The sequence below is a fragment of the Macrosteles quadrilineatus genome, unplaced genomic scaffold, assembly GCF_028750875.1.
Source record: "Macrosteles quadrilineatus isolate MER2022 unplaced genomic scaffold, UCM_ALF_1.0 Scaffold_4__1_contigs__length_99947679, whole genome shotgun sequence".
Lineage (NCBI taxonomy): Eukaryota > Metazoa > Arthropoda > Insecta > Hemiptera > Cicadellidae > Macrosteles > Macrosteles quadrilineatus.
In genome coordinates this window covers 49,859,176-50,003,354 of record NW_026542597.1, presented here as the reverse complement: position 1 = coordinate 50,003,354, position 144,179 = coordinate 49,859,176, and positions in this window count along the sequence as shown.

Sequence of the window (144,179 nt, the reverse complement as noted above, 5' to 3'; positions counted from 1 at the left end):
TTCATTCCATTACTACAATGAAAATACCTTAATGTAAAAAATACAGTAATATTGTATTATTAATTTACTACTCTTACTGTGCAATGTAAATTATAAAAAATTACAACTGGATTTAAACTACTTATTGTCATTTTACCAGTTACAAAATTATATTTTAGGCCTTAATGTAAAAAATTGTTAAAAAAAACATTAATAACTTTGTTAGTACGGAAATTAGATCGACCTTACATAAAAATACCCCCGCCGCAGCAAACCTGCCGACTAAGCGAATTTCCATTTGTCTGAATTGATTTTCAATTAAATCTACTTAAATAACATTAGATTTAACGAGTACCTAGGTTTGCTGCTACAAGGAAACCACTCTGGGTTTTTTTAGTTAAATATTAATAGCTTAGTGCAAAATAAATAATTTGCCAAGTTTTATCAAAATATATCCATAAAAGGGCAAACTACAAAATTTTACAATATTCTCTATAAGAATAACATTGTAACTTTAAATTTTCTCCGTTACTAATAACCGTACAAAAACACTTTGATATACTAAATCATTTGTTTTTTTTAAGCTCTTTCAAAAGGTCTAGAGAGAAATTTGGAAATTTTGTATTTTGAGGGTCAAAAATGAGAAAAACCATTTTTTACCCCATAAAACCCCCCGTAAAACCCCGTTTCCATGGTCCGATCATACTGGTTCACGAACTCATTCAAGTTTATCCTGCCTTACACCTTTGGACCAAATTTCATCAAAATCGGACAAAGGTAACTCATCAAGTTATCGCGTTCACGGACATATATATAAATAATAAATATAAATATATATATATATACATACTAGCTGTACCCGCGGGCTTTGCCCCGTTTAACTTCTTAATTTTCAAGATGAGCTCGTACGCATGGCTTAATCACGTCCTGGTTGAAGTTCGTTCGCTACGCTCACTCACTTTTAGGTTGGAGCTCGTTCGCTGCGCTCACTTGCCTTCAGGTTAGCTCGTTCGCTACGCTAACTCGCCTCCAGGTTGAAGTTCATTCGCTACGCTCACTCACCTTTTGGTTGCATATTAGCTGTTGTCATAAATTAAAAAAATAATAGTGCTGCAGCTGCAGCCTGTTGGTAATCCTTGTAACTTTATCATAGAACAGAACCAACTTGTTTAATTGAAACAGCTGTTAAGATTCATCAGTTACATTTAAATATGAGTACTCATAAGGTTAACATGGGAAACTCCAGAGCCACTGGGGCGGAGCCCGAGAGTCCGATCAGAATAAAAACAACTTACTTTTCCTATTTAATGCCTAAAGAATCCGTGTACCAAATTTCAGCCTCCTATGTGAATTGGAAGTGGGAGAATTAGTGATGAGTGATTGAGTCAGTCAGTCAGTCAGTCAGTGAGGGCTTTGCCTTTTATATATATAGATATACAAATTTGAACGAATGGTGTTTTTGGCCTCTGGGGACATCAAAATGAAAAAGTAAATCGGTCCCGGGCCTAGGTCTTACTGTGCCACCTACGGTAATAGCTACTTCCCTATAGGGAAATTCGCAAAAAACCAACTGCAATTACATATCATTACAATAGTAGGTATAGGTACCGGTACTTAAAAGTCAGTTCAATTACTGGTTCGTGTAAGAGGTGAAGCATTTTGCATCGTCGTTCCTTTAATCTAAAGCTTTAGCCGGACAAATGGTTCTGTACTCTGATTGCTATCGATGATTTTTTTACACTTTGCATGAGGTGGTTTTTAAAACACATATTGCTAAATAATAGTTCGTTCTACTTTAAAAAGTAATTCTGACTTACAGTTATCAAAAGTTAACAAAGAGTACAAAGAGCAAAATACAATGTATCATCTAGTCATATTTTCATTATATTTTCAGGTAAATTATTTCCATTCCACATTTCATTGAACTATTCAAACCATGCGTAAGATCTTGCGGCTGGCCTCATTTTTTTAATTCAATAATAGCATATTCGTCGTGTTAACCAAAATATAGCTATTTAAACAGTTTATCTAAGGGAAAACGTGCTGTAATATTATCATTTATTGTGAAGTTTTGGTCAAAACTATTACAGAGGTGACAGGTGGCTAATAGTGCGAGATCTGTGTAATGTTCTCAAATGGAGTTAGGATAAGTCAGATCCTAACTTAGGTGGTAGTTTTAATAAATTGGAAAACTATATGAAATACTATGACTTATCTGTTTAGTTAGATAAGTCATGGATGGATTCTAGTAATCATCGTAAAGTGTATAAGCAGATTCGAAACGAATATTGAAGTTAGTAGTTAGAAGTTCCAGTAATCCAAGTTATTTCAAGATAATCCTTGAAGTACGTTGATCACCTGTCTGCTAAACAATTTTGTAAAATATAATTTTCTGAGAAATGTATCTTTGTTGCAAAGAAAATTAAAACTGCTCAACTATATTGTTTGTTATTATAATTTTTCCACCACCGTCAGACATCTCGATTTTACCTTCTCTGCTCTAAATTCTACATCAACCCTTACCTTCTCACCTAGTATCTTCCACTGTCTGGACCAATTTAAGTTCTAATTTATATGTTGTTTGTATAGGATCGAAGGAATTCTATTATCGGTGAAATGTAGCACTTTTACGAGGTAATTTAAATTCCTAATCATATTACAAAAAACAATCTTTTAAATCCGCTTCCTAAATAAATCAAAATTTTAACACTCTATACATTAATAGGAGAGCATGTTTCTTGAAAATCTTTTTCTCACCTCGCGTGCATCACATGAAAAATCTACGCATACTGTTAGAAATATAGTTTCTTGTAGATGTGCAAAATCCCTTTACAAATTAAAATAGACCCAAAAATAAGCGCAAACGATTTATTTACAATTTAAAAAAATTACTTGGGCCTTATGGGTTTCCATGCAGATGACGAAATATAAACAGAATATCAAAATAAATGGGAGAAATTCTAATCACATTTATTTACAAGGTGGGGTGATATTAGAGAGGTCTTGCTTTAGTCGAGTTTTCGACCACTGGACGACCTCTAGTTACGTATTAAACATTTATCATAATTTTCCCCCAACAAACAAGTTCAAATTATGTTGCAAAATAGCATAGATATCTTATTCAAATTCCCGACTAAAAATACCTGCTGTATGTTTACAGTGTAGTGGCAAATTGTTCAATCCCACAGAAAAAGTGAAGGCAGTTCGTATGTTACAGACCAAACTCAAACTCCGATTTGTCCACGAATAAAACATTGCTTTAGCTTTCATAAACAGGAGATTTCATTTGAATTGTAAATGAAACTGAAATCATATTTACATTTTAACAGCTCCCAAGTTAACTTCGCTGTTTACACCTCCAAAACAAGATTCGTTTTGTATCAAACAAGACATTTAAACACACAACTTAGTAACTATTGAACTCTCAGCATCTTCAATATTTACTCAAACAATAAGTCATTGGATATTGGTCATTAATTTCATAATTGTTCTGCCAATGTCCATAAAGAGGAGATCTCATAATATTTTGCACCACAACCACACACTTAACTGAAACTGATAATAATTGTGTGAATGTCAGCGTTGGCTATGACAACTGAAGAGTTGAAAGATAGAGGCCGTGGAGCTATGCAAGAAGTGACAAGTCAAGACAGAGCTGTCACTCTTGTGCGGTAGAATGATAACCAACCTGTATCATTGGCCTCTAACTTTGTTGGAATAGGAAAGACTGAGACTGTAATTCGGTGGGACAAAGACAGGAAAGCATTTGTCGAGGTTTCCAGGTCAGATGTCGTTGGTCTTTACAATAAGTCAATGGGAGGTGTCGACAAGATTGATTTCTTAGTAGCCATTTATAGGACCTTCATTCACTCAAGGAAATGGCCACTGAGGATTATTTTTCAACTGATTGATTTAGCCATATGCAACAGTTGGCTGGAATACCGGACGGATTGTGAAACCTGCAACGTCAGGAAAAATATGGTCATGGACTTGTTACAGTTCAGAATGAGTGTTGTGTACAGCCTTGTTCTAGTAGGAAGCACAAACTCAAACAGCACATAAAAGCAAGCACGTAAAAGAGGTAGACCAAAACTACAAAACGAAGAAATGCCTTCAACTCCCCCGCCAACTCCAACACCAAGACGTGAATCCCGTCCCATCGCAGCCGTTCGACTGGACACTGTTGACCATTTTCCAATCCACAGTAATAAAAAAGAAACTGGAAGGTGCAAAATGCCACAGTGCAAGGGAAAATCTCACATCCGTTGTGAGAAATGTGAAGTGTATCTGTGCCTTTCCAAAGACCGTAACTGTTTCCGATCTTTTCACATGACATAACTTAAGAATTCTCGTTGATCAGAAAATATGAATCAAAATCTAATAAAAGGACTGTGCTCAGTTTGAGGTAAACGTGTGTAAATATATATATATAAGGTTTTTGTTTTATTAAATTGTTTTTAGTACATTTCAACATGTATTTTATTTTTCACCTTTGAGTACATTTGTCCATGATCATGGACATAATATATATATATGTATTTATATATGAAAAAAAAATAGTATTTATTCTTTATTTAGCCCTATTTTAAGTAAATTAGATAGTAAAAGGATTTTTTCCCTAGATTTTTAATAACTTGGGACCGAAAGGGTTAACAACGATTGTGACTAGTTTTAAGCGTGTTAAACCACTCCATACAGGGAGTACAACCAATATTATTATTTTTTTTTTAGATCTTAAAACATTTTTCATAAAATAATAAAATTAGGTACCTTAACGATCTACATAAATGAGAACTTTTTAAAAAAAACTGTAAACATCTCACTGCCAAAATGTTTTTTGGCAAAATGTTTTTTTTTTTGACAAAATTTCATTTCACCAAAGCTATTCTTCATCATCGTTGCTGGGCTTCTTTATGCAGTACAATACAACCTACGTTTGACACTAACAACATTTCCATTTGAAAGGTAATACATTTCAAAGCAATCAAAAGGTCCACTATTAAAATGTCCAATCAATTTGGTTGTAGCTTCGTAATAGGTTTCTTTTGTGTTTTCTCAAGAACACTTTCATAAGAAAATGTAGAGAGCCCTTGGTTGAAAGTCAATACTGTACTTTGGTTGTCATTAATGAGGATCGCCATAAAAATCGACATTATTATATATATATATATATTGACAGAAAAATTTAAACTTATTATTACCTTATGAGCCTTATAAACTTAGTCTTATTTATTTATTATTAAATTAATAAGAAGTTTGTATGTAAAACTTAATAACAAGTTATTTAGGTCTATAATATTATCAATAGCAATAGCAAATCTCTACTAAACTCTGTACAGTTTTACTGGCTTTCAAGTTACTAGTTGTGTTTTAATATAGGCCTACTCAGAAGGCTTATGGACACAGCTTAGCACAGTATAGCATCTTTTAGACTACGTAAATATGTTCATTCAATAAATAAACTAAATAAGATTTAAATAAAGTGTAGATTATTAGTTTTCATCTTTACACATATCACATTGTATTTCATCTTTTAACTTTTCATAAAATTAACTTTGGTTCGTAAGTCAATTTCTTTCCCACAAACGTTAAGGTGGAAGACAAAACCACCAGACGCTTCAGGGTCCTAAGGTTATTTGCTGTGGAACAAGTATATAGCGAGAGAGTAACAGTAACTAGTCTTGACACGTGCAGAACGTGGACAGCATAATTTGGTGTTTACATCGGCGCTTACATGTGTTGTGTACAGACAGAAGTGGCTCAGATTCCAGATCCCGAAACGTTGTGTATTGTTTTTTACTTTCGTGATGGAAAATGTCCGCAATAAACCTTTGAACAACATTAACTCACCATCACCAACAATGAACTTCAAACAAAGAGAAGTGGCTGTCCCTACGTTGTTGTTTTTTAGGGAAGAAAATGTGAATGTGGTCAGTTGTAAATTTTTAAAAACCCGTCTTAAAATATCGGAATTGGTAAAATATTTTAATTTATCATAGAGAAGAGTGTGTGTGTAAATAATTATCACATATGGTATTGGTATTTAGTTTTGATCATCAAAACCTAAGTAAAATGTCTATATTTTAAGGCAATTACAAATTAATAATAATTATTAAATGTATTGGATAAAAAAGTTGGCAATGGTTACACTCTTACCATAAGCTGACTATGCTGTATGTTTTTTTTTTTATTTAAGACGTTTATTGAAACTATACAGTGAACTAGAGTTTGCTTAGAATACTACATTATATTTCCTATACATTATTATCCGGAATATAAAAAATAATCTCTAATCACTTGCATATCTGAAGAGGTAAGTTTCACTTGATTTGCTCATCAGTACCAAAGTATTCTCTGGTAACAAGTAAAACAAGTGCAAAATTTGTCTGACTTTTGTTGAAGGGGAAAGAATCAATAGGGTGGGATGGTGTTAAAATATAAAAAGTAACATTGTTGTTTCTAAGGTGGATAAAACTTGAAATATACTATTAATTATTAACTCTTTAGCAATTATTATTTTTTAATTTGTGTCATCTTTTTCAACTTTACCCTCTGCAAGAATAGCATGGAGGATGCTACAATGTATATACATTTGGATTAGTGGGTGATTCCCAAAGTCCTCAAGCACTGTTTAGTTTGGAGGACATACCGAATTATTTAAGGCTATAGCAGCCCTGAAGCAATAGGCTACAGCATAACATTATGTTAAATATCAAGTATCCAGCGTAAATAACACAATAACAAGTATGTAATTGAAACATTAATCTTTGAAAATAATTAAATTTAAATCCAATTAAATGATAGCTGGCCCTCTTTTTTCAAGTATCACAATGATTAAAGTATTACAAGATGAAATTAAAAAGTAGATGAATATTCCTGACGTCACGTGCAATATGAGACCGCCGTTGTCACAATTACCATGTTTCCAAGCACAATAAATCACCAGGGATATAACGGTCCAAACACTGTTTCTTATGTTGCTTTTGACAAGAAATTTAAGTAATATGTTGTTACTTAAAAACAGTTTTTCTCCATTTTGTAACAATTTCAATGTATATTTATACAGATTTCCTAAATAGAGTCTACATAAACATGTCAATGGAGATACACCAAATCCTCTAACTCAGTTATCGTGTTAAGGTTTACTCAGGCTCGCTTTGTGTTTATAGAACTGTTTATCTTTATTGTGAGTACAGCAAAGTGCGTAGTGTGTACCAATACCTTAACGATATTGCAAAATAAATGAAAATAATAATTAGTCTTATTGGAATCAATTAAAAGCATTTTCAATATATAATCAAACTTATACCTAATATGGATAATCTTTTCTTGTAAATCGCCCTTTTCGACACTCTTTAAGGGGTCTGAAAATTACTTAAAAAACTTACAAGTTGTAGTTTTGTGAGCTCAAATTTAAAATATATAAAGAACATGGTCTCATTATCGAATACGCTATGGTCGTCTGGAGTTGAAAATCTGGCTAAAAGGTTTAACGTAAGAAAATAATGCACGCTACAATAATAAAAAATAAGCAAGCGTTTATAATTTAGAATTAAAAATTAATTAATATAATAATTTTTTATTCTTGATTAAATATAGGATGTGAGCTATAAAAAGACATAAATTCGAAATATCTTTATTAATTACGAAATATTTTCATAGACAAACAAACCCTAGCATTTCATAAATTATACCCGATAAACTAGGATTGCACAATTTAAATGTCTTTTCTTCTATATCCATTTTTTTTGCAGTAGTAAACAATATAAATAGGATAAATTGTATGTAAAAGCTTGCAGAATTATTGCTTGCAATTTTCTTTTGATTTTAGACGCTTTGAGCATATTACACCTTTTTACATTGAATCAAAAATATTAAATTTGAACGATCAGAGACTACTTAAAATCACCATGTTAGCATTTTCAATTAAAAAAAATAGATTGCCAAAATATTTTGAAGGTGACTTTAGCTTTGTAGCCGAAGGTAGCTTGAGGAGTTCAGGCACTTCATCTTTCACGTTACGCATACCTCATCAGAGGAGTACAGCATATGCCAGGGCCTTTGCTGTAACTGCCTGCAGTCTTTGGAACAAGTTACCTATATCCATCAAAATGCTTGATAGTCGTCCTCGGTTCGTGGCGGCACTGAAAAAAATTAACTTTGAGCGTATGGCCTCAGCTGGTGCGTCCTAGGACTGTTTTGGCACTTGCGTAATTGCTGACTGAGTGTGTGAGACTTTTTTTGTTAGACATTTTGTTTTCCTTTTTATCAAAAAGTATTGATTTTGTGTAAATAATGTGTTAAATTGTGTAAACTATTTTATATTTATAATTATGAATGCAGGTAGTGTAAGAAAGGGCCATGTGGCCCTAACTTTGCCTGTTGAAATAAAGGATTTTCATTTCATTTCATTTAAAAGGGTTTCAAACAAAATAATTTAAGGCTTATGTGAGGAACTAGCATATTCTTATTTATAACGGGACAAAATCAAACAAGCTTAGTGGTTTAGACCTTCAACTACAAGTGTACGGTCATACAGTAGTAACATTTCCCAACAATAAAGTTTACTCTGGTATCTAATGATACTATCATAACTGGTAGTCCAATGTATACATGTATGTAAAGTATATTCTAGTTGTACAGAGAACATTGTAGTACATGGTAGTGTATTGTAGTAGTCTATCGAGAAGGAAATTTATGCCACGTAATATGCAAACATGTTACTTACATGTACAGTAATGCTTAATTAGGCCAAATGCATTATTACATTCGGGACATGTTTGTTATTAGGCACATCGAATTTCAATATAATTTGCATTCATGACCCGTGGTTCTATTTTTGAAGAGAAACTGAATAATGTAATATGATCTTACGTTTAATCCTTTACTTGATAAATGAATTATCTTAATGTTTAAAATAATCTGAAAAAGAGTATCAATTAGGATTATTTCTACTGCAACTAATTGTATTTGACAACAGATAACCCGTATTTAGACTACGGATATTTTCATTTAGCTTAAACTGCGGATGTTGTTGCACGAAAAGTCCATAACGAATTAAATACTTTTCCCACGAACAAATATAAGTAATTATTTAAGTGGCAAACCGATTCTAAATGTAGCTTACGCGTTAGCAAATTAAAAATATGTACAAATAACATATCTTTAATTCACTATTTGATCCTTATTAAGTTCTATCACCCGTTCCTTAATACATTATATTCACGGTTCAAAGGCATTTAGTTCAATAAATAGTTTACTAATCATTAATTACGTCTAGATCATTAATTTGCATCTGTATGGAGAAAGGTGTTTAAACATAGTAAATAGTACATGAAATAAAAATTTATATTAAAAAAAATTACGTACATTAGTTGTAAGAGATGAAGAGTGTCAATAAATCATACAAAATTGCTTGATCATCACAAATTAATGTTAATGTAAGGAAAATATTTGTGATAAATGATAGGTGTGGAACGGAATAAAGTTGTACAGATATTGTTTTTAATTCTAGATGCATTAACATTGGTGGTATTATATACCCAATTACAAGTATTGTTCCAAAGTAAGTAATCTTCTTCTCCTACAGTAAATGTGATAAAGGCCATCTCATATCCAACGTGGTGACAGAAACTTATTTATTGTCTACTGTTCCATCTCATATTTCTTTCGACTTTAACTCATAAAGTAAATGGAGAAACTCTATAAGAATCTTGAGGCAGTTAAAGGCATAAAAGATAATAACTCGTCTGCTTTTATATTGCCTAATATCAATTATACTAACTTGTATTTTTATTTTACCCATTTCTTTTGTTTAGTCTTAGATTTAACCTGTACTACAAAGTATAACAGCGACAAGTTTTAACTAATTAGTCCTATTGATGAGTAAAAACATGATGAGTTATCTTCTAACAAGATTAGGTTTTAGGTAATAGTTTTTCTTTGATATCAAAAAATGATATTGTTTTACAGTAAATATTTTTTTTAAGAGACCAAATATGTTTCAGCTTTAAGAACTATATAAGTATCATTATTATTATCCATACTGTAATTTAGTAAACATATAACCCATTATTGAAACTATTATTAAAACCATTCACAGACTAATAAATGTTTCCTAGTTTGTGTAGTAAAACGTTCACAATAGCGAGTCGCAACGTGAGACTATTAATGATGAAATTTGCATGAGGCCTGCATTACAGATAAAACACCTCAAATTGATAATTAATTGCATAAATAATTTTATGACGAACGTTAACGAATTTAAAATATCCCAAATTATAGGAGTACCTTATGTTTTGTATTGTACCACTCATATAACATTCGTGTGGTTCTTATTTAACTTTAATCATATTCATCTATTAAATTTTAAATTGTCGATTAACTCATTTGTACTGACTACTGAAATATAAACTTAAGATTTTCTGGTTTCGTGGTAGTGGTGAATGTAGTAGAGCGGGACAAGCTTCTTACCCCCTCGACTTGGCTACTCAAGGGCTCTCAACAGCATTTCTCAAGATTTTGACAAACAATCTGACCTCACAATTGAGATGAGACTACAAGTAAACAAACTGACTTGGTCCTTCAAACTTCTTCCTCTGCTCTACGAAATTACTTGAGAATCTCAGTTTGACTTTTTTTTATTAAAGGAAAAAATTAAACGAGTAACATGGGGTTTTAATAGTTACATTTGACAGATTATTTTTAATATATAAAAGTTTATAAAATTACAACTAATGGCAAACTACTCGTAACTATTCGTTCATTTTATTTTATAAATTGTTACAAATTAAAATTGTATGGGGATATTACATTATTACTGGCTATAATACGTAGCAGTTCAACCATTTTACATCGATTTTACAATAGAAACATTTGTTTAGCATTCCCTATGGTACATTATGTTACATGGAATATATATGTAATGTGAAATATATATCTATATATATATATATTTATGTAAATATATGGAGAATAATTACATTTTCTGTATGTCATTTTACGTATAACCCAATATGGGGATACAATGATGGCTGTTCAACACCATCGGCTTTATGACTATAGCGGCACAAAATCTATTGAAAAAGGTACTGTGCTCAAATTCCATCGCTCATACGTTTACATATAGTCCAAGCAAACTAAACAAAAAACTAAATAATTTGGCAAATTATTGAAGACTATAAAGAGTTTTGGGAGTTATTTAGAATTGGGGATATACGTTTTTAACTAAAGACAAATTTCAAAATTAACATTTTAATGTTAAACTATGGTCTATGACTCATTTTAAAAGTGCCAGGTTTTGTTTTATGATCAAATAAAATTAAAGCCAAACATTTACTGAGTAATTTGAGACCAGAAAAAACTTGGTGACGTATTAACAACCCGAGTTATAAATCTTTTAATGAAAATGTATTTCTAAAAAGTTAAATTTAATATTGGTCTGAGGTTCGTAGCTGGTCTTTAACTCGCCTGATTTTAATGATCAAGAGCTCAAATGAAAGCCCTTACATTACTAAATAATTTAAGCCTAGAACGAACTACAAGCGTTAATAAGAACTGGAGCTATAAGAAAAAATAGTTTTAAAAAATTATCAAACTACGAAACGTCCATAAGAAATGTATGGTGGAGAGTTTTTGTTTGAATATATCGTATAAATGAATAAAGATGCTTAAAAACTGATTTCAGCATTGAAATCAATGTAAAAATATAGTTGGTAATGATGTGTCACAACACTATCATTACATTGAAAAAATTATCTATGTCCAATATGGTGGATCCAAGATTGCGGCCAAAAACATGTTCCCTATCAAAATGAAGTACTAACCACCCAATAAATACAGGCGGTGGTCACAAGTCAATATCTCGAAAAATGTGCATAACAAATGCATATGAAATATGTTTTTTTTTTATTTGTCCAATGTTGGAAAAAGCCGCCGTTTTAAATTGTTATTTTAGTGGTTTTCTCGTGTACCGATTTATGGCAACTTTTAGTATGCCATTCTGCAAACCTAACTCTACATAATAAAACCATAATACGTTTTCTTGCAAATTTTTAAGGTTTTATTTTAAATTTCTCCGACTAATACAAGTTTTATATTTCAAGTATTAATGAGCTGTTTTGATAGTATTTACATTCTAAGGAGATTTTTACAATTAAATTTACAATTTTACTGCTAATTGAAATATCATATCAATAAGCAATACTCTGTGTTCATTACATCCACGGGTTTACATTTATGTATATTTTTCTAAATAGATGTATATGATAGATTTGAGTTTGGATTAGTACTGGAGATTATATCACATAGCAAAGCGTACATGATAAAATCTTAAAAATATAATGGTAAAACATTTTATTCTTTACTATCTTCAAAAATTACTTTCATTTATTTTCACCGCCTTAAAAAGTGTGCGGTTTAAGTCCACGTTGAATCTCCCACTAGCGTCCCTTTGTGTACAGAGTTTGGACAACATTGAATGAGGGAGACCAGCTGAAAAAGTAAACATTTGATTTGCATTCTGGCCACATGTGTGACTCTTCTGAATTCAGTTGAATACGAATTAACCGAATGTGTTACACATGTGAAAAAAATCATTGACTCATTGTCACTTAATACAAATGTTATCCATTTTAATAGCATATCTATTGTTTTATTTTAAATACAATAATTTCGTCATCAAACAAAACCCATTGCTAATTAGACTACCATGATAAAAATATGTCTTTTATCGTGTTAAAAAAAATATCTACTAATTTTCCTTTGTCGAAGATATTTATTCCTAAAATTAATTATCGCAAGCAGTTAGTGAATAACGTAAGTTTCTAGGGTCAAATATTTACCAAGAACAGGTCGATAAAATAGATTTTATTGGTTACCGTCCTAAAACATAATGTGATTAAAATTGAAACATTGAAAGGTCTAGTTGCATGGTCGAAGCACTGGACTTATTATGTCTAAGCTTTGGGTTAAAACCACACCAGTAACCAATAACAAGTTTTTATGAAATGAAGCTGTAAACCGGTTGTCCAAAACTTGAGGCTGTAGGTCTAACAAAACAATATTTTTCTCACAGCGGCTACAACTGGCAATACTGATGGTCTCTATCCACAGAAGACCATACGATATTTTAGGATGATTGATTAGCCTGTTTGACGGCGTGGGTGTGGTTGCTTCCTAACATCAGGAAACACATTTTGGACATGAAATCTTTCTTCATAAATGCAAAGCTCTTGTTGAGATTGATAATCATAACTTATGCATACAAGTTTTCATTACATCGGTTTGATTGGTTCATAATATCAGGACACATTTTCAAAAAGAAATGTTTCTCTAAAGGTATCCAGGATGGACACAGATTAAATATAGTGATGTGATAACGATTTATCACACAAGATTGTGGCAGGTTTCTAACTTAAGAAACCTATTTTACACGAGATATTTTTTTGTACTGTTAATGTCGTAAATGTATTCAATATCATGATTTATTGATTTCATGGCGAGTATAATGTATCGAGCGAGTGTGGCGAGTATGTATGTATGTGTAACTGTTCATATTACCTCCTTTAACATCAGTTGTATTTTAAGTACATCCGTTTTAAGTTTGTCTTTAAGTACGGTACAGGAAATGGCATATTGTGCATTCTCCGAATTTTCTAAGACACAGTTGGGTGTGAACAGTTCAGTACAGTTATGGATGTTTACTCACATATAAGTACTGCAGAGGTGAGTTCTTCTTTTGATGAAATTCTTAAAAATTGCTAAATCGAAATTTTGCAATTTTAAGGATCTTTAATTGGATGAGTTTTTTTATAGAAATACATTGTTTCACATTTTATCATTAATTGGGGATGCAAATCACTGTTAGAGAGATGAAACCAATTGATTCTTTCAGTTATTTTTTCAAAAGTATCATGACTTCTCCTTCCCGGCGTAAGTGGTTTTGTTCGAACTTTAAACCAATGAAATACAAACGCCAGTTTGTAATACGGATGAATCTATTTTTTATGCTTGTAGCATCTGGCAATTGATATTTAACAGTTAGTCTCTAAAGCTCAATATTATAAGCAAACGTTAAGCAGCAGATTGGTGGGCCTATTTACACTGTCTTAAAATGTCATTTATCCACTAAGTATGACAAGGCCGATATTAAAAAGGAATCCCATGCCTAGTACGTTGGAACCCACCACAAACCAAAGGTAATCTAATTAAGTAATATAATTAAAATATTTAACTTAGAATAGGAAAATGTCTGTTTTTCGGGATTTAGCTAGACGAATCCACACATCCCACTTAGCAATTTCCTCTACGGCTCTAGGGAAGAATTTTTAGCGATTGTGGCTTTGTGCGAGACTAATTATATTGCATCTTGATCTATTTATGATTGAGAAAATCGATAAGAAACATTTAGATATATTAATAATACCGATGTAAAATAGTTTGTAAAAGATACCAATATTCTATGACTATCTTTATTAACCCTTCTACTTCCAGAAAGGTTTATCATGGTCTTCTCATATGTTTTGGAAAGCCAATTTGACCAAATTAGGTACTATTTCGCTAAATAATTTTAATTTATCAAAGCCAATGCTAGGAATTGTAAAACTAAATTTATTAATTTTAGTGCATTTATAATTTTTACAAGGCAAGCAATTATTAAATGTCGCTATATTTCTGTTAAGATGTACATGAAGATGAAAATAAGATGACGAAAAATAGGATGAATATACAGTATATTCATGACGTATTATTTCCTGATGTGTGAAAGAATACTAATAGCAATACTGCGTCTTAATTCGGAATTCTTTAAGGTAGGTTTTTTTTTCAAAAAGTGTAATAGTAAAAAAAACTGTAACATTCCGAACGCTACATTATTTTTTTCTATAAATTAACGTGTTGGTTAAATGTTCACCTCCATTATTGAAATGGTCTCGTTTTACATTTCATAAACACAAGCTTTAATTTGAATTGCAAATAAATACCACTTAATTCAAATTTGTACTTTACGAAACCCAAAGCAAATAATAACTGTTTCGTTTCACTAAACACTTAAAATTGACACATCAAGTGTTCATTTGTAATAATATAATACAGTTAATGAACTTTAGTTTTTAACACCTTATTACCGCTAAATAATACTATTATATTATAAAGCAACACAACTTCTACTAAATATATTTATTTACAAAATATTTGTGATTTATGGGGTCAAGAAAAATACGTTGATCCATTTAGTCTCGTTTTGTAAAAACAAAATATACAGGGTGGTCCAAAAAGAAATATTACCATATAGTTAACATTTTGTAATTAAAAATGTATGTTTAAATCTGTGAGTTCTTTTTGGACCACTCTGTACTTTAAAAACAGAAGAGGGTATTATGAATAAATTACGTTGTTTAATTTCTCGATGGATAAAATTTACTTTCATGATTATTAAATAATCCAGAATAAAATCGCGTGTTGCTTCTTAGATTTAACTACTCGTCCAACGAATATTTCTAAATCAATTAACGACTAATCAGGTAGTTTTAAGACATTTCAAATATCAAAAGAGTTATCGCTAGAATAGTACACTTCAGATAATATTGTCAAATATGTCAGTGACAACATTCATTTTAACATTCATTTGTTGAGATTCGTTGATTCATTTATCCGTTATAAATTGATTCCACTCAAAGTCAATTTCAATTCATTGCAATATAATTTATGGAATGGAATTTCAGAGTCTCTCATAAATACATTTATTCTATAGACACAAACAAATCCAGGGTGTTGAAAATGTCTCGGGCGAGTCCAATATGATATCCAACGTTGATAATAGGGCTATACAATGATAATCAGCTATATTATATTTTTTTTGTCAAACTGTATTTTAGAACTTTTGTTAAGTTGATATAAAACCAATAGGCGTATATCTTGTATTAGGTAACTGGGTAATAGGAAGATGTGTTAGAATTTAAAATTTAAATTTTGAACCTTGTAGCTTAAAAAGTTAAGAGAGTGAAATTAAGATTTTAACTATTTGCCTTAAATTTAATGTTTGGTTGTTAACCAATGTTAAACTATACATCGATGCAAATAGTATTTAATTATGTCAATGTCAACCAAAGTGACTTCTGAGATTTGAAAAATCCTTAATCTAATCACCGTCAGTGTTTCTTTTTATATTGAAATCATTTAACTGTTGGCTACACTGCACAATGATTTGCAACTATGATTTGGCAAAAGAGTTAAATACTAATTGACAGTCATTGAACTATTTGTATAATTTTAACTGCCATTAAATTATAAGTGAAAAGTTATAAATGTTAAGCCACCGATCAATCAACTGGAGAGGTTTGTAGTTGACATAACAAAGGTTGTCAGGTATTGTACTACATAAAGAGACCCAGCAATGATGATGAATGGCACCTTTGATCATGTTACAGTGCGCCTGTTGTGGTGCAATTGGAGCAAAGGTTTATTGTTCAGTTTTTGTACCAACTGATGAATAAATTCTAGTTTTCTCACAAATGTACTTTAGTCCAGCAGCTAGCTATACTTTAGTGTGCAAACTTGCGTATACTCAATATTCTTGCATAACGTTTTAGTTTGATGTCTAGGGAGTTTAAAAAACCTGGGTGTTTACCTCCTACCCCCCACGTTTTCCGGCCATGACGTAATCAAAATGGCGGCCATTGATTTTTAAAAAGCGTATATTTCGCAAACTATTTGTCGGATCGGAATGAACTTTTTTTTATTTGAAAGATAAGTTTAAATGCTATCTATTTTACATTTACACATTTGTTGTATGTTTAGTAAATTTTTCGTAATTTTGCAAAAACCTGTATTTTTTAATATTTTTGTGTTATTTTTGTTTGTAACGTTTTATTGATAGAGTATATCAAAAACCACAAATAAAAAAAGTTGTAGAACATTTAAAAAGCTTTACAAAAATACCAAATTCGATATGTTTTACTCAAAATATTACGTCAGGAAACTAGATAAATCTCATAAAAACACCTATTTTGGCGCAAAAACGCCTATTAGTCCGGCATCTAGGGCAGTGCACAAGTCTTATATAGACAGTTTCACCATTCAATGTTGATGTATGTGTCTAAATAAGTGTTTTCAACTCGGGTGTCACTTCTGCACCCACTGCAGTTCCCGGTTATGACGTCATCAAAATGGCGGAAAGGGCTATATTAAAAATAACTATATTGTACATACCATGAATCGGATTGGAATGAACTTTTTTTTGTTTGAAAGATAAATTTACATGCTATCTTTCATACATTTACACTTTTGTCGTATTTTTAGTGCATTTTTCGTAATTTTGCAAAAACCAATATTTTTTAATATTTTTGTGTTATTTTTGTTGATTACGTTTTATTGATACAATATATCAGAAATAACTGAAAGAGAAGGAAAGGGCTTAACAAAAATACCAAATTCGATATGCTTTACTTAAAGGATCACGTCAAGAAACTAGAAAAATCGTAGAAAACAACCTAATTTGGCCCAAAAACTCATATAAATCCGACACCGATGGCTGTGTACAAGTCATATATAGACAGTTTTACCATTCAATGTTGATGTATGTGTCTATAGAAGTGTTTTTAACTCGGGTGTCACGTCTGGACCCACTGCAGTTTCCGGTTATGATGTCTTTAAAATTGCTACATGTTACGATTTCACCAACTATTTTACTTAAAATAAGACCATTACCCCCTTTCATGCAAATAAAAGCACAACAAATCAATGTAATTAGTCCATAGGAATGTTCCCATTACGTATATAAATACCCCGGGTGCAGCAATCCTGTTGACTAAGCGAATTTCCATTTGCCTGGGTTGATTTTCAATTAATCTATTAAATTAACATTGTTTAAGAGTGCCTAGGTTTGCTGCTAAAGGGAAACTAATAAAGTATTTTTTTATTAAAATATAAATGGCTTAGTGTTAGATAAATAAATCTGCCAAGTTTGATCAAAATGTATCCTTAAACAAGCCAACTACTACATTTACAATATTGTCCATAAAAATAACATTGGAACCGTACAAAAACGCTTTTACATACTACATTATTTGTTTTTTCAAGGTCTTTCAAAAGGTTCGGAGAAAAGTTAATAAATTTTGTGTTATAAGGGTAAAAAAAAGAGAAAATCCCATTTTAGTCCCATAAAACCCTCTTTGAACTCCGTTCCTATGGTCCGATCACGCTGGTTTGCGAAATTATCCAAATTTATCCCGCCTTACACCTTCAAACCAAATTACATCGAAATCATATAAAAGTCAACATACAAAACATACAAAAGTGTTAACATTGTCTCACTCTATTTACTTTGTCTCACTCCAGATTTGCAACGAGAAGACACGAAATAGTGAGCGCGTAACATGCAGGCAACGTCGTATGGGTGCGAAATACGTTGGCAGCACTGGCTGTAAATCAGCTGGTCAGCTGCTGTACTGTTGTATTTGTTACATCACATTAAATGTTATATTAAAAGTTCACTTCTGTGTAAAAATAGGTTATGTTTCTTCACCAATGTATTTGTTTTATGGTAACTGTAGGAAAAGCATATTGTGCAACTCGAGTTCAAAGTACAATTGCCTCACTCGAGAAACCATTCCTCACTCGCCTACGGCTCGTGAGTAAGGATTTCTCTCGAGTGAGTCAATTGCTCACTTCTCTCACTAGTTGCACAAATAACTATAGTTGTACTTGATAGGTATTCAACAATGTGTATTGTTTACAGTCCATTGGTTGTGTGATAAGTTAATACTTTTTCCTAAAGATACCTAACAATGCACATGTTCTCTCACTGATTTGAGAAAGCAAGCAAAGTGGCCAATTCGCTCATCAAAAAACATTGTCTCACTCTAATTACCGTACTTTGTCTCACTCGCTTCAGATTTGCAACGTGAAGGCACGAAATAGTAAGCGCGTAACATGCAGACAAGGTCGTATGCGCGCGAAATACGTTGGCAGCACTGGCTGTAAATCAGCTGGTCAGCTGTTATACTGTTGTATCATTAAATGTCATATTAAAAATTCACTTCTGTGTAAAAATATGTTACGTTTCTTTACCAATTTATTTGTTTTATGGTAACTGTAAGAAAAATATAATGTGCAACTCGAGTGCAAAGTGCAATTGCCTCACTCGAGAAACCATTCCTCTCGTAAGTATTTCTCTCGAGTGAGTCAATCGCTCCCTTTGCTCACTAGTTGCAAAAATAACTATTGTCTTTAAAAAATAAAGTTGTTTATTAAGTTAATTTGTATATTTATTTACGACAGAATCAAGTACATTTGCACTATTAGTTGGACACAAATGGTGGAAGGCAGTTACGTGATTTTCAAAAGCACATTTTAGCAAATTTTCCACATTTAAAAGTAGCTATTATCGCAAGTCTCATGGTAATACCTAGGTCCGGGACCGTTTACATTTTTTATTTTGATATCCCCAGAGGCCGAAAACCTGTGTGTTCAAATGTTAGATTGTTAGATGAAATTTGGTTTTAAGGTGTAAGGCGGGATAAATTTGGATAATTTCGCAAACCAGCGTGATCGGACCATAGGAATGGAGTTCAAAGAGGGGTTTTATGGGACTAAAATGGGATTTTCTCTTTTTTTTACCCTTATAACACAAAATTTATTAACTTTTCTCCGAACCTTTTGAAAGACCTTGAAAAAACAAATAGTGTAGTATGTAAAAGCGTTTTTGTACGGTTATTGGTTAAGGAGAAAATAAAAACATTTTTCATTTAAAATTCCAATGTTATTTTGATGGACAATATTGTAAATGTAGTAGTTGGCTTGTTTATGGATACATTTTGATCAAACTTGGCAGATTTATTTATCTAACACTAAGTCATTTATATTTTAATAAAAAAAAAACACATTATTAGTTTCCCTTTAGCAGCAAACCTAGGCACTCTTAAACAGTGTTAATTTAATAGATTAATTGAAAATCAACCCAGGCAAATGGAAATTCGCTTAGTCAACAGGATTGCTGCACCCGGGGTATTTATATACGTAATGGGAACATTCCTATGGACTAATTACATTGATTTGTTGTGCTTTTATTTGCATGAAAGGGGGTAATGGTCTTATTTTAAGTAAAATAGTTGGTGAAATCGTAACATGTAGCAATTTTAAAGACATCATAACCGGAAACTGCAGTGGGTCCAGACGTGACACCCGAGTTAAAAACACTTCTATAGACACATACATCAACATTGAATGGTAAAACTATCTATATATGACTTGTACACAGCCATCGGTGTCGGATTTATATGAGTTTTTGGGCCAAATTAGGTTGTTTTGTACGATTTTTCTAGTTTCTTGACGTGATCCTTTAAGTAAAGCATATCGAATTTGGTATTTTTGTAAAGCCCTTTTAACGTGCTACAACCTTCTCTTTAAGTTATTTCTGATATATTGTATCAATAAAACGTAATCAACAAAAATAACACAAAAATATTAAAAAATATTGGTTTTTGCAAAATTACGAAAAATGCACTAAAAATACGACAAAAGTGTAAATGTATGAAAGATAGCATGTAAACTTATCTTTCAAACAAAAAAAAGTTAATTCCGATCCGATTCATGGTATGCAAAATATAGTTATTTTTAATATAGCCCTTTCCGCCATTTTGATGACGTCATAACCGGGAACTGCAGTGGGTGCAGAAGTGACACCCGAGTTGAAAACACTTATTTAGACACATACATCAACATTGAATGGTAAAACTGTCTATATAAGACTTGTGCACTGCCCTAGATGCCGGACTAATAGGCGTTTTTGCGCCAAAATAGGTGTTTTTATGAGATTTATCTAGTTTCCTGACGTAATATCTTGAGTAAAACATATCGAATTGGGTATTTTTGTAAAGCTTTTTAAATGTTCTACAACTTTTTCCATTGGTGGTTTTTTATATACTGTATCAACAAAACGTTACAAACAAAAATAACACAAAAATATTAAAAAATACAGGTTTTTGCAAAATTACGAAAAATTTACTAAACATACAACAAATGTGTAAATGTAAAACAGATAGCATTTAAACTTATCTTTCAAATAAAAAAAAGTCCATTGCGATCCGACAAATAGTTTGCGAAATATACGCTTTTTAAAAATCAATGGCCGCCATTTTGATTACGTCATGGCCGGAAAAAGGGGGGGGTAGGAGGTAAACACCCAGGTTTTTTAAACTCCTTAGACATCAAACTAAAACGTTATGCAAGAATATTGAGTATACGCAAGTTTGCACACTAAAGTATAGCTAGCTGCAGGACTACTTACATGGTAGTATCATTACAGATCACATAGTTGACGTTTCGTTTAACCATCAATGTTTCGAATATTAAGCTCTGTATAAATACTTAAACGTTTTCTTAATTGCAACACTGTGTTGGTAAATTTTCCTAGCATACTTAAAAAAAAAAACTTTATGTTTCACAAAATTAAACTAATATTTTACCACGTGCCAGTAACTTCCCTTAAGCCAACAAACTAAGTGAGAACCAAACTAACATTGTTTATTGTTGTTGTATAACGAAGTTTATTTTCATAAGTTTTAGTTAACAAATTTGTATAGGCCTACGCAATTCAATAATTAATTTTATTTAGAATACTGCATTTTAAACCATAAAACGTAGATTATTGATTTATCTTTTCATCCTTTGACGCTAGGCTCTTGCCTAAAACTGTTTTCCCCATTAATTCAGGCTAGTAATAGAGGGCTGTGGCGTCATCACATTGATAATATCCATTGGTGATTGGTGCCACTTTAATCCGAGACCTTATGAACCCATGTCTATGGGTTGCTAGTGCTAGTGCTTTAGCACTAGACCCCCTCACCCCCCCCCTCTACAAAATCTTAAAAAAATGTAAAATGACTAATGACTAATGAATTATAAATGTATAAACCTTTTAAGTATCTTCTTAATCTTATTTAAATAAATTTATGAGAGCCATGCTTAGATGATTTAAAGGTCAAATTTACCTCCAAACTTTAAAGCTACAACATAGCAATTGGCATATTTTCTTTTCAGACCTCATGGAAAGAATACCCGTGCCATAAAATCAAATGGCAGCCCAAAATATTGAGTTATTATACTTTCAAACCATTTAAAATTAACTGTTTGTTGTATTTCAAATAATAATTTAATCGTTCCGAATAGATGTTTGCACATGTGTTGTATGGATTAAGCTGACACAACAAATTTGTTCTATACACGTAACACCAGTTGATCTCTTACAGATTGTCCAAGTCAACAAACAAAGTTACGTGACCAAAGAGTCAACACTACGTGACCTTGTGATATCACTGATGTGATCAGAGATATTGCATCACGTAAATAATTGAAGGATGAAGCTTTATTGTGTTGCATAAGATAACTAGAGAGATCTGTAACGATAGCGTGTTGCAACGAACTCATGCATCAGTTTACTAACTATCACTTACTTTAGATTAGTTCTCAGACTTTTCTTTTTAATTTGAGCTATTCTAAATAATTACAGGTTTAATACCATAGTAAATATTACAATTTATTTGGTCACTGTTTGTAGCAAATTTACTCAAATTAAAAGTATTTTTTACATGAAAGCAGTTTTAATTTAAGGCAGAGTGCACTTTACACAAAAAACATCTCTAGTATTGTTGAGAATGTATGAGTATACATAAGCTAAGAATAAAAAAAAAAACATCAACAAGTGAAGCGTGCTAGCATCCACGACAATAATTAAAAAATAACTATTTTCTTAATTTATCTACGCTTATTACGGCTTAATGAGTTTTAGAGATAAACTCAAAATTAATTAACAGCTGTATCGTCCCTTCCCTTGATAGGGCCAAATATGAATCGCCTTAATCTAATTTACCGGTGTGTGATTTTATAAACAGTTGTGTGTGCCTTTCTCCGTAATGCTACATTTCACCTGTTTTTGTGTTGCCTTCTTTACTAGAGATAATATTGCATTCAGTAAAATAATAATTGTTGTTGTAAAAGCTTTGTTATACACGAAAATAGTTTTTCCAAATTATTATATGATTTCAACTGATTTTTTTTTTTTGCGAACATGCTATGAATAGCATATATAAATACACCTCTCACAGCAAACTGCAGACCGAGGAATATTCAATTTATCTGATTGGAATTTTACAAAAAATATTTCCTTAAACATATTAGATTTATTCCTTATTTAAATATTACTAGGGTTCAAAGAGAGCGTAAGTATGATTAGGTATACAATAAATTAATTCATCCGTCGAATTTGATCAAAATGTATAGTATGTATAAACCAACGTATTAAAAAAGTTTACTCTTTCTAACATAAAAGGAATAACATGTGAAAAGGAATATCATTAATTGTTTTCCTTATCCAAGTTTTTTTATTCACCCGTAACTTTCATTTGTACAAAAACGCTTCGAAATTTAATTATTCTTTGCTTTACTCTCTACACGATAGCAATCATTGGATGATTTGAAAACCTTCATAAACCCTTGTCTCTTAATTAATCGATATTGACGGATCGCAAACTAAATCAAGTTTACCCAGCCTAATTCAACAAATTCGTACCACATTTAATAATATCGGACCAGAATTATTCCAGTGATCGTCCCACTGGTAGACACACGTGCACACACACGCCAAACTGATTATTTCTCCTTTTGGATACGATCGTAGGATTTCTCACAGTTTCTATTCATGTCTGTAGCTATTACGAAATTCCCTAAATTGGTTTAGTATAACCTTAGCCACAGACCCAAAGCTAACTTAGTTTAGTGACCTATCAGACAATCTTTGACCAACTACCATAATTTAACTTTGAGCATCGGACACTCCGTAGTCAATATTACTTTCTTATAAAACATTAAACACTAATTTTATACGAAGCTGGATTTCCCAGAAAATAATTTATTTATTTCTTGAAATAAGTTCTTAGTTACATAAGTAAAATACCTCCTTGATTTCCATTAAAAATCTTAGATTATCTTTTTAATGTGCAAATTTATATATGACTAGTGTACCTACTACATCTGCAGAGATAATTTCCAATATGTTTACAATCATATGCTGGACTATCAATAGTTAAACTTATGTTTTACTCTACTAGATTTTGCTTTGTGAAAGACTGGGACGGTGGTTACGTCCTGTAATTTAGCTACTAGGAGGTCACTAATTGTGGATATTTATAGGCATGCACTATGGTTACGATACTCCCTGGTGTGGATTGACGTCCGCACTAGTGAGTACTACGACTATCCGCAGTACTATCCTGATAATTAGACCAATTCGTTAAAACCAAGGCAAAAATGTGGTTCGGATTCCTCTAAAAACTGTAGGTCAATTAGTTGTCATTAGCTGTATAGGCTATTAATTAACAGCTGTGTCTGAGGAATATGTCGGCCTTGGTCACTAACAAGACTACAAGATCGCGCCACCCATCTTACACACATATTCATTCATACTTGGCTTAAAATACCTACTTTTTTAGGTCACCATTTCATTGAAAAGTATTAAAAATAGGACTAAGGTGACTAAATATTGACTAAAACCTAAACAAATAGGAATCTAGTTCGTTAGCAAAATACTGTCATTCTCAAAATATAGAAAAATGTTCCAAACATGAATGAGGGATGATTAATTATATGTTAGTGTCAGTTAATATCATTGCAATGCATTATATTTACTACATTTAATGTACTTTATATTAAGGATCATCAATGCATAGCCTAGTCTATAGTGTAATGTGTTTATGTTGATTATCAAAATAATGTAATAATTTAATAATGTAATAATATAATAATGTAATGTAATAATGTTAAATACCATATTATTTTCAAGAGTTACCATTAGATAAATTTAAAATAGCTGTTAAGAATTTGTTATTGAAATACTATTTTTATGACTTAGAAGAATATTTTGACAACTGCTTTGACCTTTGAATTGTTTTATTAATTCACTGTTTACATATTGACGCAGCCTATACAGCATTGTATGACTTTTGTACATATTGTTGTCTTGGAATAAAGATTGATTGATTTGATTTGAATGACGTAATCAATTAATGTAAGTAATTATTATAAGGAAAAGTCGTGAATAATATAAACTATTTATTTCAATCAAACGTAAAGTCTTAACCTATATAGCCTGTGTAAATTATGTTATCAAACATATGATAAAATATTAAATGGTGAAAAGTAATAAATACTTTAAGTAAACAAATAAATAAATACAAAATTAAGAAATACAAAATTCAAAATGTCAAACATATTAAATAGAAAATGGAGGCAATATTCCAGTGTAAGGTTGTGTTCACGTTCTCACAGGTATTCTCAGAGGTATTATAACACTCCAAACTTTGACTTAACTTTGACAATGTCAGGGTGAGAAATTCTAACGAACATTCCTTTGGGGTTTTATGTTGAAAAATACCTTGTAACTAATATCAGAGTGAAGCCTGTTATACTGTTTCGTCCAATTTCAGTCAAACGACGCAATGCAATAAATAATTCATATTACTTCAGTAGTGACATTTGCGTAAGAACTCGTGTACGGCGATCCATAGTACCTTAGCCCCATATACTACCCAATGATACCTCTACTCCTTGGACCCCAGCCTGGGAACACTTTTCGCACCTTATTTTAACTATGTCGAATTTGTCAACGTCTTCATGGCCTATTCCGTTCCTGGTTGATAATATCGTACAGGAACTAAACAGCTATCCAATCTAGATTGTTTTCTTAAGGTTGGAGGTTTTACTGGACGAAGTGAAACCAGTGGTTCGATTTGTCCTGAATCTCTGATCATTGAATCACATACCGTACCAATTGACAGTACCACAAGAAATTGAGTATTCTTCAGTCAAAGCCTATCCCAACGTCGATAGCGGAATAATCGTCGATAGCGGAGTTCTTCAAGATGGCGGCGGGTGAAGTTAACTCGGAGTGTGTGCGATGTAAAATCACTGTGAAAAAGAATGACAAGGGACTTTTATGTGATGGATTTTGCGGGAGATGGTTCCACATGAAGTGTATAAAGATGAATATTGATGATTACAAGAAAATTAGTGATCTGGGAGACTCAGTGCTATGGATGTGTGAGGAATGCATCGGCAGAATGGGCAAGATCAAATCGGACATATTAGGCCTCGAAGACCATGTAAATATCAAGGAACTATTACTAAATCTAACCAGTACTGTTAGAAAATTAACTGAAGACAATATTAATATAGTTAAGAGACTTGATAGCTTAAAATTTGAAAAAGTGAGGTTAATTAGTAACGAGGTTGGCAGACGACCGGAAACTTTGAATTCGAATGACGTCACTGAAAAAAGTGAAGAAGAATCCAATAAAACCTTACATCATCAAACTGACGAAGATATTAGTTCGGAAGAAGAAGAAGAAAGCATGACTTTAGAAGAAAAAGGTTTGTCAAATCAACAGGGTAGAGGACGTAATCATGATGGCAATGATATCAACTGGAAACGAGTTGGAAATAGAAATAGGAGGAAACGAAACTCGTCCGTCCATAATCAAAATCAAGATCAAGGACTTGCATCAAATGTACGAAATGCAGAGAACGGTGCTATGAAGAAACCAAGTTATGCGTCTGCTGTGAAGAATAGCGTAGATGCAGCGGTCAAAAGGAAGAACTTCATTAAGAAAACATCGTCTGCACACAAGAATCAAATACTGGTGGGTTCATCTGAGGACAACGGTCTAAGGGGAGCTAAAAAGGCATGGTTTCATCTCGGAAAACTGGTTAAAGGAACAACTGAGGAGGACGTCCGTAGTTTCGTTGACAAAGTCTTCCCTGGTGTTGAGTTTGTGATAGAAAAATTGACCACTAAAGGGACCAACGATAGTTTCAAATTGGGCTGTGATTTTGCCTATATGGCCAACCAAAGTAATGGACAGTGCTATGTGGCCGAAGAATATAACCCTCAAGCGTTTTTTATTTTGGAGGGTGGGTCAAAACCCGGAAACATAGAACTAGGCCTAAACTCAAGAACTTGTTTGTCACCTCCCACCACTGAGGACAATATTTTAAAAGTAGTGGGTTTAAATGTACAGTGTATTAGGACTAAGTTAAATGTGCTATCTCTATTTATTAACAAAGTTAGGCCTGACATTTTTTGTATCTCTGAGCATTGGCTGAACATTGACGAGAGTTTATTTTACTCAAAGCTAGAATATATGACGCTTGCTTCAATTTTTTGCAGAAGTAACGTAGGACATGGAGGTAGTGCAATTTACGTTTCGGAACATCTGACTAAATCCATTAAAACTATAGATTTGAATAGATTCTGTGTAGAACTATGCCTAGAGGTGTGCGGCATCAGTATTCCCGAGTTATCCCTAACTATTTTATCAGTTTACCGTTCCCCTGATGGGAACTTGGAAGTTTTTTTTGAGTCTCTTGAGAACTGTCTTGTGTATCTGTCACAAACTGACTACAAAACTATACTGTGTGGTGACTTTAACATCCACCTGGAAGAACAATCAGAGGAAGAGCGTGTCTTCACTGATCTGCTGTTGAGCTGCGGACTTTTTATTGGGAACCGTCTGCCAACTAGGGGGACTGCCTGCCTGGACACCATGGCTACCAGTCTGAACGTGTGGGACTACAGCATTGAGGTAGTGGATGCCATGGTAGCGGACCACGATGCCGTTGTCTCTAGGGTAAACTCCGGTCCAACCTCGGTGAGTCCAAATCCAGTTTCTTGGCATAGAAATTATATCTTTAGTCATAGAAAGGTAAAAGATATAGATTTCCATAGATTTAGGACAGCTCTTGAGCTAACTGATTGGGTTAACTTTGTACAGTATTGTGAATTCCTACAGCCTCATGAAGCATTCTCTGCATTTCTTGAAATATTTGATAGAATTTTTAATGAAATTTTCCCCACTGTAAATTACACCAAAAGTGTAGAAAACAAAGCTAAGCCTAGGAGGATTGCGTCTCATAAAGCATGGTATACAGATGACCTGCATAGGATTAAAATGTATGTGGTTCTGTACAGGGACTTGTTGAATTCAGCATCATCTAATGAGGAGTTTGCTCATTGGAAAACAATATATTTAAGAATAAATCGATATTACCGTAACATGGTTGACAAAGCTAAAAGAAATTTCAATGCAAGGTCTATTGAGATGGCTCACAACCCCCAGAAGGCTGCCTGGGCACTAATTAACCAACATAGAAATTCTGCTAAGCCTAAGTCTAATGCTAGCCCTGATGAGTTTAACAAATTCTTTATTCAGAACATTAATGAGATTGTTGACAATATTAACCTCACTTCTCAAACTCTTGATAGCTCATCCTTATTAAGAGCTGGAAATCGGTCGAGACAAATACCTACTATGTCAACCTGGAGGCTGGTTACTCCGGAAAAAATCTGCCAAATAGTTAAGGGCTACAAAAACTCTCATAGTCCTGATGTTTATGGTGTGTCCTGCCACCTACTCAAGTCAGTTATTGATGTGATCTCTTTTCCTTTGGCCTGGCTCATAAATTCATGCTTAAGTAAGGGAGTATTCCCGGACGAGTTAAAGATATCTAGGGCAGTGCCAATTTTTAAGAAAGGTGACCCCCAACTTTTGACCAACTACAGGCCTGTAGCCTTGGTTCCAGCCTTTGGTAAAATCATGGAGTCAATTCTCAACGAACAACTGGTGACTCACTTTGAAGGGAACGATATAATACTAAGTGCCCAACATGGTTTCCGCAAGGGGCGATCAACTGTATCGGCTGTGCGATCATTAGTTGGTCAGGTTATGGAGGCCTTTGAGGCTGGCGACTCTCTGGGACTGGTGTTGTGTGATCTAAGCAAAGCCTTCGACTGCGTTTCTCACGAGATACTTGTTAGTAAACTCAAACATTATGGAATAACGGGGATTGCTCTTAACACCTTTCAATCGTATCTGAGAAACAGGAAGCAGGTAGTGGAAGTTGAGGGTGCTCGATCAGAAGAGCTTAGTTTGCGACATGGGGTTCCTCAAGGGTCTGTGCTTGGTCCCCTTCTCTTCGTCATTCTTGTCAATGATTTAGATCTTCAGGGCCGCTCACTTTTATATGCGGATGACACTACCCTGCTGGCAAGGGGAAAGGACATAGATCAAATACGTCTGGACTCAGACAGATTACTTGACGAGGCCAAGAATTGGTTTGTGAGCAACAAGTTGCAGCTCAACGATGATAAGACTCAGCGACTCATTTGCACTCTGAAGACGACTGATGCTGGGAACCCCTTGAAGCTCCTTGGCTTCTGGATTGATCCGAAGATGTCGTGGGGTGAACACGCAACTCAGGTCTGCCATAGGCTTTCTCCCCTATAAAAAAGTAATTTCTGGCCATATATGGCCATATCAAAATTCCATATATGGTTTTATAAAGCCATATATGGGTTTTGATGAGCATATATGGAAGCATATATGGCCAGATGTGGTTGTATCCATATATGGTGGTGTCCATATATGGCCATATATGTAGTATATATATGGAATTATTGTTCATATATGGCCATACATGTTTTCGATATATGAAATAATTGTTCTTATATGGCCATACATGTTTTCTTTATATGAAATAATTGTTCATATATGGCCATACATGTTTTCTATATATGAAATAATTGTTCATATATGGCCATACATGTTTTCTATATATGAAATTATTGCCCATATATGGCCATACATGTTTTCTACATATGAAATTATTGTTCATATATGGCCATACATGTTTTTTATATATGAAAATATTGCCCATATATGGCCATAAATATCCTCCATATATGGAATTATGGTCTATATATGGTCATATATGACTCCCAGGTATGAAATTAAATTACTCATATATGGAATAATAATTTTCCATTTATGCTCATCTATAAATGAGTTGTTGACAACAACTGGAATTATTATAAGGGATTGTTGCCACTTTAGGATTATGTAACTCTCAAACTCCCAAACACTTCTTATAATATTGAAAATCTAAAGTTTATCAGTTTGTGTATTTTCTTGTTGCTCTCCAAGCACAAACTACTTAACTGATTGAGTTGATATGTGGTACAGTAAGGGGGCAGATAATATAGGCAATTCTCCTTTAAAGTAATTATTAGTAAAGAAATAAAATATCCAGATTTGAACCCTGATGACAAAATCCTGTACATACATCTATTGTACAATTTTATTATAACGCAACAAAATCTTAAAACTGACGTATAATTTTAAAATTGTAAGTGTAGTAGGCCTAAATAAGGAGAATATTATATTAATAATTAATTAATTGTACCTTTGCTATCAAACAGCCTCAAATATCAATGTCACGTAGTTAGGCTATATTAATAATAACATTCTTCAAATGACATAAAATGTCTAAGAAAAATCTTGTTTTACGAGACCAAATACAGCTTCTCTTATTCGTAATGGGTTTTGATCATCCACATAATATGAAGCAATCGTGGTGTAGTGGCTAAGGGGGCAGACTCTCACGCCGGAGTCCAGGGTTCAATTCCCAGTCAGATGCTTAAAAATTTTGTTTTGAAATTTTTGAATTTAAAATTTTTATTATAGTTTTAATTTATAGTATATACCATTTAAGGTAAAAATATGTTTAATTGTTATTTTTTAATTTATTTATATATTTTTTATTAAAAAATTCCATATATGGAGGATTCCATATATGATCATATATGGAGGATTCCATATATGATCATATCTGGGGGATTCCATATATGATCATATCTGGTTGTATTTGGTCCAAAACCAAATATAACCGGATAAAAAAAATTTTATATGGCCATATATAAACTTTTTCATAAGGGTAGAGTCCTCTTTTTGCTAAGGAAATTGAAACAATCAGTGCCAGTGGATTTTTTGGTATCGGCCTATTTCGCCCTGTTCCACAGTCATATCTCATATGGGTTGTTATTATGGGGACACTGTCCAAAGAGTCAGAAGATTCTGCGGCTCCAGAAGAAAGCAGTGAGGCTTTTGACTTCATCTGGCCGTCGAGACCACAGTAAGCCTCTGTTCTCCTCTCTTAACATTCTTACCATCTTTAGTCAATATGTACTTGACTCCGTCTGCTACGTTAAGGAGAACATTGGTGACTTTATACAGCGTGGTGCAGTACATCAGCACAACACTAGAGGAGCTATCGATCTGGATGTGCCAAGATGCAGACTGGCTAAGTCACTGAACAGCTTCCCAGTTATGGCAGTGAGACTTTTCAATAGACTCCCAATTGAAGTAAAGCAGGCGAACAATGCTCAGTTTAAAAGATTGGTAAGGGAGAGACTCCTGGTGGACCCCCTATTTGACACAGACGAATTTATGAGGGAACCTTGGAGAGGAGCCATCCGCAATCCAAGATAGCCTAGACATGAATTGACACAGCCTTTCCAGATCATCTGGTCATCGGCGACGCAGTGGTAATTAAGGTAAATTAAGGTAATTAAGGTAATCAGCACACTTTTTTATTAAGAGCATCTGGCCACACCTCAAAGTTATGAAGGAGCACGGACTGAAGTGTAGACATAAAAAGTCATGTATATTGGATCTAGATCTCACATGAATATTCCACGTAAACATGCATTGTATTACATTAATTTGGAGTTTATTGCAACTTTTGCAGTTATATTGGTCGGATTTGTCATCATTATATAAAATGTAAAAAAGTTTAATAAAGGGAAGACACGAATGCAGTAAAGTGTTACGTGACACAAACATGCGTTACAATTATTGTCTTTAGCACATCAATAAGGATTATTACTCTATGAGGGAGTCTGTTTATTTAATCATTGTGTTTATGTTAGATCCTAATACCCCAGTAAACTGTTATACACCGAAGACTTACTGTACCATTTGTCCCAACTATCTAGGGACCCGGATACGTCTGATTGGTTGATTTACTACCTTCTCTAGCTATAAAACGCGTCCGTTGCTATTGGTTTATAAAGTACAGTTCTTAGTTAAATGTATTATGTATTAGTATTTTGTAATTATTTTAAGAAAACTCACTACCCAAATTACCATTGAACGAAATAAAACATAAAAGTAAAATTAAACCAGTAAAATAAACTCATAACATACAAAGGGACTTAAGAATTTATAAAACAGCGATAGTTTCAAATCATAACAAGCAAGTGCTGAAAATAATTGAAAAATACAATTGAATAATAGGTTTTTTTATTATAGTGTTATATTTGGTAGTTATTAAAACCTTTTCTACGTTTTTTGTGTGCTGAAACCCGACTTTATACGTGAAGGTTAAGTAGGGCTCATAGCATTCATTGTTCAATCACCTAAAGACATTTGCAGGTAATTTAAAATGATCTATTTGACATATTTTACAAATATAAGATTTTTTTTTGTATTATAATTATTAATAATAATTTTAGTTTTTCAAATGAAAAGTAAAAAGTATCCTCAAGACCACGAAGATTTTTAAATTTATTTAATAAAGTATGAAAATTCCTGTTAAGTTTTAATAACTAATATTTTAGGATTAAGTAAAGAGAATAGCGATAAGTTACCGAGAAGTCTTTGTAAGCTCTTGATGTTAACAGTGAGACCGCCAGTGCCTGCAATAATACCCTTAATGGTGACGAATACTTACTTTATCTATTTTAATGACTTGCATGCTACACTAGGGACCTAAAGAATTTCTATGTCTTAAATACATTCTATTATACAGTATTACTGCCAAAGTCTGGTCTCTGTGATAGTTTGGTATTCCATAAGCAATGGTCTAACAATCAATTATCCTTTTAACATAAAAGTTCAAATTGTTTCATATAAGACAGGAATAAGAAATATACATCAGGGGAATCTGTTGGTGACTTAATTCAAAGATATATATATATATATAATTCTTATTTTAATACTGGCTATATCTTAACGTGTGAAGGTATGTCTAGCATTATCTGTGGTCAAAAGACCTAACAAACTAAACTAACGGCAGATCCATAATATTAAAGATGTCATTTTCATCCCTGTGGCTCGTGTTGACTCTGAAGCCATATCTGTATTTTCGCAATATTATTCTGTTTTAATGTACTTTTAAAATATGTTTTTCCTACAGTCGCCCGACAAAGTGGGCTCCCTTCCACTTATTATCGTACAGAAAGCTACTAATGAATGCATTTACTTACTTTGGCGCACAGTTTTTACTTTGACGCACACCAGTGTTCCAACCAAACATCATGCTTTTATTATGCACAAACTACTACTGATTAAAACATGTTTAGCCACTCTTTCATGTGGCGTTTTTAGAAAACTGTTATGTCCCATGGAAAGAGAATGGGAGAACATCAAAGCAATAAAGTTGTTTATAAACGACCTGTTTTATTTAGATCTATCTAGGACGAAGTAAACTTTTAAAATATATTCTTGTACTATGATTAGTCGTTAATTTCTTAATACTTGGAGGGAAACAAATTTTAGTTTTTTAATGATATCTAGTTTGATTGTTATTTAGTCTTTAGTAAATAACTGCAACTAACTCTATAAATTTTCTTGTGGCAAATAAAAATATTATCATTAATAACTCTTGATTCCGGGAAGATATGATTCTGAGCTATATTAATTGTTATTTGAAATACTTTTTATTTCACTTCGAATGTCCTGCAAGATTTATTGTGAGTTATATATTTTCGCAAATTAAAATTTATAGTTAACAAAAATATAATATTACAAATAAAACGTAAGTTTATATACAATACAAAGAGAACAGATAGTATTGCGGCTAGATTTATTATCGTGTAACAAAACTCATTAACTCACATTTATGCTTCACTAAAAGTCTATTACTGCTTTTCATTATCAGCTGTTTTCAACGCTAATATTAACACCGTCATATTTGCTTGTGCTTTTTAACATAATAACCTTCGTAAGTGTAAAAAAAAAACTTTGGTTACTAAGCACGTTTAAAATCTTCTACACTCAATAAATTGAATTTTTTTCTTCACTAACATTTTCACTATTGGTCTAAACAACCTTGGTACGTTTTACTGATGCGTCTTTAGCCTTTATGCGTGATGATAAGAAACCTTTCATCGAAGTCGATCCCAAAGAACTTTTCTACGTTCCGCTTGATATTTTTCTTGTGTAATAACTCTTATGGTAAATTATTCCAAGTATAAAAATTAGCAAGCATTTATAGCATTTAAGAATCGTAAACTACTCTGTGCAAAGCCAACACAACAAGGATACTGATTGTGAAGTTCTTCTAAATGATAAGCCGTCGCCTGTTAGTGATTCATTAAAATTCCTTGGTTTCAAATTGGATTTTTCTGAACATGTGAGACACATCTGTAAAATTGTTGTTGCTAAATTACGATTATTTAATAGGTTTGGGTTTGTTCTACCAATGTCAACCAAACTTGAAATAGTTCGTGCTATAATTCTTCCATCTATTTATTTTGCACTTCCCTATTTTAGTAACAGCCTTACTCAAGAGAATATAAATATTTTCACAAGACTTCAGAACAGTGCTCTGAGATTTGTCAACTTAAAAAGGTCGGATCATATCAGCAAGTATAGGTCAAGGGCAAACATCTTGACAGTTAAACAATGCTGTGACCTTCAAACCGTTCTCATTGTTCATAAAACTTTGTTAACGGAGTGTCCCCAATACATCAGAAGGAAACTGGTTTTCAGGTCTGAGGTGAGCGTTCGCCTCACTCGGCAGGAAGGCCTGCTACACTTACCACGGGTCAGAACGGAATTATGGAAGAAAGCCTTTTGTTACTTTAGGCACCAAGCCTACAATGCCCTTCCAACTGACCTCAAATCAGTAAACCTCTCTAGGTTAAAAGGGGTTTGCAAGATTTATTTTATATCAATAATAATTAGCCAGTTGATCTAAAATGTATTGTTGCAATATGTCTAGTACAAGCTGACCGATTACGTTTAGTTTGACAACAGTTGTATTGAAAAACAAAGATCTGTACTTTGAATAACGCTGGCTAAATAAAAAGGTTTTTCATTTCATTTCAAGATAAAGCTTTTCCATGTTGGTGATACAACGAAATAACCTACAATTATTGTTGTTATAAGGAGAGGAATGACCATATTTCCGTTTACAGCCTTTCTTCATCATCATTGAACATTTTCTGCTATATATTTAAGAAAGGGAATTGAATTTCCCATGTCGACCAAGATTAAACTCATTGCTTTAGATTTTTTAACATCCAGGCAACAACATGGATACAAAGAAATATCAGTTTATAGAATTGAATAGTGCTTGTATTACTTTATAAATTACAATAATCCCCTAATATTTTAGTTTCAAAAAATTAGTTGATAACATTTGGTTACTTGTTTGCATATAAATACCATATAGCATTTTAATTGTTACGAACACACTATAGCATATTTTAAAGGTCTATGCTAATATTCCGATATTTACAACTTACATAACAGATCGGAGATAGTACCTAAATCGTACTCTAGATTACAGCTGATACACGAAACTAATCGTACATCGGATCCCAATAGGGTTTAGGCTTACAATATATCCGCTTAAGGGAACCAACTGAACGTCTACAGAAGTAATTACAATTACTGATGTTGTAATCTGAGCAAATACAATTTCATTTCATGGATACAAGGGATTTCAGTTTATGGAATTGAAGATTTTTGTCCATCGTATGGAAAGCGGTGGAGAGTATGGAGGATAGGCCGAAATGCCTCTGCTCTGAACACGAGGCTTTGAAAAATTCCCCTGAAGACAATGAATGTAAGCTACGTAAAAAAGCAAATATTCTCTTTATTCTAAATTCTGTTTTGGTTTTCCTTTATAACTTAAATCTATAAATTGTTATGTCTATAATCCAGGGACCCAGTGGTTTCGACCCCCTTTGCTGTGTAGATCCAATTGTACAGTAATAATACTTTCAGACAAGGAGAACTTTCTACGTCTCGAATAACTCTCTCCACCATAAGCTGTAAGATTATTCAATTAAGTTGTTGTCCTTTAAATATGAATCTTGTATACAATGTAGAAATAGGGGCAAATGAATCCCATTTTTGTAAAATTATTTTCACCAGGTAATGAATTTGCCTGGTTGTCATGGAAAGGAAATCAGAAACATGATTAACGTCGGAATTATTCTTTGAGGCATTAGTGTCTTTACAAGAAATGTAACATATTAATTAAATATTCGTGCGATAGGTTTTGGTTTTGTAGTACTTAACATGAATTTCAATAACAATAGCAGTCACCGTTCGTAACTGATTAGATTTTGCCTGCATATTTTGTTATTTGTGACCTCCTATTTTATTTTTATAAATTAATTATTAATCTTGAGTTAATAAATTTGACTGTTCTTGATAAGTATCGAGCCTATTTTGTTTTATAAACACATATCAGGTTAAAATAAATCATAAAAACCTAAATATTTTAAGGATCATTACCAGATAACTAATTCAAGAGCTTACCTTTAATATTTACGAAAGTTAGAGATAACTTCTAAAACAAAGCAGTGCTAAGGATGTATATAACTTCAGCCGGTTTAAGCTAAAGCTACAGCACAACAATGGTGGAGTAACGCCACTGTTCACAAATAACATCACAACTTAACCTTACTCCCCGCATTGTATTTGTTAAAAATTGTGAATATAACCCATATGGAAAAAAAATATATTTCAAATATATAAAAAAAATTGTATTTCAAATGCATTTCAAATATATAGTGGCCCATATATTTCAAATATATTTGAAATATAGCATTTATGGGACAGAGAAATATATTGCAATATATTTTGTAATATATTACTAATATATTTGAAATATATTAAAGTGGATAGTAAAATATATAATTAGTATAGTTGTAATATATTCAAAATATATTAGAAAAATATTAGTTATAACAGTAAAATAAATTATTAATTTATTTGTAATACATTAAAAATGCATAAGTCGTGTAACTAAAATATATTTTAAATATATGGCTAGTATATTTTTGATATATTTGAAATATATCTTAAATATATTTTTACTATATTTTGAATAAAGTTCAAATATATTTAGGATATATTTAAAATTATATTTCAAATATATTTAATACGTATTTAAAATCTTTTTGGTATATATAAGTAATATTTTTGAAATATATTACAATTATTCTTATTATATATTCAACTACAACTTTAATATATTTCAAATATATTACTTATATATTAAAAAATATATTGCAATATATTTCTCTGTCCCATAAATGCTATATTTAAAATATATTTCGAATATATATGTCACTATATATTTAAAATTTAATTGTAATATATTCCAACAATATTTGAAATATATCCCTAATATATGTTGTATATAGTTCAAATACATTTGAGATATATTTCTAATACATTTGGGATACATTTTTACTATACTTGGGATATATTTCAAATATTTTTGGAATATATTACAGTTATACTAAGCATGTATTCAACTACAACTTAAATATATTTAAAATATATTACTTTTAAATAAAAAAATATATTGCGATATATTTACCTGTCCCATTATTATTATATTTCAAATATAATTCAAATATGTATATATGGAACTATATATTGAAATATATTTTAAATATAATATGTTTATATATTTCATTATATTTCGTAATATACCTATATAAGTTCTTTTTTTCACCATTTAGTTCTGATCGAGTTAGTAAAAATCAATAGAATATTTGATTTTGTGCTTATCATTAAGGCTAACTGATTTTTTTAAGTTTGTATCACACGTTTAGGCTTAAACGTCCGATATATAGCTTATTAATAAAAAAAATACCTGTGCATATTAGAGAGTCAGGTGTATTTCAGGTTGATATTAAACTACTTAGTGTAATATTATAAACGATGAAAAATTCGAAAACTTTTAATAGGTAGGCCTACTAATACTTTTCAATGAAATTGTGACCATAAAAAGTAGGTATTTTTAGCCAAGTATGAATGGCAATGAGTGTAGGATGAGTGTCGCGGTCTTGTAGTCTTGTTAGTGACTAAGGCCGACATATTCCTTAGACACAGCTGTTAATTAATAGCATATTGGCAACTAAAGGACCTACAGTTACCTAGTGGAATCCGAACCACATTTTTGCCTTGGTATTAACGAATTCAATACTGTAACTATTAGTTTATAGGGGATAAATATAGGAGCCTATTGCTTGAAGATTTTTAAGTATGTAAGATATGTTGGACCTACCGGTACTTAAAAAAAGATAAACCAAGGATATAGCAAACCATAAATCACGTGAATTGAAAAGGAAGGCAAAGCCTAATAAAACAAGCAATATAGCAAATACCTTATATTCCGGTAACTAATCCCACTTGACACAATTTTGCCACATCCACTTGTACACACAATACCTAGCTAAAATAAATTGGCCATGGTCCCTAACATAAATCACTGTTCACTAAATATTCTTGATTATCCTTTTGCTGTTGGTCACGGCTGATTTCATCAAGATGTTTTTTCGTTAGACGGTGCCAGCCAGTCTGGTACTTGTCTATCAGTGGTCGATGAGCGCATTTGGTTCTCCAGTTATTTTCTTGACGGTAGTTTAATATGTCCAAGTTGGTTGTGAGATTTGGAGGAAGCCATTATTTAAAGAGCAAATGATACAAACATTTCCGCCGGGTGAGAGTATAGGCTACTCAAAAATAGCGTGTCGCAAAACCTTTTACTTGATTAGTTTAAACTTGGAGACTGCAGCAAGATTAACGTTCCAATCTGAAACAAAATATAAGTTACAGTTCAGGTAAAACCATTTTAAAAGCTGTGAATCAGCATTTAAAATTCTATGTAAATACTGTTAAAAGCAGTGTGTGTGTGTGTTGCCTTTACATTTCCAGTGATGCATTTGATATATATTATTTCTATATTTCTTATATAAGTAATTTATATAACAATTATGTGTTGAATGTATTAATTATATATTTCAAATCTATTTTTTTATATAACCACAAATTGATTTTAATATATTTTTAATAAATTACTTTTACATTTCCAATTATGCATTTTAAATATATTATAACTACAATTCTAATATAAATCTTTTATATCAGGAGTATATGTTACAACAGATCTAATAATTAAATTGTTGTATGTTAACTTTATAATTTTTTGTCTATGTTACTGTAGGACCTTCAATGGTAAGGTCCGATACTGATCTTTTAACACTAACCTAGAACTTTACAGTAGCCTAGGCCTAGTCTATTAACAGGTTATTGCCAATACTTGCCACTGACTAGTTACAGGAAAACTTGTAGAGTTTTGAGAAAAATAGCCTACTACATACATTGAAATTTGTATGCCAACACATCACATGAGTAATATTAGGCTATTGAACGATTTAGAACTTATTTTAGTTTTAACCTATATGTTTTAAACGCATTGAAAAGGATTTCCGGTAAAGTTTCTAGGTTAGTTACCTCCCGTTTTATGCCCTAAGTTCAAATTTTTACACAAGACTAGGTTATAGTTTTATATTTTCACATCAAGAACAAACAACTGTTTTCAGACACTCCATAAATTTCTTGGAACGACTTAAAACAAATCATTAATCAACTTACCTTATGGTGTAGTATGATGCACCAACTTTAACTGTAACTGTAAAGAATTCGAACTGAGTCTGGTCTGACTGAGTGAGACTGAGATTGGAATTGGTTTGGATGGAATATACCTTCTTCTTCTCCTCGCTGTCAAAGTTAGTGACTTCGTAATAGTCAATGCTTTGCAGTAATACTTCTTTTAATCCATGGTAATACCATGTAGCCGCGTAAATAACTGTTTTAACTAATTTGTTGGATGATTCTACTTTATTTATGTTAGTGAATTAAGGATGGATTTGGAAAACAATTCTAATAAAAACAATACGTAAAGCTGAAACTGGTCGGTCTGCTGCTAAACGAAACGAACGATAACTTAACGAAACTAAACGCTAACACTACGCTAACTAAACGAAAAAATTAATTTTATACTACCATAGTATAACTAACACAAGTATACGGCTCATCCTATCTAGGCCTATATATCGGCTGTGGCTTGCTTTGCATGTCTAGTTCGTGTTGGCGACACTTCACGCTAGTGTCGACGCAATTTTGTTACTATTATTTGTGGGTTAATTTTATGATTCATGCTTTCCTGAATCGTTAAAATGACTAGGGGACGAGTCATGGATTATGATCAAATCGCCTTAAGTAGTAGGATTATGACAAAGAGCTCTCCTTGGGGCGTTATTTCCCTTAAGAATAACGTAGGGATAATTTTTTAACCACTTCTTCAAAAACCCCGATCTTTGTCTATACATCCCTATACAAATATTCAACTCCATAAACATTTTAAATCCACGTCCAACCAACTATTTTTGCATCACTCAACTACAAACCCATATAAAATAAAGTTAAAATTTTGAGGTGTGAAAATATGTCAAAAGTCTGGACTTTGAACATTTTCGTTGCAACTTTTATTTTTACCCATATAAAATAATGTTAAATTTTGTTTGGACTTTTGGATTTTTTTTGTTCTAATATTGTTTATCATCAAAAGTTGACACACACTTTGTGTTCCAGAATTTCAACCGTTTTGCCGTATCTCAAGCCGTTTTCGAGATATAAGCATTTTTAAACAGTTTTATGGACTTAGAAAATTTTGAGGTGTGCAAATTAGACCATTGTGTATCAGAGATGGAAATCGTGATACACAAAGAAGTTGAATTTTGTTGCTGCTTAGTTCAAACAATGAATACAAACCCTTTAAGATGCGAATCGCTTATAAAGAATAGCCAGAATGGAATTTTCCCGCAGTAATCGAAATGAGCTTCGCGTGGTGGCCGGGCTACGGCCTCTCTCTCTCTCTCTCACTCTCTCTCTATCGCTCTCTCTCTAATTCAAATCTTTGTCTCACTCTAGGTGACTGCCACGCGCTCGCGATAGTCTACCTAGCGGCCGCCGCGGAAACTATCCAAAATTCTAACATTTCAATTCTTTACAATGGCATTGCGCTTTTTAAATGGGTTTATATTGATTAGTTCAAATTACCTGTTGTTTTAAATGCAATAACATTAATAGTGCTGCAGCCTGTTGGTAAACCTTACAACTTTTAAATGCTATTGAATATCATAGAACCAACTTGTTTAGTTTAAACACCTTAAACATTTTTAAATTTCAATTAGTTTATATTATAACAAATGTATGTTTAATATATTTTAAATATATTGCCTTTACATTTCCAGTAATGCATTTGAAATATATTGTAACTATATTTCTAATATAAATAATGTATATAACGATTACATGTTAAATGCATTTATTTTATATTTTAAATAAATTTCTTTTGTATTACATCTAATATATTTATATATATTATAATTATATGAATTTTTATTTTAAATTTATTGCCTTTCCATTTACAGTGATGTATTTGAAATATATTATAACTATATTTCAAATTTAAATATTTTATATACCGATTAGATGTTAATTGTATTCGTTTTTTATTTTAAATATATTTCTTTAATATAAGCACAAATATTTGTTATATATTATAAATATATGAGTTTATTATTTGAAATATATTGAATTTACATTTCCAGTGATGTATTTGAAATATATTATTACTATATTTCTCATAAAAAATAATTTATATAACGATTATATGTTTAATGTATTAATTATATATTTCAAATATATTTTTTATATAACCACAAATTTATTTTAATATATATTTTTTTTTAAATTACCTTTACATTTCCAATTATGCATTTGAAATATATTATAAATATAAGTCTAATATAAATATTTAATATAAGGATTTTATGTTGAATCTGTTCATTTTATATTTAAAATATATTTCTGTTTTATTACAACTAATATATTTTTCCTTTATTATAAATATATGAGTTTTTATATTTTAAATATATTGCCTTTACATGTCCAGTACAACATTTGAAATATATTTTGGTTATATAATAAATATACATTTAATATATTTATTTTGCATTTCAAATATAATTATTTTACCTTCCCATTAATACGCCTTTAATATATTTAAAATATAAAAGTTGTATATTTCAAATATCCTTCTTTTATATTTTCAGGGTTATTTTTAAAATATATTATAAATATAATTCAAATTTAATTTTAAAATACAATGAATATATTTTAAATATAGAATAAATAGATTTATCTCTATATATAACGGATAATATATTTCAAATACACTTAAGATATTCTAAATATATTTGAAATATATTTAAATATATTGCTTTTCCATATGGGAATGTTTGGGAGAAACGTTTGTTGTGAATTTTGTTTAATACCTTAGAACGATATTATCAAAACCACGCATGATATGGAATATAGTAGTACCAATTAGTTTTGTAATTGAAACTTATGGTAAGCATTAAATTCTTAACTTTTTGTCCGACAAAGTTTGATTGTTAATTAAGTCATAGAATTAGTTTTTAGTCACCAAAAATAAAGTTTACTTAAGATATAAAAATTATTTTGTAGTCTACATCTACAAAATTAGTGATAATAGATTTTTTTCATATGTTAAATTGCAAGTCAGCCAAATCTGTATCAGTTGGAATGTAATCAGTCACACACAAAGGCTTTGTCAGCTGTTGATCGTTACAAAGCTTGGCCTCCAGCAGTGTGAGATATAACTGTGTAGGCAGTGATTGATAATACTGAGGTGGAATTACTACACAAATTGATATTTATCGAGTACATAGGTCTTATTTTGACAAATAACCAAATTCAAATATGCATGTGATGCTCTTTAGACAGAGTTAAATCAATTATAAAAACACATTAGTATATTTTAGAAACACCGTGTTTGGCTAGCCCTAGTGGCTCGAGGGTAGATCAAGTGTTACACCTTCCATCTAAAAAATAAAAATAATGTTGCTCAAACCAAAATCAGAACATTTGCAATTATATTCACAATATGCAACAAACACAAAGTGTGAAGCAAGGATGTTACGTTGTTATAACTAAACGATGTGATGACATAGAGTTATATTGCGGATTAACCGTGTCATGCAAACCAAAATATAATAAAATCAAACGTGATAAACATCATGATACCCGTAAATTACTGTCACCTACGATGGTCATATACAAAGCCACTAAACCAATGTAGGTCACTTACACTGCATAATCTGTTGGCCTTTGTGGACAGTGTTTAGAAATTGTGGTCATGAGAACTATTCGAATCTCGTTAATATAAAAACTAAAACTATCGTAGAAACAATATACTTATGAAACGTATACTTTATTAAAGTAGTATATTTAATGGGTTTAATCATTTTTTAATGATGCTAAATAGGCCTAGTTGCAAGAAGCCCTGTTACAATTTGAACTTAAAAGTTTGGTAGGTCTACTCGAGAAGTCTCGTAAAGAAACTGTCTTGTTTGTAATAGTTCCAAATAACACAATGTTGACTTAGTGTGCAATAAATACGGAAAATTACCATACAAAAATATTACCCCTACATGAAATAGTACTAATATATATTCCAAAATCATTTCTATCATATTCAAGTATTTTACAAACTATTTAAAGCTATTAAAAATGTTAAATATTGCCATATGTGATAGCACGTCGAATGAGAGTACAAAAAAAAAGATCCGTAGGTATAAACTTGAGTTGACTTGTTCTTCAGCCTGTAAATTCTTATAAACACTTTTATGAAGAAAACTCAAAAGAAAAGATATCCTAACATTAACCCACTACATAAAGTTTAACTGTTTCGACCACAGAATGATGTAGACACTTTGTGTTTAATGCAACTTTTTATTCTTGTCATTACTTGATGGACAACCTCTTTCCATAACGACTGGAAATAACGCCAACGCAAATAGGCACTGCTAAAACTTGAGATTATTGTTTTATAAAATTGTTATTGAATTCAGTACGAAAATTATTTCTAAAATAATATAAAAACCACGTTTTGTAAGAGAAACACCAACATGATTAAGTTAGGTAATGATTTACTATATCCTTGTAAAATCTTTATACAAGCAGTATTTTAACACTCATGTATGTTGTTTGGCCATGAGAACTGTGTCATTAGGGATTCTGGAATGCGGTATTTTAAACATATGTACTCGGGAAGAAAAAAAAATGTACTTACTAAACATACGAACTCATTAAATTTACAGAAGCTTACGTGATAATAGTAAATAGCCAGTTTCTCTAGCACTACCTATAAAACAATACTTTCTCTATAAACTATGGTATAGGGGGAGAAAGTAAAAAACATGAATGATTTTTTGAGCTTTTTCCATTAAGAACAATATTGTTATGAAATTCTTCCTAAAGTATGTAATAAAAAGGTTTTAAATAAGATATTTTATCATAGTGAAGAGTTGGTACAATTTATATATCATGTCGTTAACAGTTTTGTCTTCTTGAGTCATTAAAAACCTTTATAAATAAACAGCAGCAATGATTCGGAAAAAAAAACTTGATTAAATAACAGTATGCCAATAGTAATACTTAACGAAATGGCTATCTTCAATTTTATATATTTTCTTTGTCTCATCGTATCTTTACACTAGTAATTGACTTAACAAAACATTTGTTTGGTGACCAAAATTATTTTACATTATACCTTTACTTCAAGTAAAGTGGAGCTCACTCTTTCCCTCAATTTCGCCAAAATTGTTTCATGTTAAGTTAAAACACCCGAATTAGTGATTTACTGTTTATAAGCTTTAGAGTTTCCTGCTATGATGGTCGTTTCTCGCTTCAGGTGCTTTAATGGGATGAAAGTCTATTTGCTAAGTTAAAGGTCTATTAGTAAAACGGTGTGTTTTTAGTAGTCTAATTAAATAGAGAAAAATCTAAAAATACTCTAAGTGTTTGAAAAGTAGTACTTAAGTACACTGATTCTATTACCCTTATTTATGTTTATTTTTTTTCGTTTTTTTTTCGTGGAAAAACGAGTTTTTAGATATTAGGCGGCATAGTACATCTTCCTGTTGCGAAGCCTTTAAAAAAAAATCTTTATATTAAGATTTTCTAGTCTTAATATAAATATACAAATACCAGATCCTATAATACAATAATTTATCTGCAAAGAAACTTGATGTCTTTCCTAAAAGGAACCCAAAACACTGAACTAAATTAGCGAAAATGTTATACAACATTTTTACGTCCTTCTACAAAGCATGCAGGCTAGAACCTATTCCTGTTTTGAGGCTTAAATGGTATGTAAGCCATGCTCCTATGCCCTTATTTACCTGAGTCTAATTTATTATAAATTAGGAAATCAATTAGGTTCACTGTATTCAGATAATATCAGGCTTTCAGCGTACAATAATGTTGTGTGGGTACATGTACAGATTAATTGTACATTACATATAGACAACTATTCCACTGTCAATAGGAGTGTACAAACAGAGTTGCATAACACTATTAGTGTAAATTATAATCTGATTTAACTAGACTAACTTGGTAACAAAATAATTTCTGACCTAAATGTTCGGACTAGAACACTGTTTTAAAACAATTCCTTTAGGACATGTATTATTCTATTACGTATACTAAACTAATATTTCATCTACTACTCAAAAAAATATAAAAAACTTGTAAAACTAGCCATTCACCAAATTATATGTTTCACTTCAAAAATATGTTTCGTATTTAATATGTTCAGGTCGGTAAAAAACGTTATTCGAACACAAGAGATTTTCCTTTCTAATAAGAGAAGCAATTGTTCACGACTTTATATCTTGTTGGTTAGGCGACGATCGTAAAATAGTTACAGCCTTGTCAATAAAACTCGAAATGTTAAGACAACTCCTTGACAAGGATCAACCACCCTTAAAGTTTTATATTGCCTATCAATAACCAATATTCACGAGAAAGTAAGTTCAAAGTTTGGCAGTTTTAAAAGTGTTGCTGTTAATGAGTTTTCATTGTGTTTACTCACATTAAATATGACAGCGTGGCAGTAACAAATATCATGGCATGTTTCACTGTTCTGCTGAATAACAGTTTGTGGCAACCGTTCCATGGTGTTCATTAAATAATAAATACAGTGGTGTCCGGGGTTAAAACTATTATAGTTTACAAACAGGGTGTGTCACAAAGTATATTTTTAAGAAAAATGCTAAAAAGATAAACAAAAAGATAAATTAAGATAAGTTTGGGTTTGAATATCGTTTGGATTTTTGTTATTATGCAATATTGTTCGGTTGTTGGAAGCCATACCCTGAAAGCCACAAAACTTTGATTTATCTTTCTACTTCATGTTAGATGGACCATGATTTATACAAGACGATAAAAAGTAAAAAAAAAGCAATAAAATAGCTATAAGGGACTTAACTTGCATGGTGGTACTCCTTTGAGCACAAGCTTAAACGCCCTTAACTACCATTATCACTCCCTATCATCAATAGCTATAATTTGCATCCCTTTAAAAGTGTCTTTATTATATTTTTGCTCACAAATCCGTTGGAACATGCAACAATAGCCTTGCAAGCTATACAGGTGGGGTTTGGTGCCAGTTTGTAAAACGGACGGAAAAGACTAAAAAAAATTAATCGACTTGAATAAGGTGTGTGTTTAAGAAAATTGTACAATGGTATTGACAAAATCATTATAAATAATAAATACCCCCACCGCAGCAAACCTGCAGACTAAGCGAATTTCAACTCGTCTGATTAAATTTTTACTAAAATATTTCCATAAATAAGACATAATATTATTCCCTATTTAAATAACATTAGATTTAACGAGTGCTTAGGTTTGCTGCTACGGGGAAGGTAAAAAGTGTTTTTTGACCATACGTCAATAGTATAGGATGAAATAAATAAATTTGCCAAATTTTATCAATATATACCTATAAACAAGTAAACTACAACAATTTTCATTTTCTCCATAAGAATAACATGGAAATTTTTAATTACACTATTTTTGAATTTTCTCCGTGACCGTTAGGCATACAACAGCGCTTCAATATACTAAATTATTTCTTTTTTTAAGCTCTACAAAACGGTTTAGAAAGAAATCGCAAAATTTTTTGTTTTTAAGTTCAAAAATGGGAAAAACCCATTTTTACCCCATAAAACCCCCCATAAACCCCCGTTCCCATGGTCCGATTATGCTGGATCGCGAACTCGTTCGAATAAACGTAGGTTTACACGTTTGTACCAAATTTCATCAAAATCGGATCATTTTTGCTCGAGTTATCGCGCTAACGGACATATATATATATATATATAAATATATATATAAATATATATATATAAATATATATATAAATATATATATAAATATATATATATAAATATATATATAAATATATATATAAATATATATATATATATGAATTTGAACGGATGGTGTTTTTGGCCTCTAGGGACCTCAAAATGAAAAATTAAATCGGTCTCGGGTCCAGGTCTTACCATGAGTACTACGGTAATAGCTTATTCCCTATATGGGAAATTCGCTAAAACATACGTTATATGACAATTAATATCGAAACTACAAGACAGGCATAAATTGTACACTATAGTCAGTGATAGAGTTAATAACTTATAATAAAAAATATACTACAAAGAGGTTTGTTATAAAATTTATATGATCGACGCTTTGACAATAACTGTAGTGTTTGTGGTGTATACATTGATATTGAAATAATTTTCAATGTTAGTAGAGTTCGTTAGGTATATGGATAGGTAAGCTACTAAACTGGCATGACATAATATTTTACCGAGAGAAACGATTTTATCGTGAAAGATTTAGTTAATAGCTATAATGTATCGATGCACCAAAACGCGTATACATTTTACATTATTAATATATTTGATGCATTCCTTTTTAGTAAAAGGGGGAAACATGTTTTTTAAGATTATATCTTGCTTGCATTTAGATGTATCCTCCCAATTTACGTATAAAAAAATATTTTTTTTATATTTAATGATGGGATTTGTCCATTTGTATGATCACAAATCATAAAATGATCATTATGTTATTTATATAATGTGCATAATATCATAGTATAAATTCTGTTTTGTTAGGTCCTTTTCAAGTTAAATAAAATCTAAAAACTGGAATTGGCTTTGTAAGTAATTTTACCCCATAAAACCCCCCATAAACCCCCGTTCCCATGGTCCGATTATGCTGGATCGCGAACTCGTTCGAATAAACGTAGGTTTACACGTTTGTACCAAATTTCATCAAAATCGGATCATTTTTGCTCGAGTTATCGCGCTAACGGACATATATATATATATATATAAATATATATATAAATATATATATATAAATATATATATAAATATATATATAAATATATATATATATAAATATATATATAAATATATATATAAATATATATATATATATATGAATTTGAACGGATGGTGTTTTTGGCCTCTAGGGACCTCAAAATGAAAAATTAAATCGGTCTCGGGTCCAGGTCTTACCATGAGTACTACGGTAATAGCTTATTCCCTATATGGGAAATTCGCTAAAACATACGTTATATGACAATTAATATCGAAACTACAAGACAGGCATAAATTGTACACTATAGTCAGTGATAGAGTTAATAACTTATAATAAAAAATATACTACAAAGAGGTTTGTTATAAAATTTATATGATCGACGCTTTGACAATAACTGTAGTGTTTGTGGTGTATACATTGATATTGAAATAATTTTCAATGTTAGTAGAGTTCGTTAGGTATATGGATAGGTAAGCTACTAAACTGGCATGACATAATATTTTACCGAGAGAAACGATTTTATCGTGAAAGATTTAGTTAATAGCTATAATGTATCGATGCACCAAAACGCGTATACATTTTACATTATTAATATATTTGATGCATTCCTTTTTAGTAAAAGGGGGAAACATGTTTTTTAAGATTATATCTTGCTTGCATTTAGATGTATCCTCCCAATTTACGTATAAAAAAATATTTTTTTTATATTTAATGATGGGATTTGTCCATTTGTATGATCACAAATCATAAAATGATCATTATGTTATTTATATAATGTGCATAATATCATAGTATAAATTCTGTTTTGTTAGGTCCTTTTCAAGTTAAATAAAATCTAAAAACTGGAATTGGCTTTGTAAGTAATTTTACAAAGAACCTCATATTTTTTCAATTCAAAATCTTTGAATGGAGGCAAGTTGATAAATTAATTGAACAAGACTAATTGGTTAAATTACAGAAAAAAATAAACATCTCATGGTTTACGCATTATACTATTTGTATATTTCTATAAATTTGTCATATGAAATTAGGGTAACTCTATGTTAGATAAATATGTAATACAAATCAAAGAAACCCAGCTTATGAACACACAGTTAAGTTAGGATAAAATTGAAAAAGTTGAGTAATATTTCTGTCAATCCTCGGATATGAGACAGTTCTTGTCATACACGCAGCGTCAATGCTGTCAAGCGAAATACATGTTTTAAAACTAACTGTAGTCACCAATAAGTTGGTAGGGAACGTAAAAAAGAGCTTTAATTTAATTAAAAATACCTTGGCTTATTAAGTAGTAAGACAACAAATATTTAACAGTTTTACAATAAATGCCTATTTTTGTTTAAGACAAAAAATACCTATATGTACTTCTTATGGTGGTCTTACTACATAATTTCGACTATTTATTGGGTTTGTTTGGTTGAGGCCTTTTGGTTGGTAACCTTTTGAGCTAGAGTATTCATTGGTTTTTAAAGCAAAAACAGCCGAAAAACCAACAAACACTATACAGTTTCAATGTGAACAAAACTGTACAATCTTGTTATTCTCTCTGTTCTGGTGGTTTTATTGACCATTACATGTTGGTCTCAGGATCGTAAATCTCAACTGTAGTGTGAACAGATCTCTATATACGATTTATTTCGTACTTTTCATCTAAAAAAGCCCCTTTATTATTTGGTCTGCCAACATCCATTTTTTTATCTACGAGGTTCATACATTTACGTTTAAGGGCTGGTCCTTTAACCTTTAAAACTACTGGTCCGATTTACTCTCTTTACTCGATAACTCAACTTACTCCCGACTTAAACTAAAGCAAATTAAATAAGAGATTTCAGTGAATCATTCAAAATATTTGGTATGAGTTTCAGAAGTGGGATATAAAACTGCCAGTCTAATAATATTCCATATACCTCTTCGTATTCTAAATGGGTAATGATTTGTAGATTTTTCCCAATTTAATCAAACTACCATCGAGGGTGTTCATTGGGGTTGCAATACCCATTAAATATCTGATTCATCACGCATTTGAGGGACATTAAACAAATCTATTGCCATTACCCACCTGGTACCTATGTAATGGTTTTGACCAAAAACTTTACAATTAATTTATGATAATAGTGATACGCATTATCACCCAGAGAAACTTTTGCAGTAGCCTATGAACATTCAGGTTTATACGATGACATTTTTATAATTTATTTTAATTAAACCACGCTACCGTTAATATAATATCTTTTCGAGTGAGTGATTTAACTGGTGCAGTAGACTGTGTATTACAATATAATAAAATAATAAAAAGGAACCATTTGCTTCAAAATACAGTATCACCACTTAATTTCCTTAACATACCGTTAGCACTACTAATAAATTATTAACAATAATATAGTATTAATAATAATAATTTATTATTGTTTATGACTATAATTTGATAACTATTATTAATAGTATTTTATTAATTATGAATAAAAATGGATGATGTAATAACAAATATATTACAAAAAATTTAAAATTATGACAGAAGGGTTATCCTAGCACTTCCTGGGATAGAAGTATTACACCATACCAAACACAAAAACAAAACAACAATTATTCATAGTAAAAGCTAAGATATCAATTTAACTCTAGCAACATGGATCTCTTAAGTTATGCTCATTTTGAATACATTATTGATATTTTTTAGCTTAACTAACTTACCTTATCATAAACTTTCTTTTACATCATTCCTTTGAAACTGTGCTACAAAACATATGAATGACTAAACATTGTTTGCATGAAGTGTAAAGCTGCTTGAGTCTAAAGTGCACCTTAGAGCTTATGTAAATGTTCATCAGTTATGAATATTTACAGACACATCTCTAGTTGATCGTATTTTTCTACAATGTTTTTTTAGTCGAATTTAATAAATTTTACCCAATATGAAAATGAATGTGTATTGCATATATTAAAATTTCATATCCACGTTGCCCTTAGGAACGTTATGATTGAATTGGTCTAGTCAAAATGGCATTACTTACAGCCCTGATCAATACAATCATACGCATACTAAGTAGGGTGATGGACCAGTCAACTCGAACTTTGGTAGATATTTGTGACATTAAAATCAGTTACAGACTAACCAGCAATTCATCTGCTCAATTACATAATCCAATTTTACTTGATCCAATTAATTTCGTAAGATAACTTAAACATTATATTATTGCCTGATTTTGGTATCTTCACGGAAAATGTTTCTTTATTTCTTAAATTTAAACTAGCTGTACCCGCGGGCTTTGCCCCGCTTAAATTCAATAAGTATTCGCATGGCTCAATCATATCTGTGTTGAAGTTCGTTCGCTACTCTCACTCACCTTCAGGTTGGAAATTGTTCGCTGTGCTCACTTGTTTTCAGCCGGTCAGAATAAAAACTACTTTGTTTTCCTATTTAAATATAATAATACATAATTTTTTATATAAACTTATATATAAACAAACTAAAATAAAAATGGGGTTATTGATCACTGGTCGTCGGTAAATCCCAAAATAATTACATTTTTTATTGTTTGGAATTTAGCAGCGCGCTTCAGGTACGTCCGATCTTAATAATCAAGGGTTCAAATGAAAGCTGGTATTTCACTGAAGGTTCTTAGACCAAAACATATAGGATTACGTAATTATAACTGAGGAAATATATCTTCAATTGAAGTAACAATAAAAAAAATCTAATTTGAAAATCGGTCGGGTAGAAGAGCCGAACGGACTCAGAAAAGAAAAACCAAATTTATCTCCCATGAGAAATGTACAGGGAGCAAATTACTTTTCTGCATAACTCGAGTAATACGTCAGATAAATGAATGCCGATGCTTGATGGCAAATCTACGCGTGCATACCTTTAATTTAAGACCAAAATCATGGAACTCGGTCGGGTAGAAGAGGCGGACGGACTCGGAAAAGAAAAACCTATATTTTTTAATATACAGATGTTAATGCTCTATTTTAACTATAAAGTTTTAAAACGATATTTTTAAGACTTTCTATAATCATTTCTTTGGAATATAGAAAGAAATCACATACTATTAGCACTATACTGTATAATAACTGCTTAATAAAACGTAATTATCTCCATTTCATAAACTTTGTAGCATGCGATATGTCCTTTAATAGTTTAAAAAGTATATGACTGCTACAGTCAATGTAATTGTATCATGAAAGATACACAAATATAAAACTGAAATCATAAACATTTGATAAAATGTTAGGCAATTCACTCCGCTCCCTTAATATAAATTTAACTGCATTAAATTACTAACTAAAAGCACACTTTATCATAAGAGAAACCCGTTGAGAATTTGACTACGCCTACTTATAATAAAAATAATAAAAAAAGGGATGTAATGTCTAGTTCTATAAATATCCAAAGGAGTAACTCTATTACTAACAGCACCAACCTTCACAAAATCGCTTTCTTGTAAGATTTTTTGTAACATCACAGAGAATCTAATGATCATTTTCCTGACAATTGCCATTTTTATAACGGACTGAGTTTGTAATATTATGCCTCAAAGATAAAGGTAAGCTTTTTTGGAAGAGGCCACTGAACATCAAGAGTATTACGCTATATCGCCAGTTGATGTTTCAAGTTTAAAAACCCACCCAGTCTTCAAACCACAATCTCCTAGGGTAAAACTATTAGCTGGTATTATCGTTAATTATCGTTTTTCTTATCTTTTTTACCTTTTCATTTAAAAATGTTTCCCCATTAATTCAGGCTAGTAATAGAGGGCTGTGGCATCATCACATTGATAATATCCATTGGTGATTGGTGCCACTTTAATCCGGGACCTTATGAACTAGACCCCCTCACCCCCCCTCTACAAAAAAAAAAGTAAAATGACTAATTATAAATGTATAAACCTTTAAAGTATCTTTCTTAATCTTATTTAAATAAATTTATAAAAGCCATGCTTAGATTTCTATGACAAATAAGTTAGTAACTGAATTTTGTGTCATTCATTATTTTCTATATTTATTTTTGTCACTTAAACAATAATAGTCTGGTTTATTGAGTTTATTATTTGCATATTATTTTCCCTATACAAATTATTATAATTTTCAGTTGAGAGAGATCTTAAGTGTTGGGTTTTCGTAATTTCAGGGTTGCCAGTTATGATTTAAAGGTCAAATTTACCTCCCAACATAAAAGTTACGATATCATAATATGATGTTGATATCTAATACGTTCTATACACGTAACACAAGTTGATCTCTTACAGATTGTCCAAGTCAACAAACAAAGTTACGTGACCAAAGAGTCAACACTACGTGACCTTGTGTTATCACTGATGTGATCAGAGATATTGCATCACGTAAATAATTGAAGGATGAAGCTTTATTGTGTTGCATAAGATTACTAGAGAGATCTGTAACGATAGCGTGTTGCAACAAACTCATGCATCAGTATACTAATATCACTTACTTTAGATTAGTTCTCAGATTTTTCTTTTTAATTTGAGCTATTCTGAATAATTACAGGTTGAATACTATAGTAAATATTAAAATTTATTTGGTCACTGTTTGTAGCAAATTTACTCAAATTAAAAGTATTTTTTACATGAAAGCAATTTTAATTTAAGGCTGAGTGCACTTTACACAAAAATTACAAAAACATGTCTATTATTGTTGAGAATGTATGAAGTATACATAAGCTAATTATAAAAAAAACATCAACAAGTGAAGCGTGCTAGCATCCATGATAAGAATTAAAAAATAACTATTTTCTTAATTTATTACGACTACGCTTATTACGGCTTAATGAGTTGCAGAGATAAACTCAAAATTAATTAACAGCTGTGTCGTCCCTTCCCTTGATAAGCCCAAACATGACTCGCCTTAATCTAATTTACCGGTCCGTGATTTTATAGAAAGTTTTTGTGCCTTTCTCCGTAATGCTACATTTCACTTGTTTTTGTATTGTCTTCTCTACTAGAGATAATATTTCATACGGTAAAATAATAATTGGTATTGTAAAAGCTTTGTTATACTCGAAAATAGTTCTTCTAAATTATTATGTGATTTAAACTGAAAATTTTTTTCTACGACCATGCTATGAATAGCATATATAAATACACCTCTCACAACAAACCTGCAGACTGAGGAATTTTCCATTTATCTTATTAGAATTTTACAAAAAATATTTCCTCAAACATGTTAGATTGATTCCTTATTTAAATATTACTAGGGATCAAAGAGAGCGTAAGTATGATTATACAATAAATTAATTCATCCGTCGAATTTGATCAAAATGTATAGTATGTATAAACGAACGTATTAAAACAGTTTACTATTTCTAACATAAAAGGAATAACATGTGAAAATAAATATCATTAAATTTTTTCCTTATCTAAGTTTATTTATTCACCCGTAACTTTTATTTGTACAAAAACGCTTCGAAATTTAATAATTCTTCGCTTTACTCTCTACACGATAGCAATCATTGGATGATTTGAAAACCTTCATAAACCCTTGTCTTCTCTTAATTAATCGATATTGACGGATCGCAAACTAAATCAAGTTTACCCAGCCTAATTCAACACATTCGTACCACATTTAATAATATCGGACCAGAATTATTCCAGTGATCGTCCCACTGGTAGACACACGTGCACACACACGACAAACTGATTATTTCTCCTTTTGGATACGATCGTAGGATTTCTCACAGTTTCTATTCATGTCCGTAGCTATTACGAAATTCCCTAAATTGGTTTAGTATAACCTTAGCCACAGACCCAAAGCTAACTTAGTTTAGTATCAGACAATCTTTGACCAACTACCATAATTTAACTTTGAGCATCGGACACTCCGTAGTCAATATTACTTTCTTATAAAACACTAAACACTAATTTAGTACAATGCTGGATTTCCCAGAAAATAATTTATTTATTTCTTGAAATAAGTTCTTAGTTACATAAGTAAAATACCTCCTTGATTACCATTAAAAATCTTAGATTATCTTTTTAATGTGTAAAGTTATATATGACTAGTGTACCTACTACATCTGCAGAGATAATTTCCAATATGTTTACAATAATATGCTGGACTATCAATAGTTAAACTTATGTTTTACTCTACTAGATTTTGCTTTGTGAAAGACTGGGACGGTGGTTACGTCCTGTAATGTAGCTACTAGGAGGTCACTAATTGTGGATATTTATAGGCATGCACTATGGTTACGATACTCCTTGGTGTGGATTGACGTCCGCACTAGTGAGTACTACGACAATCCGCAGTACTATCATGATAATTAGACCAATTCGTTAAAACCAAGGCAAAAATGTGGTTCGGATTCCACTAAAAACTGTAGGTCCCTTAGTTGTCATTATCTGTATAGGCTATTAATTAACAGCTGTGTCTAAGGAATATGTCGGCCTTGGTCACTAACAAGACTACACGATCGTGCCACCTATCCTACACTCATATTCATTCATACTTGGCTTAAAATACCTACTTTTTTAGGTCACCATTTCATTGAAAAGTATTAAAAATAGGACTAAGGTGACTAAATATTGACTAAAACCTAAACAAATAGGAATCTAGTTCGTTAGGAAAATACTGTCATTCTCAAAATATAGAAAAATGTTCCAAACATGAATGAGGGATGATTAATTATATGTTAGTGTCAGTTAATATCATTGCAATGTATTACATTTACTACATTTAATGTACTTTATATTAAGGATCATCAATGCATAGCCTAGTCTATAGTGTAATGTGTTTATGTTGATTATCAAAATAATGTAATAATGTAATAATATAATAATGTAATGTAATAATGTTAAATACCATATTATTTTCAAGAGTTACCATTAGATAAATTTAAAATAGCTGTTAAGAATTTGTAATTGAAATACTATTTTTATGACTTAGAAGAATATTTTGGCAACTGCTTTGACCTTTGAATTGTTTTATTAATTCACTGTTTACATATTGACGCAGCCTATACAGCATTGTATGACTTTTGTACATATTGTTGTCTTGGAATAAAGATTGATTGATTTGATTTGATTTGATTTGAATGACGTAATCAATTAATTTAAGTAATTATTATAAGGAAAAGTCGTGAATAATATAAACTATTTATTTCAATCAAACGTAAAGTCTTAACCTATATAGTCTGTGTAAATTATGTAATCAAACATATGATAAAATATTAAACGGTGAAAAGTAATAAATACTTTAAGTAAACAAATAAATAAATACAAAATTAAGAAATACAAAATTCAAAATGTCAAACATCTTAAATAGAAAATGGAGGCAATATTCCAGTGTAAGGTCGTGTTCACGTTCTCACAGGTATTCTCAGAGGTATTATAACACTTCAAACTTTGACTTAACTTTGACAATGTCAGGGTGAGAAATTCTAACGAACATTCCTTTGGGGTTTTATGTAAAAAAATACCTTGTAACTAATATCAGAGTGAAGCCTGTTATACTGTTTCGTCCAATTTCAGTCAAACGACGCAATGCAATAAATAATTCATATTACTTCAGTAGTGACATTTGCGTAAGAACTCGTGTACGGCGATCCATAGTACCTTAGCCCCATATACTACCCAATGGTACCTCTACTCCTTGGACCCCAGCCTGGGAACACCTTTCTCACCTTATTTTAACTATGTCGAATTTGTCAACGTCTTAATGGCCTATTCCGTTCCTGGTTGATAATATCGTACAGGAACTAAACAGCTATCCAATCTAGATTGTTTTCTTAAGGTTGGAGGTTATACTGGACGAAGTGAAACCAATGGTTCGATTTGTCCTGAATCTCTGATCATTGAATCACATACCGTACAAATTGACAGTACCACAAGAAATTTAGTAGTCTTCAGTCAAAGTCTATCCCAACATCAATAGCGGAATAATCAGCACACGTTTTTAATAAAAGCATCTGCCCACACCTCAAAGTTATGAAGGAGCACGGACTGAACTGTAGACATAAAGTCTTGTATCTTGGATCTAGATTTCACATAAATATTCCACGTAAACATGCATTGTATTACGTTAATTTGGAGTTTATTGCTACTTTTACAGTTATATTGGTCGGATTTGTCATCATTATATAAAATGTAAAAAAGTTTAATAAAGGGAAGACACGAATGCAGTAAAGTGTTACGTGACACAAACATGCGTTACAATTATTGTCTTTAGCACATCAATAAGGATTATTACTCTATGAGGGAGTCTGTTTATTTAATCATTGTGTTTATGTTAGATCCTAATAACCCAGTAAACTGTTATACACCGAAGACTTACTGTACCATTTGTCCCAACTATCTAGTGACCCGTATACGTCTGATTGGTTGATTTACTACCTTCTCTAGCTATAAAACGCGTCCGTTGCTATTGGTTTATAAAGTACAGTTCTTAGTTAAATGTATTATGTATTAGTATTTTGTAATTATTTTAAGAAAACTCACTACCCAAATTACCATTGAACGAAATAAAACATAAAAGTAAAATTAAACCAGTAAAATAAACTCATAACATACAAAGGGACTTAAGAATTTATAAAACAGCGATAGTTTCAAATCATAACAAGCAAGTGCTGAAAATAATTGAAAACTACAATTTAATTGTAGGTTTTTTTTATTATAGTGTTATATTTGGTAGTTATTAAATCCTTTTCTAGATTTTTTGTGCTGAAAGCCGACTTTATACGTGAAGGTTTAAGAAGGGCTTCAGGTTAAGTAGCATTCATTGTTCAATCACCTAAAGGCAATTGCAAGTAATTTAAAATGATCTATTTGACAGGATTTTACAAATATACGTATTTTTTTATTATAATTTAGTTAATGATTAATAATTGTAGTTTTATGAAAAGTTAAGAACATCCTCAAGACCTCGAACCTTTTTAAATTTATTTAATAATGTATGCAAATGCCTGTTAAGTTTTGATAACTTATTTTTTAGGCTTAAGTAAAGAGAGTCAGAGTGATAAAGCGATAAGTTACCGAGAAGTCTTTGTAAGCTTTTGATGTTAACAGTGAGACCTTCAGTGCCTGTAATAATACCCTAAATGGTGACGAATACTTACTACATCTCTTATAATGACTCGCATATTACACTAGGGATTTAATGAACTTCTAGGTTATAAATACACTCTATTATACAGTATTACTGCCAAAGTCTGGTTTCTGTGATAGTTGATATGCCATAAGCAATGGTCTAACAATAGTTTCTCCTTTCAGCATGGCTCAAATTGTTTCGTATAGGGCAGGAATATGAAATTTTCATAGGGGGAATCTATTGGGGACTTAATTCAACTAAATATATAATTCGTATTTAAAAACTGCCTATATCTTTAACATGTTTAGTATTATCTGTGGTAAAAAGACTTAACAAACTAAACTAACGGCTGATCCATAATATTGAAAGATGTCATTTTTGTCCGTGTGGCTCATGTTGACTCAGAATAGCATATCTCTATTTTCGCATTACTATTCTGTTTTAATGGACTTTTAAAATATGTTTTTCTACAGTAACCCGACAATGTGGGCTTCCTTCCACTTATTATAGTACAGAAAGCTACTAATTGCTGAACTAATAACTTTGGCGCACACTTTTTACTTTGTCGCACAGTGTTTACTTTGTCGCACACCAGTATTCCGACCAAACGACACAAAACGGTGTGATTTTATTATGCATGTAATCTGTGTACACTTGGAAATAGGTTGGCTACACAAATACTACGACTACGATCAGCTGGTGCAGCATTTCCCATTGCATTCAATGTTTGGATTTAACCTAACCTAAAAACGTGTTGTACAGTGTTTAAAAAGACTAATTATTTAAATGCTTTATAGTAACTGTAGGAAAAATATAATGTGTAACGCGGGTACAAACTGCTTTTGCCCACTAGTTACACAAATAACTATTTTTTATAGAGCTGTTTGCACCTGCTTAATCAAATAGGATACGTAGTCTCATATTATAGGGGCGTATTGTTTATAAGGTGTGACTATAAACGAAAAACACTGATCATACAGTCAATTCTTGAAGATGTTTCCTTATTGCTAGGTAACTTTAGAGTGGTATGGCAAAAGATATAGTACGTCACTCCTCTAAAATGGCTTACCTTAATCCTATGTACACCTACTTTCCGGACTGTTAACGTGATCGTTTCGACCGTCTAACAATATTGCATAACAGCTGAATACGTCCTAGTGGCTCAAATTATTTCCGGTTTACAATGATGCTCATGTTTTAACAGCATGTCTAATTCAAATCACACACAAATTACACAGACGACGGCTTATTATGTTATATATTATTTGTTTAGCTAAATTCACTTATGAATATAAAAATAATCTTGCACAAACAGAATCTCAAGAGAGTTTGTGATATACTGTAAGCAACTACAGACTGCAACTACTGACATTCGGATGAAAATCAGTTCCAAATCATATCGCTATAAGCAAGCGAGACTTAGTTGGATTGTGAAACAGTAAAACCTCTTAACACTTCATTACTGATTCGACCTAAGATTGGGTCCCAATATAAAGGGTGTTTATAAAAAAACGTTACACCTTCCAAAAACCTTAAAACCGTTATCTTTCCCCTGATAGCTATGAAATAACAATCAAAGTTTAGAAAACCGTTTACATTTTTGGTAAATAATGAGGTGTTTACCTAAATTAAGAGGGTTTTCCATTATTTGTTTGCAATTAAACAAGTCTAAAATCCAGTTTATAAAAAAACACAACCTAAAATAAAACTAAGAAATACATTTTTATTTCAGCAAACGCTCTCCTTATTCTTTCTCCGTGTTCTTCTTTGGTGTTCACTTTACTGACGTAGAAAAGATCCTTAACTAGGTCTCAAAGAAAGTCACACGGGGAAATATCAGGTGACCAAGGAGGAAAATATGTAGGAACATCACAGCCAATCCAACGATTTGGAAATGGCCTATCCAGACAATCTCGAACAAAGCTCTCGAGTGTGGAGGAGTACATGGAGTCTTGAAGGAGGATTCTTATTGTATATTGTCTGAAATCTCGTTTAACAACAACATCAGCAATGGTTTCAATGGACCACTCCACACACTGCGCCTTAATGCGATGTCCATTGTGATTCTAACGAGACTCATAAATTATTTGTTATCATTTACCAAGCAACAACATTCACGAATCAGCTTATAAAACTTCTACTGATTAAACCATTTTCAGCCACTCTTTCATGTGGTGTTTTTACAAACTGTTATGTCCCATGGAAAGAGAATGGGAGAACATCAAAACATTTTTTAAGCAAAGTTTTTTATTAACACCCTTTATTATTTTTGGTTATAATTACAGTTGTTTATGTCGTTAGTTGCTTCTGTTTTGTTGGATATTTAAATATTTTATAATTTTACTTTAAGGCCTATAAATTATCTCAAAAGAGGAAAACGGAATATACACAATAAACTTAAAAATGTTTATGTAGGGTATTGTCAAAATGAAGCATACACAAATTGGCCAAATCAATTTGGTGTATTTCCGTTTGACGTAAAAAATTTAATTTCATTAAACCCAGATTCACCTAACGAAACAATAACGAAACTGTCAGTATTCTAAATGTCTATAAACACAGCCTATGGTACTGTACATGTACAATACACACTTCTCTTGATATATCGAGATTTATAATATGCTGTGTGTATATACTTAACGAAATAAATTAATTAATTAAGAACTATTAAAAGATTTAGACCTAACTAAGACGAAGTAAACTTTAACACATATTCTTGTACTAAGATTAGTCGTTATTTGTTAATACTTAGAGGGAAACACAAATTTGTTTTTTAATTATATCTAGTTTGATTGTTATTTTGTATTTAGTGAATAATTGCAACTAACTCTATACGTTATGTCGTGATAAATTAAAAACTATTATTAATAACTCTTGTTTCGGTAATAATTATGATTCTAAAATATTAATTTTTCTTTCAAATACATTTTATTTCACTTCGAATGTCCTGCAAGATTTATTGCGAGAAATATATTTTCGCAAATAAAATTATTATAAACAAAATTTTATTATTAAAGATAAAACATAAGTTTATATGCAATACAAAGGGGATGAATAGTATTGCAGCTAGATTCATTAGTGTGTAACAAAACTCATTAACTCACATTAATTCTTCACTAAAAGTAAATTACTGCTTTTCATTATCAGCTGTTTTCAACGCTAATATTAAAAAACCATAATATTTGCTTGTGTTTTTTAACAAAATAACCTTCGTAAGTGTAGAAAAATAAAAACCACGTTTAAAAGCTTCTACGCTCAATGAATTCAAATTTGTTTCTTCACTAACCTTCTCACTATTGTTCGAAACAACCTTGGTATGTTTTACTGATGCGTCTTTAGCCGTTATTGCGTGATGATAAGAAACCTTTCATCGAAGCCGATCCCAAAGAACTTTTCTACGTTCCTCTTGATATTTTTCTTGTGTAATAACTCTTATGGTAAATTATTCCAAGTATGAAAATTAGCAAGATAAAGCTTTTCCATGTAGGTGATACAACAAAATAACCTACAATTATTGTTGTTATAAGAAGAGGAATGACCAAATTTCCGTTTACAGCCTTTCTTCATTATCACAAAATTGAACATTTTCTGCTATATATTTGAGAAAGGAAATTGAATTTCCCATGTCGACCAAGTTTGGACTTGTTGTTTTAGATTTTTCAAAATCTAGGCAACAACATGGATACAAAGAAATATCAGTTTATGGAATTGAATAGTGCTTGCATAACTTAATAAATTACAACAATCCCCTAATATTTTAGGAAAAAAAACTATCTAATAACATTTGGTTAATTGTTTGCATATAAATACCATATAGCATTTTACTTGTTACGAATACACTATATTTTAAAGGTATATGAAAATTAAACCTGAGAGTAACTTCATACTTGCAACCTCAGTAATATTCCAATATTTACAACTTACATAACAGATCGGAGATAGTACCTAAATCGTACTCTAGATTACAGCTGATACACTAAACTAATCGTACATTGGATCCCAATAGGGTTTAGGCTTACAATATATCCGCTTAAGGGAACCTGCTGAACGTCTACAGAAGTAATTACAATTACTGCTGTTGTAATCTGAGCAAATACAATTCCATTTCATGGATACAAAGGGATTTCAGTTTATGGAATTAAAGATTTTCTGTCCATCGTATGGAAAACGGTGCAAGGTATGGAGGATGGGCCGAAATGTCTCTGCTCTGAACACAAGGCTTTGAAAAATTCCCCTGAAGACAATGAATGTAAGCTACGTTAAAAAGCAAATATTCTCTTTTTTCTAAATCCTTTTTTGGTTTTCCTTTATAACTTAAATCTATAAATTGTTATGTCTATAATCCAGAAACCCAGTGGTTTCGACCCCCTTTGCTGTGTAGATCCAATTGTACAGTAATAGTACTTTCAGACAAGGAGAACTTTCTATGTCTCAAATAACTCACTCCACCATAAGCTGTAAGATTATTCAATTAAGTTGTTGTCCTTTAAATATGAATCTTGTATACGATGTAGAAATAGGGGCAAATGAATCCCATTTTTGTAAAATTATTTTCACCAGGTAATGAGTTTACCTGGTTGTCATGGAAAGGAAATCAGAAACATGATTAACGTCGGAATTATTCTTTGAGGCATTAGTGTCTTTACAAATGTAACTTATTAATTAAATATTCGTGCGATAGGTTTTGGTTTTGTAGTACTGTACTTAACATGAATTTCAATAGCAATAGCAGTCACCGTTCGTAACTGATTAGATTTTGCCTGCATATTTTGTTATTTGTGACCTCCTATTTTATGTTTATAAATTAATTATTAATCTTGAGTTAATAAAACTGACCGTTCTTGATAAGTATCGAGCCTATTTTGTTTTATAAACACATATCAGGTAAAAATATATCATAAAAACCTAAATATTTTAAAGAGCATTACCAGATAACTAATTCAAGAGCAAACCTTTAATATTTACGAAATGTAGAGATAACTTCTAAAACAAAGCAGTGCTAAGGATGTATATAACTTCAGCCGGTTTAAGCTTAAGCTACAGCACAACAACGGGTGGAGTAACGCGACTGTTCACAAATAACATCACAACTTAACCTTACTCCCCGCATTGTATTTGTTTACAATAATTGTGAATATAATGTTTGGGAGAAACGTTTGTTGTGAATTTTGTTTAATACCTTAGAACGATATTATCAAAACCACGCATAATATACAGGGTGTCCCGGAACTCTCTACCAATATCTTAGGGCATTGCTCCTGGGTAAGAAACATACCTAAATATCATATTTAAATTGTCCGGAAGTCCTTAGTTACTCACACAGCCGCCATTTCGTTTTTTCAGTTATTAATTTTTTTCTAAAGAATGGTTAAACATATGAAATTGAAACTTTGCACAAACATTTAGGACAACTAGACAAAGCTATTAAAAAAATTATGACGAATTTTCAAATTCATAAAACAAAATGGCGGCCATTTAAAATTTTTATAAAATCGACGGTTTTTGAGTTATTTAGGAAACAAAATTTTAAATGGCCGCCATTTTGTTTTATGAATATGAAAAATCGTCATAATTTTTTTATAGCTTTGTCTAGTTGTTATAAATGTTTGTGCAAAGTTTCAATTTCATATGTTTAACCATTCTTTAGAAAAAAAATTAATAACTGAAAAAAACAAAATGGCGGCTGTGTGAGTAACTAAGGACTTCCGGACAATTTATATATGATATTTAGGTATGTTTCTTACCCAGGAGCAATGCCCTAAGATATTGGTAGAGAGTTCCGGGACACCCTGTAGAATATTCTAGTACCAATTAGTTTTGTAATTAAAACTTATGGTAAGCATTTAATTCTTAACTTTTTGTCCGACAAAGTTTGATTGTTAATTAAGTCATAGAATTAGTTTTTAGTCACCCAAAATAAAGTTTACTTAAGATATAACAATTATTTTGTAGTCTACATCTACAAAATTTGTGATGATAGATTTTTTCACGTGTTAAATTGCAAGTCAGCCAAATCTGTATCAGATGGAATGTAATCAGTTACACACAAAGGCTTTGTCAGCTGTTGATTGTTACAAAGCTTGGCCTCCAGCAGTGTGAGATATAACTGTGTATGCAGTGATTGATAATACTGGGGTGGAATTACTACACAAATTGATACTATATGTTCATATTTATCGAGTACATTGTTCTTATTTTGACAAATAACCAAATTCAAATTTGCATGTGGTGCTCTTTAGACAGAGTTAAATCAATTATAAAAACCCATTAGTATATTTTAGAAACACCATGTTTGGCTAGCCGTAGTGGCTCGAGGGTAGATCAAGTGACCTTCCATCTGAAAAATATAAATAATGTTGCTCAAATCAAAATCAGAACATTTGAAATTGTATTCACAATTTGCAACAAACACAAAGTGTGAAGCCAGGATCTTACGTTGTTATAACTAAACGATGTGATGACATAGAGTTATATTGCGGATTAACCGTGTCATGCAAACCAAAATATTATGAAATCAAACGTGATAAACATCATGATACCCGTAAATTACTGTCACCTACGATGGTCATATACAAAGCCACTAAACCAATGTAGGTCACTTACACTGCATAATCTGTTGGCCTTTGTGGACAGTTTTTAGAAATTGTGGCCATGAGAACTATTCGAATCTCGTTAATATAAAAACTAAAACTACCTATCGTAGAAACAATATACTTATGAAACGTATACTTTATTAAATTAGTATATTTAATGGGTTTAATAATTTTTTTATAATGCTAAATAGGCCTAGTTGCAAGAAGCCCTGTTACAATTTGAACTTAAAGGTTTGGTAGGTCTACTCGAGAAGTCTCGTAAAGACACTGTCTTGTTTGTAATAATTCCAAATAACACAATGTTGACTTAGTGTGCAATAAATACGGAAAATTATCATACAAAAATATTATCCCTACATGAAATAGTACTAATATATATTCCAAAATCATTTCTATCATATTCAAGTATTTTTCAAACTATTTAAAGCTATTAAAAATGTTAAATATTGCCATATGTAATGGCACTTCGAATGAGAGTACAAAAAAAAGATCTGTAGGTACAAACTTGAGTTGACTTGCTCTTCAGCCTGTAAATTCTTATAAACACTTCTATGAAGATAACTCAAAAGAAAAGATATGCTAACATTAACCCACTACATAAAGTTAAACTGTTTCGACCACAGAATGATGTAGACACTTTGTGTTGAATGCAACTTTTTATTCTTGTCATTACTTGATGGACAACCTCATTCCATAACGACTGGAAATAACGCCAACGCAAATAGGCACTGCTAAAACTTGAGATTATTGTTTTATAACATTGTTATTGAATTCAGTACGAAAATAATTTCTAATCTATATATTAATACGCAAGCAGGTTTCTTTTCACAGTCATAACTCAACAACGGCTTGATGGATTTTAAAGTTTGAGGTGTCAAATTAAAGGTATTTTCACGTAGATGTGCAAATACGTCTCAGAATATTTGGAAAGGGCACCATTTAAGTACAGTTAAGGGCTAAAGTTTGGAAGGCGGCGCCATCTGTTGACATTTGATCAAACTCATTTCCCTTTGTTTACACATAACATATGGACGTAGTTTGAAATAGTTTTTAAGGTTAACCACAGACTTCAGGACTTAAAACTGCCAGAGCAAAGCTTGAATTTATATTTTGTTTCAATCTGTTAACTAAGTCTGGTTCATAATGAAGAGCATCCTATCAATACTAAACAACGAAGTGTTTAATAATAAATATTTAATTCTTTTTAGTTTTTATTAAATTTGACCATAGACTGCAGGACTTATTTATTCCAGAGCAAAGCCGGAGTTTTATATTTTTATCTAAACATATGTTAACTAAATCTGTTTCTTAAATAAAGAGTTTCCTAGCAAGACTTGACAACAAATTGTGTTTAAATAGTTGAATGTATTTACCTTACATCGTATTTTACTGAATTGATTATCGTGATGTTTTGGTTACAGTTTGGTGTGATGAAATGAATGTTTGAAATTGATTGTTTCCAGTGCAGTTACATCACCATATCATGTAATTTACAATGTGTATTCTGTTGTAGTGTTTTCTGTTGTTTTTTTAACTTTCGTAATTTATTTAAACTTAAAATAATATGCCACCAGTAAGACGAAGACTGTGAGTGTCTGGAGGAAACGCGAACGGGGCCGCTTTGCATCAATCTCCCAATGTATCTTTTGAAGATTACAGAGTGGCAACCATCGTGTCGGATACATCTAACCTTGGACAAATGAACGTTAAATGTTTACATTGTGGTGGCTTACATTTTAAGCAAAAAAAAAAAAGTCTGGCCGATACAGTTCAATTGTTACTCTTTGTTGCCATAAATGAGAGAACCATTTACCTCATATGCGGAATTCACCATACTTTCAGAAACTCCTAATCTGAAATCAGGGCTGTGAGGCTTGGATCTAGAAATTATTAGAATAAAGTTCGTCAATTCAATTCCGCCTTTGCCATGGTAAGCTCTGAAGCTCATTTAGATGAGAGGATCATTCAGAGGATCTACAATTTCAAGATCCATGACACTTGAAAGGAAAGATTCAATGAAAAAATATGTGGGAAATAGGGTCACATTGCCAACCCATTTGCCCAAACTTTTAAAACTGTTGCAGAAATGTATAGTGATGAGAGCTCCGAGGAGTTAAGGGAGATTCTTATGTACATAAAAAAGACAAAATAATTGGCTTTCCTCGCTACAATGATGCGACCTGTATAAATGTCGCCGCTATTTTTAAAGCTGAAAACAGAGGACTACCAGACCAAATAAATCTTCGTTTCTTTTTTTTTCGAAAGCTAATAATGTTAAACGCGAATCCGTTCTAGATCCGTCGTTAGATCCACTTGCTTGCCCTCTAATGTTCCCAACTGGAGACTTTGGTTGTGGCCCCTAATTTAAACATGCCCGAAACAGAACCTATCGTAGAAATAATTTAACAGTGCTATATTACGTGTCGTACTGGTTTGCGTCAAGAGAGGGATTTGGCTTGCTACATTAATAGGTCTAAAAAGCTTACTTTACAGTGTGTGGTTGACATCTACGTTCTCATAGAGGGGATCCACCTACAATACATAAGAGATGACCAAAGCAGTATGAGAGCGGATCTATATTTAAATATTGTAGGTTAGTTTTACAATTTGTTACAACATAATATTTTTTGTATTTCTATAATCAGTCATAGACTTTAGAATTACTCTTTGATTGAGGTCTTGCTGTTTATGTTTTTGTTAATTTTCTTTATTACAAGTTGCAGTTTTGCTCGATTTCGAGCAACAGGTTATCTAGTTAAATATTAAAACCACGTTTTGTAAGAGAAACACCAACATGATTAAGTTAGGTAATGATTTAATATATCCTTGTAAAATCTTTATTCAAGCAGTATTTTAACACACATGTATGTTGTTTGACCATGAGAACTGTGTCATTAGAGATGCTGGAATGCGGTATTTTAAACATATGTACTCGGGAACAAAAAAAATGTATTTACTAAACATACGAAATCATTAAATTTACAGAAGCTTACGTGATAACAGTAAATAGCCAGTTTCTCTAGCACTACCTATAAAACAATACTTTCTCCATAAACTATGGTATAGGGGGAGAAAGTAAAAAACATGAGTGATTTTTTTAACTTTTTCCATTAAGAACAATATTGTTATGAAATTCTTCCTAAAGTATGGATAAAAAGGTTATAAATTAGATATTTTATCATAGTGAAGAGTTGGTACAATTTATTTAAATATCAAGTCGTTAACAGTTTTGTCTTCTTGAGTCATTAAAAAACTTTATAAATAAACAGCAGCAATGATTCGAAAAAAAACTTGATTAAATAACAGTATGTCAATAGTAATACTTAACGAAATGGCTATCTTCAATTTTATATATTTCCTTTGTCTTATCGTATCTATACACTAGTAATTGACATAACAAAACATTTGTTTGGTGACCAATATTGTTTTAAATTATACCTTTACTTCAAGTAAAGTGGAGCTCACTCTTTCCCTCAATTTCGCCAAAATTGTTTCATGTTAAATTAAAACACCCGAATTAGTGATTTACTGTTTATAAGCTTTAGAGTTTCCTGCTATGATGGTCGTTTCTCGCTTCAGGTGCTTTAATGGGATGAAAGTCTATTTGCTAAGTTAAAGGTCTATTAGTAAAACGGTGTGTTTTTAGTAGTCTAATTAAATAGAGAAAAATCTAAAAATACTCTAAGTGTTTGAAAAGTAGTACTTAAGTACACTGATTCTATTACCCTTATTTATGTTTATTTTTTTTCGTTTTTTTTTCGTGGAAAAACGAGTTTTTAGATATTAGGCCTAATAGTACATCTTCCTGTTGCGAAGCACGGGTACAGCTAGTCTTAATATAAATATACAAATACCAGATCCTATAATACAATACTTTATCTGCAAAGAAACGTGATGTCTTTCCTAAAAGGAACCCAAAACACTGAACTAAATCAGCGAAAATGTTATACAACATTTTTACGTCCTTCTACAAAGCATGCAGGCTAGAGCCTATTCCTGTTTTGAGGCTTAAATGGTATGCCCTTATTTACCTGAGTCTAATTTATTATAAATTAGGAAATCAATTAGGTTCACTGTATTCAATATCAGGCTTTCAGCGTACAATAATGTTGTGTGGGTACATGTACAGATTAATTGTACATTACATATAGACAACTATCCCACTGTCAATAGGAGTGTACAAACAGAGTTGCATAACACTATTAGTGCCAATTATAATCTGATTTAAGTGGACTAACTTGGTTACAAAATAATTTCTGACCTAAATGTTCGGACTATAACACTGTTTTAAAACAATTCCTTTAGGACATGTATTCTATTACGTATACTAAACTAATATTTCATCTACTACTCAAAAAAATATAAAAAACTTGTAAAACTAGCAATTCACCAAATTATATGTTTCACTTCAACAATATGTTTCGTATTTAATATGTTCAGGTCGGTAAAAACGTTATTCGAACACACGAGATTTTCTTTTCCAATAATAGAAGCAATTGTTCACGACTTTATATCTTGTTGGTTAGGCGACGATCGTAAAATAGTTACAGCCTTGTCAATAAAACTCGAAATGTTAAGACAACTCCTTGACAAGGATCAACCACCCTTAAAGTTTTATATTTCCTATCAATAACCAATACTGCATGAGAAAGTAAATTCAAAGTTTGGCAGTTTTAAAAGTGTCACTGTTAATGAGTTTTCATTGTGTTTACTCACATTAAATATGACAGCGTGGCAGTAACAAATATCTTGACATTTTTCACTGTTCTGCTGAATAACAGTTTGTGGCAACCGTTCCATGGTGTTCATAAAAAAATAAATACAGTGGTGTACGGTTTAAGACTATTATAGTTTACGAACAGGTTGTGTCACTAAGTATATTTTTAAGATAAATGCTAAAAAGATAAACGGAAAGTAAATAAAAGAAACGTCTTATAACACTTAAAACATATATTTACGCTTATACTGTTACTCACAAGACGGTAAATATACAAAAAAGGTGGTAAGTGGTGATCGATTTCGATTGGACACTCCAATCATCATCAGACCCAATAGGCGAATGACAAGAATCTTGAATCTTTTGTATATTTACCGTCTTGTGAGTAACAGTATAAGCGTAAATATACTGGATGGGACTCCTTTGAGCACAAGCTTAAACGCCCTTAACTACACTCTCTATCATCAATAACATATCAAGAATAACATATGATAATATATGATAACATATGGTGAGTAGTTGGCTCAGTTGGTAGCGTCACGGACTTCGGGCCCAAGGCAGCGATGTCGTGAGTTCGGATCCTGGTCACTACTACTAAAATTTATCAGTACGGTTCACCTTCGTACTGTACCGGCTCACCCCTTGCTTTGTTGGATACGTTCCACGCACAGATCTGTAGTCTATTAGTCCAGTCAATGAATGGTCAAAAGGGGGGCCCGAAGTCCGTGACGCTACCAACTACAACCCCTTTATTGACTGGACTATATGTGGACGGGCAAATGCAAGGTTAAAAGAGGCCGCCAACCTCTAAAAAATAAAAATAACTATAATTTGTATACCTTTAAAGTGTCTTTATTATATTTTTGCTCACAAATCCGTTGGAACATGCAATAATAGACTTGCAAGCTATACAGGCGGGTTTTGGTGACAGTTTGTAAAACGGGCGGAAAAGACTAAAAACAAAATTAATCGACTTGAATAAGGTGTGTGTTTGAGAAAATTGGACAATAGTATTGACAAAATCATTATAAATAATAAAAACATACGTTATATGACAATTATTATCGAAACTACAAGACAGGCATAAATTGTACACTGCAGTCAGTGATAGAGTTGATAACTTATAATAAAAAATATACTACAAAGAGGTCTGTCATAAAATTGATATGATCTACGCTTTGACAATAATGTAGAGTTCGTTTTTAATGTTAGTAGAGTTCGTTAGGTATATGGATAGGTAAGCTACTAAACTGGCACGACATAATATTTTACCGAGAGTAACAATTTTATCGTGAAGGATTTAGTCAATAGCTCTAATATATCGATGCACCAAAACGCGTATACATTTTACATTATTAATATATTTGATGCATTACTTTTACTAGCGAGGGAAAACAAGTTTTTTAAGATTATATCTTGCTTGCATTTAGATGTATCCTCCCAATTTACGTCTAAAAAAATATTTTTTTATATTAATGATGGAATTTGTCCATTTGTATGAACACAAATCATAAAATTAGCATTATGTTATTTATATAATGTGCATAATATCAAAGTATAAATTTTGTTTTGTTAGGTCCTTTTTAAGTTAAATAAAATCTATATACTGGAATTGGCTTTGTAAGTAATTATGCAAAGAACCTCAAATTTTTTCAATTCAAAATCTTTGACTGGAGGCAAGTTAATCAATTAATTGAACAAGACTAATTGGTTAAATTATTGAAAAAAATTAAACATGGTTTACGCATTATACTATTTGTGTATTTCTATAAACTTGTCATGTGAAATTAGGGTAACACTATGTTAGATAAATATGTAATACACATCAAAGAAATCCAGCTTATGAACACAGAGTTAAGTGTGGACAAAATTGAAAAAGTTGAGAAATGTTTCTGTCAATCCACGGATATGAGACAGTCCTTGTCATACTCGCAGTGTCAATGCTGTCAAGCGAAAAACATCTTCTAACTGTAGTCACCGATACTTTGGTAGGGAAGGTAAAAAAGAGCTTTAAATGCATTAAAATACCTTGGCTTGTTAAGTATTAATACTGCAAATATTTAACAGTTTTACAGTAATTACCTAAGACTAAGAATACCTACAGGTTCTACTTAATGTGGTCTTACTTCATAATTTCGATTATCTATTGGGTTTGTTATTGTGATGATTTGCCAAAGCAATCTCGACACTACTTGGAAGCTTTGGCCCTTTTTTCGTTTGCATTTTTCTTTAATATGCCAAAATTGATTAGCTTAAATATTAATGTACATCTTTTTATTATTGGCTTGAATATTAATTAATTTTAATACTCGATTCATGAGAGTGTTAAACAAGCAAGTATATGTTAATTTCAAATATGTGTATTGTGTAGTGCTCTAGCCAAACCAAAAACTGTTTTATCCGTTTAACTTTTTCTAGTGTTCTTTCGTTTACTTCATTCATACCATATAAGTGTTGAAAAAAATATTAAAACATTTATTTCATAATAAAATATTTCATGAGATAGTATGAAATATCTGTCATGTCAGTACTTAATAATGGTTGTTAAAATGCTTTAATCAATTATAAGAACGCTTGCCATAAAGGAAATTTGGTATGATATTTGTTGCTGATGATCCACACTTTTATATTTAGTACATAATCGAAAGAGATTCTCTCATTACGATAGTATTGAACTATTTATTTAAAAAAGAACCACTGGGGAGATAAATTTTAATATGAATTACCTTTTAGACTGGAAAGTGCATTGGTTCTCAAAGCAAAAACAGCCGAAAAACCAACAAACACTATAGGCCTACAGTTTCAATGTGAACAAAACTGTACAATCTTGTTATTCTCTCTGTTCTGGTGGTTTATTGACCATTACATGTTGGTCTCACGATCGTAAATCTCAACTGAAGTGTGAGCAGATCTCTATATACGATTTATTTCGTACTTTTCATAAAAAAAAGCCCCTTTATTATTTGGTCTGCCAACATCCATTTATTTTATCTACGAGGTTCATACAGTTACGTTTAAGGGCTGGTCCTTTAACCTTTAAAACTACTGGTCTGATTTACTCTCTTTACTCGATAACTCAACTTACTCCTGACTTAAACTACAAGCAAATTATATAAGAGGTTTCAGTGTATCATTCTAAATATTTGGTATGAGTTTAAGAAGTGGAATATAAAACTAACAGTCTAATAATATTCCATATACCTCTTCGTATACTAAATGGTTAATGATTTGTAGATTTTTCCCAATTTTATCAAACTACCATAGAGGGTGTTCATTGGGGTTGCATTACCCATTAAAGATCTGATTCATCACGCATTTGAGGGACATTAAACAAATCTACCACCATTGCCCACCTGGTACCTATGTAATGGTTTTGACCAAAAACTTTACAGTTAGTTTACGATGATAGTGATACGCATTATTACCCAGAGAAACATTTGCAATATCCTATGAACATTCTGGTTTATACGATGACATTTTCATAATTCATTTTAATTAAACCACGTTACCGTTAACATAATATCTTTTCGAGTAAGTGATTTAACTGGTGCAGTGTATTACATAATAAAATAATAAAAAGGAACTATTTGCTTCAAAATACAGTATCACCACCTAATTTCCTTAACAACCGTTATCACTAATAATAAATTATTAACAATAATTAATATAGTATTAATAATAATAATTTATTATTGTTTATGACTATAATTTAATAAATTAATAGTATTTTATTAATTATGAATAAAAAATGGACGATGTAATAACAAATATATTACAAAACATTTAAAATAATGACAGAAGGGTTATCCTAGCACTTCCTGGGATAGAAGTATTATACCAAACACAAAACAAATCAACAATTATTTATAGTAAAAGCTAAGATATAAATTTAACTCTAGCAAAATGGATCTCTTAAGTTATGCTCATTTTGAATACATTATTGATATTTTTTAGCTTAACTAACTTACCTTATCATAAACTTTCTTTTACATCATACAGTAAAATCAAATTAAAGTAAACCAAATTAAAGATTTAGGTGTTCACATGAATTCTGCACTATCCTTTAATTTTAATATTGAAACATGCATTGCTGCTGCAAGTAAAATGATAGGATTTATAGTTAGACAAAGTACAAATTTTAGAAACATTGAAACTTTAATTATGCTTTATAATTCGTTGGTCAGATCGAGATTAGAAACATGTTCCATAATTTGGAATCCATATCATTTACAGTTCAAAGATGCTTTGGAGAAAGTCCAGAAAAAGTTTTTAAGATTTCTATTTTACAAATGTTTCAATATGTATACGTACGAAATTCCATATTATGATTTGTTACAACTGTTTGGGCTGCAGAGTCTAGACCTGAGGAGAAAGATCATAGGTCAGGTGTTCCTGTACAAACTGGCGCGTGGAGAGGTTGACGACGCTGCTAGCCTGGCCGGCCTGTCTTATCGCGTACCCTGCTTCAATAGTAGAAATAAACATCTCTTCTCGTTGCCCTACAGCCGCACCACTGCCCATTCCTCCTCCCCCCTCTATCGATCAATGAAAGAATACAATTTGGCAATTGAAAAATACAAACACAATACAACGCAATACAAATGCATAATGTTTGTTTAAAGCAAACGTTAGTCAAACTCTTTATATGTACTGTAAAAACAAGCTACTGTAACAACAAAAATACTGAATAGGTACAATACTGTACATACAAAAGTATTTAGACTGTAGAGAGTAATATTTAAAGGGAAAATTCTAGTGTGATTGAAATACTAAACAAAATGCATCGTAATGTAGTTATTTACTGAATCTACTTTGGCAAAACGGGCAAACTACACTGACTAGTGACTACATCAGTGCCTATCCAAACAGACACGGGAAGCAAACACAGGAAGTTCGATTTTCACGTCTCGACAGGAATCAAGACACAACTGACTTGCACTGTTAAGGCAAAACTTCGAATTATTGAGGCACATTCATGCGAACTTCGACTTATAAAGGTAAACTTCGAGTTACTGAGGCTCGATGACGGGAAAATTTGAGTTATAGAGGTAGAGTGTTACTGTTCAAAAGTTGTTCAAATTCGACTTATTGAGGTTAAATATTTAGAAACTTCGACTTATAAAGGTACTTTTAACATTATGATTAATGTGGATTTCAAGGGGATTTTAAAAAAAATCGAGATATTGAGGAATTCGAGATATTGAGGTTCGAGTAATTGAGGTTCTACTGTAGTATTGATATTTTCTCCGACAACATACGAAATTTCAAATTAAAATTAAAAAAGTATTATTTACCAATCATTAATATATTTCTATTCAATGTTGTATTTATTTCACTATTCAGTATTTATGTATTTATATAATTTATCATTGTTAGTCTTTTTTAAATATTTATATATTGTTGTTATAGTTATTGAAAATTTTATTTTTTATGTTGTTATTGCATGGTATGAAATTGTAAGTTAGATTGAAGTGAATGGACAAGAAACCCACTGAAGATATATTATAAGTGCATGAACTGCTTCAATGTAAATGGTGTATACTGTATTGAAGCATGTAAATAAAATAAAATAAAATAAATAAAATCATTCCTTTGAAACTGTGCTACAAAACATATGAATGACTAAACATTGTTGGCATAAAGTGTAAAGCTGCTTGAGTCTAAAGTGCACCTTAGAGCTTATGTAAATGTTCATCAGTTATGAATATTTACAGACACATCTCTAGTTGATCGTATTTTTCTACAATGTTTTTTTGGTCGAATTTAATCAATTTTACCCAATATGAAAATAAATGTGTATTGCATATATTAAAAGTTCATATCCACGTTGCCCTTAGGAACGTTTTGATTGAATTGGTCTAGTCAAAATGGCATTACATACACCCCTGATCAATACAATCATACGCATAATAAGTAGGGTGATGGACCAGTCAACTCGAACTTTGGTAGATATTTGTGACATTAAAACCAGTTACAGACTAACCAGCAATTCATGTGCTTAATTAAATAATCCAATTTTACTTGATTCAATTAAGTTTGTAAGTTAACTTAAACATTATATTATTGCCTGCTTTTCTTATCTTCACGGAAGATGTTTCTTTATTTCTTAAATTTAAATGTTAATGCTCTATTTTAACTATAAAGTTTTAAAACGATATTTTTTAGACTTTCTTAAACATTTATTACGGACATAAAATTATCGAACAATGACAGGCAAGTCAAGTTTAAGTATGGACGGAGTTTTAATACCTCTAATGTTGAAACGTTCAAATATTATCTAAAAAATGAAAAATGGGATTAGGTGTTCCAAGTGACAAAAACAGAGAATAAGTACAATGCTTTCATAAGCCAGTTTAAGTACTATTTTGAGATATGTTTTCCAGAAAAATTAAAAAGACATATAAAAAAATCCAATTCACACATTAAAATGTCTGACGAACTTAAAAACTTAAAGGAGCAATGTTTCATATACCACGAAAAAACAAAACATTTACATTCGAATCACTTTTTAAGACAATACTACTTTAGAATAAAAGATAGATTCAGGAGAATAATAAGAGAAGAGAAATCAAAGGCCGTATTAAATATCATCGAGGAATCCGACAAAAGAACCAAAGGAATCTGGAAAGTTATAAATAATAACAGACGGACAAAAGGTGAAAGGGGTATAGAAAGTATTAATTTAAAAACTAGTTTTGGTGGCATTGTTTCTGAACCCAAGGATGTTTGTGAGAAACTCAATCAATTCTTTATTAAAACGGTTGGAAGTCCGTTATGTGTCACAAACAACGTCCAAAACAATAGTATAGATAGAAATACAATCTCTTTTTTTCTAAGACCAATTAATCCAGATGAAATAATAAAAATTATACAAAGCCTTAAGAGTAAAAGGTCTGCTGGAGTAGATGGGATATCACCAAAACTAATAAAGTCAATCTCAGACTTAATTTCAACACCGTTAAGTCACATAATAAATAGCTCGTTTGCCGAGGGAAAGTTTCCTAGCCAGCTAAAATTGTCTTTGGTAAGGCCAATCTTTAAGAGCGGAGATAGAAGTTCTTGCCATAACTACAGGCCTGTAAGTCTAGTTTCGACGTTCTCGAAGGTTTTTGAGAAAGCAGTAATTAGTAGGCTGTGCGATTTCCTAGAGAAACACAATATATTAGTTAGAAAACAGTACGGCTTTGTAAAGAACAGTTCCACAACAAAGGCCATACTCAGCCTCATAAATAAAGTAGTCAAAGACATTGATTCGGGACAGTCTGTGGCTGGCATGTTCATTGACTTGAGTCGTGCTTTTGACTTAGTTGACCATGGTCTACTTCTGGGAAAAATGCATGATGCTGGCATTAGAGGCATTGCTCTTGATTGGTTTACATCTTACCTTAAAGGAAGAAAGCAGTATGTAGCAATCCCTGCCATCGATGAAACAGGTCTTCTAAAGTATCATCGTTCTGCTGACGCCTCAGTCACGAGAGGTGTGCCCCAGGGTTCCGTCCTCGGACCGACCTTATTCCTTCTATTTATAAACAACTTGCCCACTTGCGCAAACAAGGCAAACATTTGTCTTTTTGCCGATGATACATCTCTTACTGTATCCAGTCATTCTACAGAAACACTTGAGCAATCGATTTTTCTTGAATCTAATAGCCTGCTCCAATGGTGTGAGGATAATCATCTTGTCCTAAATGCAAAAAAAAACCCAACTTCTCCAATTTAGCATTTCAAATCATCAAACAAACAAAAAACAAGGAACATTTAGCTTACTGTTGGGTGAAAATGAGATCCATCCCTGTCAAGAGGTTAAGTTCCTTGGTGTGGTCCTTGATGAAAATCTTAACTACCACAAACATATCAAACATGTCACAACAAAAATATCAGTTGGTATTTCCATGCTACGTATGCTTAGCCAAACAGTAAATTCAGAAGTCCTCCTGTCTGCTTATTATGGTCTTGTATATCCATATTTATCCTATGCTGTCCCTGTCTGGGGTAGTGAAAGTGAAAAGACGAAGTTTCTTTTCCGACAACAATTGAAAGCCATCCGCATCATATTTTCCCTACCTAAACGACAATCCTGCAAAGACATTTTCCAAAAATTCCGAATTCTAACCTTCCCATCCATATACATTTTTGAAACACTATCCTTCACCAGAAAAAAATATATCTTCTTTTTGTTCACAGCTCAACAATAGATATCCACTTCGTAATTCTTCCGACCTTGCAATTCCTAAGCACTCAACTTCCTTCTTCCAAAAAAACTTTCAATACAATGCCGTCAAGCTTTTCAATAACCTTCCTCCTTCCTTAAAGACCGAACAGGATTTAAATAGGTTTCAGAAAAAACTAAAGACATTTTTGCTGGATAATGCCTTCTGCAGCGTTCGTGAATTTCTTTGCCCTAGAACTGGTGGGGTAAATATAGTAGCATAGTTGACAGTTTTAATTTATACAAGAGAGTTTTTTTTGTTATGTAAATATTGTATTTTATTTTGTTTTGTTGACGTAGCTAATGCATTTTATGTTAATTTTGCTGAATAAACGACTTATGACTTATGACTTATGACTTATTTATTAGCACTATACTGTATAATAACTGCTTAATAAAACGTAATTATCTCCATTTCATGAGCTTTGTAGCATGCGATATGTCCTTTAATAGTTTAAAAAGTATATGACTGCTACAGTCAATGTAATTGTATCATGAAAGATACACAAATATAAAACTAAAATCATAAACATTTGATAAAATGTTAGGCAATTCACTCCCCCCCCCCCCTACTACCCTATTATACTCCGCTCCTTTACTATAAATTTAACTGCATTAAATGACTAACTAAAAGAACACTTTATCATAAAAGAAACCCGTTGAGAATTTGACTACGCCTACTTATAATAAAAATAACGAAAAAAAGGATGTAATGTCTAGTTCTATAAATATCCAAAGGAGTAAGTCAATTACTAACAGCACCAACCTTTACAAAATCGCTTTCTTGTAAGATTTGTTGTAACATCACAGAGAATCTAATGATCATTTTTCCGAGAATTGCCATTATTATAACGGACTGAGTTTGTAATATTATGCTTCAAAGATGACAATCTTGACTTTGATAATGTTTAATATTTTAAAGGTAAGCTTTTTGGAAGCGGTCACTGAACGACAAGAGTATTACGCTATATCGCCAGTTGATGTTTCAAGTCTAAAAACTCAACCAGTCTTCAAACCACAATCTCCTAGGGTAAAACTATTAGCTGGTAATAAAATATTATGGAATTTCAGGTTTTAGGAATCAAATCTTATGAAGACACAAACGACCTAAAAACTAGGTTTGCTTACTACTATGTACATGTTTTTTTTTTGTGTGTTGTATTAATTATTCAATATTAAGTATCATGCACTCTAGTTAAGCATGTATTAGATTATAAATTAATAAAAGTATAATTATTTTTGTTGTTTTATAAATTTATTTTTATTTGAGTTTATTTCGAATGATGCTATAAAGCTTTCATTGCGAACACGGGCGATTTGAACAAACCATAACTGCACGACTACACAAATTGTTCGATGCCCGGCACGCCCGCAAATGCCACGTTAAACAAAGTGTGTTTTTTTCGCTTTGGACCAAAAAGCGTTGGTGTATCCCCTCTAACCATACCTAAAAATACCACACGCGCAGACAATGCCAGAAAAAATTTCAATTGCTTTAAAATCCTGTTGTTGGTAAACTAGCCTGATATCCGTCATGTATTCTAAGTTTCAACATGTCTCACTTACAACAACCACAGAAACCAGCTGACAACGTACGACTCAGGAAACTCACAACAATGCTGTAGCTTTAACTCATGGAAGGGAGTGCTTACATTCAAAGTTTGTTATGTCTTTATGACTGGTAACACAACGTAGTGTCCTGAATATAGTTTGTTTCATAAAATAATGTTTGACAACTGTAATCGTGTTTAAAAAGGTGCTGAAACATGAAAATAATTTTGTATATCGTCATATTTGAATTAATATTATTGTTTACCACATTCAGCTCTCTAAGCATTGGTACTTTGAATTTGACTAACTTTTCATGTTTCAGGAAAAGTACAACATCCAAAAAAGAAACTTGAAATTAACTACTAGAGATGTTTAAGGAGTGTAAAAAAGGGTTTCTTCAAATTGTGTAGTTTGATCTGGAACTCGTTCACAAATATTGTAAAATGGTTTAAATATCTATGTAAGGTGTAGCAATATAAGCAATAGTTTAATACCACATGTTTTTGATACTAAAGGTTTTGTGCTACCTAATTATAATGTATGAAAACATCGAAACAAGTTGACGTAGACCACTCTAGAAGCAGACGAAACACTAAAAAGTACCAGGCTGTGTACTTATATTATCTTTGTATTATCTTTGTCTTTGTATATCTTTGTACAATATATTATGAGAAAGACACTTCCTGGCCTACTAAATAAAAGCTAATTATTGATGGATCTAATTAGGTTTTATCGAGGGTTTACTAGGCAGGAAAGTTTAACTGGATACTTGACAGACAGAATCATTAAGGGTGGATCAGTGATGTGAGAGAGGATTAGCAATGTAAATTGCCTGAGAAATAGGTCTCATGCTGTAAATGAGGGCTTGAAACAATTTACGTCTTGGAATAGGAATTTAATACAAAGTTGTATTGATGCAGGTATATATTAAAAACGTTATCAAAAACTATAAATATGTCGAATAACTGTTTCATTTTATTTTGTGAAAGATGTATCTTTTTAGAAAACAATACTTTTCATTTAAGAGAATTTCCATAATATTAATAAACATTTTAAAATTATTAAACTGCCACTAATCAAGTATTAATACATGGGGGATGCATTATTTGTGAGCTCAAAAGTGTTTTAATTTATTTATTTGGTCACCTTAATGTCATACGCTTCTAGGGCTACTAAATAAACATTACTAGTGGAGTTTGCCTTATCAAACTTTAACGTTAGATTAAACATTTAAACATTAAACATTAAACATCTATATTTGTACAACCAAACAGGATATTGATTCGTTTGTGTGTAAAAAAATACCCTATGTCATATAATTATTAATATCGATTACAATTAGATTGTTCGACTCTTACCTATCTACTTGCAATGTGTAAAATGTGGATTCTCAATTTCTGTTTCATCTTGAGTAAGAGTTTTAAAATCATATATTTACTGTTTTATATTATTTAAGTTTGGTTAAATTATCCTATACCTCTGGTATCGATACCTTTCATTGTTTTTAAAACAGTCACAATCATATCAAGTGGATTTCGTTTTGTTTAAAATAATATTTCCTTTAACTGTTTTACCTATATTTTATAAATATTACTCATCCTACACTCATCCTTCACTCATATTTGGGTTAAAATACGCACATAGTGGCGTCCCCATCTTAGATAATTAATTAATTAAACCTTATTATTTAGTTGTTTATAAAGCTATATTTCTACGATACAGGCATGAGCGTTTCAAAACGTATTAATATCATATTAACTACTTTTACGCTCCATAACACCAAGGATTGAGGTGAAAGTTGGTGTCACAATCCTGAGTAGGATCACAACAGAATGTTGGACTTAGTTTGACAGTTAGACGTTGGTGAGGCAAAGTCAAAACTTTGTCAACTATAACACCTGGTAAGCTCTGAACACTTTACTTCAGACCAATGAAGTGTTATCCACTGCCTCCATTTGACACATATTATATTCTTTACAAACAAAATATAGTAATAGCAAAATAGTTATTGACATATGGGTTTAATATCATTGTATGACCTCCACGAAACAACATCATGTCTATGTGTGTCGCACAGTTGTTTTCTCAAAGCAGATTTTTTAATGGAAAACGGTTTATAAATTCTCAAATGTGTTGATAACAAAATATAATTTTCAAAACTGAAATGAAATGAAGATATATATAACGGCTTCTGGCAAAATCGTGCATTTTTATATAGTTCTTTCTCATGCCTATTCATATTTTTATTTAATAATTAGGCTAAGATACTAACTAAGTTTATTGTTATTGGAAAATTAGTTTGTAATATAAAAAGAAATTTTTGAGAAAATCATTACTTTTTAAAGATCTTGAGGGAAGTAATTATTTGATAGTTTTCTTTTTATATTATAACACTACTTACAATGTTTTTGGGTTTTACAGTTTTAGTTTTATATTTAGTCTCGGTTTCTGATAATAATTTAGTGCTTTTACTTAAATTATAAAAAAAAAAACATCGTTACAAGCAGTACTCACCAACTTAAACGAGTCATATAAATCATCAGTCAAATGTTTAGGTGATTTTGAAAGTGTAATCACAGTTCACCTGTTTCTGCAAAATTAACAGGTCTCACAAATTTTTTAACTATTTTAAATATTAAAAAAAAGTTAACTTCCTCCTACACCCAACTCAAAGAACTGCATACTTTAAATAAAATAAATGTAGCTTTAATTGCATTTAGCTGAATATTGTTTGTTATATTTTCTATTCAAGCATGGCATTCATCCAAGTGTTTTGTTTTTGTCAAATATGATTTTCTATGGCTTAGCTTTAAGAATGAGTACACAAATTAAGCTTATAATATCAATTTAATAGCTTACATTATTTATAGATAAAATAATATAGTGTTATTATTTGATAAAAATAGTGTAAAAACAAACACAAAATTACCAAGTAACGCTAAAACCCTCCACATGATTTGCAGAGATAAATTCAAAATTAATAAGCAGCTGCTTCGTCCCTTCCCTTGATAAGCCGAGTCATGCTTCGTCTTTATCTAATTTACCAGTGCGTGATGTTGCATACACTTCCCATGCTTCTATTTACGTGTGTTAGTTTGAATAGTAACGAAAAACTAGATAATGGGTTCGCTTTGATACAATCTGAAAGGTAGTTGTGAACATGAGAACCCAATGGAATGTTTATATGAGATTCCTAGTCAGAAACTGTTACAGTTAAGTCAAAGTTCACAGCATCATGACTACTTTGAGAATTTAACCTGTAGGACAATTTAACACAACCTTACTACCATTCACCCCTTTATATTAGTCAAAACGATAGATTTTTTTATTTATTTATAATATTTCGTGACTTTAACAATATTTTTAAAAATACGTTTGATTTAATTGCAACTTCAAATTTGATACATTATGCTATTTGCGAGCCAATGTTTACTAAAATACAATCCTTTAATTATAAAGTTAAAATTAGTCCTATCAGAGAATACTTTTAGAAGATTGGTATGAAAGTAACACTTTATATACTATATCCCCAAATGGGTCACGTCTACGAACCGGATTGTTAATAAATATTATATAAAGATGATTATAAGGGTTACATTATGCTGGTCTTATCACTTTCCGATGTTGGTAAAAAAAAAATTAAAGTAGAAATGCTGCATTTTATTGTAATTTTTACGTGACAATTTAACACTGTATTTTACATCTTACATTTTAAAATCTTTATAAAAACTAAACTAAATTGGAAATCTTTAGTCGCCCCTTACAAATGAACATATTGCTGGTAATAAATGGCAAAACAAATTCATAAGTACATTTTTACCTTAATAAAATTACAAAAAAACCTATAAATTTGCAAGATCTGTAAAATTTAATTAAAAATTATTTTAAAACATTGTTTATGACTGTTTATGAATTACAACCCAAGCCTCTGAAACATATTACAATCGAAACAAGGTTGGTATAGGTAGGCCCGTATCTAAAATGTCCTTAATGCTATGACATTCAATAAATTCTGCTAAAATTAAAACTAAGAGCAATGTTTACTACGAAAAAGCATTTTTTTCTTTTACTGAATACCTGTAGTTGATAAGGATTTCTGACAAGAGGAGAGAGTACTCAACAGAATATTTTCTAATCTTATCTTTTAAATTTATGGGTTTAGACAAAAAAGTTATATTGAGTAAAAAAATATATATAGTAAAAATACCTATCTGTATTCTGCTACACAATATTTTTTTAAGCAGAAATAATTTTAAAATTACAACATTGAATGCCATAAAGGAATCTAAAACCTATAATTAAAAAAAACATGTTTAACAAAGGGAAACCTTATATTGTTGTCTAGTTAAGCATTTGTGGTCTTTCTTTGATAAAAAAGTTATTATTAATTACTTTACAAGGATATAAAAACATCCGAGGTCTGTAAATATGCAATTACATAAAATGGCCTGAGTAAAAATTAGTTTATTTATCTTTAATTAAATTTAAGAATACATATTTGCTTTATAGCCTTTTTTGTACTTTTGATTTACTATGCAGAAACTACTTAACAGAAACTGCTAACAGAATAAAATATAATGAAAAAAATATGCCAACTAATGTTTTGAATAGCCTAAATTAGTGCATTGTTTATGTGTATCTGTAAAACACTGAATAATCGTACATTGGTGCTGATCCTGGAATTCATTACAATCAAAATACTGATAACAATTTGATTTCATGGTCATACTAATATCGATCACCACCATAATAAAATTTCATCAGACAAAAACCTTCTATATTTTTTCCTTGAAATCATTGCAAATTTGAGAAAGAATGTCATTACGAGATGTAGACCTATATTGTTATGAAAATATGTGTATTGGTATGAAATTTTAATGGCGGGCTTCTCAGTATATGACATAAGATTGTTATATTTTTCAAAGGTAAAAAGCCATTAGTGTCTAGCCAACAATCAATCAACTGGAGAGGTCTGTAGTTGACACAACAAAGGTTGTCAGGTATTGTACTACATAAAGAGACCCAGCAATGATGATGAATGGCACCTTTGATCATGTTAAAATGTGAATATTGTAATGTAAGCTTGAGCTAAGCCAGAGTTTAAAGTAGGTCCTATTGTATTGTATTTACTACTGAATTAACAGTTTTTATTAAAATGTTTAAAAGTTGCTTAACATTTAAAAGAATCTGCAGATACAGTACGATGTTGATGAAATAACACGTGTTTGGATTTGTGTGACATCCTACCATGAAAATAAATATAAAATCTGTGTAAAAGGTGAAACGGAATCCTTTAGTAGGACTCTATTTCAGTATACTTTTTTTGCACTTATATACATGTTCATGTGGTTCTGTAGCCTATGTGTTTATTAATCCATAGAATCTACAGGATTGTTTTTGATTTTCTGTAAGTTGACAGTTTTAATTGTGATTTTTCCATAACGACCTATAAATAAAGAAATAATCTAATTATTACAAAATTCCCTGAACGATTTTGATAAAAATTCGTTATGTTATAGTTTACTTAACTCCAAACGAAACTGTATTGTTGTAAACATTATAGACCAAATGCTACTGTAACTTATATGCATTGTAAAAACACATAAAATAGACCCAATTACATTATCACGACAATGCGGTATGTGTAAAGAGCACATGCACTGAGCATAAGTATTTAGCAAATGTTTTTTTTTTTTTTTTATGAGATCCTTTAGTCAATCTATTAAATAGAACACCAACATAATAGAAACAACAGAATATAAAGTAACAAACTAAAATGTCTCGTTTTAACTTAAACTATGCTTCTTTGATATTAATGTCTATCGAATCTAAACACGGTTTGAAAAAAAATTGAAATGCATTGCTACAAGACCACCGTAATCGAATATTGTAATTACATTATCATTTGGTACCTTATAATTTGTCACACTTTTAACCACTAGATGTCTTTCCTTGAACAGTAACAGTAAGTATAATTCAAGCTTAGAAACTGAGCTGAAGCAAAACTAACATTGTTTACTGTTGTTTTCTGGCAAAGTTCAGTCACAATGATTGCATTAGGAACACAAAGTTAACAGATAAATTAACTAATTGAATAGTTTTTATTTGTAATTCAATTACAGATTTCAATTAAATTACTTTGCACTTAACTTTGAGAATATATATGAATTCCTAACATACAGATAAATTATTTCTGTGTTTAATGGGCCGTTAAATAATGTATGAGTTGATCTATTATAGTTTTTCCGAGCCAATAAACAAATATACGTGACCTTGTGCTATAAATAATTATGTAACCCAGCTAACGAAGCCTAGGGGATAGAGGGGCACTGCGTTACATAAGTCCATTGCATAAGAGGGAAAGGGGGTTTATAATAATAATAAAAAAAAACATTTCTATATACAAGTATTATGAAAATCGAAAATTAAAAAAGAAACATTTCGCAATCCTCACTAGTACTTATGATGTAAAAGCTCAAAATTCAATTTCACGTATAATTATTCAAAACCTGTATTTTAGTATAGATTGTAATTGAGTCTTCTTTATAAACACCTTATTAGAAAATATTTCAGAATGAGTCAATAATTAATAAGCCTATATTAAAAGTTTAAATGGAATAGAATGTTACCAAACTAAATCTATTGTAAGAATACAAATTAACTTTTAACTATCAAAATACATTTTCGCACATTTATATTCTTAACCAGCCTCTTAAGAGGTTAAATAAAGATGTAAGATACAAAACAATATAGTGTATAATAATAATAGTGTAAGATATAAGATTAAAATTTATGCCAAGCCGAATTGTTAAAAATAAATGTTGACACTCACATTTTCACCATAAATATCTGGAAGTGTGAAGTTCTAGTGAAAACTATGACAGGACTTACACCTTATAAATATTAGTGGAGTGGGTTTTAGTGAACTTTCAATATCGTGGAAAGAAAATTTTAAGGGGAGTTCCCAATATAAGTATATACAACTGAATGGTAGCTATTAGTATTTCGATTTAAATCCCTCATATTTACCGTGACATTAACCTCCTAACCAATAAAACTAATTTATAAAAACTTCTGTAAATATTGTGTACCTACTAAGAGCAATAATACTTATGACAATTTCATTCAATATTCTTGTTTTATTTTGATAAATGGTTTTAAGTTACCTTTGTCAGTAGCTCAAATGGTCGTTAAAACTCTACAACCAGGTTTCGATTCTGAGTTGCACCATGATTACGTAAGTCAGCAGGATAACTTCTTGCTCACATGTCTTGACCGACATGTGAGCAAGAAGTTATCTTGTTGACTTACGTGATCATGGTGCAACTCAGAATCGAAACCTGGTTGTAGAGTTTTAACGACCGTTTGAGCTACTGACAAAGGTAACATAAAACCATTTATTAAGCCTTATAGCTCAGGGGCAGAAAAAACAAAAATGTTTAAATCAATTTTATTTCGATTTATTACCAGATATTATTTTAATTAAACTTTCAAGTAATCATTGTAAACACAAGACAATGCGTTTATTTGAGTATAAAATAACTCAATTCTTGTATCTGAGCTGTTAACAAATTGTGTTTCGTAAAATGCAAATTCGGTCACAACGGCATTTACAAGTCAAATTAAAACATTTGTTTATGAAAAGGGAAACAATGCTTCATTATTGGACAAACTTAAGTTAGAGGGTACCCTTTTACATTTTAATCACATTTACACTTTCAGTGGTGTTGCAATATTCCTACTATAAGTTCTTAGTATAAAACTGTTATTATATATATGCAATTCTCAGGTGACGATAGTAATTTTTTTCACCATATGAGAATTTAGCTCTATTAAGTGATATTGGGTAAGTAATGTGTTTTTTTTTTGTTTTTTTTTCACTCGTGTTACACATTCGGTCAGTAAAGATGCAATAGATTCCAAAATCGTCACACATGTGGACACTATGCAAATACATTGTTTACTTGTGCATCTGGCTTCCCACATCCAATGTTGTTCAAACACTGTACACACAGCTTCCCCATCAATAGGAGATTAAACACAAGTTTTACTTTCAATTATTTAAAACTGTTAACAAATTATCACGCTCAATACTTTCGATAAAAACAGTATTATTTGTTATACTATCTATAAAAACTACTATCTGTAAATACCATCTATGGCACTGCCTTCAGGTTAACCAATCTTCAATTTGTCCTGGGGAAATTGGATTACGAAGCATAATAAAATTAAAAAAGTGTATTTTCTCATAACTATTAATTTAGGAGTAAATACAGTTATAACTTTCTATCGAATTAAAATTTAAAGTATATAAAAGGTTAAAAACTGATCAAGTTTGTTATTTAATTATGATCGAGAAATTTAAGCAAAGATACGATACGTTTATTATTTTTGAATACAGTTTATAATCCTTAAAAAAGTTATTAGCTGTGGTCTACGTCTTGGTGCCACGTGGATTTCTTCACATTAGGTCAAGTGAAAGAAAGTTTTGCTCCTTGCTGTCAACATAAAAAACACGCATAGTAAAAAATTCAAATAAAAAAAAAATGGAAGCAATCAGCGGTTCAAGAAATTTTGGATTCACGCCAACACAATTTTAGTACCGGATGATTGTAGAAAATCGGAGGGGAATCATCATCTCTCGAATAGTTTGGCCTAATTAATTAATGGTTATGCATTCATTTTAACCATAATTATACAAATATGTTCATAAAGCGTTTTACTTTGTTAAGTGTTGCTCTCTAAACAATTCATCATATCTTCAATTAATAAAAATAAAGTTATATAATTTTATTGTACAATTTTTAATAACTTTTAAACCTATAAACTTTTACGAGTAACTTTCTTTGAATGTCCGTAGAACGTCAGGATATTTAAAATAATTTATGTAAGCATGAAATATCCTTTTAAACACGTTGAAATGTGTTTTTTTTTTTACAAAAATAGAGCTTTTTTCCTCAGTAATCCCTAAAGCCAAAGAAACACGTATGAAGTCCCAATTTATTTTATTTTCTTAAAGCCCAATATCAAGGGTGAGGTCAAATTGTTTTCGAAATCTTGAGAAATGCTGTTGAAGGCTCTTGAGTGGCCAAGATGGTAAAGATTGAATACTACTTACAACGTTATATGTTAACCCTGAAATATAAGGAATTTTCCTTTAGGCTGTAAGACAATAATTTATAATAATATATATTACATGTTTATTCAGTAATTTAAAGGAGATGCGTTGTAAACTGAAATACTACAAACATACTCTCCTAACTTTGTCTGATAAAAAAATATCAGGTCCCAAAAGTCAATTTATAAAAATACTTGTCCAGTTGTCTGTAAATGTACTAAATACATAACACTTTTGACATGACTTTATTGATTTATGTCTTCCTAATAGTTAGTACATTTGGTACTTGGGGTAATGTTTTAGGTTGTCACACGAGACATATTTACTGCGTGGAAGTGACAAGTGACAACAGCTACAATGTGTTTGTGGCAACCCACAGTAATACTGGTGTAACCGACCACTTTCATGCAATCAACAAAAAAAGCCTTTTATAATTTATGTACATTGTTCTCTCAAATATAAAAAATATTAATAAAAGAATACGCTTGCTATTACGATTATGTCAGATTATGTATTGCATTTATTAACCGAATATTGAAAAAAAAAAATGGTTTAAGTAAATATTATACCTTGGACTAGCACAAGAAACTACATAAGTTTCAAAAAACGATGTCTATCCCAGTTGTAATATAAGAGATGTTACTGAAGCAGGGCATAAAACAGATAAAAGTTAAATTAAAAAAATGCACGTGTACAAAATTAATACTCTTTTACTCAGAGTCACTAAGAATACTTGGTAAGAAGGGATTTTCAGCAATAAGGCTAGTTTCATCCCGAATAATTATATATACCGGTAATTTATTACCGGAAAAAAATAAGTGTATTTTGTACAATTTAATTTTGCGTACTAACGTTATTGATGGACTAAATGCACTTTGCTTCATGCACAATAAAGATAAACAGTTCCACAAACATGGAGAAAGCCTGAGTCAACCTTGACAAGATAACTGAGTCAGAGGATATACGGTATCTCTACTGACATATTTATGTAGATACTAGTTATTATAAAACCTACACAATATCTCACAATGTTGTGAAATACAGCAGGGTATTTCTTTCAAAGATATGTACTTGTTTAAATAATATTGAAGTGTTTGAAAACTACACTTGAATAAATTTAATTCTTATACAGTAAACCAAACTCCATTCGAATTATTTTTTAAAAGATATAGAAGAAACATTGTTTGAAACTGTTATAACCAAAATGATTTATTTAGCTAAGAAACACGGTAAGTGTAACAACGGCTGTCACCAACGTATATCCAACGTGACAACTGAAATATTTCTCAACTTGTTCAATCTTATCTTGTAATACTTGAATCATTGCGATGTTTTAGGGCCAACAACAATGCGTGTTTTCTTGGAATTACATTTATTGTCAATGCTTCGAAGCACAATTTAGAAGTTTACTTCAATTCAGTCATATTTATTTCGTCTGGTGAGTAAATTGTATAAAAACGTATTCTTTGTCTTCGAACGAGTAATACAACAAGTTTCTCGAAGCTATTTTTTTTCTTTGTGGTATGTTTTCAAATCATAAGGTTAATTTTAGCTGTTTACATGTAACTGAACTGTTCTTTGAGCATATAAAGAGGAACAATAACTGCGTTGATGCATATTTTAACCTCTTCATTTATAGTGGATTTTCACAATATTCTACACGAAACTTTTCACAAGAAACGAAACGGTTAACACAAGGGTAACACAACAACTTTTTCAGACCTGTTTATACAAAAGCTAAAATTGACATGTAATTACCTTTGTAGGTATACCGTAATAGGGTAAAATTAAAGGACTAAGTTAGCCAAAAGGTTCATGACCCCTTCACAGTATATTATTAGCAGCTAATATATACGTACAAAACGACTTGATATTACCAGCGAAGAATGCAAGGGAACATTTATACAAATTTAAAACTTTTATGGAATCTTATCGAAAAGTTTTACTTCGTAAAAGCAAGCAATTCCTCATTGAACAACATAACTTAATATCGAAATTTTTAAGTGCACATTTTCTCCACTATGAACCTGTAAGAAAACTATTTGACTAATAAGAGCTCGATTATCCTGCAGTATGGCTTGATTGAGGGTATTCTCCATTTTGTGTCTGACCTTTTTTAATACAGTATATACCAATAGTCATTTTTTGCTTCTAGGATTGATTCATCAGTGAAAAAAAGTATCTCAGTTATCTCAGACTAACGCAATTATTATAAATTTGTGTAAATACCTGGTTCAATGCAATCCAATTATTATTGCAAAGTCATGCAACTAGTTTCGACTTCATAAAGATGAATTGTTCATGGAGTCGAAACTAGTTGCGTGACTTTGCAACAATTGGATTACATAGAAGCAGGTATTAACACAATATATTCAACGTAATCTGGAGGCTAACATCAACAATGAAAGCAGATACTTTGACAATACGGTATCTTTTAAATACATTAACCTGGCATATACTTCAAAGATTTCGCATATACGTCATATGTAAATTATAACAACCGCAGACACTAGCTGTCAGGGAAGAAAAGTCGTAGCTATAACTCATGGAATATTGTGTTGAACATCCCGGCTTTGTTGTTGCTTGCCATGCAGTGGTATGAGAACTGTATGCTTTGTAAAATGATTATACTAATTATAAAGTATTATAATTGTGTTTTTAAAGTGTGAAATACTCAATATATTTTCAGAAATTTATTTATAGGTAAACTGATGTTATTTAACAAACCTTTGTCTTAACGTACTAAATTAGCTCCAAAATTATGAGTTTAAATTTAGTCATATCTAAAACAATTAATTTATTTACATTTTATAAAATGAACATTTCTTGGTAGTTTCCTGCTTTGAGAACTCTAACACTATAAATTTAAGTATATCTAGTTTTGGAATTGTAAATACACACATTTTACAAGTACTGTACTACAGTTCACTTCCATCTCTCTTTGTTAACGTACGGCAGTGACGTTCAGTAACGTTTTATCACCAACGCTAAACATGTTTTATTCAGGACAAACCCCATACTATTAAAAATGAATGGACTAGTACCTCAGGTACTTGCAGTGATCAAACTATACTTATAAGGTTGAACATCAATCATATCATACTAATATTAGCATTGCAAATTAGAATTCAAGAGCTAACCATTAATTCACAGCAGCTATATTAACTTACTGTTTTCTTAATGTAGCAATATTATTTTGCTTTAGTTTTTAAATATTCACCTATAAAGGTTTGTGAAAAGCACCTATAAATGATTAATTATTTAATCTTACTATCTTACTAATATTATAAATGTGAATGTGTGTGTTTGTTTGTTTGTTTGTTTGAAGTTCAATCACGCATTAACTACTGGACGGATTGGGCTGAAATTTGGCTTTGATAGCTCACATTCCCGATTAACATATAGGCATATTCTTATCTCAAAAATCCTTTCGGGCTCCGCCCCAGTGGCTCTTTAGTTCCCCATGTTAACCTTGTGAGTTTTCATATTTAAAGGGAATTAAAGTATTTTGTCAGCTGTTTCAACTAAAAAAGTTGGTTCTATGATATGCAGAAGTATTAAAAAGTTATAAGATTTACCAACAGAGTGCAGCATTATTATTTTTTTTTTGCATTTATGAAAACAGCTAATTTGAACTAAGCAACAAAAAAAAGCTGTGGTACGCAATAAGAGCTGTCAAAGTTGGATTGTTTACAATTTGTGATATTTTGCGAATTTTGAATAAATAATTTTTCTTTATTGTTAAGTGAAGTGGTAGAACATTATGGCTATGGTAGATGTCTAATACTATAGTATAGCGTTAATTTCAAGAAGCAAATTTTATCAAACTGTGTACGCCCCATTGAAAATGCAAAGCTTGAGTATAACTGCAATAAGCATTTTATACTTATTTGCCAACCCCGTACGAAGGACGGGTACTCTGCTAGTTCTTCATGCATTGTAATGCTACGTTATGTTTCATAAAATCGCTCCTAATAGTTGTAAGTCTGTAAAACATAACAAATATGGGAAAACTATTTTTATTTAGTATAAAAATATATTATTATAAATACGAAAATGTTTTCACATTGGAGGTGAATCAAAGAAGATTTTCAAAAGGTTTAAAGAAATAATATAGTTCTCCCCAATAGCCAGGGGAATGTTTTCTTACTGCTGTAGTCTAATGTAAACCACCCATTGGTAGTTTAGACATTGATGATCAGTGATTTGGTTTGAACGAGCCTGTCCAGTTAATTGAACCATAGGACTAATAACTAGATGCCTTCATAACTAACAGCTAGTACTTTAGTTTATACCTAATTTCCTAATTTGCTACACTTCACGATAGATGTGACTGTCATTAAATAATATATGACTAAAAAACAATAATGCATGAAAATAAATGGAGACTGAAAGAAGTGTGAAAAAAACCTCCACACAATAATATGTAAAGCTACATTTAAATCATTAGAGTCTTAATATCTCACGGTCATAAAGGTTACGTCTTGTTGACTTCTTTGGCACGTTCAAAAACTCATATTAGTGTACCGTTACGAAATCACATAATATCACCTATTTAAGTTTTATATTGCTCAGGGTTGAGAAAGCCCCATTTAAATATTTTTCGAAGCCGAGACACAGGCTTAAAGTATTTACTACAAAATCTTGATTTCAAAGTTTTCAAGCCCACTGTAGTATCGGTTAATTTAATGTGAGATGCAATACAATTTGAATCAATGCAGCCCCATCGAAGTAGTTGGAGAGTCTTGGATTTTATTTTAAAGGTCTCGCGGTTTCTCATATATCTGCTTTCATTTTATTTTAAATGGTGGTTGAGCAAAGTATGTATGTGTAAATGTATGTGCCAGAATATGGAATTGTAACAATAATATAATTATAATATTATAATATAATAATATAATAGTAATAGTGTATTGTAATATGTGTACCTTGGTAGTTAGTTGTATGAGAGTATTTGAATCTATAATAAAAGATTATAAAGTACCATAAACGGATCAGAGAGGTCTTTATTCAGTAGATGTTAGCTTTACGCTATAAGGAAAATCGTTAAGTAAAGTAAACAGCTTTGGTAACTAATATAAATTGACTGGTTGTATTAATATTCAACGTTAGACTAAATTAATATTTTAATAAACTGAAGTTTAAAGCTAAAGTAGGGATTTGACAGAAAAGTAAAATCACTAAAGCCACATACTTTTCTTTTTGTTTGGTTGGCAGCCCTTTCACCTTGCATTTAGCCGTCCAAATGGGCCTGTGTGTGTAGAACGTATACAGCAAAGCAAGGGTTAACAACTGTACTAATACAAAGAAATGGTGGATACCAGGATTCGAACTCATAAAATCACTGGTTTAGGCCCGAGGTCTACTGTGCTATTTGAATGAGCCACCGACCAAATATTATATAACATTCTATACTGTATTCTGAATATTGTCAAATAAAATAATAGCAAGATAAAAAAAAACGTATTTGACATCGTAACAGTTGTTTAGTTGGGATGAGGAAATATAAATATAATTTGGAACAGCAACAAAAATAATATACTAAGGAAGATCTGCGGAGGGAAGCATCTTAATTGGTCACTAGAGGGCCCAAAAACAGTCTGACCTCTACAACATAAAAAACATAATGAATTCTAGAGATTAAATAACCATAGTAACGTAAATAGCTGAGTAGGAATTAACTATTATAATTATATTTATTTTGCCTTTTAGACAGACATTTTATCGTCAAGGCTTTTAGGCCTATGTTATCCATAAAATGTACAGAGCAAACTAATGGAATTACATTTTATTGGAATTGGAATTTATTAAATGGAATTAAATTTCAATTTTAGTTTAAATTGTATATACATTTTACAGTCAATCCAGCGCTGTTTTAAAAAGCTAAGAAAGTTGCACATAGGCTACTATTTTATTTACCAGCAAATAAATCAAGGCTCTGCTATTGTTTGTATACCAAGCAGCAAAGTTTAACTGGAGACTTGACAGAGAGAATCATTAAGGTTGGATCAGAGCTGTAAGAGAGGATTAGCAATGTAAATTGCCTGGGAAAGGGGGTCTAATGCTGTAAAGCTGGACTTAAGACCATTTACTTGACTTTGATTCACACTTTTTTGGAAGATAGCATTCAAACCATTGAGTTCTTGACATCAGTATCTTTAACAAGCTATTAATGCACGTTTTCTTAACAAACTACACTAGATAATTTGCACGCACGGGGTATTTTTAATTCTAGACGTTGATAAAATTAGAATGCCCCTAAAGAAACCCTAACATAAATACAACAGTTATGACCATATTACATTTCCAAGCAGTATGAGGAATTCACGACGGATCATGGTAAATGAGGAACACATACATTTTTTAAGTAATGAATGAATAATAATTTGTATTTCCAAATTTCATCGTCACTCATGCTCTTAGTGGTTCCTGTCTAGTGGATGGTAATTCACTTTAACTAAGTTAACTCCCAAATCAATTTAGTTATTTAATTTCTTTTAAATTATATTTACATATTTTAAATGTATTTACAATTTTGTGAGTGAACAGTTTAAGTATAAATATATTATAACAATGGTTATTTGGCGTATTTTGAGCTTTCAGGTAAAATAGATGTTTGTATAAACATGATTGGTTGTATCAGTTGATTTTTCAACTACCTATATAAAATTTCACTTTTAACATTTTCAAATAATTATTTTTTTAATATTGGTAAAAAAATATTACTTAAAGAGTATCAAAAGCATATGAAAATGTGTTTATGATACAAGTGGAAATAAATATCGTTAAGATTTCTATAATATCCTAGAATAGAGTTTCGTACTGAAAACACGCATATAAATTAACGTAAAACATTATCGCGTGTTCATTTTTACGTAAAACTTATTGAAGATTAGTTTGATATAGTTTATACTCACTTGCGTTCCTTCCACAAACAGTTTTTATCACGATGTATCCAATAATATTTTCTTTTGTGAAGTATACCACGTGTATGATATCCTCAATAAACTGGCAGACATAAACCCTTCCTGACCTTCTCCTTTGACAGCCTGGACATGGATGCCAATGGTTATATTGTAAATATCACTTTCTAACCAACCAAGAAATGAAACAGGGCCAATTTGTATTTTACTATTATATTAAATTTGCACAAATGACATGAAAACCTTTAAGTTAAACAATGAATCCCAGTGCCACACGTATCTTACTAACAGTTCATAACCGTACAGGGTGCGTGCGAGTTTGGATTTAGCATGTGAAGAGAGAAAATTTTCATTAGAAGTAGATTTAAATTATACTATGTAATTCGACCAGAAATAGTTTACCTTTTATAATAAAAACAAATTATTTTACAACTGGAAATTATTGTCCCAGAGAGTAAAATCATAAAGATATATTTTTTAGTTAAAAAATACTGTAAGTAAAAATACGAGGAAACTGTCTGTAAAATCACCTAATTTTAAATCAAATAAAGAAATCATGTTTGGTCTTGTCTAAGAAAAGGGATGACCAAAGATGTTTATTAGTTTGGAGTTTATAACTGAACACAACTTCCGCAAGATCACGTCAAGTCCAGCAACCATTCGGTATTACCTTTCGTTTTTAATATCTTAAATGTTGGTGTTTTTGGTGTTCGTGTCGTGTATTATTTATTATTTAGCCTATTATTAATTAACGACCTTTAAATAAAGCAAGAAAACATCCTTACTTGCCTATAAATGGCTCGTATTTGAGTTGAGACCAATCGCCGTACCGCAACACACCAGACCACATAGATGCAGGCATTTTATAACTACAGGGTGTTTTTTTAAAAACTTGCATCTTTATTTATGTAAAAACCACAATAGATAGAAATATGCAGTTTGCGGGAATCATCTATTGACGTAGGGGGACCAATTGTTTTGAATTCAACGTTACATTCACATTCCCCCCCTTTCCCCCCCTGCCCCCAACTTATTTTTTTTAAATAGCAAGGTACCCCTTGTGACATATCAAATAAAAGAGCATAAAAAAAGAAAATGTTTGATGAAAAAAAATTGAAAATCGGTTCATAAATTTGTGAGATATCCTCCCCCTCACCCCCCCCGGAACTTAATTTTTTTTAATAGCAAAGTACCCCTTGTGACATATCAAATGAAAGAGCATGAAAAAAGAAAAATTTTGGCGAAATTTATTTTTCATTTGATATGTCACAAGGGCGGGTACCTTGCTATTAAAAAACAAGTTATGGGTAGGGGAAAAGGGGGGTGATTATCTCACAAATTCATGAGCCGATTTTAAATTTTTTTTCACCAAAAATTTTCTTTTTTCATGCTCTTTCGTTTGATATGTCACAAGGGGTACTTTGCTATTAAAAAAGAATTAAGTTCCGGGGGGGTGAGGGGGGGAATATCTCACAAATTTATGAACCGATTTTCAATTTTTTTTCATCAAACATTTTCTTTTTTTATTCCCTTTTATTTGATATGACACAAGGGGTACCTTGCTATTTAAAAAAAATAAGTTGGGGACAGGGGGGGAAAGGGGGGGAATGTGAATGTAACGTTGAATTCAAAACAATTGGTCCCCCTACGTCAATAGATGATTCCCGCAAACTGCATATTTCTATCTATTGCGGTTTTTACATAAATAAAGATGCAAGTTTTTAAAAAAACACCCTGTATTTATAGTATTCATGTGCAAGCAGAAGATTAAAATTCAATATACTATGTATTAACTCCTACAAATAAAAGTGAATTTTTTTAAGCCATATGCTTGATTCGTAATCTTTGAATAGTTTTGTATAGCATATACAGTAATAAGTTGATACAGTATAAAAGTTAAATCATATTTTCCTTGTATTATGAAACGATGACATCAGCCTAAATTTCCTTTGGAGGACGATAACATTCTAAACACCTTTCAAACGAGGAAAACCCCATCCCCTTGCTAATTGACTACTTATTTCCTGGTTTTCGTGGAATCAAAGCTTAACTGCGCTCTGTCGTGTAAAAGGTTGTCAGTTTTACTATAAAATTAGAGAGGATTTATAAGTTCAAAAGATAATGTTTACTGACACGATTTTAACTTTAGTTTTGCTGTAGTAGTCATAAAAGCCTGCAGCCTGGTCTTAAATCCCCTGATTATTTTTGTTTTATTTTAATTTTTTTTTGCTATACGATATTGCTGTGATAATCACTTAGTGGTTTTGGGCTTACCTTTAGCTTTAAGTTCACCTTTTTAGAAAAAAAGACAGGTGTTTATATAAACAAGTGATTTGCTTAGGACAAAATACGTTGGTTTTGAAATCGTTTCTACTAACTTGTGATTGCTGATATACATAAAATATCCATAGTTAGGCCAATAGTTTTTTTTCTACCTAATTGCCAAAGTCACAGGAATATAGGGGATTCTTACTCTAAACTTATCTTTAATATTTACAGTTGCTTTAAAGCCAATTTTGGGATAGTGGCAAGATAAAAATTTAAAAGATCCTCAAGAGTTCCATTGGGATATTTATCTTAGCAGAAGAAGCTGTAGTAATCCATTTAACTGTGTAGTAGTATAAACAAGCATTTTGAATTATAAGCTATCCTCAGAGGAATGTCTTAACACAAGTCAGACACTAACTATGTTGACACCGGAGTGTTAGGTTTAACTTGCCATTAGACACGACAGAATACCTCGGTGCTGTTTGGTTTAAATTAAGTAATACAGTTGAACCTCTATAAGACGAATTTCAAGGGGTACGGGAAAAATTCGTACTATAGAGGTATTCTTAAAAAAGAGGGTCGTTTTATCGAGGTTTAATGCTGCTGTTATTCTTCTTATAGAGGTTTCTCCTCGCTCCAAGGTTTCTCCAAACAATGACTGAGGAAGGAGGAGGGATGGGTATCTTCACAAACAGAAAAGTGATTAGAGTTTTTAAAATATCTTTGTTAGATAAGCACGACGCTAAGTTGAGACTGGTTAAATTTCAAGTAATAAACAAACTTAATAAATTGTATGTAATGTTTTTACTTAGTTTCCCTAAACTATCAGCGTATTTTTTTTTTTTTTTACTCGAATTCTTAAAAAGTCACTAGAATATGTTATAAATATATACAATGATTTCTATTAAAATGTAAACGATTTCTAAGAAGGCCATAAGTAAGAAAAAAACATTTTCTATTTTTTACGTTTAATCAACGTTTTAACAATTTTGCTTTAGCAGTAGTTCTATTATACACGCTAAATACCAATATATCCTCTATCCATGATAAATAGTTGAAGAATATATTTCTGATCGTCTAAGTACCGTACAAGCACCCGCTCTGGCATTTATTTCCAAAACAAACAACATAAGACATCCACTCTCCTTTGTACACAACACATGTAAGCACCGATATAAGGGTTGCATTATGCTGGTCATGTGCCCCACATGTCAAGGTTATTTACAGTACCCTCTCGCCGTTTGCTTTGAAATAAGGAAATATATATAGACCCAAGAGAATCGTATGTTTTAATGACCTTTAAGTTTTTTATGATGGGTAAAGTAACCAATAACTAAAGAAATGCCAACATTTTGTATTACTCGCACTTAATTGTTTAATTATTCATTATTCTACTTGATTTCGTTTAAAATTAACTATTTTGAAAATTTGTTTTCTGATGTTGATTTATTTAAGTAACATGTTATAGGTACTCAGGTGATTATCCTTGCATGTATATTCATTATTGTATGCAGATTCTTTGGTAAAAATTTAAAATTATTTTTTACAGTAACTTCTCAAGTAAATACATAGCCTCTATTAAACAATAATATACCTGTAAATTCTATAAGATATGTTAAAATAGTCCTCATTCTTTTTTGAAACCATATTTATGAAGAGGTAAATTTCTGATACATGCACAGGAGGCCAGCTTTCTCTTAACTTACCTTGAAAACACAAAAGATGGTGAACTGGCTATCAAGATAACAACTGTACATTGTACACTAGTAACAGTGCTTGAACTGACGTCTGCTGTCCAAACGATGCTGAGGTCTGGGCCCATGTGCTGGAGAGGCGCGTCATCCGTGACCAGCTTACCCGCGTTTAGCCTCGGCTTTGCGAGTCGCCACTGCCTTCTGCGCCATCTCCGAGCCTGCAGTCATGGAGATCACTAGAGGAATCCCCAGCTTCCATCTTGCAAGGGAGCGACGGACAATATACCATAGGAGACCTGAAGTAGGCAGAGAGACTACTGTCAGAGAAAGATCGCGACCACTGTTTCGTCCGCTGGCAGTGCGAATGGAAGGCCGAATCTAGGGGACGTTGGACCGCTAGGCCCAATTTCAGCATCCGACCATGAGTCAGGAAGCATGGTCAGGTCGGGTATTTCGTGACTTGGTTTTAGGTAGAGTAATGGGTTTTTTTGGCCTGGCCCAAGGTAATGTACTAAGCATTTCCAGACTAAGTCCTAAGACATTAGGGGATTTAAGCCGGTAATCCGGAGACATTGAGTCCGCGGGAGTTCGGCACTACTGACCGGAAATTGTGCAGTGTAGTTAAAACAAAAACAAAAAACAATGCTTGAAATAACACAATTAAGTTAAAGCATCTTTTAAAAACTTTTACTAACATATGCATATAACTAAACAATTAATCAGCTAAACCAATTTATTAAAACTACCAACGAGGGTGTTGAATGGGTTTTCAATTCCCATTATGGATCTGGCTCATCACCCATTTGAGGGACATTACCCAGATCTCCCCACATTAGCCACCTGTTACCTCTGAAATGGTTTTGGCCAAAACTTTACAGTTTATGATGGTAGTGTAACACATGTTCACTCAGAGGATATAACTAACTATGATAGAGGTATAGGCGATGACCGATTTAATTATTTAGATTAGTGATATCAGGACTCCGGAAAATCTACCCTTGCTATTGCGTATTTTTTAGTTTAGTAAACTGCGCACCAAACTTTATCAAATAATATTCAACCGATTTTCCACTCATCATAACCTATTTTGTTTGCTTTACCTTTTTACACTTTGTAAGCTAAATGTTAGACTGAATTGTTATGTTAAACCATTTATAACTATGCTCTTTATTAATATGTTATAAATTCAGTTTACTTAACCTTGTTAAGTGAAATGCCAAAAAGAAATTCATATGATAAATTTTAAAAATATACAAAAATACACTACCTCTATTCTGCAATATGTTTGTTAAAAAGAATCAATCAATCACAATCAGAAGAAAGTGTTCGCAAGGAAACCTTTACATCAGAGCCACAGAACAATTTTTTTTTTTTACTTTATTTCATTTACTGTACAATCAGTTTAAGTTTAACAATAAGAAAATGATATAAATAATAATACAACAATAACTTGAAGAGCATGAGCCAGTGATTGGCCACTGTCAACATTAGCTAAAAAAGAGAATTTTGATCAATTTTGGTCCAATATTGTATGTCACTTCAGTCTGTAAATGGTGTTGTGATTGTACAATAGATTAAGTGCAAGATGATACGTTGAAACTTGTCCTGGTTTACCTTTATTAGTAATTTAATTTAATAAGTCGGTATGTTAAAAACTGTGTTACATACGATATGGTTCAATGTATTCCCAAACATACTTTAGAACTTATTAATCCAATTAGATCTTGTTTAAATTGATAATTATGACTGTAATAACAAATACCCCCGCCGCAGCTCCCCGTGCGGTACCGGGTTAGAATAGGACCGCAGCCTCCCTCGGCTTGTCGTAAAAGGCGACTAACAGGGGGTGGGAGATCCTTCTCTTTATGCTCCCAACTTTCTCTGAGGCCAAGTTTGCTTCTTACCTTTGGCTTGTACCTCGAAATCTTTCATCTTTCCTTTTTACACTTCTTTTTTTTCAACCCCGGTTTGGGTGTTTTCCTTTCTTCTTTTTCGACCGGCGTGCACTATTGAGCCTTGGGAGTGCCCTTTCTGTGCAAAAGGGCTGTTTTGTGCCTCGCACTGCCGATGGGACCTCTCTGGTGTGTCGTCAGGAACCAGCCCCTTCGGGCCCTAGTCAGGGAGTGCGGCATGGGTGCAGAGGTCGGGCTCTGCACTGCCACGGGCGACCCCTGGTACGTCAGGATTCTCGGTACTAGGCAAACGGAGACCGGGCCCCAGGGAACTGGGGTAGGGGCTACGTCCCCGAGGGTATACCCGTTCCTGGTTATTCCGGGCCGTCCCTTGCCGCACGATGCGCTGGCAAACATTTTTATGGCTTTTTCAACCCCAGGTAGCATGGAGGGCTTGCTTGGCAAGCAGTCAGAGGAGAATGCGTTTAAGAGGGGAGGGTGTGTTTCAAGGTCACCCCCTCTGACGGCAGAAAATATATCGTTAGCACCTTCGCTGGTAAAGGGAGCGACTGTCTCCCCTCCACCGGTGCCAGCTTTCAAGTCTGGTGAAGGGCTGTTGGAGGAACACCTTACAACAACGTTGCAGTCGGAGAGCTCAGGGATGGTGCTTCTGCGTCAGAAATACCTTGACGCAGAGAGTAGCATCGAAACCCGGCTTCGAGACATGGAGGAGACCATTAAAGCTATGCTGGACACCTTTCGGACCCAGAAAGCTGTTAACCAAGTGGTCAAAAATGGCATGGCCAAGCTAGAAGATGACCTTGGATTCGTTTTTGCCTGCCGGTTGGTAAGCAAGGCGGCCATGGAAAAGATTGCAGAGAAGGTAGTGTCTATGCCCGACGACAGGGCGCTGCCTTCCAAGAAACGCAGAAGGCCATCCACTACGGAAAGCCCTCCAAAAAAGGAAGAGGCTGTTCAGACCACAAGGGCTAAGGTTAAGGCTAAGGCGACCCAGACAGACCTTTTGTCTGCCGGGCCCAGGTCTTCCCCAGATGTATCTGCTTTCCCAACAAAGCGTCTACAACCTCAGCAACCCGTGACCCCTCTTAGGGGAAGCTCCCGTAAGGGATCAGTTGTTGAGACACCATCTGGGGCTGCATGGGAAAAGCGTCTTACCCGAAAGGAGAAGAGGCAGCAGAGGCGGGCGGAGGTCACCTCCAAGAAAAATGTGGCGGTAAAGGCACAAACGACAAACGTTGCCCAAATTGGGCCCGGTTTGGCCCCCGCTCTTAAAAGGTCGCGGCCAAAAAAGCCCAGGACGGAGGCAATCTTGGTTAAACCCTCAGGGGGGAGATCATTCGCTGAAGTCTTGGGTATAATAAAGGCTAAAGCTAAGCCGGAGCAGACCGATACGGTTGTGCGGTCGATTAGGCAAACCCGGGGCGGAGACGTCCTCCTTGAACTGGGTAAGTCAAAGGACAAATCCGCTTTTGCTGCTGAACTAAAGGCAGCCGTGGAAGGCCAGGGCACCGTCCGTGCACTCGAGCCTAAAACGTCAGTTGAGGTTCGGGACATAGATGGTGTGTCGACAGAGAGTGAGGTGGTTGAGGCCCTATTATTATTATTATTATTTGTTGTCATGAGAGCCGAAGCCCCCTGACTGCTTACCCGGTACCTATCCTTCAGGACATACCCGGGCCCCATGATGTAGGCCGAAGCTTACGCATCAACCTTTAGCACATCATGGGCGGATGACTTAAGGTCATCAGGCTCGCCGGCTGCCGAAGCAGACCCTTCGGAAAGAGGGTTGCCCCTCAATCCTAACCAGGGATTCCGGCTGCTTGTTTAAGCGTCACTCCACCTGGGTTCCACTAGGTCGGAACCTAGAGGTCCATAGTAGAGCGCCCCGACGCATTTAGTGCAAGCAACACTCGGGACCTATCTCATCCCTGACAGGCAGAACCCGCCATCAATAGCCAGGAGGAAGGGGACCATCAGCACGCTGACGGGGGGAACCCCAACCTCCCATTTACACCGCTGCCCGATCGAGGCCTTACCCATTGCTGGGAAACCAGAGATAACCAGAGCGATAGATCCCCAGATACCCCTGGCGGGCTCGGACCCAGCACCCGATCTACTTCGTTTGCCCGTCAGACCCAACATCACTGCCAGGCCATCAGGGTTTCCCAAAAGGAGGCAGGTATAGAAGTGGGACCCACCCGGATGAACCTATCCACCAGAGGTGGCGACACCCTTGACTCAATTGAGGTTCCGGGAAGAACCCCCCACACTCAAGATAACCATACCGTCCGTGCTCAGAGACAGGGATAGGTTTGCATAAGTACCTACAAGCCGTTGCCCTCACACTGCGGAAAGTTACGTTGCCCTTGAGTGTCCCCGTGAGCTGCGGGTACTTGCCCGTTTTCACCTCCAGGAAAGGTTACTTCCAAAGTCGAGGATTTGCCCACTGAATGCTGGTCGCACACAACAAGCAGGCCGAAGCCCAAAGAACCACAGACACAGGTAGGTTAGAGATTATGATGTACTTCCATCTCTCCTAGAGCTAAACACCCCTCCATCCTGGATAAAGGAATGTCACTGGGACCCGATGCCCAGTCGACCATGTCTGTGGCCAACTTGAAAATGCCGATACCAACACGGAGCATTTACCTCCCCTCTGGGGGCTAGGTATTTCACCTCCCAGGACGAGGCTACTTCCAAAGTCGATGATATGCCTCACAAAATGTCAGTCGAACACAACAGGTAGGACTCAGTCACAACCACAGTTACAGGTAGATGAGGAGAGGCGGAATTAACGGCGTCACTGAGAGCTAAACACCCCCCCCACCCTGAATGGAGGGAATGTCACTGGAGGCTCCCCCTAAGGGGCTGGCGCTTACCAGTCGTCCATAACTGTGGTCTACCTGAAGTGCCGGGTCTGACACCGGGCAGTTACCTCCCCTCTGGGAGAGCTAGGGTCCGCGTGGTCGCCCAGGCCACGAACCCACGCAAGCGTGAGCCCCCTGCGGTTTGGTTGAGGCCCTAAAGGAAGCAGTCCCCGAGCTTGCTGGAACATCGGCTGTTCTTAGGGTGTGGCTCACAAAACCAAATAGAAACCAGCAGCGGATGGCGGTCGCCGAAATGGCAGACGCACACGCTAGTAAGGTGTTGGCACTCCAGCATTTGAGGGTCGGTTGGGTCAACTGCAGGCTCAGACGGAGGGTGGAAGTAACCAGGTGTTTTAGGTGCCTCGGTTTCGGTCATTCCTCCCGAAATCGCAATGGGCCCGACCGAGGCAAGCACTGCCTCCGGTGCGGAGGGGTGGGTCACGCTCGTAGGGACTGCCAAGTCGAATCTTGCTTTCTTTGTAAGGAAAATGGGCTCGCGGACAAAAACACCAAACATATAGCTGGGTCTGGGCAGTGCAGCGCTTTTAAAACTGCGCTTCAGCAAGCAAAAGCCCACCCTCGAAAATAAGAATACTCCAATGTAATCTTGGGCGATCCAGGACAGCTGACGCGCTTCTCAGTCAGCTTGCCCTCGAACACGGTGTCGACGCGCTCTTGGTCAGCGAGCAGTACCAGTACCGGAATAGGGTCCCACCCTTTTGGTTCCCCGATAGTCTTGGTACTGCTGCTTTCTGGGTGCGTAATACATCTCAAGTGCAAGTGCGGGGTCATGGAAAGGGCCGTGGATTTGTTTGGGTTCGGTGCAAGGACGTCACCTATTACAGTGTCTACCTCACCCCTAACGAGGCTATCCATGACTTCCGCGAGAAGATAGACCGCTTGGAAGAGAGCGTGCAGGACACCACAGGGCATGTAGTCGTGGCTGGTGATTTCAATGCTAGGGCCGTCGAGTGGGGACTGACCCTCACTAATTCCCGGGGGAAGTACATCCTGGACTTTGCTGCCAGGGCCGGACTCGTTGTAATCAACGAGGGCAACACGCCAACGACCCGGGATGAGGGGAACGATCCCAGACATAACCCTCGCATCTGAGTCTCTTCTGCCAAGGATCACAGCCTGGAGAGTCTTGGAGGATTATACGGCCAGCGACCATCAATACATTATTTTCAATGTCTTAGATCGCATCCCGAGACAAGTTGCTGCATCTCGGGAAGTGCCCGTTCGGTGGAACACCAAAAAACTGGACGTGGCTAGTGGCTAAATTCACCGAGGCCATCCTGCGGGGAGTGCCAGCGGTGCCTGCCGCACCTGGCATGGCTCATGCAGAGGCTATAGTTACATCGATGATGGGGCTGATTGCCTCGGCTTGTGATGAGTCAATGCCCCGCAAGAGACTCCGTTGCGATAGGAGACCCGTATACTGGTTGACTGCAGAGATCGCGGATTTGCGCCGAGCTGCTTTGAGAGCCAGACGACTCGCTACCAGGGCCAGGGTACCCTTGGATAGACACCGTAAGCTGGAGAGCTACAAGGTGGCGAGGAAGTCTCTCCGCCGGGCCATCAACCGGAGCAAACACAATTTCTGGAAAACACTAAGGGATGATGTCGATTCCGACCCGTGGGGCCTGGGTTACAAACTAAACTAGTAACCCAAAAACTCACCACTCGCTCTCCACCTTCCGTCATGGAGGGGGCCGCTATGGAGAGGGTCGTCAAATCCCTTTTTCCGGATCATATTCTGCGCCCACTGCGTGAGTTTGAGATGATGGACGATGTCCCACTCTTCACTCATGAGGAGCTGGAGACTGCCGTTTTATCCCTAAAAACCAACAAGGCTCCTGGACCTGATGGGGTACCTGGCGAGGCTCTTAAGAAGGTTTTTTCAATCAATCCCCTGATTCTTCTGAGCATGTACAACGCCTGCCTAGCAGAGGGGGTATTTCCGTTGTGCTGGAAAAAAGCTAGGCTCGTGCTCGTAGGGAAGGGGAAAGGAGACCCAGAATTGCCGTCCTCTTACAGACCCCTTTGCATGTTGGATACGGCTGGGAAAGTTCTAGAGAAGTTGATCCGTTCCCGACTGAATTCAGCCGTGGTTGCTGCGGGGGACCTGAGCCCTCGCCAATACGGCTTCAGGAAGGGGCGATCAACGGTCGACGCTATTGAGGAGGTGAAGCAAGCCGTGATGAGAGCTGAAGATTTTAATCACTACTCTCGTAGGGTTGTGCTGCTCGTTACACTCGATGTGCGAAACGCATTTAATTCTGCAAGATGGTGCGATATGCTGGACGCTCTGGAGAACAACTTCCACGTCCCGGCATACCTCATGCGCATTATAGAGGATTACCTCCGGTTCCGCCTCCTCATGTATGATACTACAGAAGGCCCGCGGACGATGAGTGTCACTTCTGGTGCTGCCCAAGGTTCCATACTCGGCCCGGACCTCTGGAACGTTGCCTACGACAGCCTCCTTAGGTCTGAAATGCCTGAAGAAACCGTTTTAGTTGGGTACGCAGATGACATTGCAGCTTTAATAGCTGCTCGTAGTGTTGAGCTGGCCCAGCTAAAATTAAACCGAGTCATGCGAACTATAAACGCATGGATGGCAGATCACGGTCTCTCACTCGCGCTGAACAAAACTGAGATCGTGATTCTGACCAAAAAGCGGATTGACACCATTGTGCCGTTGAGGGTGGGGGACGTCGAAGTCCAGTCCGTTCGTGCCGCCAAGTATCTTGGTGTCATGGTGGACTCTAAGCTTAGCTGGCGGGACCAGATATTCCGAACGGCGGACAAGGCCGCTAAGGTGATCTCTTCTCTTAGCCGGTTAATGGCCAATGTCGGAGGTCCTCGTTCCAGTCGCAGAAGGCTGTTGATGTCTACAGTTCAGTCTGTGCTCCTGTATGGTGCGGAGGTGTGGGCAGACGCGCTCAATAAGGAGGTGTATAGGATGCGGCTTGCCAGAGTGCAGCGTCAGGCAGCACTCAGGGTAGCATCCGCCTACCGAACAGTGTCTGAACCTGCCATCTTGGTGGTTGCTGGAGTAATCCCCGTCAAACTTTTGGCGGCGGAGAGGAAAGCGATTTATCAGCGGCGTGGAGAGGACCATGCAAAAATGGAGGAGCGCAACCGCACCTACCAGCTCTGGCAGGAGAGCTGGGAACAGGAGTCGCGGGGACGCTGGACCAGGAGACTGATTCAGCAAGTCCAACCATGGGTTGACCGACGGTATGGTGAGGTGGACTATTACCTTACCCAGTTTCTGACAGGTCACGGGTTTTTTCGGTCGTACCTGTCCAGGATGGGCAAAGCCGTGTCACCCGATTGCATCTACTGCCCAGGCACTCCCGACGACGCGGAGCACACCTTCTTCCGCTGCCAGCGTTGGGAAGGTTCCCGCCTGGAGGCTGAACAACATGTAGGGCAGTTGTTGGTGGACACGGTCATTCCGATGATGACGGAGGGTGAGGACAATTGGACCTGTATGTCACATTTCGTCCAGGATATTCTCCGCACAAAGAAGCTAGAGCTTGACCGAGATGCGGTCTAGGTCATAAAGAAATTGAATGCCAGAAACGGCGCGAGCCCTGAGGGCTTAGGTCACACGTTGACCTGACCTGAAGTAATGTGACAAACAATCCCAGGTCTGTGTCCAACAGAGTAGAGGGGGTTTTTTAGTGAGTAGTCTGACAAGCTCAGGAGTCTCACACTACAGGCTGGCTACCTGTGTGCGTAAAAGCATTTTTACCTCCTCTCCCTTATAAAAAAAAAAAAAACCCCGCCGCAGCAAACCTACCGACTAAGCGAATTTCCATTTGTCTGAATTGATTTTCAGTTAAATATATTTTATAACATTAGGTTTAACGAGTACCTAGGTTTGCTGCTACAAGGAAACTAATAAAGTGTGTTTTTGAGTAAAATATTGATAGCTTAGTACAAAATAAATAAATTTGCCAAGTTTGATCAAAATATATCCATAAACAAGCAAACTACAACATTTGACAATATTCTCCATAAAAATAACATGAGAATTTTAAATTTACATTTTTTTAAATTTTCTCCGTTACTAATAATTGAACAAAAATACTTTTATATACTAAATTATTTGTTTTTTTAAGCTCTTTAAAAAGGTCTAAAGAGAAATCGGGAAATTTTGTGTTTTGAGGGTCAAAAGTGAGAAAAACCAATTTTTACCCCATAAAACCCCCCGTAAAGCCCCGTTCCCATGGTTCGATCGTGCTGGTTCGCGAACTCATTCAAGTTTATCCCGCTTTACACCTTTAAACCAAATTTCATCAAAATCGGACAAAAATTACTCAAGTTATCGCGTTCACGGACGTATATATATATATATATATATAAGTCTATATATATATATATATATATATATATATATATATATAAACATTTGAACGAATTGTGTTTTTGGCCTCTGGGGACATCAAAATGAAAAAGTAAATCGGTCCCGGGTCTAGGTCTTACCGTGCCCCCTACGGTAATAGCTACTTCCCTATAGGGAAATTCGCTAAAAGTGCACGAGAAGAGCCTAAATGGTAGATTGTAATCTCGTTTACATCATACAACATCATTTGATTCACAGACATTTGTTTATAATACAATTACAAAAGATAAACATATTTACGATTGCAAAACATTGATTCTTGCCTTAAAACTTCCAAATTGTGCTGGAAGGAAGAATACCTAAGAAAAACTTATTTGATGCAGGAAAAAGCTAAAAAATAATTTATCACTTTTTTACTAAAATAATTAACTGTCAACCTTTCTTTTTAAACGTATTTTATTTCTAATACTATATTTTAACGTATAAACTATAGAAATAATTTCCTTTTTTAAACCATTTATACAAAATAAAATTAGTAATCATGCAAAAGTGATCGGTTTAATAACTTAACTTCTTGGATTTTATAGGCTGTGAACGGCTGTAACAGCTCCCAAATTGTATAAATAGTAAATTCAGTATAATTGTATCATGATAGTTACGTAATTTTTTTTTAGAAGAAGCCCTATTCCTATTTCTTGCAATATCAATTCACCGGATTACAAGATTTTATTACCTCAGCATTTTTATTAACTAAAGTGTAGAAATATATAATTATTTACAGCTGAATCGTAAGAAAGAATAACTAGCATTTATAAATAAATATTTTTAATTTAAGGTGATTAGTCTTTGTATTGTAATACTACATAAAAAATTTGTGAGGACAATATAGGATTAATTTTTAGCAGATAAAATATAAGGCTCTCAAACGCATAGTGAGCTCAAAATAAACTAACTTCTGCGTAATTGAAATTACGTATGAAATATGCAGAGTTATTTACATGTTCTATGAGATCAATTTTTAAACATACAATCCTATACGTTTACACTTTGGCGAATTTCAATTGAGGGGTTGAGAGGCCAAGGGAGATATGTGACTTTTTAAAAAATGTTGTCATGGTAACGGGTTTTGTTAAAAAAGGGTGGAATTTCAACAAATAATTCATTTATATCCCTTGGCCTCCAAACTAAACACCTAAGAGTTGGAAGCCAAGGGGTATAAGTGAATTTATTTTTATTTTTATTTTATTTTTTATGACTCTGAAAAAAATACAATGACATTTTTTAAAAAGTCACTTATCTCCCTTGGCCTCTCAACCCCTCAATTCACATTTAGTTAACAATGATAGCTTGACGACCAATATGAACCAGTTAAACTAAAGTTATTTTGTAAACTATTTAAAGAGCCTAAAAACTATTTCAATAAACTACACTGCCATAGAACTACAGAACATATTACTTGTTAGTTACTTGATGGTTTCTTGTCAGAATACAACTTTAGAGGTTGCAGTTACAATGCTTTTGTAGTTCAGTTTCTCTTGAGTACACAATGGCCAAGTACATTCGAAGTATCGTTAGTGTTGTTAAGTTTCCGAAGTAACGAACTTGAAAGAAAAATTACCCAAGTGTTCTTTAAAGTAAAAACTAAAAAAGTATTTAACTGTATTATACAGGGTTAGTAAAAAGTGTGGAGACCCCCTGTTATTTTTTTAACGGCCCATACTAGAAAAACTAAACTCGGCACACCATTATGGCATGTTATAAAGTACTTTTTGGGCATAACCGCCACTTGGTGTTCATCCCCAAAGTGGGGGATTTTGGGGGAAACTAAAACATTTCAAATACAAAGACCCATCGAGTGACCCCTCATTTTGAAGGTCATAATAAAATAAAACGAACAACGTAAACTATAGGTATCTATCTTAACACAGTAAAATATGGCAGCTAATTGAATATAAAATTGCAAGTTATTTCCGATTTCTAAAGATTTCAATCAGCTTCCATTTTTTACTGGATTGAGATGGAAATCTCTAGTTTTCGTTGTTAGTTTTCTTTTACCAGGACCTTCAAAATGAGGGGTCACTCGATGGGGCTTATCATTTAAAACTTTTGAGTTTCCCCCAAAATCCCCTATTTTGGGTTTGGTAAGCAAGTGGCTATTAGGCTTAAAAAGTACTTCATAACATGCTAAAAAGGTGTGTAGAGTTAAGTTACCCTATAGTGAGCCGCTACAAAATTTACAGCGGGTCTCCAGACTTGGAAAGCTGTAAGTTAAATTTAACTTATGAGAAATTAGATCAGCTGCCATTTTTTACTGGATTGAGATAAAGACCTCTAGTCTGTGTTGTTGGTTTTCTTTTACCAGGAACTTCAAAATGAGGGGTCACTCGATGGGTCTTTGTATTTGAAATGTTTGAGTTTCCCCCAAAATCCCCCATTTTGGGGATGTATACCAATTGACGGTTATGCCCAAAAACTACTTCATAACATGTAATAAAGGTGTGCCGAGTTTAGTTTTTCTAGTATGGGCCGTTAAAAAAATAACAGGGGGTCTCCACACTTTTTACTAACCCATACTGTTGTACTAACACGAAAAGAAATTAATTATTTTTAAATTGATAAATGTTTGCCAGCTATGCGTTAATGGATTTTAACACATGTGAAGTTTGAAATTTACCTTAAACAAATTAGTGTAATATAGTTTCCATACAACAAATACTATATGTAGAAGCTTACAATCTTTAATTGATATGAGTATGGACACAAAATTATCAGCATACCAAGGCAGTAATGTTTAGAGAATTCATAATTTACGTACCAATTAACAAAACACTTTGATTTCATTTTATTGTTGGTTTACTAATCAGTAACGTTTGACTCGAGACCTGACTAAGTATCATTAGGGATGGATCAGTGCTGTGAGAAAGGATTAGCAATGTAAATTATCCAAGGATACTGTAAACCTTGGGTGGTGATTGTTTGCTTTGTGCTGCATATAATTTTGAGAGACATGTAAACCTATGTAATACAAAGCGCTTGTTCATTCTTTGGTGTAGATGAGTAATAGTATTGCTCTTCTAGTAATTAGAAAATTGACGGCTTACGAAGACTTTTATTGTTCATAACAATCTAATTTGACTTTTTTACAATAAGAACTTCCAAGCATCATTCACTTACATGGCTTGTGATGGTTTGCTTTCTGCTGCTATGCCATTTTGAGAGACATGTAGACCTATAAAATACAAAGCGCTTGTTCATGCTTTGATGTAGCTGAGTAATAATATTTCACTAAAAATATACAACAAAAAATTTTCTCTTCTAGTAATTATAAGATTTACGGCTTAATCCTGACGAAGACTTTTAGTGTTCAAAACAATTTAATTTGACTTTTTTGCAATAAGAACTTCAAGTTCTCTTGGTGTTCCAAGCATCATTCACTTACATAATCATGCTGCACAATTTAATTAATTTTAATGAAGTGTTAAGACAGGCTTTGTGTTCTTAACACTTCATGATTTTACTATCATAAAAAATGAGAATCTTGTAAAGTTCTTTTCTTAACCAAGAGTCCTGATAAGTAAAATATAGATGTTCACTAGAAAATTTTCATTTATATACTGTATAAGATTATGTTCAAAAAACGTTAGGAAAAAATAAGTGGTGCAAAAGAAAATTACTAGCAGAGTCAATCTTCATCAATGTTTTATACAGAGAAGTCATTACACATTTCTGGGAATCGGTATACTAAATTACAGTCTGCCTCGTTGTTTATTATTTTTTAGAAAACTTCCTGGAAGCGGCCACTGAGCAACAAGAGTATTAAGTTATATTACCGGACATGCAAATATTACCTCCATTCTATCAACACAAAGTTTAATACCGGTCTTACAGCAAGGAGCTTATCTACAGCAGGGCTTAAAATATTAGCTGACTTTGAAATAAAATAAGACGTCCCAGTTATCATGGTTCAAACCTTATAAAGGGGAGATAAGCCATATAAATGATTTATACTATAATGCTGCAAGTGTTATGTCTGAGGGTGTTTATCTATTATTTGACATTTGACATATTCATGATGCATGCGCGTATCTTGTATACTAGGTTAAAATAAAATCTAAAAATATTAATATAATTTTGTTTTTGCTATTATTGGTTTAGCCATATAAAAATTAATCCTGTCCAAATTTTAAAACAAAAAAAAATTGTTAAATTGCTGGTTATTTAAGAAATGAAAATTTAGATGTATTAAATAGTGTTTTGGGTTAAACGCTTGACATCATTGATACAATATAAACGGTTATACCATATCTTGTTTACCTTGTCGGTTTGATGTTATCTAAGAAACTGTTGCGGCCACCCTCATACCTCAGGAAGTTTTTGTATTTAACTAATTATGATGGAAAATGTCACCAAATGATTTCTTGAATAAAAAAAAAACATATTTAAAAGAATATTAGTAAAATTTTACAACGAATGAACATTTTGTTCAAGCCAAAGACATTCTACCTTACGTAGTTGATGTATAATGTTCCATGCTAATAAGAGTTATAAGATTTTTGAATTAAGTGTAAAGGTACAAGAGTTATGACTGGTTTATGAATTATGGGTAATGTTCCATGCTAATAAGAGTTATAAGATTTTTGAACTAAGTGTAAAGATACAAGAGTTATGACTGGTTTATGAATGCAAGGTATGTAGTAAGCATTTCTGGCATCTTGGTTAATATCAAGTGGGAAAGATAACTCAATGTTTGAAGGTACTGTAGGCTTAACTCTAAAGCCAAAAATAGATCTATATTTAACTAGTCGTTTTCTCTGCCACTTTAAAGTATTGTATTAGTTAGAAGAGTTGGTTCAGTTTAGTTTTTGTAGGTTGGTATATCAGAAAAAGATTGTTCCTCATATTGATTGCACATATATTGTTGTGTTTCTAAAAGCCTCTACAACATAAAATAACATATACCATCGTGATATCTACCGTCATCTATTATAAGTTGTAAAATATACGTCACAAATATATTTCAACAACCACAGGAACCAGCTGTCAGCGTAGCAATGTTGCTGTAGCTATAACTCATGGAGATGTCTGTTTACATCACAACTTAGTTGTGGTGCTGCACTCAGCTTCCTGAGCATAGTATGCATTGTAAACATTTGTCCAACTAACAGTTATGATCGAGTTTTAAATGACACTGAACCATGGTTATATTTTATGTATCATTTTAATTTTTTAATAGTATAGTTCCGCAATACCTCCGCTGAAAATCGTGGAAGCTAACCGATTTTGTAATTGCCTGGTTCAAATAAATTGTTCTTCAATTTGTTTCAATTTATTAAATTTGTATTTCAAATAATTCATTATTGAAAATATTTCATTAACAATGTCAGATGCTTTCCTATGTATATAACAGTAGGTTTAACGATACTTGGGTTTGATACAATAGGGAAGGTATTAAGTGTGTTTTTTTTATGTTTGATCTGGGGACATCAAACCTAAACAACCAGTCCTAGGTCTTACCATGAGTCCTACAGTAAGTACAGTAGCTTATTTTCTATTAAGGTAGTTCGGTTAATCGATGAAATCTTTAAGAACCGATCTCTAGACAACAGAACATTCAAAACAGTCAATTGAAAGTTTATTGTACAAAAATATAAAAATCAAACATTAGTGATGATTTAATAGTATAATAAGCTTGTCCTAGTAATTATCCAATAACTAAAGTTTAGAATTAAGAAATTTCGTGGGTTTACTAAGCAGCAAAATTTAACTGGAGAGTTAAAAGACAGAATCATTAAGGTTGGATCAGAGCTGTAAGAGAGGATTAGCAATGTAAATTGCCTGGGAATGGGTCTCATGCTGTAAACCTGGGCTTGATACAGTTTACTATGTGACACTCGTCTTGAAGGAGTCCAATACAAAGAGTTAAGTGTTATTGATGTGTACATTTCCGTAAATAACTGCTTCTTATACCAACATAGGTATAACATTTGGTATAACACAATTGTACAATTTATGTATAAAATTATCTTTTGATCTTAAAATTTTGTCCATGGTTTTTAGTTTTGTTTATACCTATAAGTAATGAAGCTTTTTAAAACTACCTAACACAGGATTTAATTATTATTGGTTGTCTGTTTGTTTTATGATTAGTCTTTAAATCAAACAAATCGGTTGTAAAATATTAAGGTTTGAAGCAAAAGTTCACAACCTCACAACCTCACAATCCTAAATAGGATCCCAACAGAATGTTGGACTCAGTTTGACAGTTGAACGTTGGTGAGGCAAAGTCAACTTGGTCAACTATAACACCTGGTAAGCTCTGAAACAAACTTTACTTCAGACCAATGAAGTCCTATCTGCTGCCTTAATTTTTTACACATAACTATGTTTAATAAATAAAAAAAAATTAAAAAGCAGAATCAATTTTTAATATATCTCTATACATTAAATATTAGTATAAACCGTACCGAACAATATACATTCGTTATTTTTGCTGTCCAGGTGTTTCACATAATTTTTTTTAGAAGTACCAGACTATATATTTAACAGTTGGATCGAAAACTGAGGAATGACTTTTTTAAGATTTTTATTCGCACGAAAAACTGTATTCTGTTTCTGTGTAGAGTTTTAGTTTTTATCTGTATTCAGTCATAGTTTTTCTTTTATATAATAAAGACAACCTCTTAAACACCTATAATACCAATAAGTGTAACAATATTGTTAAGTACAGTAAGAGGCCAAGCAATTTAGGTATACATATTTTTTCAATTGGTCAATTTGTATGATGTACCGCATCATACATACATGAAACGCATAACATAGAATATATATATTTTCAGTATTAAATTTGTTACAAGATGTTTCCAAACATGAAAGCCAAAGGAATGTTCGTTTGAGTTTCCCACTCTGACATTGTTTAAGTTAAGTCAAAGTTCGCAGCGTTATAACACCTTTGGGAATGCTTGTTGGAAAACTGAACACCTACTTAAACTTGAATATTGTGCCCTTTATTTACTTAGTCAATATGTCTGAAATATCTTATACCTGTATTAATGTCTTGACACTTAAAAGATGCATTTATTTTACGGATCAATATTATACCTTTGATTATGATTCCAGAGATAGTTTTATTTATATTATAATATTAATTGCACTGAATATAATTGAATTATGTAAAATAATAAGAAATGAACTGATAATCTGTTATGTCATATTTTCCATCGTTGAAAAATAAATATCCAAAACATGAAACGTAAAATTAAATCAATAATTATCAATGATTACTGGAGGAGTTAATTATCCTAATTTTATGTTTATAATATTTTTTATATTATACCAACATAACACTTATGGCTTATGGTTGTTTGCTAAAACACCTACCACCATATTTCATTTTTCAATATTCTTGTTACAGTTTATCCTTATTTAATTATTTAATTATAATTATGTGACTTGTCCTCATTTCACAAGAGCATAGATTAATTACATTTTAATCGGCAAACAAAGCATAATACATTTTGATTAGGGTATTTGATAGCCAAGCAGATAACTTTGCAAATTGGGAAACGGTAATAATGTACAATTGTTTATTACCTTACTTGTAAAATAAACAAAGGAATGTTTTCTAAAAACCAATAAAAAGATCCTCTTTCTATTTTTTTTTTTACCCAGTAACCTTTATTGATGTATTTAAAATATTGAAGATATAAATCACAGGAACTTAGTGATTGAGATATTACATGGTAATTTGATTTATGGGCAGGTAATGTTGAAAGTCAAATTATAGCAATGGGTCAAAGGTTGTTAGATGGGGTCCTAAACTGAGTTAGCTTTGGGTCTGTGGCTAAGATTATACAGCTATCAATAACTAAAACAATTTAGTCAATTTCTTAATACTTACAGTTACAAACCTGAATGTGCCTGAATACAAATTGTAAAGGTAATGTTGCAGATTTTTATCCATAAAGACAAATCTGTGTAATAATTGAGTTAAAAATTTAACATACAATGCAATAGTTCATACAATATGGGTAACATTAAATGATAATGTGTTATGTTTTTTTTTTATTGGAATGCATTTAATGAGAAACTACTAACGAATGAGGGTATTTGTCCAATATTTTTAGGATATAGGCGCAGAAATATAACACTTTCTAGATAACTTATATTAGAAACATTATTCTCAAATGTGAGTTACAAGTAAAATTATATACACACTGGCGTTCTCTCTACAAACAGGAAATTTAATATCTAATATTTTCTTCAGTGATACCTGAATCCTGCACTCGGGTGTGTAATATTATATCTAAAGTTCTTGCTGATCATTCCCTTTGACAACTCGTGTACAAGAGATATTACTGTTAATTTAAAATATCATCTGGAAGTCGCTTTGCATCATGTCAAATTTGTCTTTGGGTATCTTACTTGCTTAGCTACACTCAAAGCCTGATAAAAGTTTTGATTTGAATTTGGTTTGATTTGAATTTGATTTGAATTCACTAAAAGGGGTAAACTTTAAATTTTATGTCTCTTAAGACTCTACCAGGAGCTAGACTCTTATACAGTATACTGATTCACCAGAGCATAATTGTTAACCAGGAAAATAAAAAAAATATTATTTTATGAGGTAGAAATTCTTGTTATGAATTTCTTGTAATGAGGAAATAACTTTACGTGGAAGGAAACTTAGGAAACTATCTGTGAAGTCATGCGCTCGTAAATTAGATAAAACAGAAGCATGTTTGTGCCTATCTCAGGGAAGGGACGACACAGCTGTTAATTAATTTCGAGTTTATCTCAGTAACTCATAAAGCGGGTTTTAGCTTTACTCATTTCTTTTTGTTTCTTGTTACTTTGAGTGATAACAGTTAATTTCTTATATTTAATGTTTTATATTTTTTTTATTGATTAAATAACTTCTTGATCAATAATCTTCTTGTCTCGTATTTTTATTGATTTACTCGTGTTTATAAAACTATTTCTTTATAATTGATAAGTTTACAAATACACCTACATTTGCAATAGTTCATTAAGTATTGTTTTGTATTGTTGAAAACTCAAACCCGTTATTTCAGTAAAATAAATGATAAAACTTTATTGTATCAAAGTCATTATTATTTAAGAAATACTTCTCATCTGATAAAATTTAACTACATATTACAAATTACAGAATCTATATCAAACCAACCTCATTACAATTAATAATGTGATACTATTTACCGGTTATAATTTATAACGCTGTTTAAATAAAACAGTGGTGAAAATTGCTTAATTCTTTAAGTAGAATATTTAAGCATTTTTGCCTCAACTCATTAAAAATTATAAAGTAAAATTACGTTATCCCTCAGAAGGAACGAGTCATTATTCAGAATTAATTGCTTACGAAGGCCGATAACGTTCTAACAAACTTCTAAACGAGGGCAAAAAGCATTGACCCATCGCTAATCAAAAATTATTTTCTGGTTTTCATCGAATCTAAATTAAATTACGTCTTTTGTCTTAAACTAGGTCAATTTCCCTTTTAATTTTAGGAAAGTGTGTCAGATGAAAAATATTGGTTAACACGTTATTATAAAAGTGCTGATATATTTATAGAGGATTGAGCTTGCCTCTTGACCTATTTCTTCCTCAATAGCACTTGTATGTGCGTATTTTTTTATAGGGGCTTTTCGGTGATATAGGCCTTGGTTCAAATCCAAGCAATGTCTCTTTGTTACTGAACTATTACTAGAGGGTTAACTGGATTGAGTAAATGGACTGACCTGTATTGAGTAGTTGGACTGAACTGGATTGAGTAAATGGACTAATCTGGATTGAGACTAAACTGTATTGAGTAAATGGATTGAACTGGATTGAGTGGATGTTCTGAATTGAGTAGTTGAATTGAACTGGAGTGAGTAAATTGACGAAACTGGAATAAGTTACTGGACTGAATTGGATTGAGTAAATGGACTGAACTGGATTGAGTAGTTAGACTAGATTGAGTATTTGGACTGAACTGGAATGAGTAGTTGGGCTGAACTCGATTGAGTTACTGGACTGAACTGGCTAAATGGGCGGAACTGGATTGAGAAGTTTGGCGAAACTGGATTTAGTTACTGGACTGAATTGGATTGAGTAAATTGACTGAACTGGATTGAGTAGATAGACTAGATTGAGTATTTGGACTGAACTGGAATGAGTAGTTGGGCTGACCTCGATTGAGTTACTGGACTGAACTGGATTGAGAAGTTGGACTGGATTCAGTAGTTGTACTGAAGTGGAGTGAGTAGATGAACAGAACCGGATTAAGTAGCTTGACTGAATTGGATTAAGTAGTTAGACTCGATTGAGTAGATGAACTGAAGTGGAGTGAGTTATTAGACTGAACTAGATTGAGTTACTGGACTGAACTGGGTTGAGTAAATTTACTTAACCAAAGATCTGTTATAAGATTTGTCTGTATAAGATATGTTGGATTATTCAGTTAATGGACCGAATTGGATTGAGTAAATGGACTGAACTAGATTGAGTAGTTGGACTGGATTGAGAAGCTGGACTTAACTGGATTGAGTAGTTGGACTTGATTGAGTAAATGGACCGAACTGGATTGAGTATTTGGACTGAACTGGAGAGAGTAGTTGAACTGAACTGGATTAAGTTACTGGACCAAACTGTATTGAGTAAATGGATTGAACTGGATTGAGTATAAATGCACTTAATTGAGTAGTTGAATTGAACTGGAGTGAGTAGTTAGACGAAACTGGATTAAGTTACTGGACTGAATTAGATTGAGTAAATGGACTGAACTGGATTGAGTAGTTAGACTGGATTGAGTATTTGGACTGAACTGGAATAAGTAGTTGGTCTGAACTCGATTGAGTTACTGGACTGAACTTGGTAAATGGGCTGAACAAGATTGGGAAGTTGGACTGGATTCAGTAGTTGTACTGAAGTGGAGTGAGTAGATGAACAGAACTGGATTAAGTAGCTGGACTGAACTGAATTGAGTAGTTGGACTCGATTGAGTAGATGAACTGAAGTGGAGTGAGTTATTAGACTGAACTGGATTGAGTTACTGGACTGAACTGGGTTGTAAATTTACTTAACTGGATTGAGTAGTTGGACTCGATTGAGTAAATGAACTGAACTAGAGTGAGTAATTAGACTGAACTGGATTGAGTTACTGGACTGAACTGGATTGAGTATATATACTTAACTGGATTGACTAGCTGGACTGGATTGAGCAGTTGTACCAAAGTGGAGTGAGTAGTTGGACTGAACTAGATTGAGTTACTGGACTGAAATGGATTGAGTAAATGGACTTGAAGTGGAATGAGTAGTTGGACTGGATTGAGTAGTTGGACTGAACTGTATTGAGTAAACTGAACCGGATTGAGTAAATGGGATGAACTTGATTGCGTAGTTGAATTGAACTGGAGTGAGTACTTGGGCTGGATTGAGTAGTTGGACTGAACTGGAGTGAGTAGCTAGACGAAACTGGATTCAGTTAATGGACCGAATTGGACTGAGTAAGTGGACTGAACTAGATTGAGTAGTTGGAGTGGATTGAGTAGTTGGACGGACTTGGAGTGAATAGTTGGACTGAACTGGATTGAGTTACTGTACTAAACTGGATTGGGTAAATGGGATAAACTGGATTTAGTAGATGTACTGGATTGAGTAGTAAAATTAAACCGTAGTGAGTAGTTGGACTAAACTGGATTCAATTCAATTCAATTCAATTCATTTATTTCCACGGTAACACCATTTTTACAAGAGGTACAGTAAGTAGTAGCATAGACTGTATGTTTTATCTAAGGTAGTAGCTATCAAACTCAAATTTAACAACAAATAAAGGCTATTCTGAATAAATTACAATAACAAGAACAAGAAAAACATAACAATGAAGATGGAAACCATGATAAACTTTTTAAAACAATAACAAAACAAGACTTAACAAAACAATAAATACACGGTTTGGAATCCTCTAAGCAAGACTTACATGACAAAAACAGATATAAATACTAAAGTGACAAAAATAAATAGCTGATCGAAGGTTGAACACAGTGCCGTTAACATGATGTAAGCATTAACTACAAATTATTTACAGAGAAGAGGCGACACAGATTGGAGCGGAAAGCAGCCACGCTGGAACGGTGAAAATCCAACACTGCGCCGACCTCGTTGCCGACCCGCAAAAGGCGAGGGATAGTGCTTCGCTGTAAATATACAGTATTGTAGTGCCTCCGCTCAAACGTATCCTTGGATCTTGTGCGGACAGGAACGTGGAATGGTATTCCTCCCAAAAGCTCAGGGCAGTCGATATTTCCACTTACAATCTTCATGAGAAACAGAGCGTCCGAAATTTTCCTCCGATCTTCCAAGCAGCATAGATTAAACTGAGATCTGATGAGATTCACGGGAGCATCAAGGTAGCGATATCCCATTCTGCATTCTGGATTGACTATACGGACTGAACCTGAACTGGATTGGGTTACTGGACTGCACTGGATTGAGTTATTGGACTGAACTGCATCGAGTAAGTGGGCTGAAGTAGATTGAGTAAGTGGATCGGACTGTATTTCGAAAATTTAGTGGATTGTATTAGACTAAAGTGATTTAATGGGCTGAACTGGATTAAATAGCTGTACTGAACTGGATTAAGTTACAGGTATGAATTAAATTGGGTAAATGGATCGGACTGGATTGAGAAACTAAAGTGGACTGGAGTAAATAAATAGACTGAACTGGATTGAGTAATTGGACTAAACTGAAACGAGTAAGTGGATCGGACTGAATTGAGTAGTTGTACTGAACTGGATTGAGTTACTTGACTGAAATGGATTGAGTAAATGGATTGAACTAGATTCAAAAAAATAAACTGATTTAGATTGAGTAATTGGGTCAGACTGGATGGAGTAAGTTGATTACTAGATTGAGAAATTGGATTGTACTGAAGTGAGAAATTGGAGTTGACTTGAGTGAGTACTGGACTAAACTGGATTGAGTAGTTTTACTGAACTGGATTGAGTAAGCGGGTCGGACTGGGTTGATAAATTGGATACATAATATTAAATTTAGCATCAATTTTAGATGCATTTAGATAAGGAAAAAGGTCACTGAAAAATGCCACCTAGTTTTAAATTAAAAAGACAATTTTGAAACTTTAGCTAAAAGTTTTAATCTCATGTAATTCTATTTTTCATATGAATTAATACATTTAACTTTGCTGGACATGTTTACACTCTATAACTGAGTCTGCAGGAAAACGAATTCAATACATGGTATAATATTACATTCCAACAACTTTATTAAAATTGATTGCATTCCGGTATGAGAGGGCACGATTCGTTAGCGATCAACGAATATCATCAAACAACGAAATTAAGGTGCGCAAAATTTGTCAACAGTATTAAATGAAAATGCGTTATTCCAGTGACAACTAGGATGAGATCTTAAATTTGTGTATGATGCCTGAATAGTTGCTAAACGAATAAGAAACATTCCTCAGATTATTAGTAGAGTCAATATTAAAATAAATTAGATAGTTGAGTTTCAATTAATTTAAATTTAGGAAGCATGCAAATTCCACTTATCCATCCATAATAATGTTTCAGTCAATATTAATAAAAATAATTGACTATTTCACCTTTGTAAAATCACAACTAATTTTGATTTATACTTCAACCTGAGTGTGCGCGACGAAATCATTATGTTAGCCTGTATTTTATGTTGTTAGTATTTTACTTTTACTACAAAGTTTTAGTATCGTGGCAGGTAAAAACATAATAATAATTTAATACCATAATGTAACCCTACGCTTGTATATTGAATTTATTATTTATGTATTTTATTTAACTATTACATTACATAAAATAATAAAAAAAAACATTGTATTGGTTTCTCAAATTGTCGAAGGATATCTAAAGTATTTGATTAGATCAAAAATTATACAAAATCACAAACAATAAAGGTGTTATCTTGGGTGATAGAGGACATGTTAAGTTTTTCTTTATTAATATTCAATAACTACATGATTGCCAATACAAATTACAGTTAAAAATTTACCATATGGCCTTTGGTAGAGGGCGCCCTACACTGCGAAGACGGTTTTGCACACTCATGTAAACAACTATCTTATATATTTTAATACTTGATCAGCCCGCCCATGTTATTGCTTTGATTATTTTCATCTCTGTGTAATGTAAAACAAACTTCTATACTGATATGATAGTTATGTACAGAAATATGTAGGTACACACAGATATATCAGTTATAATTATTAGAACTTTTATAACGGTCATGTAATTTTAATCTTTGTAATTTTATGGGGATCAACTTTATAATCCCCTTATATGTTAGAAAAATCAAAAGTACGTATTCTGATAATTAAAGCATGCTACACCAACATTTTAAACATAATATTCATAAATAGTGGTTTACAAACATAAATATTGTGCCAACAATAAAAACACATGTGTACAATGTGCAAATAGAATGTTTACGTACACTGCTGGTTTTCCTCATTCAATGTTGCCCAAACGCTTTGTCATTAATGGAAATTTTAATACGGGGACGACTGTTTCAATACTTGAATACTGTACATAATTATTAACTAAGTACCCTTTTGAATGCGTGATTTTATTTTAAAACGACAAGTTGCAACAAGTTAGTCATAGTCTTGCTGCTTACATCAAATAATAAATACACAATAAAAAAATTCAACTGTATTGATAAGTTTAAGTTTTTTTATGAATTCGAATTTCTTTCCTTTCAATTGTATGTATTCTACATTTTATGATAAATTTTCAACTTAACTACTGAGATTATTGGAATGTTGTGTTTGATTTGTAGACGTTCAATATAACCACAAGAAATAACCCCGTCGCAGCAAACCTGCATACTAAGCGAATTTCCATTTACCCGGCTTGATTTCTACTAAAATATTCCCTATAAATTTTAAGATTTATTTCCTATTTAAATAACATTAATTTTAGTGAGTAGTTAGGTTTGCTGCTACGGGGAAGATGTTGAGGTGTGTTTTTTCAAATTGAAATATTGATAGCTTAGTATGAAATAAACCAAATTGCCAAATTTGATTAAAATATATCCATAAACAAGCAAACTAGAACAGTTTATTTATTCTACATAAGAATAACATGGGAATTTTAAATTTACAATTCTTTTAAATTTCTCCGTAGTCAATGAACATTAAAAAACACTTCAATAACTAAATTATTTGTTTTTTTAAGCTCTTCAAAATGGTCTAGAGAGAAATTTAGAAATTTAAAGTTTTTAGGGTCAAAAATGAGAAAACCCCATTTTTACCCCATAAAACCCCCCATAAACCCCTGATCCCATGGTCCGATTATGCTGGTTCGCGAACTCGTTCAAATAAATGTAGGTTTACACGTTTGTACCAAATTTCATCAAAATCGGATCAATTTTGCTCGAGTTATCGTGCTAACGGACACATATTTAAATATATATATATATATGTATGTATATGAATTTGAACGGATGGTGTTTTTGGCCTCTGGGGACCCCAAAACGAAAAAGTAAATCGGTCCCGGGTCTAGGTCTTACCATGAGACCTACGGTAAGAGCTTATTCCCTATATGGGAAATTCGCTAAAATCCTGAAAATGTTCTCAACAACTATTTCTTTTGTACCACGCTGGTTTCCTCATACTTAAAGGGATATTTGAGATTTAACTTATCAGCGTTTATGGTAGTACAAGAATTTAAAAAGATGTTTAAATGTCGCTACTCATGTCAAAAAATGCATCCTTTTTTATCTTTAGGGAAGTTAGTTAGCTAAGTTCCTACAAGCTTATAGGTAAATCGAATATGTTTATACTAGATATAATGTTTTATCGTTGAATTTCTGTAGAACTAGTGACCTTGTCCAACTTTGGTTCAAAAAACTTTTAAAATAAACGACAAATAAGTGAACAAAAAAAAAATCTATCCCTAAATAAAAATTTTATTTGTTTGAAAAAATAGTCTGTCATAATCTCCTAGATAAGTAATTACTTACAGTAAATGGAAAAGTTTGAAGGACCAAGTCAGTTTGTTTACTTGTAGTCTCATCTCAGTGGTGAGGTCAGATTGTTTGTCAAAATCTTGAGAAATGCTGTTGAGTAGCCAAGATGGTGAAATAAAAAGTCCGTGTCTACATCTACCATTACAGGGGAATATGTTCAATGTGTCAAAACTATAGTCCAGGCAACGAATGCTAAAAAAAGGGTATAGAGGGAAATGTTTGGAACACAATTTCTGACTTCGTAACTTTGTTTAGTATAGTTAGGAGGTTAACATACCAAAAGTCCCCGCCTCTAGCCCTTGTGCTGTGGGGGAGGGGGGGGGCTTGAAGGTACAATTTTTCGGTTTTTTGCTGATATCTCGGAAACCATGCGTCCAAGCGAAATTATACTAATATACAAAATGAAAGCTTATTAAATTTCCAGCAAGTTTGTAATTTACTATTTTTCGATATCTTGTATAGTTTTCGTGTTATTTGCTATCAAAAGTTTGTAAATTTGGAAAAATACATATTTTTTTCTCATGTTTTTTGTTCTTTTTGACAAGTTGCCTCTCAAACTATGCGCCAAAAAAATAATAAATGCTGGGCATATGGTTGTAGAAAATTAAATTCCCTTCAATAATATATATGACTTTACTAGTTTACCTCCTTCCGTTCAGATTTTAAAGCAAATTAACCGTCAGTATAAAAAAAAATAATTGCATAAAAATTTAAGAAAATTAAAATCTAGTGTTGAGCAAGGAATTTGAAGTCTTGCAACAGCTGTTGACTACTTAATATTTCAATTTATCACCTTACACAGTCAACTAATTGGTTGGAACATTCACTATCAAGTATCTAAGGTGAGTGATGGGCGTCTAAAAATAGCACAGATACCCTATAGAAAATATACACTTGTGGGCTGCCTAACCAGCTTCCTCACACTTGATGATCTAGCTAAACTATTGTAATGGGAAAATATGGTGTTATAACCATGTTTATGCATATAAAAGTGTCTATATGACACTGGAAACCAATCACAACAATAAAATTGAAATCAAGACAATTGACATATTTAAGTAGGAGTTATCATAAAACATTACATTAGTGAGTAGCCTTAGCCTACTATTGAATCAATTCAGCCTTGCTATCTTAGTTTGGAAAGGACTACCATCCTCATAATTGTTTTTATCCTCTTATTCTCTAAGAAAAAAGGTAAGGGACATCTTTTTCTCGCACCATAAACTATCTTAACAAGGATTAGATGATATTTTGAAAGCGATTCTACTGGATGTGACAAAAAATCTTCAGCATTTGAGAAAAGCAAGGTTGCTTATGCGAAGTTGTATCTGAATTCCCCAGTGGCCCAAAATGCATCATCGGTCTTTCACGCCCCCTCTCCAACACCACCCAAATACAAAAGGTATGGAAAATGTACATCTTGATTTGATATGGGCTTCAGCGAGAGAGGTATTGTGCACTTCGACTTCAATCTATACAGGTACAAGTCAATTTTTAAATCGACGGTCTCCATCAAGCCTAATATCTCTTGTCTTCCTCCGACTGATGGTGCTTTCAAACATGTTTTCTATCATGTACATTCCAAAAGGTTCAGCTGTGGCTGGGAATAACCTGCCTTCTCTTATGTAAGAGTGGAAAAGAATAATAAAAACTCTGTAGTAGCAGAGCACACACAGCATGAAACTACACTGAAGGATATTCTCAAAATTGTTTTCTGCCTATGCACATAAAACTGTACTCGTGCAAAATCAGGGAGCAAAAAAGCAAGCCTAAAATAAGTATGCCAAAAATGTCAAAATGTTGTCCCTGGGAAAGATGACTAAGAATATGAAGAAAAACAGTATACCATTTCCAAAATAGGTCCGGTCCGATGGAGAAAAAAGGATAAAAAATGATGAGGATGGTAGTCCTTATTAAACTAAGATAGCACGGGATAGAATAGTAGGCTCCGATTTAATGTTTTATATTAATTCATTTAAATATGTAATTTATCTTTGTTTAAATTTAATGGTTGTGATTGGTTTCAAGTGTCATATAGACACTTTTATAATATTTTCCCATTACAATAGTCTAGCTAGATCATCAAGTGTGAGGAAGCTGGTTAGGCAGCCCACAAGTGTATATTTTCTATAGGGTATCTGTGCTATTTTTAGACGCCCATCACTCACCTTAGATACTTGATAGTGAATGTTCCAACCAATTAGTTGACTGTGTAAGGTGATAAATTGAAATATTAAGTAGTCAACAGCTGTTGCAAGACTTCAAATTCCTTGCTCAACACTAGATTTTAATTTTCTTAAATTTTTATTAAATTATTTTTTTTTATACTGACGGTTAATTTGCTTTAAAATCTGAACGGAAGGAGGTAAACTAGTAAAGTCATATATATTATTGAAGGGAATTTAATTTTCTACAACCATATGCCCAGCATTTATTTTTAGGGTGCATAGTTTAAGAGGCAACTTGTAAAAAAGAACAAAAACATGAAAAAAAATGTATTTTTCCAAATTTACAAACTTTTGATGGCAAATAACGCGAAAACCATACAAGATATCGAAAAATAGTAAATTACAAACTTGCTGGAAATTTAATAAGCTTTCATTTTGTATATTAGTATAATTTCGCTTGGACGCATGGTTTCCGAGATATCAGCAAAAAACCGAAAAATTGTACCTTCAAGCCCCCCCCTCCCCCACAGCACAAGGGCTAGAGGCGGGGACTTTTGGTATGTTAACCTCCTAACTATACTAAACAAAGTTACGAGGTCAGAAATTGTGTTCCAAACATTTCCCTCTATATTCTTTCGTTGCCTGGACTAGTCCAGGCAACGAATGCTAAAAAAAGGGTATAGAGGGAAATGTTTGGAACACAATTTCTGACTTCGTAACTTTGTTTAGTATAGTTAGGAGGTTAACATACCAAAAGTCCCCGCCTCTAGCCCTTGTGCTGTGGGGGAGGGGGGGGGCTTGAAGGTACAATTTTTCGGTTTTTTGCTGATATCTCGGAAACCATGCGTCCAAGCGAAATTATACTAATATACAAAATGAAAGCTTATTAAATTTCCAGCAAGTTTGTAATTTACTATTTTTCGATATCTTGTATAGTTTTCGTGTTATTTGCTATCAAAAGTTTGTAAATTTGGAAAAATACATATTTTTTTCTCATGTTTTTTGTTCTTTTTGACAAGTTGCCTCTCAAACTATGCGCCAAAAAAATAATAAATGCTGGGCATATGGTTGTAGAAAATTAAATTCCCTTCAATAATATATATGACTTTACTAGTTTACCTCCTTCCGTTCAGATTTTAAAGCAAATTAACCGTCAGTATAAAAAAAAATAATTGCATAAAAATTTAAGAAAATTAAAATCTAGTGTTGAGCAAGGAATTTGAAGTCTTGCAACAGCTGTTGACTACTTAATATTTCAATTTATCACCTTACACAGTCAACTAATTGGTTGGAACATTCACTATCAAGTATCTAAGGTGAGTGATGGGCGTCTAAAAATAGCACAGATACCCTATAGAAAATATACACTTGTGGGCTGCCTAACCAGCTTCCTCACACTTGATGATCTAGCTAAACTATTGTAATGGGAAAATATGGTGTTATAACCATGTTTATGCATATAAAAGTGTCTATATGACACTGGAAACCAATCACAACAATAAAATTGAAATCAAGACAATTGACATATTTAAGTAGGAGTTATCATAAAACATTACATTAGTGAGTAGCCTTAGCCTACTATTGAATCAATTCAGCCTTGCTATCTTAGTTTGGAAAGGACTACCATCCTCATAATTGTTTTTATCCTCTTATTCTCTAAGAAAAAAGGTAAGGGACATCTTTTTCTCGCACCATAAACTATCTTAACAAGGATTAGATGATATTTTGAAAGCGATTCTACTGGATGTGACAAAAAATCTTCAGCATTTGAGAAAAGCAAGGTTGCTTATGCGAAGTTGTATCTGAATTCCCCAGTGGCCCAAAATGCATCATCGGTCTTTCACGCCCCCTCTCCAACACCACCCAAATACAAAAGGTATGGAAAATGTACATCTTGATTTGATATGGGCTTCAGCGAGAGAGGTATTGTGCACTTCGACTTCAATCTATACAGGTACAAGTCAATTTTTAAATCGACGGTCTCCATCAAGCCTAATATCTCTTGTCTTCCTCCGACTGATGGTGCTTTCAAACATGTTTTCTATCATGTACATTCCAAAAGGTTCAGCTGTGGCTGGGAATAACCTGCCTTCTCTTATGTAAGAGTGGAAAAGAATAATAAAAACTCTGTAGTAGCAGAGCACACACAGCATGAAACTACACTGAAGGATATTCTCAAAATTGTTTTCTGCCTATGCACATAAAACTGTACTCGTGCAAAATCAGGGAGCAAAAAAGCAAGCCTAAAATAAGTATGCCAAAAATGTCAAAATGTTGTCCCTGGGAAAGATGACTAAGAATATGAAGAAAAACAGTATACCATTTCCAAAATAGGTCCGGTCCGATGGAGAAAAAAGGATAAAAAATGATGAGGATGGTAGTCCTTATTAAACTAAGATAGCACGGGATAGAATAGTAGGCTCCGATTTAATGTTTTATATTAATTCATTTAAATATGTAATTTATCTTTGTTTAAATTTAATGGTTGTGATTGGTTTCAAGTGTCATATAGACACTTTTATAATATTTTCCCATTACAATAGTCTAGCTAGATCATCAAGTGTGAGGAAGCTGGTTAGGCAGCCCACAAGTGTATATTTTCTATAGGGTATCTGTGCTATTTTTAGACGCCCATCACTCACCTTAGATACTTGATAGTGAATGTTCCAACCAATTAGTTGACTGTGTAAGGTGATAAATTGAAATATTAAGTAGTCAACAGCTGTTGCAAGACTTCAAATTCCTTGCTCAACACTAGATTTTAATTTTCTTAAATTTTTATTAAATTATTTTTTTTTATACTGACGGTTAATTTGCTTTAAAATCTGAACGGAAGGAGGTAAACTAGTAAAGTCATATATATTATTGAAGGGAATTTAATTTTCTACAACCATATGCCCAGCATTTATTTTTAGGGTGCATAGTTTAAGAGGCAACTTGTAAAAAAGAACAAAAACATGAAAAAAAATGTATTTTTCCAAATTTACAAACTTTTGATGGCAAATAACGCGAAAACCATACAAGATATCGAAAAATAGTAAATTACAAACTTGCTGGAAATTTAATAAGCTTTCATTTTGTATATTAGTATAATTTCGCTTGGACGCATGGTTTCCGAGATATCAGCAAAAAACCGAAAAATTGTACCTTCAAGCCCCCCCCTCCCCCACAGCACAAGGGCTAGAGGCGGGGACTTTTGGTATGTTAACCTCCTAACTATACTAAACAAAGTTACGAGGTCAGAAATTGTGTTCCAAACATTTCCCTCTATATTCTTTCGTTGCCTGGACTAACTAATATAAAGATATTTTTGTGAATACGCCCTGTCCTGTTATAATAAGTTACAGTGGAAATATTTTTTATGTTGTTAAACAAATAGCATAAAGCAACAGTTTCGTATCAAGTTTGATATATGGTTGACGTAAATGATTTTCAACTGAGTAAGAAAACCAGGAGATGTCGGAAATTTTACATTGTATCTAAGCCGTTTATAATACAGTATTTATTATTTTTATCCATAAATATTAGGTATTTTTAAAACTAAAAACAATCATATTCTAGTAGGAATTAAATCACGAAAACTTTGTTTTCTGATGATGTAGTGGTTACTAACAATAAATGAATAATTACAATTTTGGTATGATACATCAAACAAATTACTCACACCATGACTATTATCTACCTTATATGATAACATCTGGTACATTTGCCACAATGATGTAATGGTTTTGCTTGCCTTTTGTCACGGGAGACAAATATATGACGTGGAAATGACAAGTGACAACAGCCAGAATAAATAATGGCTTTGTGACAATTTACAGTACTACAAGCGTAGCAATTTTTATGCAACTTAAATATTATTTGGTTTTTTATTTTGTACGTAACAAATTGTTTCCACCAATATATGTAGCAAAGCTAAATAACATGTTTTTTAATTATGAAACTATTGTTACCTTTAGCCTTTGTTCTTACAGAAAGATTTTATATTCCTCCAATATATTTCGCCACAGTGTGTGGCATCTTCAGGGAGACGGGAAGTTCTGTTTATACATAACTAGCTGTATTCGCGGGCTTTGCCCCGTTTAACTTCGCATGGCTCAATCACGTCCTGGTTGAAGTTCGTTCGCTACGCTCACTCACTTTTAGATTTGAGGTCGTTCGCTGCGCTCACTTGCCTTCAGGTTAGCTTGTTCGCTACGCTAACTCGCCTCGTTGAAGTTCGTTCGCTGCGCTCACTCACCTTTTGGCTGCAAATTAGCTGGTGTGATAAATGTAAAAGAAATAATAGTGCTGCACCCTGTTGGTAATTCTTGTAACTTAAATGCTATTGAACATCATAGAACAGAACCAACTTGTTTAATGAAACAGCTGTTGTTAAGATTCATTAATTCCATTTAAAAATGAGTACTCATATGGTAAACATGGGAAACTCCAGAGCCACTGGGGCGGAGCCCGAGAGTCCGATCAGAATAAAAACAACTTAGTTTGCCTATTTAATGCCTAAAGAATCAGTGTACCAAATTTCAGCCTCCTAGGTAAATGGGAAGTGGGAGAATTAGTGATGAGGGAGTGAGTGAGTGAGTCAGTCAGTGAGGGCTTTGCCTTTTATATATATAGACTAGCTGACCCGGCGAACTTCGTATCGCCTAAGTTATAGGTTTCCCCTAAGACAGACCGATGGAAAGAAAGTACCGTTACGTTTAATTTTCAAGATGATCTCGTTCGCATCGCTCAATCACGTCCTGGTTGAAGATCGTTCGCTACGCTCACTCATCTTTGGGTTGGAGCTCGTTCGCTACGCTCACTCACCTTTAGGTTGGAGCTCGTTCGCTGCGCTCACTTGCCTTCAGGTTAGCTTGTTCGCTACGCTCACTCGCCTCCAGGTTGAAGTTCGTTCGCTACGCTCACTCACCTTTTGGTTGCAAATTTACTGTTGTCATCAATTAAAAAAATACCGGTAATAGTGCTGCACCCTGTTGGTAATCCTTGTAACTTTAATGCTATTGAACATCATAGAACAGAACCAACTTGTTTAATTGAAATAGCTGTTGAGATTCATTAATTCCATTTCTCATAAGGTTAACATGGGAAACTCCAGAGCCACTGGGGCGGAGCCCTTTTAAGAATTTCGAAACGGGAAATAGTTTACGTCCGATTCGCATACCTACAGAATTTACACACCAAATTTCATAACGATCGGTGAAGTCGTTCCGGAGGAGTTTGCAGACAAACACTGTGACACGAGAATTTTATACAAATTTTATAAAAAAGTCCCTGGACAGTTAAATATTTTAAAAAATAATGCCGATAGAGCTACAATACTTGGTACAAAGTTACAGAGCATAAAACTCTATTTTAACACATATTCAGTGATCCAATAACTCTTCAGGGGGACGGCCCACAAGGAGTCGGAAGAAAATCTTAAACGTAAGCATAGGTCAATATGTACATCAAATTTAAGGTCTTTTGTAGTAGAATACAATGCCGCAAACCGCACTTCAAAAGGTTGATCCTGCGCAAAATGGCAGAGGTTCAAAGATTTTCAAAATTAGCCAATTTCTTTAAATTAAAACACTTTTAAATCTTTAAACAACTGTCATTTTTTAACGGATGGTTCTTTTGAAGTGCGGTTTGCGGCATTCTTCTTTGCTTAAAATTCCCTTTAAAATGATTCCCATAACTTCACATTCAGTGATCCAAATAACTCTTCAGGGCGACGGCCCACAAGGAGTCGGAAGAAAATCTTAAATGGAAGCATAGGTTGATATGCACATCAAATTAAAGGTCTTTTTTAGTAGAATACAATGCCGCAAACCCGACCTCAAACAGACAACCGAGTCAAAAATGGCAGCACTTCAATCCTTCATTGAGTCTGCAATTTTAGTTAAATTAATTTAAACCCTATGCAGTATCAAATGAATGAGTGGATGTTTTTTTTATCCCTTACCTACTTAACAGTTCTTATAAAGTTTCTTGTTCGTTCCATATCCGTATGTTGGAGAGATACAAGATGAGAAAGAAAAATTGAAGAAACAAACCGGTTTATGTCAACAAGATGAATATGAGACTTGACTCGCATCTGCTGTCGCACATGAGATAGTGAATTACGTTTAAAGGCGACTCATAAACGCTAAAATAATACTATAATAATAAATATTTTTATTAATATCTATATAGCTTTTAATAACCATTTAAATACCTTCTTATATTGCTTTCATACTGAGAGTGATAAAATCACTTTATATTTGTCATGGTTTTAGACAAAACCTATCAGTCTCATAGAATAGTATTTTTATTGTTATTTTTTATTATTATTAATACACCTAGTTCAAATTTAAATGATTTCTACTATTTAAGGTTTTTGTAATGTAAAATTATCCAAATCACATGAAAACGATATTGGGGTAAAGTACCAAGCTGTTCGTTTTATACAATACATTTTGAATATAATCCAACAATGCGTTAGCTAAACAATACCTCATTCACGATTTGTACAAAAGTGTTCGTTGATCGGTAGGGGGTCTACACTACACATTTAATTAAATGCTGGGCCGTTTATAATTTAAACCAATAGTAAATGCGTTTAAGCATTCACCTTAAGTAAGGCAATTCTGTATCTTTTTTGTACCAGTTCCATGTATAAATACTAAATACAGGTATCCAAAAAGTTTGTAAAAAATATTTAAACTGAAAGCAGGAAAGTCCCTTTGGTTTGGTGACAAAGCTTTAACCACAAAGAGCTACCTGATAAGATTGTCTTCCGTTCTTCGTTTTATAATCAGTATTCAATCTTTTTCCAGTAAAGCTGGAAAATTCTTTTTACAAACCAATAATCATTTAGCCTGTTGGACAGTATACTTACAGCGATTTATCAATAAAATAATGCATTCTAAAATAAGATGTTATTTAAATTTGCAATAGATACTGTACTACCAATTTAACCTAACAGAGAATGCACTGTTTTATAAAACAATATAATGAAAATAAATATAATCACCAAATTCAAAAGATATGGACTGATATACAAGGGGTTACTCCTTTTACATTAACTAGATTGACATTGGAGTTCTAAGCAACTGTTTCTGGCATATAGAGTGCAAATCTTAATCTAGCATATTAATTGATATTATAAGGCCTTACCTTAGCAATCCTGTTTTTTGATCCGAAATTAATTTCGGGCCCGAAGGTCCATCATCAGTCGGGATCTAGTAGACCAAATTTTCTAAAATAGAATCCACCCGTTGGGTTTCGTAGAAAGTTTCACAACATTTAAGACAATACAAGTCATAGTCAATACGAAAAGAGTAAAACAATTAGGGTTAAAAACCATGGTTTTTATAATGTCAGATAACCTCACTTTGGTTAGAGAACCTGTTGCTGGCAACTGTCAATATCAACAGGATTGTACTCAATGACCAACGCAATTTTTCAGCAAACATAATTTTTGACACATTGCTGAAAATAAATAATCAATCATACACCTGTCCACTTCGATCCAATTAAGACCAGAATCTTTTCAATCCGTAGTCAACATAACCTACAACAAGTACAATCCTGTTGATTTTGACAGTTGCCAGCAACAGGTTCTCTAACCAAAGTGAGGTTATCTGACATTATAAAAACCATGGTTTTTAACCCTAATTGTTTTACTCTTTTCGTATTGACTATGACTTGTATTGTCTTAAATGTTGTGAAACTTTCTACGAAACCCAACGGGTGGATTCTATTTTAGAAAATTTGGTCTACTAGATCCCGACTGATGATGGACCTTCGGGCCCGAAATTAATTTCGGATCAAAAAACAGGATTGCTAAGGTAAGGCCTTATAATATCAATTAATATATAAGCAATCCAGAGGCTAAAATGATTGCTAGCATATTAATTATTTATGTTCAATAACTATGCAAGACTGACATGTTTCATCAGGAAATAAAACATCTGTAACCATCCGACGAATTAAGCATCCCTGCATAAAATACTTTTTTGAACTCGGTGTAGAAAGGGATGGTAGAACAAACTAACACTTTTTTATATTATGTCTGCGAGGACAAAAATAAATTCGCCTATACTCTTAAACAATAGGTTACGAAACATATATAAAGACCGTTGTTTTTAAAAATAAGTTTATTGTAGTATGTATATTTTGCCATATATATTTTGGGTTTGGTCTTAACACTTACACTGTTAACTACTTAAGTATTTTACGCGCTGAAAAAAGTCAAATATATCTTTGTAAGAACAATATCGTTAAGACACTAATATGATATATACTGTTATGTATTCAAAGCTATAGCAGTACGTCACACTTGTATTACAACAACCACAGAAACCAGCTGTCAGCGTAGCAATGTTGTTGTAGCTATAACTCATGGAACTCAGTGTTAACATTCAAGCTTTGTTGTGGAGTTGCATAATGTCCTTAGAATTATATGATGTGTACATTTACTCCTTTATCTAACCATTATATTACCTTACGATACTTCATGTTTCAAAAGAGTAGGGTTTCGTAAAAATGTTAAATTTACAATATATTTATATAATCTCAAATGTAAACTAATGTTACTAATGGTAAAGCTGACAACAAAAGCATATGAGCCATGTGGAATCTTGGAAAGTTTAAAATACATTTTATACATAAAAATCAAATTCTGACAGCATAACGGTCTGGTAAAACATAAACGAAAAATAAATACTCCATTCATCCAAAGTTTATTTTGCCATGGTCATGAATTTGTAAATTTTAACTGATTTAGCAAAAACTAAACATATGTATCAATGTACCATTTATTTCCATATACTATTTTGTTTTTTCCAAACTGAAGATAAACCAAGTGCTTATAGGTATGTGAAATACTAGAATCTAAGCGAAATGATAACATACGTAAAAAATCAAACACATCTAACATTACATCTCCTTTGACTAGTTTTACTACCAACCCTCGACATGTTTTATTTAGGACAAGCCTCATACTACAGACAACTGATCGACTCGGGAACATACTTTAATCACATTTTACTTTCGTGGCTAGAGCACAATGCATATTTCTAGTTTTTTATAACATTAAAAATATTACTTGTCGCCCAGTTAGCCGTTTTTAAGTTTTAAAAACTTAAGCAATATAAAGCACTTACATACTTTTAGGATTACCTTCGGAGATATCACTAGGGCTATTAGTTTACGATTTGTTACTACTGTGTGAAAATTACATCTACTCTAGATAATAAAATACAGAATAAATATTTTTTTTCATTTTGATTAAGTATTATGAATACAAAAAAATACATCAATAGGCCTACCACACGTGTATAAGATAGTTATTCCCATTAGCCCAAAATTATTTTTCCTCCCTACCTAATGTAAGTTACTCGTGGATTCATTAGGTTTGGTTGAATAAGCTTGTCAACGTAATTATCCCAATGTTACTAATGACAAGATGCTTTGATGATAAATGGTTAGTATTTTGACCTAGCTTTATGCTAACACATGTAATATCGAGATTTGACATAGTCAACACCAATTAATATGTATGGCCGTATGCTTAAAAATGTCAGTATATAAATTGAAAAAGAAAAAGATAACAAAATTATTCTACAAGTTTTTGATTACACTATATATTATATTACATTAATTAAATTTGCAGTAGTTATATCGCACACAAGCCGTGTAGAAATGCTCATTGAACTCTTTGTCACGTTCAGCGACTCAAATTATTTTTTGAAACAATGTAACAATGCAATATTTTAGTGTGGGGGGGGGGTGTGGGTGTGTGGGGTTTTGGCTTTGTTATAAAATAACAAGGTAAGAATTTCTTTTGTATATCATTTTGTTAAGACTTCTTCGTAGAAAATATAGGTTCCTTTCTTCGGCTAAAATACTTTTACGTTAAAGGAAGACAATGCAATTAGGGTATTATGTGTAAGACTGCTGGTAAATGTACAATATTTTATATTAAAATTAAATGATATAAGTTTAGAATGTGTTTCAAATTGCAAATGTCACAAAGAGTATTATAACTTATATCTACTCTTTACTGATACGAAAGTTTACTTTTCATACGAGGTGATACTTAAATTTAAATATTAGCCTCCGGTCGTTCACTTGGAAAAAAAGGTTGATAATTATTTTAATTTAGTGTCATACCATATTAGCTCAAACATATGGCTCAATATTAGCTCAGTGGTCCCACCTAGTAAACTAAATGTTGCCGGTTCAATCCTCAGAAAAATGTTTAGCTTTTTGATTGTTCGAAACTGGACCAAGCTGTCCTTGATCATTTGGTTTTTAATAAATTGGTCTTGACTAATGAAATAGCTGGCCTTAGTCATTAACAAAGCTAAGCTACACAAGGCATCTCACTCCATTCTACATTCATCCTTCACTCAGATTTGAGTTAAAATACTTACATCGGTGCCGTGCCCATCTCAAATGGTATTGATATTGATATTGGTGTTTCAACGCTGATGAGTAGACAGTTAATTAAAATAATTTAATCCACCGAATGTTTATTAATTCATGGTACATTGGAAAATGTTGTATTAGCTACTTAGGTGAAGCAAGATAAGTGTTTTAACAAGTAGGAAAGCTAACAAAACTATATAGTAAGAAAGATACTGCGCTGGAAGAACCTTAATTTGATGCCTTGGTCCTTAGAGGGCTTTCCAGGACAATATTAACGCTGCTCTCCACAATATAAGAAACACAATAAGAAAATTCTGCAAATAAATAGAATAAATTAAATCAAATTTCTCAGTAAGTACTTAAACTACGAATGGAGCTTGTTATATATTTAGACATATTCTCTTTAGGAGGGTCATTTTATTATTTAAAATATATCACGTATGTATGGTGCTGTGTGGTTAATGTTAAATTTAATTTTGTTTAAGGAAGCAGCAGAATTTTTTTTTTTTTATTATTTCGTTTCTTCAAACATAATCAAAGGTCTAGTTATCTTAATGCATGTTTGATTTTTGAAAAATAAATCTGTTTAAATATATAATTTATATTAAGATTTGGAGGGAATGTTGATATTACCAATATGATTTTATTTTTAAATTGGAGACCATTTTAGTATAAATACTTTATTGTATCCAAATACTAAATATTATAATAAATCCCCCCTAAATACTCAGCCACTTAAATGTTTTTGTAAACGTACACCCTTAAACGTTATATAAAAAAATGTTTTCTAGTTTGGTAAAAACGTATACTTATCCTTTACAAAGACACTATCAACCTCAACGTGTATAACATATTTAATAGATATATCTACAAAAGGTTTTTAATTAGCCTATGTTAGTTTGATCCCTTCACTATGAAAGGTATGTAAGTAAAACTTGAGTGAAACTATGTATCATTGGTCATTTTAATTGCCTGGTTGTATGTTGCCATAAAATCGAATACCCGCGTGTATAAGGCAAAAGATTAATAGATTAAATAAAAGTAATATATATGTAAATAAATTGAATACTTAAATACATACAGCAAGTACAAAATTTTGAATAAACACTCAAATTGAATAGAAGCGTCACAACAAATACAAATACACACTTTCGCTCCTCATTCTCGAATCCCGTGTTTACTTACCTCTTGACATATTGCATCTCTATTCGTATATTGACTCAAATTCGGAGTGAATTTATAAATTACATTTTTATTTATAACCGAAAACTGCTGGAGTCAGTTTATAAAGTTTTTGTAGTTGTTGATTCATGAGGTTTGCGTACGTAAACGACCTTGGACATTTATTTGTTTAGTAATTTTAGTAGTGTTTTACAAATTATATTTATATATATTATACATTTGTCCAAGTCTCAGTTTTAGTTAAAAAGTGCCAGTATTATAAATAAATGTAGATTCACTTAAGTATAATACTTAGGATCCTAATTATATTATTTGAGTTACATTCAAATTCTACGTCTAGATTTGAAGGGACAAAACATTGAAGGTACGTCTGAACAAAAGATTTATTGCAGCCTATCTTAAATCATAAAGTGAAAAGGTCTCTTTATTAGATTATAAGTTACTACCTTTGTACACTTAAAATCCATATTAACACATAAAAATGCGTAATAATAAAGCATTGAAAATACACAAAATAGATTAAAATGTTAGGTTATTGTGTTATTATTATTGATTTATGGTACTAATAATTACAGATTTGTCATTAAATATATATAAAGTACATAAGGAGCGGATACTAGTCAAAAAGTAAGTTGGTCCATAATAACGAAAATGCATTAGCAGTGGATGTGTTTTGCCTTAAAGTATGTGTAAATTCCTTCATAATATATCGTACTAGTCTTTTTAGTACTCAATCAAATAATGGAATTTAACAATATAACACATGTATTAGACATTTAAACACATAATGTGCTTAAAAAGTCATCCAAGAACCTCAAAATTATCCCAACATTTCTAACTTTACTCATCCAAACCAATCTAGTATGTAGTGATAGCGACCTACTTGGCTAAAGTGGTCTTGTTTATGACACCAACTGGTGTCGTCATGAAGTGACATATTACAAGTTATGTTGAATAATGGCAAACGCTATTGAGTGTTATATAGTCTACGGGGACTGAGTGTTGTGTTTTAATTCGTAAAGTACATAAAAATTACTGTTTTATTAAAAAGTATAGATGATGACTAAGTTGAACCATGTTTTGCAGTGGTAGTAAGCTATTTTAATGATATTTTTTACGATTTATAACCCGGTTTATGGGTTATTTCCTTACAGTATAGATGTAACATAATAGTAAATAGCAGTACATTAGGAACTATAACAAAGTCAGTACTATCTGTGGCATAAACACAATTACTGTAGAAACATAGCATTTGACCGAGAAAGCGAGATTACTTTCACAAACTGAGTCGTTTAAATAGCAAAGTGTGGAGAATAATGGAAACTGAATCACTTAACCAATTACAGGTAAACAACATTGGGAAATCAACTAAAGAATAAAATAGAAGGAAATTACTTGTCCAGGAGTTTATGGGTTGTCTGTTGTAAAAATATCGTAAACTCCTTTACTGCTGTTGACAATAAAATACTTGATTTGTCAAATCATTTGTTTCGTTATTTTATTTAACTCACTTTGATTACAAAAATAAGGCAATAACTTCGATACTGACTATTTTTATCCTGTTGGAAAACCCAGTGTTAGTTGTTTGTAAAACGATATCAGGGTAAACGTTTAATTAAAAATTATAGCGTTTATTGTGAATTGCGACGAATAAAGATATAAAGAATAAAGATATCCTGTGGATATCGTAAAAAATAAACAATACCTCTCTATCTATATCTTTTATACCTCCAGTTGTTTAACCTGCGAACATGAAATATGTTTAATTTATAAACATAGTAATTTAGGTTTTTGCCATAGCTTCTTAAGGCCGAAAAATGTTAAATATATGCAAAAAAAACCTAAATTATATTTTTGTATAGCTTCTGTATAACTTTCTGAAGTGCATATTCCTTCTTTATCTAAAACTAGCAGAGTACCCGTCCTTCGTACGGGGTTGGCATATAAGTATCAAATGCTTATAGCAGTTATGAGTGAGGACATGGTTTAAGAAATTTCGGTTCTTTTTGAAGTTCGTTCGCTACGCTCACTCACCTTTAGGTTGGAGCTCGTTCGCTGCGCTCACTTTCCTTCAGGTTAGCTCGTTCGCTACGCTCACTTGCCTTCAGGTTAGCGAGTGAGCGTAAATTGATCATTTTACATATGTCTTCAACAAAAACAATGCAAAAGCGACTATAACTATACATCAACAATCATTGGTATTGTTGTACTTCTAATTAGGCGCCTTAAAATAAGAAAAAAATAGCTAAACCTAGAAATAATTAGAACACAGATGAAACCATTGTTATTCGATAGTGAAAGGTATTGTGAATAACATATCAAAAGTCTCCAAAAATATCTTTGGTGGAACACCACCTTTTTTCCAAAATGGCGGCCAAATCCGGTAGTTTTTTGCTTTTTATTGAAATTCTGACTTTCCAGTCAATATTGGCGAAAAGTCGTAAATACATTTTATTTTCCTCCTGAAATTACCTTTAAAATAATACCAAATACATGTACCTACAACCAAAAATAAACCCCGTAGAAATAATAAAATATTTCAAATAATAATATTTTTTTATAAATTAACGTAATAGTCCAAGCAAACTAAAATTTCTAACATAGGGTTCGTGTAAAAAATTGCAAGTAAATGTTTTATGGTTTTATTTTTATTGTTGGGTGTGCATAGTGACATACTAAAAGTTGCCAAAAATCAGTCCACGGGAAACCCCCCGACAATGAAATAATGATAAAAGATGGCGGCTTTCCCAACATTGGACAAATGTTGAAAAAGATGCAACATGCTTTTTTGCAAATTGTTTCGAGATATTAAGTTAGGACCACCACCAATATTTATTGGGTAGTCTGTACTTCATTTCGATAGGGAACACGTTTTTGGCCACCATCTTGGATCCGCCATATTGGATATAAATATTTTTTTATGTAATTATACTGTTGTGACACATCATTATGAACTAGATTTCTACGCTGATTTCAATGCTTAAATCCGTTTTTTAATAAGTTTTTTCGCGTCTTAAGATATATTAAAACGAAAACTCTCCCCTATACATTACTTATGGACGTATCGTACTTTGAAAATGTGTTTAGATTATTTTCTCCAGGTCTTATTGATGCTTGCAGTTCGTTATAGCCTTAAAATATTCAGTGATGTAAGAGCTTTCATTTTAGCTATTTATAGTTAAAACAGACTATTTGGAGACGAGGTACAAACCCCAACACAATATTAAATTAACCTTTTTTTAAATCAGTTTTTGTTAAAAGATTTATTGAGCGAAGCTCACTTTCCCTCACTTTGTAACTTCTTTGTAAGGGCAACAGAATGTAATGGCTTCACCAATTGATATGAAAACTGGCCAACAGCTAAAGAATACTGAGCACAATGTTTTGGTATAAATATATGCAAATTTCCTTCTGGATTTTATTTTACGGGTCACGCAATTTCGCTTGTTATTTTAATGTAAGTTGAAAGAAAAATTATATTGGGTTCATGACATATGGGTTTATCTCGTTTCATTTAAATAAGATAAACATATGTTAATTGTTTGTTACTGTTTTGTTTACATTTCAATGTTTACTTTCATCATAGGTTAAAGTTGGAATGTAACAGTTTATCAATGGAAGTAACAGTTTTGCTATATTTGTTTTAAGCATGCCTCAAAGGCCACGTCATAATATTGGTCGTCGCACCGATAATGCAAATATTGTAAGAGAGTAGTGTCGTGAACAAGAAGAACCAGATGAAGCAGTGGCGGAAGAAGCTGATAATGATAGGCAGTTAGCTAATCAATTCCAACATGAATTAGATGCACAACAATTTTACACTTGCACTAACTGTCATCGCCAACAACTAACAGCTTCAAACCAACCACCGATTTGTTCGCGTTGTCATTCAAATGCAACTAAATTCACGGCGTTAAATAATATGGATGTGTCAAGTGTCCTGAATGAATTAACTGACCTGACGATTGTAGAACAAATGTTGATTGCACGAGTACATCCTGCTATGCCCATTTACAAAGTACAAGCAAATGGTCAGGATGGCCAGTTTCACTACAAAGGTACAGTATGAACTATCAGATAAATTTGTTATTCTTTAGAATTTAAATAATATCGGGCAAACAAACGGAGAATCTGTTGAAAGGGAACATATTGAAGGGTGTTAGCTGCTTTAGCCATTGACAATCTTTAAATAATGCTTCGCTCATTTATGCGTCTAAAGTGTAACGGCAGACCACCCTAGTATCTCGGGTTGTTAATATGTCAACAAGTTCGTTCTGGTATCAAAGTACTCACATATACCATTTTTTAATCATCACCCCTCTTTTGGCATTTACACTTACTGCCACAACCAGAATGACGTTTTCAGTGGATGAGCTTTAATAGAGAAGGTAGTGCTGGTATAAAGGGCATATGTACCATCAGTCAAACACCAACCCCAATCGGTTGGTTCTGCTGGTGAACTATTTCCACGCCATACTTGAACCTGATGGTACACTCTTAGGCTGTGGTAGTTTTCAATGTGTGTTTAAATTGTCAAAGTACGAAACGTCCATAAGCAATGTATGGGGGAGAATTTTCGTTTGTATATGCCTTAAAATAGAAAATAGCTATTTAAAAACGGATTTCAGCATTGAAGTCAGCGTGGAAATCTAGTTCATAATGATGTGTCACAACACTATAATTACATTAAATAATATTGATATCCAATATGGAAAGATCCAAGATGGCGGCCCGAAAAGCATCCCCTATCGAAATTAATTACGGACCATTCAATAAATATTGGTGGTGGTCCCAAATCAATATCTCGAAAAATGTGCAAACAAGCATTCGGTATCTCTTTTTGCAAAATTTGTCCAATATTGGGAAAAGCCGCCATTTTATATAATTAATTTAGGGGTTTCCCGTGGACCGATTTTTTGGAACTTTTGATATGTCACTGCACACCACAAAATAAAAATAAAACCATAAAACGTTTACTTGCAAATTTTTATACGATCCCTGTGTCTGTTTTATTAGTTTGCTTGGACTATTACATTAATTTATTGGAAAACCTTTATTTAAAATATTTTATTATTTCTGCGGGGTTTATTTTTGGTTGTACGTACATGTATTTGGTATCATTTTAAAGGTAATTTCAGGAGGAAAATAAAATGTATTTACGACTTTTCACCAATATTGACTGGAAAGTCAGAATTTTAATAAAAAGCAAAAAACTACTGGATTTGGCCGCCATTTTGGAAAAATTGTGGTGTTCCACCAAAGATATTTTTGGAGACTTTTGATATGTTATTCACAATACTTTTCACTATCAAACTACAATGGTTTCATTTGTGTTCTAATTATTTCAAGGTTAAACCATATATTCAGGGGCCTAAATGTCTAAATTTATAGGAAAGCAAACAGTGGTTCGATTTAATGTGCCACTAACATATCAGCGGTACATTACTGCTATTCATTATCATAAGTACTTTGGTTAATGCTCTAAATGGTTTGGTAGTCTGATTTATTATGTGGGCTATTTTATATAATCGTCTCATAACTGATCACCTTTGCACTGATGGTGATCTGCGAAATCACCTATGAATAATAGGTAAAATAGTATGGAAAGAATCTAAAACCACATCTTAATCGCTTTTAAGGTTATGAAGTTCATTTATAGCAAATAACTAGTAAATTAAATATCAATCACACTATTCTATCATTGAAGATGATGTAGTATTTAATTTGACATTTATTTAAGCTTTGCTTTATTTTATCCGTCACTTTTACTGGTCGTATGCTCGACCATGGATTTTAACAAAGCCTATACACAAATTAAAACATTACTTCATAAACGCACATTACAAATAATGCAATTACAAGCATAGTTATGACGTCAACGAGACTCAGAAGACAGGACTATAACACAACAATGGGTGAAGTGAAGTAACTGT